General features: G+C 39.9%; 5 protein-coding genes and 1 non-coding gene across 7 annotated transcripts; 2 read left to right on the top strand and 4 right to left on the bottom strand.

The window, feature by feature from the left end:
• Nucleotides 1-34,314: 34,314 nt before the first annotated feature.
• Nucleotides 34,315-34,424, bottom strand: trnal-caa. Its single transcript has 2 exons — nt 34,387-34,424; nt 34,315-34,360 (listed from the first exon to the last, which is right to left on the bottom strand). It is a non-coding gene; the product is annotated as a tRNA-Leu (tRNA).
• A 213-nt stretch (nt 34,425-34,637) lies between these two features.
• Nucleotides 34,638-39,608, top strand: dhrs12 (dehydrogenase/reductase 12). Its single transcript, XM_004081433.4, has 10 exons — nt 34,638-34,824; nt 35,426-35,559; nt 35,709-35,791; nt 36,599-36,691; nt 36,782-36,863; nt 37,056-37,117; nt 37,208-37,312; nt 37,395-37,485; nt 37,970-38,107; nt 39,374-39,608. The coding sequence occupies exons 1-10, from the start codon at nt 34,769-34,771 to the stop codon at nt 39,484-39,486; spliced, it is 957 nt and encodes a 318-aa protein (XP_004081481.1). The 5' UTR covers nt 34,638-34,768; the 3' UTR covers nt 39,487-39,608.
• A 294-nt stretch (nt 39,609-39,902) lies between these two features.
• Nucleotides 39,903-62,457, bottom strand: LOC101161446 (WD repeat and FYVE domain-containing protein 2). The gene is made up of 12 exons (XM_004081538.4): nt 62,182-62,457; nt 59,469-59,536; nt 57,408-57,481; nt 55,362-55,416; nt 51,391-51,544; nt 49,661-49,773; nt 48,802-48,928; nt 48,355-48,460; nt 46,098-46,199; nt 44,741-44,871; nt 44,536-44,644; nt 39,903-42,569 (listed from the first exon to the last, which is right to left on the bottom strand). The coding sequence occupies exons 1-12, from the start codon at nt 62,316-62,318 to the stop codon at nt 42,501-42,503; spliced, it is 1,245 nt and encodes a 414-aa protein (XP_004081586.1). The 5' UTR covers nt 62,319-62,457; the 3' UTR covers nt 39,903-42,500.
• Nucleotides 62,458-65,866: 3,409 nt separating this feature from the next.
• On the top strand, nt 65,867-82,792 carry ints6 (integrator complex subunit 6). The gene is made up of 18 exons (XM_023951191.1): nt 65,867-66,327; nt 66,467-66,544; nt 67,059-67,208; nt 71,024-71,113; nt 71,212-71,395; nt 74,182-74,307; nt 74,585-74,736; nt 75,799-75,951; nt 76,965-77,097; nt 77,241-77,335; nt 77,431-77,541; nt 77,623-77,838; nt 77,940-78,066; nt 78,152-78,294; nt 78,650-78,836; nt 80,830-81,207; nt 81,303-81,396; nt 81,474-82,792. The coding sequence occupies exons 1-18, from the start codon at nt 66,217-66,219 to the stop codon at nt 81,565-81,567; spliced, it is 2,622 nt and encodes an 873-aa protein (XP_023806959.1). The 5' UTR covers nt 65,867-66,216; the 3' UTR covers nt 81,568-82,792.
• Nucleotides 82,793-82,861: 69 nt separating this feature from the next.
• serpine3 (serpin family E member 3) lies at nt 82,862-91,362 on the bottom strand. Its single transcript, XM_011489419.3, has 9 exons — nt 88,936-91,362; nt 88,176-88,483; nt 87,088-87,315; nt 86,453-86,695; nt 84,843-85,041; nt 84,667-84,767; nt 84,502-84,588; nt 84,340-84,423; nt 82,862-83,064 (listed from the first exon to the last, which is right to left on the bottom strand). Exons 1-9 carry the CDS (start codon nt 88,971-88,973, stop codon nt 83,012-83,014), a joined length of 1,341 nt encoding a protein of 446 aa, XP_011487721.2. The 5' UTR covers nt 88,974-91,362; the 3' UTR covers nt 82,862-83,011.
• Nucleotides 91,363-99,209: 7,847 nt separating this feature from the next.
• Nucleotides 99,210-140,310, bottom strand: LOC101160696 (protein FAM124A). Of its 2 annotated transcripts, none has more exons than XM_011489265.3 (4): nt 140,121-140,310; nt 131,772-131,803; nt 113,997-114,766; nt 99,210-101,649 (listed from the first exon to the last, which is right to left on the bottom strand). In XM_011489265.3, the coding sequence occupies exons 1-4, from the start codon at nt 140,174-140,176 to the stop codon at nt 100,852-100,854; spliced, it is 1,656 nt and encodes a 551-aa protein (XP_011487567.1). In that variant the 5' UTR covers nt 140,177-140,310; the 3' UTR covers nt 99,210-100,851. The 2 variants fall into 2 exon arrangements, with proteins under 2 accessions (XP_011487567.1, XP_011487568.1); XM_011489266.3 differs by having other exon boundaries at nt 113,997-114,760.
• Between the last annotated feature and the right edge of the window lie 3,869 nt (nt 140,311-144,179).

Raw genomic sequence — 144,179 nt, 5'->3', positions numbered from 1 at the left:
ACTGCATGACAATAGAAAGGGGTCTGGTGGTAGGGATCGAGTTGGATTAACGCAGTCTAATTTAGCTGGCGATTGTCAGACAACAGGAGACAATAGACTGAAGAAAGACAATGGTGGACACAAGCATCCCAGGCCATAACAGTCCTGTTGCAATTAGCGTCAGAGAGAGTGACTGGGAGGCTGGGTTACATTCCTTTACTCCCACAAACACCTTCCTGATCCCATCACAGGGAACAGCTCATCTTTCCACAAAAAGGGGGTGGACAACTTTATTACCACGTTACTGCTAACCAGCTGTCACTCCCACAACACACGACGTCCAGGGGGTTTCATCCAAAGTTGAAGATCCTAGACTGTGAGAGCTTCTGTGATCAGTTCAAATGGGGGGTAAAACGTTAAAAGTGGCATGTACACAATATAGAAATATTGGTTTTCTCTCTAGCCATCCCTCTTTTGGTAATTCTCGTGGTGATCTGCTGAAGTTTTTGAAGTGATAAAAACTCTGGTGAGATCTATGAAATTGGATACAAGAATCAACAGGATGACCCAAACCCTTGGTTGGTACTCATGCAATGAAATAGTCGGCTGTGTGAAATGAAACAAAGGAAATTGGTCTGGAAGTTTCTGCCAAGTAGAAACTGGTCTACAAAGTTGGCTACATGACATGTGGAGATAGAGAGGAGGAGGGAATTTGTACCCCCTCAAAAGCTTTACAAATCCTCCTTCACTTCTTCAGCAATTGTGCTGTCATCAAGCCATTTTCTGCCTTTTGAGAAGACTTTGAGAACAAAAATAAGTGACACTGGTTTAATTAAACTAATACCAATTCATGTTCTATCAAGAAGCTTGGGGTGTCATTAGGAGGCAGACATAAACGGTCCTCTCATGTGTGTCTGTGTGCAGAAGTGTATGCATTATGTATGTGAGAAATTTTAAATATGTTTGTATGTATGTGTGGGCGTGTGTTCCATTACTTCTGGTCCATTGAGTCGTGATGCTGTTGCATGGTCTCTGCTGCCCTGGTTTTGGTCCAACAAAACAGAATGTGCAGAGGAAAGGAGGGAGACGATGGGAGAAAGCAGAAAAGAGTGGTGCGAGGCGGGGGTCTGCTCGGAGGGGGCTGTTTGTCACAGTGAATCGGCTCAGGGTGGTTCACATCATCTGGCCATTGATGGATGCCCCTCCCCTGTTGTAAAACAAGCTCCTATGGGCCAGCCTGAACACTGGGGGCATTGTGTCCCACCCTAGCAGGAAACTTGCCACCCAAAGTGCTGCTACCCCCACATTCATCTACCTATAGCATCCTCAGTTTCTTGCTATCTCCGCGCATCTCCGTCATCTCTCCAGAGTCATGTTTGAAGATTCCCTTGAGTGCAAACATCATTTCAGAGAAACAAGTTGGAATTTTCGGTCGTAAACCAGAGGATTGAGGGATGCAGCAACAAGTGGAAGAACCTCAGTGAGGTGCAGAGAAGAAGACAGATTTGAAGGGCTGGAGCAAAGGGGGCGTTCCCCCACAGTTTCCGTAAAATGGAGGGCTAATGGAAAGATTGATGGATTGAGACAGCAAAACAAAACAAGGGGTGGTGATAAAATGTAGAGTGGGGGATAAAGCAAGTAGGCATTGGGCTGAATGGTGTCTTGAAATCTCAATTCTGACGATGTGTGAGTGTGTGTGTCACCAGGCCAAGAGAAGGAGGATATTTACTGCCTTTGGGGGCTGGGAGTGGGTGTGACTTGTTCCCTAATTGCCAGGGAGGTCTCAGGAGCTGTGGGTACAAGACAAGTGTGAAGGGTGGGAGAATAAGACAGGATATAAGGGGTTAGTGCAGGTCATTTCTGACCACCTAAGATGCCCCTTGCAGAAGACACTTACCCCCATTCCAGCTTAGTTATCCCCAAGTGCCCCGGCTGAACGCCATAAATAAATATCTTGTCGTGTTCCAGAAAAGCCGATTATTTACTGCCTGCCCGTTCTGTTCTGCCCATCTCTTCCCCATTTCTCAGCACCGTTGCCAGGCGGTGAAAGGAGCTCGCCCTTTGAGTTTTAAGAGCCAGGCCTGTGTTTTCTAGAGGGGCTGTTCTCAAAGTTTAGAGCACTCTGGAGTGTAAGCACACAAACACGTTATGCTCATACTCTGAATGCAACACATGCTCCTTTATTAGTGATCTCTGAAACAGCTACCCTCTTAGCGAGAATCTAAGGGATCCTCATTGGGGAAACCTGTTGTGTAGCGCAGGTGATGAGGGCTGACTCTTTTTTTTCTTTTTAAGTAAACATCAGACTCACAGCTGCTTCAGGCTGGTGATTCTTAACTCCAGGTCACAGTAGAAAAAAAGACATGTTCCCATGCACTCCGGTTTATCTTTATTTGAATGCAAATTCCAACATTTAACATTTTTTGGGCACACTCTCACATAAGGCGATGCATGCAAGAGTTTTCCTTTGTTAAGTGTGATTGCTCCATTCTTTGTTGGAGCGTGATTCTGCAAACCATGGTCAGCTCCCACAGGTGAGCCAGAGCAGAGTTCTGATACAGTGTGAAGCTGGATGTCCCGCAGCTTCTATAACTGTAATTACTTGTCAGAGGCAGCTGATAAGCATACATCTAGAATTAATCAAACTGCAAAACACATTGTGCTCTGCAAAACAATCCATAGTAGAAAGGATGAATGTTTTATATATACAAACCTCTTCTTTTTATTCATTAGTCAGTGTGTTAATGGGAAAGGTAATAAGACCACGTCCCTTTCTGTAGTTTGTGAAACCGTGGCATCAAAGCACGGGTTTACCTGTTAAGTTAAGGACACAACCGACATGTGAGGCGTGTTCAGCCCATTGTGTTCACACCGAACAAGTAGGGAGGGGCTGTTTCTTCTTTTTCTACTGTTTACTAGCACATGTCCGCCACCTACAGTTGGAAGAGGCTTGGTGTTAAAGTGGTGCAAATCTCGTGAATCTGGCTCCAGGCTTTTTCTTTTTCAGCTCTGTTCCGAAATATGACAGACTTGGTGTTTCGAATTCCAGCAGGGCATAAACGACAATTATTAATTTCTTCTAAGTTGGCACTTCTGTGAATTAAAAGGGACATCGTCCGTAAGTCTCTACCAAATGATTGGTCAAAGTTCGATATGGTTTAACTTAAAACATGCATTCAGTGGCCATATGTGTGTACAAAGAAACTTGTGTAGCTAGGCGTGAATGTGGGAGTTTTGAACATGGAAGCCCGAAACGCGTGTTTATATATTTTTTACATAGACTTTTCATTGGAAGTGGTAGTTTGAATGGCTTTGTGTGAACAAAGGTCAAAGGGCAATCTAGGTACCAATCAGGCCAACAGAGGTCTTCAAGAGGCATAACCCTGCCTGTTTTTCATCTCTCCCTGGATTTCGTGATGCTTACTACCTAAATCAGGTGTGTTCAGTCAATCGGGAAGTGGAATCCTTTGAGTCAGCTGATGTGACTCTAGAGTAGGGGGGCCCAAATCCAGGCCTCAAGGGCCGGCCTCCTGCTAGTTTTCAAGAAATCTTGCCTTATCTGCTGCTGATTATCTGGTTCTGGCGTGTTTAGCCAATAAGAAGCTTCAATGACAGGTTAGTTGGAAAACATGTACAACACTGGCCCTTGAGGCCACTTTCCCAACCATTGCGTCTCGATGAGGGGAGATAGCCTGTTAAATTTAAAGACTGTGACAAAAAGTATGTTGCAAGTATCTCTTTATTTGCTGCCATGGCAGAGTCAAGCGCAGCAAAGACATGAACAGGAAGGCACAGAGAGGCTGAAGAAGGATAGAAGCAGCCCTATTAGAGACGTACATGTATTCAAAATTAAATCAGTTGTTGTTCAGTTGGGTGCCAGTTGTCAGCAAAGCCAAGAAACAGCAATGGCAGCGACAGCTGCATCCAGTTCAGTGCCGGCTGACAAAGACCAGGCTTTTGCTTGCGGCACATTAAACAGCACAGAGCGGAATGGTTAAGAATGTTACATGACTGTCTTCTGTAATAGAAAATTTGTTTAACGGGGCGTGCTAAATCTCTTTTGGCTTTTTTACATGTAACACATGAGCAACATTTGTACATGAATTAGTCCAAAAGCAGGAAGTTTGAAGTTTATTCTAGGTTTAGCCAAAAATGCCATCCTAATTTAGGAAAACAAATTGTTTATGATCAATGTAATTTTTTCCAAAATCTTTTACCTTTATTCAATGTTACTACCGTAGTTTGACATATGAATAAAACCAGAATTTAAAAAAAATCATATTAGACACTACTGTTAAAGTTTAAAAAACACTTGTAACAACTTTAAAAATGTTTTTACAAATAAACTACATTTCTTTAATGTTCTTTTTTTATGCACTTGGCTATTTCATTTGACTGCTTGCAGTTATTTCACCTACACCTGTAATTTCTTTCTTTTTTTGTTTGCTGCCAAAAGATGGGAAGGACATACAGTAGTTAAGTTTTAGTGCAAAATTTAAAAAAGCTTGTTTTAATTTTCCAATAATGTTTAAATGACAAAATAATATGACTACAAATACAATAAAAACACATGTATGAGTTTAAACTTGACAAAGAAAACAACATAATTTCACATAATTTCACCAAAATTGAGCATTGAAAATTTTACACGCAGACCAAAAATGTGATTCAAATAGTCATTAAAAACATCAGTTAATTACCCCATACTAATATATCATTATGCACACACACTCAACTATTTTCCACCAAGAGTTAACAAGTCAACACCTGACTTCAATCTGGAAGCACCTGCACTGTATTTCTATTTTTTTTTTTTGGTGCGCACTGATGCACAGATGCAGGCGTGTGAGTTTAACAGGCAGGTGGTAATGAGGCAGACTGTGCTTTGCTGGCTTCTATAATGAGGAGGCAGGCAGTGAGGGGCAGGGCCGCTGCCACTAATGGGCCCCTATAGCCTCTAATAAGCAGTAATTATAGTGTGTGTTTACCGAGCGAGTCAAACACAGTTGAAAATCGTTACCTTCACACTCAGATACTCCACTGCCAGCCCTCCCACCAAGGAATACTAAGTGGCAACATTGGAATGGGTTTTGCGCAAGCTACTATATCTGTGCAGGTCTTGTACTGAACGAATGAGGGCAAAGGACGTGGTATAAACATTGTGCCGCCCAATAAAATGATATTTCCATATCCTCAAGCACAAAGATTCAGCATTTTACTTATTGCAGCACCAAAATAACTTGAAATGTATTAACCTTTGGGTCGGCACCAACCCATTTTTAATTTCAAAAGCATAAAGAAGCCAAAAAGAATTTGTTTATTGCTCCAAGGCTTTTTGATTTTGTCAAGAATCTTTATGACAACAAAATGAATTGGTAGTTGTTTGTTTACCATAACAAATCTAGATTTATTCGCTTTGAGTTATTCTCCTTTTTATGTGTATTTTTATTCAAGTTTTTGAATTTAGAGTGGGGGAAAAAAACGTTTGTTCTTTTTTTTAATGTATTGGCCAAAATAGACCCCAACATCAGTAATGTTGTTTTTGTCAGTAATATAAGCAGAAAAAATGATAAATAATACTAATACAGAGGCCTCTGTGGTAGTAAAGTAACACAGTAATTTTTAATTTAGTAATTAATTTTTTTCACTTAATTTGAAATTAAGGTGTATGCTGGAAAAAAGGCCTAGACCAAAAATATTGGAACAATAATTTCATGAATAAGAAGACCTAGGTAGATAACCCAACCATTTTAAAAATGTGAATGATAAATAATGGTTGTAGTGTATTTAATAGCTGATTAAGGGTATGGGTCACAACTGACACGTTACCAAATGGAATAGTAACAGAAAGCTAACACAAGAGGAACACAGATTTAAACCGTTGACTATACTTGTATTCATCCTCCACTAAATGTTATCAGTCCAAAGATTCCTAAAATATACAAACTATTGACTGCAAATACATTTATATTTGAAATTCTTGTAAAAAAAAAAACTAGATTAGGAACTAGGAAAATGTGTTCCTCAGACACCTTTGAGTTGATTCTGAGGATCACATGTTACTTTCACTCATTAATTACTTCAGCCGTTTTCTATACCTGCTTTATCTTGTCCAGGGTCATGGGGAAATTGAAGCTATCCCAGCTTTCAGTGGCAGAGAGGCGGGGTACACCCTGCACAGGTCACTGTTCCATCACAGGGCCACACAGGGGCAAGCAACTCTCCACGCTCATGGTCACTTGAGAATCATTAATCAGCAAAACTTCGGTTCTCAAAGTCTGGGCTCAAAGAAATGAAAAGAATATTGAAGCCACAGATGGGAATAAAACAGTGACCCTTCTCAATGTGGGGCCAGATTGCTAACAGAAGGAAATCTATTCAAAACAAGAATTTAAATAATGTTATAAATAGATTTACTATGGTATAGAAATTGGCATTCTGCCTGAAACTTGGTAGGTGCATCAGCCTTTCTCCCACATCTGCAGAAAAGTCACCTGTTGCTCTAATTTTTGGGGGTATTTTCAGACTCTGCGTCTCCCCTTTGGTTGCACTTTGACCTGAAGTCAACCTCTGACTGGCCCTCTGAAAACACTCTGCGATTTGGGAAAGCCCTCTTAGTGACCCCATCTATCACAACAGCAGCCATACAACAGGTTGACCCTCTGTCTGAGGCTGCTGCTGGTCTTTCTTCTTCCTGTCTCCTTATTTATAAAGAAATAAGACTCTCTTGTTCCTCTTGTCCTCTCTCTCATCACACCCTCCAGGCTCTCTGTTGCTTGTGTACATGTGTCAGACATGACAAATTGCAGTGTTCCTGCACGTTGTCACTTAGCAAATTACCAAAGTTCCTTTTTCTTGACACATTTCTCCACTTCTCACATCCCTTCTTTCAAAGAACTTCATGTATTCTTCTGCTCTTTCCTGTCTTTGAATTTATTAAAGATATAATAATGACATGTATTAAGAAAAACTCTAAATTGTTTACTTCTCTACCTCAAAAACGCCAGTATTTTTTCTGTCTTGTACCTAATTTGTTGAACAAAGCACGGGAATCATGGCAGTGACACAGATGGGGGCTTGCTCCCTTCAAAGACCCACTCCAGCGAAAATCATGTATATCTTCATTTTCCTGGTCTGAGCTGGTATCTGGCTCAAAACTGTTCAGCTGGATGTCTCCAACTGTTGCTGCAGCCGTAATGTTAGGTTGGGCTTGTGAGGGACTGTCAGCTGGTGGGAGAGGCTGTAAGTAAAGGGATGCTGGGAAGTAAGGGAAGGCTTACACCACAACAACAGTCCCGCTCAAAACTCAGAGGAGAATTTTTAATGTACTACTGCCACTTTGGAGAAACCACATCATAGAAAACTATTCAGGTTTTTGACTTTGGCTAAAAACGGCATATTCATGATTAAAAGCCCACTGGGAACACTTTTACAATAGATCAAAAGATGATCTGAGTGGGCCTTCAACCCATGTCTTCGGAATTTCTGGAGTGTATAGTAAAATAATTCACTCGTGGTCTTCATTCTGTCTCTGCACTTTGATACAACAATACTAAAATAAAAGAAATGATTTCCAGGAGCGCAGGACTTTAATTCATCATTCATTCATTGAGAAACGGTGTAACCCCAAACAACTATCAGCTATGAACAAAAAAAAGCAAAACCAGAACGTTTGGATGATCTCTCAAGTCCTCCAACTATCTGAGTATCCTATGATAAGAACTTGCACCTCTTCGATGTGGTTCGTAACTTTTTACTAACTTCTTTTTATGCCTTAAGGCCCGTACACACCGGGACGAATTTCGCGCGCGATTTTCGCCGACGTTTAACGCCTTGTGACTAAACAAAGGGCACCAATGTGAGTGTGCACACCAACGCGAAAAAACGGCACGCGTCAAAAAAAACCCGCCTCGGGTTCGTTTCTTTTTTTTGACGCGTCGCGTCGAAATCTATTCGACCAATGAGAATGGGGCTTTTGCACACGTGTCTAGAGCTTCTGAAGTTACAGTAAAACACAACTTGGGGGTGCTCAAACACAAAACTGCCTTTCTGAGCACACATACCAGCGAAGAAGATAGACGCCGAGTAGCGTCTACACAGCCGCGAAGAGATAATGACAGACATTCTAAAATATCCCCGATTGTTGGAGCAACTGGTGCTTGAAATATTCATGTTTTCTTTGTATGATTCTGACAAGCGCGTCAATACTTGCTCTCTTCTTCTGAGTGAAAAGCGACTTTAAGAAGCGTAAAGTTGCGCGGCGCCACCTTGTGTACAGGAGTATTTCTGTTTTACATTAAGCGCCATCTAATGTCAGGGAATGAAATTGCATGTTCGCTCGGCTCATCGTCAGCGAAAATCGCCTGGGTGTGAACACAAAAAACGTGGCGAAAAACGCTGGCGAATAACGCCTGGCGAATATTCGTCCCGGTGTGTACGGGCCTTTAGTCACAACTGCCCTTACTGTGGATATGGGCTGTCTTCAGGTAAAATAGATAAACCTGAATAGGGTGCAAAAAAGGTGGCCCAAGCAAACTTTGTTAGATCATAGACCGCTTGGTGAGCCAAGTGTGGAGCAAACATGTTCATGCATATTTTTCTGTAAGGGCGAACCGGTCATAGTGAACACTTAAAAAACATGTAAACAATCTGAGACGCAGGCGTGTTGTGTGGGCTTTTCATTTTTTAAGCCCCAAAAACCTGTGCGCTGTGCAAGGAGTGCTGGTCAAGTAATAATCATGGCAAGATAACCTTGCCTTCCCATTGCGTGTTCCGTGTGCGCCCACTGAAGAAATTAATCAGAGTGTAGTTTATCTTGGCATCCTATGTGCCCCTAAGTATCACCCGCACACCTGCGTGCAGCATTTGCACGCTGTCTGTGAAGAGCCTGTACTGGCACCTCACTAGTGATTGGGGTGACCGCGGTACAGTGTCAGAGCGGTCGACCTAGGATCGGGATATTGAAGGTTCAATACCTGCCAAGACACTGAACCCCACCTTGCCTCTGGTGCCAGTGTTCGGCAGCGGAGCCGCCATAAGTGTGTGAATGTTTGTGTGAATGGGACTGTGACTGCAAAGCGCTTTGGGCCTTCAAAGAAGGTAGAAAAGCGATTTATAAGTGTACGCCATTTACTATAAGAGTGTGTTGCAAGGATACACTACTGTGCGTTCCATTTTCATTAAGTGGCCGCATGAGCCTCAGGTGAACCACAAGACACCTTTGCTCCCTTTAAGATGTGGCTGCACCTGTCTAAGACCCTCCACAGGGCCGGACAACCCAAAAACCCGCAGCACCTCTACTGTTGGGGTCAACCCCTCGTACAGGTGCATGTGACTGCTCGGTAGGAGCTACCTTGAGTCAGGTTGCAAGAAAACTTTTTCAACAAATGCACCCAAACACGAATCTACTTTGCTGAAACACAAAAGCTAGATTTTGTAGGGTAAAGGAGATTTTCTGTCACAAATTTTTGCTGATGTTAACTTTTGAACAGAAAACAGCCAAAATGGACCACAAAGTCCAGTATGATGACAAACTTCCTATTCAAGCCAAGTTGAAAACTCACTTTTTCTCCCTGGCTTTTAACTCAGTGTGAGTTGAGGTTTTTATTGTTTTTTATTTATTTTTATTTAATTTATTGATTTTATCCTGTTTGTTTTAGTATGTTGTTTTGTTTCTATGCTGTGTTGTTAAGCACTTTGGTCATCTTCTGCTGTTTTAAAAGCACTTTATAAATAAAGTTGACTTGACTTGACCCGATTTACAATCTTTAACTCCTAATATGTGGAAGCATTTTACAGCAACTTTGGTTTCATACTACTTGTATTTGTATGTTGTACTTTCTGTTATGGTAACTTTTCCTCACAAGGATTTGTGCTCATCCTTCTTGCAAAGAAATGAGCTGCATGTGAGTAGCTGAGTTATCACTTGCTGTTTTTCCATGACAATGGAGACAAATCCAGCTTACACTCATTTCTGTTGTCTACAAGAGTCTGTGCATGAGAGAAACTCTCCCTCTGTCCTCACTCTATAAAGGCTTGATCTCCTGCTTCTGTTGAATATGTTAATCCATCTGGTGGTGCCCCTGCTCCTTGCCTCCTTCCACAAGACCCCCACTGCCCCGCTCTCCCGTCCCAAGCAGGGAAAAGGGGGTTGCAGATACTTTAGTGAAGGCTCGGTGGGCCAGGGTTTCATCCCCTGATTGATTATGTGTGAAGAGGAGAAGGAGAGGTGCATAACGTAATCCCATTGAACGTCCCCATCCCATATGGTGAACGCACTGGCCTCTCCAGTGGTACAGTCGGTGAAGTGCTGGTGACAGATTGCCTCTCCAGTCTGGGCAAATTTTTGCTAATGCGCACCATCATGTGGCATCAAAAGGTTGGGGTTGACTCATGCATGAGGGAATTTGTAGCAAGTTATTTGTCTTTTCAAACTAAAATGACATTTTGTTTTAACAATCAATATTCAGACACTTCCAATGTTGTGAGCAGTTAAAAAAGTTTGATTTATTATTTAAATTGTCTATGGAACTATTGTTTAATGCAATACTGAGCGCCCTGGTGTTGTATTTTCAACTGAATATTTTAGGTGTTGAAAACAAATTTTGTGTGCCTGTTTAGTGCTGGTGGGGGTTTCTAGCCTTGTGCAAGTGGCAAACTAAACATCTGTTCATTTTTTGGTGGTGTGGGAGCCCGGGGGAGGGGGGGGGGGCGGCTTTTTGTGTTAGCAACACTGTTACAATCCACGAAAGATATTCAGCCCCAGCCATGTCAATTGGCATATGGTTGATCCACTTCCAATGTGTTCATGTACCCAGAAAATGCTGCCTTTCAGGGACCTGCATTTTCCATCAAGCCAGTAAGATTAAGATGTAATGTTGCTCCCTCTCCCTCCACAACAGGGGGTCAGTGGAAGTGACATGGACAAGGGGGCGATTAGGACGCATGAGCCTGCAGAAGATGCCCTGGGGGCGAAGGAGTGTGAGACCAAAGGGGATGCTGGACAAGGCTCTGTTAGCGCTGTGATTCCCACAGGACAAAGACAGAAAAGTACACGACTCGTGACTTGTTTTGATTATTTTCTGGTGAAATTTGATTCTGCAAATTGTGTCTTTAGCAATAAATCAGAGGATTTAACTGTTTGTTTAACTATCAGTTTGTTGGCTTTGAATGCATAAAGACCCGCTCCAATAAAAATTGTGTTTTTTGTGTCTTTAAACAACAAAAACACAATTTGTGGCCTTTTTCTGATGATGGACGGCATATATAGAGAAAATTCAGCTCAAATGCGCATTTCTGAGTTTTTAATGTATTCAATTTATCGTAAATCAGGAGCAGATGAGATAAAACTGTTTGCAAAAGCTTGAAGCTGTGATTTAGAAGCTACAGTCTTCCTGCTCAGCTCTATTCTGATGCGTCCATTTGTAGATGACTATGTACGTCTTTGTTTATGGATGACGGGATGTGGGGGTGGGCTTACTCCGCACCAATTCAATTCAATTCAATTCAATTCAATTCAATTGTATTTATATAGCAGTCGTCGCAATGGGCTTCGTACCAGTAATTGTAAGGTAAATATACAATCAAAAAGGATCATAAATGCATTGAATCAAATAATTCAGACTAAATTAAACTGGACATCCCTGCCCTTAGACCCCCCTTCGCGATAAGGAAAATCTCCTAAAAAAAATGGAACTACATATTTAAAGTCCAGCAAACAATCTTCATCCAGTTGAATTTGGGGGACGGCTGGGGGCGCATGACGAGCCGGAGACAGGATCCACAGCCAGGTGTAGGAGCAGTAGAGACGAGCCAGAGACGAGGTACACGGCCAGGTACAGGAGTATGGATGAGCCAACTGGAATCTGGATGCACTCCCCAGGAGGGAAGTGGGAAAGAGGGAGAGCACATGAATCGCACTGCACCAAACAGAGGCATGAAGAACTAAATGATAAGTAATGATCAAGAATAGAGGAGAGAAGGAGAGTAGAAATAGACGAGAAAGGAGGACAGAATCCCAACACTGCATCCCACATCTCAGAGACTAATTTCTATTTAACTACTGCCGCTTCTTCAGAAACTAAGCGACAGGTTTTTCTTTTTGGCTAAAAAAGGCGTCGTCATAATTAAAAGAGCACTGGGAACGCGTTGAAAATAGATTAAAAGAGTAGGAGGACGCTGGTTTTATGTCTCACATCAAGAATTTTAAACTGACAAAAGGGACAGAAGTTTAACTTTGTCCCAATTCATATCCCCCACTCCCCCTTGCCCCCCCTCACCCATCGGTGATTTGCCCACCCACAGTGGTCCACCTCGCAGCAGCCATCACCCAGACGAGGCTGAGTTCAAGAGTGAAAGCGCCACACTCTCATTTCCATTCTTTTTGTGCTGGATCTACACTAAAAACACCAAACCTGTGACCAAACACACAAACTCACATCCTTTACATTCACAGAGCACATACTGATGCCATGAAAGGACATTAAAGTGAAAAGAAGGTAAGTGTACGCACAGCTGGGCTGAAACGGTTTCAAATACAAAAATAGAAACTGCTATCAACTTTTCTGCCCATCACCTAGCCCGGTTAATTGTCTGACAGCTCTAGTTAAGCCTCGTCACAACTCAACATAAATATTTTACCTTCACCCATCAGGAAGGGATTTTTACGTCTCAAAAGCACAAATCAAAGAGGACAGATGAACAGTTTGTTCCTAAAAGTCTCTGAGTTATTCCTTCCATTTGTGAAAGTGCAGCTTCTACATGAAAACAACCCCGTTGCTTCAAAACCTCAAATGAACTGATTATGTTCAGAGGTCTTCTAAAAGTATTCATTAAAAAATCTGTTCTCCAGAGGCTGTTTTAAATTAAAACAATTTACAATTGTAAGATTTCACTCCTGTTTTTGAACAAGGATTATGACCTGTCAGGTCTCTCTTAACTTTTTGATGTTAAGATAACTGATGTAGGACACAAAATGCAGGAGACCAGGCGTAGTGGCAGAAACTGAGACATTTCAATAAATAAGAGTGGCAAAACAGGAACTGAAAGAGTAACAAAAGAGATGACCTGACAAGGAAAAATTGAAAACCAGACACTTAAATATGAAATGAAGACAGCTGTGGATAATTGACATCCTAAACTTGGTGTGACTGACAGAAGGAAGAAGAATATCACACAAAACAAGGAAATAAAATGGACAACGAGCACAATCCTCATATTTGACACGTAAATAATGCAAATGTTGTTCTGAGATGTCACTTTTAAAGTTACAGATCATTATTTATTCCTTTCATTGGAGTAAAAAAAAAAAACGCTCAATGTTCAGTCAACACAACTTCCAAAGCTGCATACATTGCAAGAATACACAAAATGCATTTACCCAAATAACAAAACCAAAAAAATGTGATCGGAAAACAGCAATTGTATTTTTACAACATCTCCAACCAATTTGCAGCAAATTTCTATCAGACATCATTTCTACACTGTTCCAACTTTTCTGACATTTTCAAGAGCCAACATGGTGATCTATTTTCAAAGCGTTCCCAGTGGTCTTTTGATCACAATTAGGCCATTTTTAACCAAAAATAAATAAATATATATATTTTTATAAGACATGGTTTCTGCAGGGCAGTAGTTCATTGTAAATTCGCCCATGAGTTGTGGGCGGGACTGTTGGCGTGGAGCAAACCCGCCCCTCCCTCCTCTCCCTGTTCCTAAGAACTTTTTGTTTACACACTCTCCCGCTAGCATTATTAACATTAACATTTACATCACGGCTGCAGCAAAAATGGTGAGAAATATTGGAGATATCTAGCTGTACAGTTTTGAGCCAGATGCCAGCTCACATGAGGAAAATGAAGACGCACACGGATCCAGTCGTCTACAAGTGGATCATCAGAATGGAGCTGAGCAGGGAGCTTGTGAATAAAGAAATACTCAGAAATGTTATCTTAAAATTCATTTTCTTAAACTATGTCATTCATCATCAGAAAAATGCCACAAGTACATGTTGAAACACCAAACACAGCATTTTCATATGAGTGGGTCTTCAAATGTTTGTGTTCTGAATATTTGTTGCAATGGGAAATATTTGTTTAACTGTTTATGACAAAGTTTTACAGCAACGACAGAAAAACAGTGAATGCGGATTCGCTGTGGCGACTCCTGACGGGCGAAGCTGAAAGGTGAACAACAACAACTTCAAAGTGGTACGAGGATCTTTTTTAAACTCTTTGCACTTCTATTATGTTTTGTTGAGGTGAACAGGGGTTCCATAATATTTTCTATGATCTTTTCATTATGCATTACAGGGGTTCTATTATATTTTCTATGTTATTGTTATTATGCATTTAATGGATTCTATATATGCATGTATATTGTAATGCAGAAATATGCTTGATTCTTGCCCTTAGTAGCAGATAATATGTGCTGAGGTCACCAGTAGGCCTGTTTTTGACTTTTGGTCTCTGTTTTCTTTCTGTACTGGAGTGTTTATGGAGCCACAACACCTGCAATGCAGACTAGACAAAAACACACCAGTCTAATGTCGTATTTTGCATGTTTTCAACTTCCCGTTACTGAATAATAAAAAAGCCTTTTTGCCTTGAGGACAGAGAGAGCGGACAGCCACAGAGCCTAACAGGTCGTGTTTCTCCACCTCTCCCCTTTTGCAAAAGGTTTGAAAATTCATGCAGACTCTTGTGTGTCTTTTCGTTTCCCAACTGCACATTTCATTTTTGGACGCCCTGAACCATCCGAATCTGCGAAGGCCGGACGGGATGCCAACAGTTTGTTCATTTTAGTAAGCCTGACTTGTTGAAAAAAGCTTTTGTACTTTCTCTATACATTCAGTCTATACGTTAATTGAATGACTCGTTTTGTCAGTATTATAATGGTTTGAAGTGTAATATTTCTACAATCGTAACTTCCTGTTAACTTCAGTTTTTCTACTTTAGCTTCCTAAAGCGCGTTTCCCACCAACTGAGCTGGTCTGACGAGAGGAAGTGTCTTACCCAAACATCATTGCCGCCCGCCTCTCTCCTATTGTTAGGAAACGTCTTACCTAAAGCCCCCAGACTGGCTCACACTTTCACAAACTTGTCTCTCCTGTCAACTTAATTTGCCTCAAACGAGTGGAAGGGACACGCCCTCCTCTAATGAGAACAAATCTCCCCCTTTTCTCTGTTCTGTCAATTTTCTTTTCCTTCCCGTGTTCCTTCCATCTCCTCGCCCTAACACCCCCACCCCCACCTCCACTCCCTCCATCCCCTTCAGCTTTTCTTCCTACCTTTTGATATTGTAGCCATCTCGCTCATGCCACCAATTAGTAACATAATAGACCAGCAGGCTGCTGATTGCTGAATGCTTCGCCCCCAGTCATCCGCTGCAGCCAAAGGGCCACAGGGCAGAGGCAGAGCCAGGCCAGGGGTGAAATGAAGCCTGAGAGATGTATTCTTAAAACAAAGAGATATTTAACAAATGTTGAACAGCTGACTCCCACTGCCAACATCACTGGACCTACTGACCTTACACAGGAGTTAAAGCATGTTTTAGGCTGTCCAAACTGGTAATGTGCTGGACAACGTGGACAATAAGAATCATTAGTGTCTGTTTGTCTGATGAGGCTGATTCTGTAGAGTAGAGCCTGAATTCAGCTTTTCTCTGCACTAAGAAGTGCTACATTTATTTTTCCACATGCTTTGAAGATACACCAATAAACACCTAAAGTCCTCCTTGAGTCCTATACACCAAGACAAGGTTCCAAGGAGGCTGGTTTTCCTTCATTTCAATTAGTTTTCTGCGCGTGATGCTGTTATTCTATGTCTGTTTCTTAATTTTTTGCATGTGGGCCCTTCATTTTGCTGTTGCTGAAAGTTACACTTATCATATTTTTAAATAGTCTTCCGTATTTATCATGAAACTCTGCCTTCATTTTGACATCTTTAAAGTTTAGTTAATTTCAGTTGAATCTGCACTTCAAAATATTTTTTGTTTGTTTCTGTCCAGCATATGAACACTCAGATTGGAGCTGAGTGCCACTTTTAATGGACATGTTTTGCTTTTGCCATCCACACTTCCAATTCTTTTTCTTTACATTTCCTTTCGTTTCATTCGTTTTCCCGTATGATGTTGAGGTGTGGGGATAACACATACAAAACAACATGAAACTCTGTTTGTCTTCCTCTTAAAAAGAAAAATCTCATATAGAGCCGACTAACTCACTGTTTAATGAATTGAAATCATAAAAACGTGAGACCTGATTGATTTTAAAATATTTCAAATTATGTTAAAAATAAACAATTAAAAGAGATTTTGAAGAATTAGGTCTGAGAGGATCAAATATGAAACCAGCTCTGGGAACAAATCCTAAACTCAAAATTCAAAAATAAAGGGTGGGATAATAAATAAACAAAAAGGAATCAGAAAGATTCATTGATATGCTTTGTTTTCTTCTGACCATAACTGATTGCATTTAGTGTTTTATTTTCTTGTAACTCTGTATAAACGCTGTTTGCATCAATTTAACTGAAAAAAGGGGTTCGTACTCTGAGTTGTTAATCCAAAGCCCTTTTTGAACTTTGCATGTTGTCATTCATTGTTAAACTTCGGTTTTAATTAGTTTGAAAGAAATGAATCAAAGAAAGTTGTTTTAAATGACTCAAAAAATTGAAACATCTAAAAATTGGTAAAGATTTTTTTAAATTTTCTAAAAGTCCAAACATTTTCACCAAGCCAATGATAATAATAATAGTCTATTTAAAAGGGAAAAGTGCAATTAAAAATTATTAAACTTGGTTAGGAAAAAGTCAGAATAGGCAAAAGGCTAGTAATATTTTTACATTTAGAAATAAAATAGGTTTAGTTTTGTGTTTTAGAATTAGAAGTTTAGTAGAAAATACTTTGTAAAATTGCGGGGGGGGGGGGGTTTCTAGTCAATATAACATTTAAACCATAGATTTGTATTTAGTGGTGTTTTGTTATTTTGCAGGAAAGACTTATTTTATATTGTGAAAATAATCGACAAAACAGTCGACAACAATACAAGTCTGGGTCTTATTTCTTCTGACAGGATCTTTCTCTATCAGGAACTGAAGGTTTTATTGTTCAAATGGTTTCTGTTCAGTTTGTTTAATGTAGGTTAATAACCAGAGCAGAACCAGGGCTTAACCAGACAAAAACACACCTCTGTGTGTCTGTTTAAAGGTCAGTTTCTGTCTGATCAGAATCTCGGTTTTACATTTCTCTGTCTCCCTTTGGCTTTAAATTCTTATTCCATTAAATGAACTCCATCCACAGCCTTTTTTTTAAATTAAGAAATCATATGACATTTCAAAAACCACAAAGCTGTTTGGGTGATTTTGGTTTTAACTAAAATCGTCTTAAACTTGTACAGCAGTACCCGTCTATAACGGCAGCCAGAGTGGTTGAAAAGAGGCCATTGTTGGTGATTAATTAATGAGCATTTGTTGTTCATGCTAAACTGGGATTAGCATATTCATAAGGGCAGACATCTTTCAGACAGCTTTGAGGGAATCCTGCAGGTCTGTTTTCTCACTGCCTTCTTGTTTGTGCGCATACACATAACCCCGTTTGTTGATTGCAGTCCTAGCCCATTAACTCCCATGATCCTCCGTGTCACAAACACCCCAAACGCAAGAGGGAAATACGGCGAGCAACAAGACACACACGGCCCCGTTTTCACACTTGAGAGAGCACGCCCTTCGGATTACATGCTAAATATGTCCGGGTTACAAACTGATTACCATGCCGTGTTATATCTTTATTTGCATACATAATAAACAATGAGCGACCATTCAAACATGTTGCGCTTGATGCCATTCAACCTCTTTCCCCAATCTAGCTCAAAAGAAGTGTTATCCCGCAATGACAAACATTTACAATAAAAATAAAATAAAATTCTTTCAATTGGTATTAAAGGCCACAAAGATGCAGAGGTTTCTTTTTTGTTTGTTTGAATTATTTATTCAGTCACAGTTTAAATGATTGTTTTTTTCATGCCTTGATTTCCATCAATGATCGTTGTACACATGGTAACACCTTTACAGCGTGACCTGCTGTGAACGTTGATGACACAACAGAATAATGGGTGGCCTTCTGTCATGTGATGTCCTCTCAAAATCTTGTTTTTAAGAGAGCGATTCATCCACTTTCTGTCTGCAACTTGTTACAGCATTTTCACTGCATTTTGTTTTTATTGTTTGAGTCTTGCTGAGGTTTTCCTTTTGTTTAAGGTGGACAGATTGTTAAAGTAAAATATGTCCAACACAAGAGGCCCTCAGCTCTCATCTGCCTGCCTAGCTGTTGGACAGGACAAGTTAAAAAAATAAAAAATAAAAAAAATAAGGTGGACAGATTAGATTTTTATAAACCATCTAAAGTTGAGGGTTGCTCCTCCAACTTAGCTTTTAGTGCCTTTGTTTTTTCCTTTCACTGCCTTTGCTTCAATGTTTTTGGGAGTCATCATTACACTCTATCCCCCCCTCACCTGACTGAGAAATACTCCACTGTACCTTTGTCACTGAGGATGTACTTAAAAAGTAATACATGTAACTCGTGTAATGCATTACAATTTCAGAGAACAGTGTAATGTAAGGGATTACTGTGGACAGCAATAATGAATCATCTGGAATATATTTTAGTTTGGAAGTAGTGCCTAAGTCACACGCACGGGGTTGACCTGCACGGGTGCGGTGGCTGTTTGGATTGTCCATGCCGATGGAGGGTCATAGAGGGGATTGGCCTCCTCTTAAGAGGAACGAAGGTGCGTCTTGACATTCCTTTGAGGCTCGTGCGGCCACCGTAAGGGACGCCATGAAAATGGAATGTACCATTGCTGTGGATGTGGGAAGTGTACAGTGAAGTATTTGTAAGAAAAATGTAAGTTACATGCACTTATGACATACAGGTGATGCTGTTGTACCGTGTTGTTGTCCTAACGCCACACTCACCTACTTCCCCCTTACTTCCCCTTAAATGGGCAATTCCATGCAAAAGTAGGGGTGGGATTATATAAACTCGCTTTTACCTACTCCTTTTCAAGCAATATAACTGATGATTGTTATTTTTTTTTGTGTATTATTCTCATTTGATTGCTTAAAATAAACCATTTCAAACAAAAAAAATCAAATCAAATAAAAAAAAGAGCTTTTAAGCTGTCTATAATGTTCATTCCCCATGGAAAGACATCCTAAAGCGGCATTTTGATCCGTTCACACATTTCTGAGTATTTTCTAAAAACCTGCAATCTAAAAAAACTCATATTTCATTTAAAAAATTGTTCTTTTCTGTGCCAAAATTAATATATTATCATATACATGGATATCGTTTACCATAAAGGGCTTAAGAACAGCATAATATAGACCCTTTAAATGTGTTTTCCTGTCGCCCACGCATTCCTGTTGGAAAAAAAATGTGCATTTTTACTCTGTGGGCTCACTGAACAATATTCAACCTCGATATTTAGTGCGAACCACCATGCATACCCCCACATCCAGAAGTTCTCTGATGACACAGCCATTGTTGGACGTGTGTCATAGGGGGATGATCTGGAATACAGGAGGGTGATCAAGGACTTTGTGGACTGGTTTGAACTCAATCACCTCCACATCAATGCCACTAAAACCATGGAGATGGTGGTGGACTTCCGAAAAAAGGCTTTTCAGTCTCCACCGGTGGTCATCCAGTGACTGGACATCGAGAGGGTGGATGTGTACAAGTACCTGGGTGTTCACATCAATAACAAACATGACTGGTCAGACAACACAAGGGTCCTGCACAAAACGGTTGAAGTTGCCTCCACCTCCTTAGGAGACTGAGGTCCTTTGGTGTGTTTGCAGGCCACTACTCAGGACCTTTTATGAAACTATAGTTGCATCAGCAACTTTCTATGTTGTGGTCTGCTGGAGTGGTGGGACAACAAACACAGACAAGAAGAAACTGGACAAGCTGGTCAAGAAGGTTACGTCTGTCCTGGGCTGTCCCCTGGACTCAGTGGACTCCGTAGGTGAGAGGAGGATGCTGACCAAGCTATCCAGCACCCCTCTCACCCTCTGTATGAGACGGTGAGGACCATGAGTGGCTCGTTCAGCCGCAGACTGCAAAAAGGAACGCTAAAGGAGGTCCTTTGTCCCAACAGCAGTTAGACTGTACAATAACACGTTATAGGACTACTGAAACTGCTGCTGTATTTACAGTAATTACTTATTTATATATGACGTGTACTTTTACCACCATTTTCCACCACTACCTTTGTCTTTCACTTGCCAGTTGTTTCCCAACTGTTATATTTCTTGTTCGGCTGCTGTAACAACTAAATTCCCCCCGGGGATAAATAAAGTCCTATCTTGTCTTGTCTTGTCTTGTTTTTCCTTTTCCTTTCTTTGTCACCTTCACATGCCCACTCATTTGATATGGTAACTGCTTCCAAAGGATTTTCCTGCAATTGAGCTAACGTTTTAATAACAAGTGGATTACACCGACTTTTTTCAGGGTCTTAAATCAATAACTTTTTGCATTGGAGCTTCATGGCATTATAATGGTAAACACACTCTGCAGATCTATACCCGGTCCTTAATGTGTAACAAAGCATCCATCCCGAGGAACCCCATGGTTTATTTTGATTATATGTTAGAACAGTTGTTGACGCATCAACTCCTGATCCTGTTCCAATGCTACAAGTCTGACTTTGCTTCAAATCCTAACAAAAAAAACATGTACATTTAATTTTTTTTTAAAGTTGTCTAACTTTAAAGCAAAGTGTTTCTTGGTCAACAGTTCAGCTCTCATCTCCACTGTGTCCTTCTCTCCTGACACGATTACTGTTGGATGTAGAGTCACTGTCAGTAGAAGGAGTTAAGGAGGATTTGCTAAATGTATTTTCTCACATTAGAGGTCATGGGACCATACAACATGACAATGGATCATAATAAGCCGCTTGCACAAACAGCATATGGGGTAATTTTTTATGGGACAATATTCCCATCCCTGCAGGGATGACATGTTTTATGGCACTGGAGGGGCATCTTTGATGACATTTCAACGCTGATTCCCTAATAAACAAAGAAAGAAAGCATGTGATGATTAGTGTTAGCATGTTCTTGCTGGGACAAAACCACCTTTTTTTCTTGGTCCCAATTGGCTAAATAACCGTGCTTGTTAATAATGTCATCTAACTTTGGCTTCCATCTTTGCCGTCTTTAGCCTCACGTGGACTCGCTCGAGTTGGAATTCACTTCTTGTACATGTGTGTACAATACCGCAGACACACAAACACACACGGGCAGACGGACACACTTCCAAACCCACCAACAAATTTGTTACTCGTGACATCACATTGTGTGTCAAAGCCGGACTGGCAGCGGTCTGCGGCTTCGTTAACTTCCCTCTTTAATGAGTGCTTTAATTGAGCTGTCTAGCAGGCCACCTGTCGGCTAGCAGCCTCATTACCATACTAATGGACGGGGATTGTTGCTGCTCTGACAGCTCGGGCTGGACACTCTTAACAGGAACTGAGGACGGGGAGGGCAGAGCAGGGCGGAAGGAGGGGAGTGAAGACCTCGCTGGAGGAGGCGGATTTGCAAAAGAGCAAATTAGATGTACTGAAATGGGCTCAGCCCATTTGAAAGAAAAGGACGGGAGGGGGGGGGGGGGATACGTACTTTTTCTGATTTGGGGAAGTAAAAGTAAGAAGAAAGAAAAAAAAACTTTTAACAAGTTTAGCTCTGTGTTTCAGAACTCTGTTGTTATAATGCTTTAGGAACACTTCAGCGTGTCACAGTCTTGATCTTTCAATGTATTCCTGCATTATCTAGTCACCACACCGAGATCTAGTCAAAAACAGGCCCTAAGTTAAAACAAATGTATAATTTGAAGAAAAAAAATCTTTAAATGAGAAAAAGAAACTGCCAATTAGAAAAATCCTAGAGAATTTTTATTTTAAGAAAAAACATTTTAGTCACATGATTTCTGTTATTTAGTTTATTTTTTTTTTTACTTTCTTAAATAAATTGTTTTTATTTTTATTTTTAAAAAAGGGTGTTTTTACTTTCTCAAGATTCAGTTTTTGCCGTGTAAACCAGAAGAAGCTAGCAGTTGAACAAAACGTTTGGATTTGTCTGATCGTTTCTTTGATTTTGGGAACTACATTATTAATTTTTACAGAGTTAAAAAGAGTTTGATCAATTGTGTTGATAGCTTTTAATTGCAAAAAATTGGGTTTCATCACTTTCCTTTCCCTTTTGAGTTCTACTGCAGATTGTAGACTGTCTAAAAAAACAACAACACATGAATACTGTGTTGAACAAACTTCAAGCTCAGCTTTTGCATGCAGAAAACTAAATGAATGAAAACTGAACTGATTCAGATTGATTAAACACATTTAAATAAGTCCTTAGCTTTCAGTTATTATTACATTCATTTTTACACTATTGGATTAATATATGTATTTAATATATTTGATCATCATGTTGATATTGAGCCATTTGAGCAACTTTATATTTGACAAAATAAAGTCCACCTTAAACCATAAAAAACACCTTTTTTAGTTTGTTTAGTTAGGAATCCTTGTTATCATGCGTTGTGCTGCAGGGAAGCCCAGAGGACAACTTCCATGTCTGTGAGGGTTCTGTGTTGCTCGCTGCGCTGATGAACACTAATGTGACAGGAGAAAGCTGGCATGAGGTGATCTCTGCACAATGGAGGAAAAGGCACCATACTGGGCCCACTGCTTTGCTCTTTTGCAGGCCTGTGTAGCTGAGACATCTAGTTGGGTAAAAGTCAGCTTGAATAGGAGACGTTCAAGTCCTTAATGAAGTTCAATTGGAGTCAAAATTAGTCTTTAAAGTCTAATCTGATCAGCGTCAGGAGGTTTTAAGCCGTTTTTCTGTAAATCAAATATCGTAACTGGGAAGCAAAGCTTTTGCCGTTGCTGACGTTGAGCCTCACTGGTGTCCAACATTTGATTTGCCCCAAAGTCTAATTATCTTGCGTAATTTGTTTTGATTTAGAGATTCCAGGGACTCTGTTCCAAACAGCATGACAGCATAAAAAACACAGAAGGGACAGAAAGGCAGCAGAAAAACCAAATAAAAAGGAGGCCAAGGAGGGTGATTACAAGTGAAAGGTGGCCATGGCGATGATGGACAGACGGAGGTGAGGGGAGGGAGGCGGGGGGGAGTCCGGTCGTAGTTGAGCAGCAATATGCATTCAAGGATCCAGTGAATACGCCCCAACTCTGCACAATCTCATGCTAATGACGGCCACTATTTAATGTGTCAAATTCACAATTCCCTTCCTTCTCTCTTCTTTCTCTCCCCTCTGTGGGGCTAATTGCCCCGTCTCCTCCTTTTTAACTGAGCGGCTGTTGGTCTGAATTAAAGCCCATATTGTGCCGTGTGTGTCCAACCTGCAAGTCCAGAGAAGCACCGTATGCAAACACACACCCAGTCACGGACCACCTTGCACAGCTCTCAAGCCGTTTTTTTGGACAGAATCTTAAAGTAGAATGCATGTTAGGCTTTGTTTTTAAATTAAAAAACAAGCAACCAACCCATGGTGTCTTGAGGACTAAAAAATGTGATTTAAATGTCCAACTATACATCGGAAATAAACTGGGCTACATGGACACACATTTAAGCTGTCAATCAATAATACTTCACATACTTATGACACATTTTTCCTTTAAAAAACAGAAAAAGTAGCAAAAATTCAGCCAGTCTCTCATGTTTTTCAGCTTTTAAATGCAACATTTATGCTTTTAAAGCTTCTGGAATCATTAGTTTGGAATCCTTTGCACATCACTTGCATCATTGTTTGGCAAGACGATAATGCTTGTTTTCTGTATCAGTTACTTATAATTCTGAGTTGCTTGGGTCTGCTGGAGTCTGTTCTTGCATCATTCCAAACTATTTTACTGACTGATTTTAGACCATCAAGATGTTTTAGCAGGTTTTAAGTTTTGCTCTACACCTATCTAGCTTTAATCAAAATCAACACAATTTTGTCTCATTCAAGAGCTAGGATAATGAGGAAATTTTTATTCAAATGAGTCAAAACCATTTTTCTCTATATTCTTGACCATAGAAAAACGTGATTTAAGACACAAAAAACCTCTTTGTAATATTTTGTTTAATTTTAAGGATGTTATTTTAAGGGCCTATATCATGATAAATCAACTCCTAGAGCTTTTACCGATTTAATAATATTCGTTCCTCCCAAAAAACAACTTCAAAGTAGTGTTATAATCCATTCACACATCTTTAAGCATTCCTCTGAAACCCTGCGCTATGAGTAACAGCCCCTCCCGACCCACGAAAATGAGCGGGTTCTCACATTGTGATGTCACAAATTGAAGAACAGGAAGAGCCTTTTTTTTGTTTTAGATTCATTAAGATGGTCCAACCAGTACCAAGCTCATTTTCTCATTGTATTCACATTTTATTCTAAAATGAGTCATTTCTACTTATTACACTATTTTCTTTTTATCACCGTGATCAAAATAAACCACAAGTAGGTATATAAAACTCAAAAAATATAAACCATTTGCCTAGCACTTGCAGAAGAATACTTATTATTGAGGTGTAAAGGCCTGTTCACACCGGGACGAATTTCGCCGGCGATTTTCGCCGACGTTTAACGCCTCATGACTAAACAAAGGGCACCAATGTGAGTGTGCACACCGACGCGAAAAAACGCCACGCGTTAAAGCGTCAAAAAAAAAAAACGCCTCGGGTTCGTTTTTTTTTTTTGACGCGTCGCGTCGAAAACTACTCGACCAATGAGAATGGCGCTTTTGCTCACGTGTCTGGAGCTTCTGAAGTTACAGTAAAACACAACTTGGGGGCGCTCAAACACAAAACTGCCTTGCTGAGCACACATAGCAGCAAAGAAGATAGACGCCAAGTAGCGTCTACACAGCCGCGAAGCAATAATGACGGACATTCTAAAATATCCCCGAACCAAGAACCAGTTGGAGCTACTGATGCTTGAAATATTCATGTTTTCTTTGTTTGATTCTGACAAGCGTGTAAATACTTGCTCTCTTCTTCTGAGTGAAAAGCGACTTTAAGAAGCGTAAAGTTGCGCAGCGCCACCTTGTGTACAGGAGTATTTCTGTTTTACATTAAGCGCCATCTAATGTCAGGGAATGAAATTGCATGTTCACTCCACTCATCGTCAGCGAAAATCGCCTGGGTGTGAACACAAAAAACGTGGCGAAAAACGCTGGCGAATAACGCCTGGCGAATATTCGTCCCGGTGTGTACGGGCCTTTAGTTAGGTGACAGTTAGCTTTTTTTCACTTTTTAAAGGTTTGTGTGGATTTCCTTTTTTCTAGATTTTGGCATCTTATTATAAGATTTCTTGTCAAGTACAAATCACAGATAGTTTTACTACTTTGTATTGATTTTCTTCTTAAATTAGTGTTTTTGCCATATTTCCAGGCAACCCTGTTTGCAGTATGATTACCTGTCTATATTAGAGTGCCAACCAAACATTCTTGCTCCAAAATAAATGGCAAAAATATGAATCAAAATCATGAAAGTTTTCACTCAAACTCATCTTTACGACATGATATCAGTTTGCTGAATGAAATAGCATTATCATTACTCAGCTCCCAACAACTGCCTTTTCTCACTCAGGGATTTAGAGTTCTATAAATGAACAACTGGGAAGTTTTTTCCAGAAAAGTCACATTTTTTATTTGTTGTTCCTTAATTAAGCGAGTAAATCCTTTGGTGGACTCTTCTGCCCGGAGTTAGTGTTGGATTCCTGTCTTAAATATAACTTGAGATGTGAGGGCATCATGCATAGCAGTTGTTCAGTTTACTAAAAAACCTGGGTAAATGTATCAACCCCTAACATATCAATGTCTGTCAACAGCATCCTTGCATGCAGGATTAGTGTGAAGGTGTTTTTCATCCACACACACGGCTCAGTCTAACAGAGAGGTTTCATAACAGATACAAGTTTGAAAGATCCTTTCAATGTTTTCCAAGTATTTTTAAAGAGACACAACTGTGTAAGTTTTGTTGACAAAGAAATGAAGAAAATAGGATTCAATGAGTCTTTTTCCATGACCAAAACTAAATTAAAACCTAATATAAAGTCTAATTTAATGTCAATGATGCAATATAACTCAAACTTTAGTCGACGAATGAAAACAAGAGGAAAATGTTGGGGCAAGATTTAAATAGAGTGAAAATCCAATAAGAACTACAGTTGAGGAACACAACCAATCAAAAAAGTAAATGAAAATGTTAGGATGACACAAATGGTGAATAGATTCAATAAGAACCCCCCTTTTGTGGGTCCTTTGAGAGCAAATCTTGACTGTACGTACCATGGACTAGAAGTCGCTCCAGAGTATGTATGCCAAAATGCCAAAAAAAAAATGTTTAAAAAAGCACAATGAACAAAATAAAATAAAATCATATATAAGTTGCACTTTTGGGAGAAATTTATTTGACAAATACATGACCAAGAGTCAACATTTTATCTTAAAAGGCAAAAAATAATAATGGAAGAAATAACAATAACAGACTGAACAAACACACAACTTCACAAACAACTGTGCATATTAATACCGTAATACATTGATGTTTATTTAGCTTAATGAGACAGGAGGAATCCCGTATATTAGCACAATATGTGAACAGTTATTCAGATAACTACAGCATAAATATTGAATGGCGTATACTTATGTAGCGCTTTCCTACCTTCCTCAAAGCCCAAAGCGCTTTACAGTCAAACATGCAATCTTCCAATCAGAGGTCAACCGCCCTACCACTGCACCACGGGCGCCCAAGACCATGCTAACAAGTCAACTAAACTCTTTATATCACTTCAAATTGCTAAATCTCTTGAAATCTCCATCCTCTGTGTCGCTTTTGAGCAGTGCCGCAAAGCCGATGCTTCTTTTTCTGCGTTGTTGTCAGTAGCAAATACTAATACAAACACCTACAGTGCCCCCTGCTGGTTGTTGGAGGGAAAATCGCAGAAAAAGGTTTTTATAAATCACATTTTAAAAAATCACATATACTGTAAGTCATACATGAGTATACTGGGCAAAAGTACACGACTTAAACTTGTTTCGAAAAGCCCAACAATCACTTTAGAATATAGGAAAAAAAAAAAGTTAAACTTGACCTATAATATTTAGTCGACGAAAACTAGACTAAAGAATTCTGATGACTAAAATAAGTCTAATTCACACCGGACGCAATTCCAGCATCAAATTCGCGTCTGCAGCCTCTCTGAAATATTCCTCCATTTACTGCAGGAACTGCGCCTAGTTGTGACGCCTGTTTTGAATGTGACAACCATCTCAGTTTGAAGAATTTCTGTCTCGCATTATCCCAGAGGGGAAGGGGAAAAAAAACCTATGTGATCTTTTATTATTGTCTCAATGAAAGTAAGTCTGACACCATAAGCCCATGGATCCAATTAAGCCCACTAAGACAGCAGCTGCGGTGGCTCTCCTTCTGCCGGGCAGCCAACCACCCACGGGCCAGCAGTCATGACCCAGAGTCTGGACCCTGGGTGCTCAATCACTCACTATGCTGTATATCGGGCGGCTGGCTTTCGGAGCGAGCTCGGTCGCTCCAGCTCTGTGGGCCGTGTGCCAGGCTGTCCAGGGTGTATCCCGTCTTCGCCCAACAGAAACTGGGACAGTCTCCTCAAATCCTCGGCCCCAGCACGTTAAGAAAATGGACAAAAGTTCAGAACAAAAATACTTGCATCAAGTGACCATTTTAAAATTTTTTCAACTCGCTGATCGAGTCACTGAAGACGTCACATGCCGAAAGCTGAGTTCCTGATTGGTTGACGCAGCTTGCCGCATTCGCCGCTCGAATTGCGGCCAAAGTCCAAATGGCGCCGCAGGACCTCAAATCGCATCTGTGCATTGACTTGACATTGAAACTTGACGCCCCTGATGCGCAAATTGCTTCCAGTGTGCACGCAGCTTTGTTTAACCTTTATTTTATTTTACCTTTACTTTATTTTAACCTTTATTTTACCAGGAAGTCCCACTAAGATAAAATCTCCTTTTTTAAAGGGAGACCTTTTTCAAAAGCCTAAACTAAATCAGAACTTGCTGACAAAATTAACAATTTTATTATTTGTGTCTAACTTCTAAACTTGTTGGGGATGTCTCTGATTAAGCCAAAAGACACAAGTTTTATAGTCTTAGGTCCTGAAAACAGCAGATTCATTCAAATGTTTTGATTAAGCAAAAAGATTTTCCAAAATCTGTTATCCTTATGTTTATGCTTGACACTTGGAACTAAAATAACACTTATTGCAACAGAATCAGAAAAAACTTGATGCTTAATAAAAAAAAAGAACCATGGCTGTTGCAGCAAGTGTGTGGTCCTCGTGGTGATTGTCTGGCTGCCCTCTTTTGTGGCTGTTGGTGCGTGTGAAACCAGCATGTACCTCATGTTTCCTGCATGCCTCTCTCTTTCTGTGTCGTGCTCTTGACCTGACATTGCCACTGAGGCCTAATCCTCTGATCAGCATGCCAAGGGAGCGCATGGAGGCCTGACGAGGCTGGAGGGGACACGGCCCGAGGTGATGCCTGCCTCCAGCCACTCGGTTCAGCCACTTGTAGCTAAGCAAAGTAACTTCAGCTCATTGTTGACCAGGAGCTGGACGTCTGAGAGGGAGGTTCAGCCCTCCACCTCCATCTGCTCCTTGTCCTTTCTCCCATAATCTCTCGATAAAAAATAAAAAAAAGTTAGGGGGGAAAAAACTGTCAAAAAAAATACTTTTGTCTAGTTTATGTCACTTTTTTCTGGTCTGACATGTCAGGTTTGAGAGGGGGCGGACAAAGACGAGGGTGAATGGAGTGACTGGGGAGAGCAGAAGATTGAGGGGAGTTACTTGGCACACAAACAATTAGCACTTATCCCAGCATAGATTTCCGTGGCCCCAAATCCCCACATTTGTCCAGACAAATTGACTGGACCCCAGGTCTTGTTTGTCCAGCTCCGCAGGTCTGCTGGAGAGGGCTTGAGGACAGTGGGGAATGCCCTCTCCAGCAAATGCAGCTCATGGGAACAGATCTGGTGACGGGATCTGGTCACAAACAGTCTCCATATACAGTTCAAAACAGGTCAACATTTGATTTGATTTGATTTGAAAAGGTTTATTTCAAGCAATCAAATAAGAATAATACAGAAAAACAATACATTTATCAGTTATCCATTCATACAATGACGAATCAAACTTAGGATATTTAGACAAATTAATAAATATTGCTTGAAAGGGCGTGGAAGGAAGCGAACTTATATAATCCCACCCCTGTTCTACCGTAACCATTTTATCACATGATTCATCATGTAATAAAATCAGTCTCAGACAGAAAACCCCTAAAAATTTGATTTCTGTAACACTTTCAATTAAGACATTATTTATTTCAATTGAGAGCTCTTTATTGGCGTTGTAGTTACCAAAACCTGAAAAATCAATAAAGTACATGACAAAGATGAATTGCTTAAATTGTTTTGCAAATAAAAAATAACTTTTAGAAATCAACATGGCAAATGCAGATCAGTTATCCAAAATATATGCAGATTATGTTACTTATAAAAGTCATTGATAAGATCAAAAAATAATACTATGTCAGAAAAATAGAAATAAAACTGTTTCAAAAAATTTCACAGCAAAATTTTATCAAGTATCAAAAATTAAAATATCTTCAAAATAATGTTACATTAGGAAAAAATAATTAATCAATTTATCAATTTTTGGAGCAAGTGAAGTAATATCATTAGAAATCAATCAATTTAACCATTTTCAATAGTTTATTAATCATTTATTACGTTATTGTAATAAGCCGTTTTTCTGGCTTTAAACAGAGTTTATAGTTCTCTTCACTGTTATGTCTGCAGACATTAGATTAAGGTCCATATCCTTCTTCTTGATATCAGCTGCGCTGAAAGATGAGGTCAAGTATCTGCAGGTCAGAACTTTGCTGAGAATCAGGGTCACTTCTGACTTTTGGAGAAAATGATGAATCCAGGCGTCATATTTCTTGAAATTATTTGGCTCTTTGATTTATTACTGCATGTTGGTTCAGACGTCCGTGATCAAACACTTCCCAAAGTCCTTCATGGTGTTCACAACCAGAACTTTCAACTGAAATTCTAACATCAAAATGTAAATGAAATCATAAGGAATCAGATTGATTTTTTAGAGACTGACTCTTAAAATCCTGTTTTCTGTGTTCTTTTTCTCAGGATGGAGGACACGTATAAAGGATGTTAAGATCAAAATTGCATTTCTGAGTATTTCTTCATATTGCTTGTGGATCAGGAGCAGATGGAAAAATGCCGTTGGAAAAACGTTTGTGATGTAGAAGCTACAATTGGCAGGTCACAAGCTATCCGCTCCTTTCCATTCTGATGCATCCACTTTTTCTACACTGCAAAAACAGCCCCCTTAGAAATAAGCAATACATTCTTACCCCATCTTTAAATAAGCCCAAATAATTTCACATTGGGGTAAGAAAAATAGCCCATCAAGAATCATTATTTTAGGACAATATCTTAGTGACTAAGACATGTTTTCTCAAACCAAGGAGATTTTGCTTTTGAAAAACTTTCTTGATGAGATTATTTTTCAGAAATTAACACATTTTTTCTTGGGACAAGGATGATTTTACTTTCTTAAGATTCTGTATTTGCAGCATACCTGTCCTTCAACCTTCCTGTCCTAAATGCAAATCTTACCCATCACTTCCTTGTCCTCTGTGTTTCCCTCATCCGCATCACATACTGTAAGTCCAATTAACCTGCACACTCCAATTACCACTCTCTTCCCTCCAAAGAAACCCTTGATCTCCTCAGCCATCTCCCTCCAGAATTTCTCCTTTTCCTCCGGTGCATAACCACTGACAACATCACACCAACTTCCAGCTCACCACCCTACATCTGACACTCCCTTTTACCTCCAGAACCTTTTTTAGTTTTTGAGGAACCTCGCTCTTGGGGTCACTCCTTTTGTTACGGGGAGAGGAAGAGGGAGTACCCAGGCGCAGAGAGGAGAGGAGGCAGGAGGTTGCAGGGGAACGGGGCTTTAATAATAACAAATGACTACAAACCAAAATCCACTGCTTAGCAGGCTAGAAACTCGAAACTTGAAAATACACAACGCTCGAAACCAGGGAACAGCACAATATGGACCAGCACAGGAGGAAGGGAAAGACAAGACTTAAATATATACAAGGGAACAAGACACAGGTGGAAACACTCAGGACTGATGGGGAAAGGTAAAACTTGAGACAACAACAAAACAGGAAATGCTACAAAATAAAACAGGAAGTAGCTCAAACGGGCCCGAACATAAAACAACTAGAACATAAAGGCAAAGAACCTAAAACCGTGACACCTTTAGACTCACTCCTACTTCATTCCTCTTTTCATGCACATCTTTCCTCGTTTCATAATGTCGGACAACTCTCTAGTTTTCTCTGTCAAAGCTCCTATATCTCTTTTGCTGTCTTGTGGGGTCCAGATGACCCCACTCCCAACGTTAATGTGCCTTGGAGGCACATCTGGACCCCACAAGACAGTGCATTGAACCTTTTTTCTTCAATGATTTGTGATCTTCACTGCTGTCCAAGACATGAAATCCTTTCCACCTTTATCCACCTTTGTCAAGGGATAACACGTCAATGTAAGGGTGGGGTCATCTGGACCCCACAATATAGCAAAAGGGTTATTTAAAATTCCTGGTCTACACTTCTGCCTTTCCTTTTCTCTTTTTGACAAACACAGATTTCTTCTCTCCATATTTCTTTTACCTTTTGGTTTTTCGTTGCACCACCAACACTCTGCATTTACCCTGACTTTGGACCGGCACACAAAACACTGGCTTGTACTCTCTCATGGTTGCATCGTTGCATCTGTGTCATGCTGATGGTCTAAAAACGGAATGAAATCTGTCAAATAGTTATCCAAGGCCACAACTGAAAGGGACCTGAGTCGGAATTTGAAAAGTCATCATAGGACAGACACAAATCTTGGAAAAATACTATAACAGCATCCATGTCAACGGTGACTCAGGAAAAACATCCGTTTTAGTCCTGCTTGACCAGAGAGCAGCCTTGGATACTGTAGATCAGGGGTGTCAGACTCAGAACCTAGAGGGCCGGCATCCTGCTAAATTTTTCAGAGACCCTGCTGATTACCTGGATCAGGTGTGGTTTGCTAAAGAAAAGCTACAATGGCCGGTTAGTTGGAAAACATGTAGGACTGGAGTTTGACACATCTGCTGTGCCATGAACTCTTTCATGACAGGCAGATTAAGTGGGTGGGATTAGCAGGTACAGTCCAGGCACATCGTAACCCTAGCGTTCACAAATCTTATAAAGTTGCCATACCTGGTGGCATACCTCAGGGTTTGTATCTTGGACCTCTGCTCTTTGACCTGTACATGCTCCCTCAGGAAGACACAAAAATATTGATCAATATCATAATTAATTAACAATAGTCATTTTTCTGTAGTTCTGCCACCAAACCTCTGTGGTCCTTTAGACTTAGAACAAGAAGCCATGAACTAAGACCTATACAGGATGAAGTTGTGTTTATACAGCAATGCCGAACACAAACATCCGTGTTGCATCTTTAAATATCTGTCGTACTTGTGGCCTAACAGGACTTTTTTGTTTTTTTCAACCATATTTGCTCTTACATAAGATCTGGAAAGAAAATGTATCACCAGGTTCTTTCTTCTTTCTCTTTCGGCTTTCCCACAGCGAATCATCCTTTTCCACCTCACTCTATCATGAACATCTTCTACCCTAACATTAGCCAACTTCATGTCCTCTGTTAAGACATCCATATATCTCCTCTTTGGCCGTCCTCTTTCCCTCCTGCCAGGCAGCTCCATCTCCAACATCCTTCTACCAATATATCCACTATCCCTCCTCTGAACATGTCCAAACCATCTCAGTCTGGCTTCTCTGACTTTGTCGCTAACACAGGCAACATGAGCCGTCCCTCTGATGTACTCGTTCCTTATCCTGTCTAACCTGGTCACTCCTAAGGAGAACCTCAACATCTTCATCTCCGCTACCTCCATATCAGCCTATCACCAGGTTAAAATTTGGAATAAAATCAAGAGACAAGAAAGAAATTAGCATAACACCATGTTGTTTGCACCACGCATGTCGTGTGTTGTTTTTTTTCTGCAGTTATTCCTCTCCTCTGCCACTTTGTGGATGCTCAAGATATAGAATTACATCCTCCTGACAGAATAGTACTGTTTGTTGTTTTTTCTCACCTATAACCACAGATTTGGGACTTTGTCTGAATAAAAGTTAAAATGAGTAGCTACGTAATAATAACTAGTAACAAAAATTTGCATTGAGGTTCATTTAGTTTGAAACTTGCTGTACAGCATTTATTCAATTCAAATAAAATGGATTATAATTAGTATCATAAGGTGAATATTTTCCTTTTTTCAATGAAAGCTGCAACATTTTCTGTCTTTAAATAGTACTAAAGTTTACATTTTATTTTATCTACCTCTGTAGCTGCCTTTTAGAGTTTAAATAAGTGGCTTTTGGCCTCTTGATCCTTTGTTTTTTAAACCATTGTTAACTTTTTCTCAAACTCCATTGTCGATCAGACACTGATGGGAGTACTCACACTCCCTCTGCTGGCGGGAGAGAAAATTACAACCTCAAACCGATGTGTTCCAGTCTTCCACAACTGAAATCATTTTTACAAAAACAAAAATATAAAAGAAAATAAAGTATTTTCACTTTGTTAAAACCTTAGTCGTTTATTATTGTTTTTTTTGTATCTAAAAATGTGAAGGAAAATAGTGACAATTATTGTTGACCTTGTTTTGGGTCTATGAATCAATGTGTTTAATTTGACTTAATCTGAAATACTTCTTTTGCCATAAAAATAAATTTCCCCTCGTAGGATAAATTTAATAGCGCATTGTTGTCACTGTTAGGATTTCTTATGAAAACAATGCCCGTGTCATGCAAACTTTTTAACATATATCCTTTTAACAAGGACAACCGAGAGGGGGAAACAAAAGGTATTCCCCAATACGTAAAACATGTGTCAGGAGTGGGATTCGAACCCACGCCTCCACTCGGAGACCAGAAGTCCCAACTAATGGGAAGAAGTGACATCTTGAGTCTGGCGCCTTGGACCGCTCGGCCACCCTGACTACCTCCACGGCCGTTAAAGGATGTAAAATACTATCAATTATCGCATCCAGAGACGGAAAGAAAGTAATTGTGAAATTACAAAACGTAGTGTGCAGTTTTTAAAAAAAAGAAATTCCAAAAGTTATTGTCAGAAGTGGGATTCGAACCCACGCCTCCATTCGGAGACCAGAAGTCCCACTGTGGTAGGAAGGTTGTACCTTGAGTCTGGCGCCTTAGACCACTCGGCCATCCTGACAACTTATGATGTATCAAGAGAGAACTCTGTATATAAACACATACATGCTACAGTCGTTAGTTCGATTTTTCATTTTGTGTAGAATTTTGGTTTCCTTTATGAAGCTTTTAATTTAAACAACAACGTTACTAATAAAATACTTATACTTATCCACTTCAGGTAACAAGGATGTCCTCCAGGGGCGCTGTAGTCTTGTTATGAAATCTACTTCCGGTGAGCGCCCACGTGACTCCACCCACATGCCCGAGTTGCTCTTATGAAACCAAAACACGGCTTTTAAACGCTCCTCTGGACACTGTTGCATTTTCACAATTATTTTCCTTCCTTCAAGCAAATAACCCAACATGTCCATTTACAGGAACGCCGTTTGGTTCATGAAAGGACTCCAGGAGTATACGAAGTAAGTGCAGATAACTATTTGAATCATCATGATGGTGGGCTTTTTAAAAATGTTTTTCTCGGTTTTCTGCTTTTGCGTAACATTAACAAGCCTTTCTTGTGTAACATTAACAGACTTCTTTAGACAACTCCCAAGATTGAATAAGTGTGGTTAAGCAACCTTTCAATGAATGATTGTTACTCACACAATCGCTTTTTGTGTTACTTTTATGCCTTTTTGAGCAAAATTGGAAAATAAAAATATTATTTTAATAAAAAGTATCCAGAAGAGCTGTGATTGGTGATCCCCCCCCCCCCCCCCCCAAAAAAAAAATCACACTCCAGTTAATTGTTTTAGTAATTATAGTTCACAAACAGCAGCTTTAAAATGTATTATTCTTAAAATTATATACTTATAACTTTAAGAAACACTACTTTGGTATCATGATATGTGTACTTGTACACATGTCTTTACGTCTAAAGCACATTTTATTATTAAATAACACCTTCTGTCGTGCTGTGAGAGTCACATATTTGGAGAAAAGTAAGAAAGTGTCCGATCCCCTCCTCTGTGAATCATTCATGAGAAGCCTGCATGATGGCATTCTTTGTCATTCTAACAGGAGTGGCTACGAAGCTGCAGCAAAGCATTTTGTCCCAAATGACCTGGATGTTAACCTGACTGGGAGGTCCTTCATGGTCACAGGAGCTAACAGTGGGATAGGAAAAGCTGCAGCGCAGGAAATTGCTGCCAGAGGTTAGTTTTGGACAGAACTACAGCTTTTGTGTGCTTGTTTGGTGTGTCTTCTAGCCAGAGGAGACATTTGGACCACGCAGTCATGTGCCGGTGTTTATAGATTTACCGCTGACTCCGTCACTGAGCAGTTTTTGTTTTTGGGTGTGCAGGGGGGACTGTGCACATGGTGTGTCGAAATAAAGGACGAGCAGAAGCTGCCAAAGAGGAAATTGTGGAGCGGAGTAAAAATGAGGTGAGGGGGGTTTAGTGCGTTTCTGCCTCTTCACAAACATAAATGCACATTTGAACTGGAACTGATGATGCCGTCCATCCAAGGCAGCTCTGTAATTGTCATGAAAGCTTTATCTTCTTTGTTTAGCATCAAATAAATGTCATTCTTCTGGGTTTTTTTTTTTTCTTGTGCCTGGAGAGCCAATTATTGATTCCTCAGGTCAGGACATAGTTTCTGCAAAGTGGCAGTAGTCCATTCCAAATTTGCCTCAAAGTTGTGGGCGGGACCGGTGGCGCAAAGCAATGCCGCCACCTCTTCCCCTCGCCATTGCTGAGAGCTTGGAGCATGGAGCTTGTGGCCTGCTTACGTCACAAATAAGCGCTTTTTCAAACGCATTTCTTCGGCTGGTCTTGATTTGCCACAAGTTGAATAGAGAAATGTTCAGAAGTTCAATTTCAAGCTTGATTATCTTTAATCATCAGAAAAATGCCGCAAAAACATGTTAAAACCCCCGGATTTACATTAGAGTGGGTGTTTATGAAATGCCCATAGATTACAATGAACTTTAACCTTTAAAAAATGAACTGTTTTAAGAATTATTTGTTAAATGTGTCTTTACCATTCTTATGATATTTTACATATCTTTCTGGATCACCGATTAATTAATCTTAAATAACTCTTCCTTGAAGGAGATAGAAGTATTTGTTGCCCCAAAAAGACAGAAAACAGTTACGTCAAAGCATTAGATGCAAAAAAGATGTTTTAACAAAGTATAAATCTGTAAATATTGGAATTCAAAATGAATGCATCTTATTTTTCTGTTTCCAGAATGTTCATGTTCACATTGTTGACATGTCCAGTGCCAAACAAGTGTGGGAGTTTGCACAGAACTTCTCACAGAACAACAAAATCCATGTGCTGGTTAGTGTGCAAATCTCCATTTGGTCATATCTGGTACTTCCAAACGCTGTGCATATCTCTTCAACCATGCTTCCTGTGTGTGTGCTGTAGATCAATAACGCTGGATGCATGGTCAACCAGAGGGAGCTTACGGACGAGGGTTTAGAGAAAAACTTTGCCACAAACACCCTTGGTGAGAAGAAATCTCTGATGTCTGAGAAGCCGTTTGCTTAAAGAAATACTCAGAAATGCCATTTTAAGCTTAATTTTCTTCATTTCTGTCCTCCATAATGAGAAAATCGACAGAAGAACTTGTTTAAACCCAATTTTTAAATCTTAATTAGACATGTTTTGATCTGAAACTTTTGCTTTTCTTTTCTCCTAGGCACATACATCCTCACCACTGCACTCATTCCTTCGCTGAAGCAAGTCGAAGACCCAAGAGTGGTGGGTGTTCCTGCAAAGTCAGAGTGTAGCAAACGTGAGATGTGCAAACCAAAAATCTGCTGGTTTTTTTTTTTTCTTTCCTTTGTCCAGATCACGGTGTCCTCAGGTGGCATGCTCACTCAGAAGCTGAACGTGGACGACCTCCAGTTTGAGAAGGGCGCTTTTGACGGCACCATGGCTTACGCTCAGAATAAAGTACGAGACGCTCAAACAATGCAGCCCAGCGCAGAGTTCCACACCTGAGAGTTTGTATTTGAAACCTGTGTTTGTGTGGCAGAGGCAGCAGGTGGTTCTGACGGACAAATGGGCCGCTCAGCACAAAGACATCCACTTCTCCTCCATGCACCCCGGTTGGGCTGACACACCAGGTAACGCCAGACAAATGGCCGTCACGTTTGGCTTATTTTGCCCAAATGTGGCGTAATCCACCGTACTGCACGTTGTTATTTTTATGTTGTTGCCCAAAAGTCTTTCCCCATAACATGAGTGTTACAGCATTCTACAGTATTGATGGAAACATTAGAAAATGCAATAATCTACACTGAAATCTATATATCTCCTTTTGTGTGTTTGTAGGATTCTTAGACATAAGAGAATTTTAAAAATTGTTTTATAGTTATAGCTTAACTTTATACATTTAAAATTGAGAATCTTTTACATTACTGAATGATTTTATTTCCAGTCATCATTCATCTTTTTTTTTTTTTTTTTTTTACCCTTAATGGAATATTGTTATTTAGAGTTGGAGTAATTCATTAATACTAATTATTTTAATTTTAGCCTCTAAAAACAGAAACTGAGTATTTATGCAGGTCTGCATTGGACAGTGAATTGAGCTTGTTGTCCTTGTAGCGGTCCAGTCCTCCATGCCTTCCTTTCATGCTAAGATGCAATCAAAGCTGAGGACGGAGGCCATGGGCGCCGACACGGTGGTGTGGCTCGCCGTTTCCGCTGCCGCCATCAAACAACCAAGTGGCCTCTTCTTCCAAGGTCAGAAGCTGCTTTCCGCCACCAGTAATGCATTTCATCAGGAACTAAAACTGTTAAAAAGAAAAAAAACATAGGCTCTGTAGTTATGAAGTTTCCCGAAGGGCAGTGATAAACTCTGATGTAGCATTAGAAAAATGAGCAAGTCGAGTTTGAAAGGGTTTATAGAAGACATCCCTCTTCATTTACAGTTTAACAGTCTTCTGGTACACTGTTGAGGTTTACATGAACACCACGCTTGATTAAAAAGCAGTCTGGAACTGAATCCTTCTTCAGAAAAGGCTGAGCACCTCTGAAGTTGGTGCGTTTTTTAAATGATGTGTCATTGAAGGCTTGGGAAGCTCAAAAGTAGAGCTGGGTTTAATTTACAAGATGCCACATGGATTCATAAAATCTATGGATTGCTTTTGCTTTAAAGATCCGCTCCCAAATCATCTTTTGATCAATTTGAAAAGTGTTCCCGGTGGTCTTTTCATAATGATTATGTTGTTTTTAGCCCTTGGGCATAGCTTCTGCACTGCGGCAGTAGTTCATTTGAAATTTGCCTCTGAGTTGTGGGTGGTGCTAACGCTGCGTTGTAAGCAAGCCCCCATTTCCCAACATCCATCTGTTTACACGCCCTCCCGCTAGCTTACAGCCCTGAGCAATATTGGAGCGATCCAGCTGGACAGTCTTGAGCCAGATGAGGAAAACAGACGAATCTATTTATCTGCAAATGAATGCATCAAAATGAAGTGGAGCAGGGAGTTTATGGCCCAGTGTATTTAAACATATTTGCTCTTTTTTTTTCTTCCTGCATTTATAAACTCACAAGGATTTGAATAAAGAAATGCGTAGGCATGCAATTTTTACATTCATTTTCTTAATAATTGTCCTCCATTATCAGAAAAATGCCACAGGAGCATGTTAAAAACACTATTTTCTTTAGAGTGGATCTTTAAACGCATCACTCAGGGCAGGAAACCATTATTTTTATTGTTATGACTAACAGTTTTTCTAGTTTTATATAAACCAACAAGCAAAATAGATTTTACAATTCAAATTTGCCAAATTAAAAAGGATTAAATCAAGTAAAATCAAAAATGGAGTCTAATCATAAATCTAGCAGTAGTACCCGACCTTACTGATCAGGCAGAACTATATTACCTAGATTTTGACTAGTACTGCCAAACAGGAGCTCAGCACGTCTACGTAGGAATGTGTTTTGGTTTCTGACAAACGTTCTGAAGGTGGAGGATGCTCACTGTTCAAAACCTCTTGTTCTTTCAGACCGCAAACCCGTGCCGACACATCTACCCCTCGCCTGGTCCCGCCCCTCAGCACAGGACGAGGACCAACTTCTGGCAGCACTGCAGGAACTGGCCCTTAAGTTTAAGCCTTAAAATCGTTCTTCCTGTAATGAAGCACTCCTCAATGATGTATACATGTTTACATTATCTGAAAATGTCGACTTTTTTCAACAACATAATGTGACTGAAACCTGAAGGAAACATTTAAACACTAATCAAGACTCTGGACCATTTTTTTCTGCAAATCACTAAAGACTAAAGGTGTATATGTATTTTTTTTTCTTGTAAAATGAAAATAATAATTAAATGGCAGCATTTCCTAACAGTTTATTTGTATTTTTTCAGAACATCTTTAGGTGTCAAAGCTCTAAGATGAACCTTATTTTTGGGCAAATCAAAAGCATTCTGCAGGTGTCGTCAAGCAAATAAAAGAAATAGCCCACGAAAATTGCAGCAGGGAAGCTGTTACAAACAATGATTTTAAAGCAGCAGCACAATTATTCAGCATAGACGGGTGATCCAAATGTCATTTATTCTCACAGTTCCATTAATGGGCAGTAATAATACAAGCTCTCTGCAACAGAAGCCACTGACCTTCAATGTATATTCAAATTTGGAACGCAAAAATATCTAAACAATTTTCCTCACATGCTTCTAGTTTTAGGATTTTTTTCTTTTGCTCATTAAGATTAAATTTTCTTGCAATTCGTTGAACAATCAGACCAGCAACCATCAAATTAATTTTAAGAAAGTTTTGCCACAAAGGAATATTTATAGTAGAAGTAAACAAAACAATTCAGACAGGTAAAGTCTGCATTTGTAGGATGAGCTCATTCGAAAAAATATAAATCAGTAATTTTTGGAAAAGGGTGAGCTTTAAGACCGTTATGGTTAAAATATTTATCCATGAAAACACAAATGTGGTTCTGCATAAAAGTCTTCCTCCCACTAGAAAATCATCACAGATGTTCCTTAATATCAGCAAATGTCTTTCCTCAGTATTGGGAACAGCAGTAAAACAAGTCTGATAAACAAAACCATCATGATTAAAAATGTTTGCCCCTTCAATAAAATTCTTGAGCATTCAGGAAAAACACATTTTGAATTCTGTGGTATTTTAAGGATGGATCTTGACATGAAAATAAAATAAAAAGCTTAACAATGTTAGGTTTTATGAATAATTACTGGCCTAGTATTTGAAGACAATTTCCCACATTTCCTCTGAAGCTAATTACTTTGAAATGACCACTTGTATTAACTCGACATGTCATTAAAAAAATAAAAACACAATCGAATAATCCATAACAATTCTGATGACAGTATATGTAAGGAAAATGGACATTTGTGTCAAACTTTACACAGAGTGCAATTTCAACAGAGACATTTCGTGCTGTTTTATCAAATCTTAAAGCCCAAAAAAATTCATTGCACCAATTGATATACATTTCTGATGCATGTAACAGAAGAGGACATCAGAAAGACCTACACACTCTCTGAAAAGCATAGTGTCAAACATGAGCAGTCATGCAGCATTTTTGGGTTTCTTTAGTAACCTTCATATTTAAAATGTAAAGCTACGTTCACATCCCCCTCGGCGACGCGCATATAGCGGCCCCTTTCAATGAAAAGTCTATGCCAATGCATGTTTCACGCTTCTGCGTTTAAAATTCCTGCGTTCAAGCATTGCTACACAGATTTTAAAGACAGTTTTCGGGCTCTGCGTACAAAACCTGTGGCTGCTGAACACACGTTGCAAGTTAAACCAGGTCGAACTTTTTTTTTTTTTTAACTTGTCCTGTCCAACAGCTGGGCAGACAGATGAGGGCTGAAGGCCTCTTGTGTTGGACATATTTTACTTTAACAACAGGGGTTATGAATCTTCTGACAAACCAGAGGGTTGTTGTAAACGTGGCCCAACCAGGCTCGGCCACTGTTGGAAATTTGGCGAGGCCCAGCACCCGGGGGCAAGGACCAAAACCCACCCCACAGGGACACAGACACCCCCGGCTCAGGTGTAATGCGATCCCCGGCTTGTGACCTTGCCAAAAAAGGCTCAGGGATCCCTCTCCCTGGGTGGAGAGAGCACCGTCAGGCCCAGGAAACCGGCACCCGGGGGACACGGCCGCCGTTGCCAAGGGCCCCGTACCCCCTACCAGGGATGGGGTAGGGGACAGATGGTCCAAGGTCCCACCTTCCTTGCGAAATGAGAGTGTGTGTTTGTGAGGGTGAGTGTGTGCAGGTCAAACTTTGACCAATCAGGGGCTCTGATTTGGTAGTGACGCATGGATGGCGTCTGCTTTCATTCACAAAAGTGCCAACCGCTTGAAATGTGATCGTGGAGGAGAAATGAGCGGGTTGTGCCTGGACGGAATTCCATGACACCAGGTTTTTTCATCCATTGGAATAGAGCTGTGAAACATCAAGCCTGGAGCAAAATTCGCGAGATTTGCACCGCTTCCACATTTCACACCAAGCCTCCTCCAACGGTAGCTACATGCGCTAGTAAACGGTAGAAAAAAAAAAAAAGAAAAAAAAAAGAGAATAAATGTGTGTTCTTGAATGCCCGGTGTGTCAGTAGCTTTACAGATTTTTAAGAGGCATTTTGTTATTGCCTGCAGGGGGCAACAGGCAATAAGCAGCTGTTCAACCTGCAAGATCAAACCGCTTCCTGAGAAGAACATGCTATCTGCTCCAGCGTTTCCAGTCAGAACTGATCCCTTTTAGAATGTAGACAACTCTTTAGCCAGAAACACTACAGTAAATGGAGAGAAGAAAGGCTTGAGTTGCTTGTTTATAATTATTTATTGATTCAAATTGAAAAAAGTCCAATTTAATTAGTTAAATTTGATGCATAACATTTACCATGTAAATTCTCAAAGCCTCCTAGAGTACAAAGATATCTCTGAACATTGGTGTTTCTTCACACAAGCTTTGGGTACCGTTAACCGAGGAAGTGCCCCCTTTTTCTTCTCAGGCTTTGCTGGCCTGCAGCATACAGCAGCGTTACTATGAATGTGCGAGACCATAGTTGAAGAGTTTCGGAACTAGTCAAGTGGAGCCTGAAAGGCTTTTTCCCCACCAAGAGCTTTGCGAGCTATAAATCGCCTTCAATTATCTGAGTGTCTTTCAAACTGCTTATCTTCTGGAAACTTGAGGACTGGATTCATGTCCCATATCTGCAAAGAAACAAAACAAAAAACATCCTCGGTTTGTTAGGATAATCACATACATGTGCATGCGTAAAAACACATCTAGCTACAACTCGTTAAACGAGGTGTAATGATCTGGTTTAGAGAGGGGAGAATGAGCATTTTAATGTGAGCTTAAACGTTGTCTGCAAAGTGTCATGTACTCAGGACTTTTAATTCCTTGCTGAGAAGTTGGACAATGTTGGTGTACACAACAACTTTTAAAAAATTGATGGGATTCTGATTAACAAATGTTTTCATTGATTCTCTCTTTTGAATTTTCAATAAAACTTATTATTTTTTTGTCTTTTAGGATTTCTTTTGTGTACAACTACTTATGTTTATGCGTCTATTCCAAAAAGACGTCACAAATCTTTGATCCTACACTTGCTTTACTCTCAATGGCAGTAAGTCACCATCTATTTTTGTTAGCCACTGAGAAAAAGGGCTGTATGCCTGTTTTCCGCTATACATATTATGATCAAAATAGACACACCTTAGCAAAGTGGCAACAGGTCAAACCAGAACCTAGGAGGCTTTCATAGATGATACTCAAGAGGACACTCAAAGAAAAAAGACTTATTGGAAAAAAGGAACATTTTATGATGATCGTTATGATCAAGATTCATAAGAACAACCAGTTTGTATAAGAAGGACTTGTCACAAGTGGAATTAGAACCCATATGATGATAGTTGTTGACTTAAATAAACTAGTCTATTTGGATACAAACATCAAGTTCAGAGGGCTAGTGGTACAGTGGTTAACACTCTTGCCTCACAGTGAGAAGACCCTAGTTTAAATCCCAGCGGAGTCCTTCCTGTATGGAGTTTGCATGGTCTCCTCATTGATGCGTGCATGGCCTTTCTCCATGCACTATGACTTCTAAAAACATGCTTGATAGGCTGATTGGTGTTTAAGTGTGAATGTTAAATAAGTGTGGCTACATGGTCAATTGACAGACCGGTGATCTGTCCAGGGTGTACCCCATCTCTCTTCAACAGTAGCTGGAATAGGCTCCCATCACCCCAAAAGGAATTAAGTAGATAAAAAAATGAATGGATGGATGACCATTAGGCTCCTACAGGAGCTCTATATGAAGCTCTATAGTGAAATCAGTGGGATTTAAGGCAACCCTTTTTACTTTAAGGTGTCCTCTCAACTCTGTGTTCTTTTAACCACTTAGCAATGCTGCTAAATAAAAGCTAGGCAAAATTAAGATAAGCAAAATACTTATAATTATCCAATGAATGAAATAACAAATACTTAAACGTACATTGTGTCCTGTTACAACTTGTTGCATTTTTGTAACAGTTTGTATTTATTTGGAACAGTCACATGATTGAAAATCCTTCATTCATCCAGGTGGATTCCATTAAAGTAGTGGGTAATCTGTACTTAGTTTATTGTTAATTATAGAAGACGTTTCACTTTTCCCTCATGAGTCTTTCTCAATTCTAGCCAACTGTTACTTGTGCATAAAAGCTACCTATTTTCATTTCCAATTTTGCTTTTACAAGAACTCCACTTGATTTATTTTGTAATATATTAAGGAATGCTCCAATAGGAGCCTTGTAGTGTTTGTAGTTCCTAATTTTTCTTGTTAGTGTTGAAGATGCACTAGTGGGAATTGGACCATGAGGATTGGAGGACCTGGGGCTTATTCAAGTTTTCATTAAGTGAAGGTAATGTTATGCAAAAATTGTGAGTCTATTTAGAAGGACAAACTGAACAAGTCCCATGGGGAGGCTTAATTAACTTTAATTTTTTTTTTTTCATTTGTTTAAATGAAACGTTCCTGCTGGTAAATAAGTGTAAAATTTGATATCTTTATAGAAGTGGTATCTTAACTAAAAAAAGTCACATTCACTTCCCTATAGTATTAACTCAGTACAGTATGTCATTGCTCTACCATACTTCTCTTAGAACTCATGAAAACCGAGGGATCATCCAGACCTTGATAACCTTGTCTGTGCCAGAGGTAAGCAGGATTCCAATAGTGGACTCGTAGTGCATGTAAACAATGTTGTGCTCGCTGTTGTGAAAGGTGGACGTGGACACTCGGCTGGAAGACACAGAGGGAGCAGGGGTTTTCAGTGTGTCGGCGCCAAGAAGGCCAGGAGCACCAAGAGTCGTTGCATGGCGGCTGACTGTTACTCACTCCTTCTCAGGGATGGACTCATGACAGGTGTTGCACACACGGACCGGAAACTCAAAGCCCATGAGGGGGATCGGGGAGCTGTTGGACGAACACTTGGCACACACTGCTTCACCGCACTTCCTGCAGTGGTGCTGCCAAAAAAATACACAAGATAAATCCATGCCAGTGCCAATGAAGCGCGTCGTTAAAATGTGTATTGTCACAAAAATATGCAGCCCTTTAAAGGTCTTAGGAAAAAAAACAAGCACTGGTTTCTTGGGTGCACAAGAAACTAAGTGGTCATTTGCAGCCGTCATAAATAAGCCGTCACTGGACTTCAACAATTGGTAATCCACTTCTGACCTCTGGGAAATTTCTAGGGCACTGGATTTTGGAATAGTAGATTCAGACAGTTCTACAAATGGCAAATGCACTATATCGTGCACCGAATAGTGAGTAGTGAAGGAATTCAGAGATAACCCTAGTCAACTGAAAGGTCAGTAACGGAAAGGGCGCGTAGAGCCAGGTCATCTGCATAAAACAAGGGCAATTCAAAGTTTTTTGTTACGTTTACTTGTGTCCTTGCTGTTTTATAGCAGTAAAATGAGTTGACACTTTGTGTGTTCGTACTCTGAAGTACTACTTGGTACTATGAAGTAACGGTAATATGAGGAACAAGTTGAATTCACAGCTAAAGTCCGTTAACTCACATCAATGTTACACCTTTCATAATATTTCAGAAGTAGATTACGCAAAAACTAAACAATAAAATGAGTTTATACTTTGTGTGTTAGTATCTTATGGAGTTTTAGGTAGTATTATGAAGGAACTGGAATCTACCAATTTGAGGAGGATGTTTTTTCAAAGTCAAAGTCTGGAAAAGAGATAATTTGTGTTTTTGTAATTCCTTTTATTAGTGAAAATGTCCAAACGTGTACAGTCATTATTATCACCGAATGGCGTAAATAGCGTATACTTATATGCCGCTTTTCTACCTTCTTCGAATGCCCAAAGCGCTTTACAGTCACAGTCCCATTTACCCACTGATGGCAGCTCCGCTGGCGCCAACCTCCCACCAGGGGCAAAGTGGGGGTTCAGTGTCTTGCCCAAGGACACTTCGACACATGCAAGGAGGGAATCAAGCCAGCAATCTTCCGATCAGAGGTCGACCGCCCTACCACTGCACCACGGCCGCCCCGCACCAGAGTTTCTCCACCAGATAGTTTCTCGTGCGCCTGAGAAACTATCTGGAACACACGAGAAACCAGTACTGGGCTCCGTACAAAAACACGAAACAGCAAAACTGCTCAATTTTTTAGTTAGTTTGACTGCGTAGGTTCAGCTGGTTGGACTTAGAGATGTCATGGATGTAAATTACCTGTCGCAGGCCGATCCTCCTTCTGTCCCACATCTGTTTGAAGTTCCAGAAGAACGGCTTCTCACATTTCTGACAGGAATCACTGTCCAGCCACTCAGGGGTCTGTCATTGTTCAAAACAAGATCCCACTTTACCTTTTCTTTTTTCTAAAAACTATTATTGAAGATAGAACCTAAATAAGTCATATGTTTTTTTGTTTCAACCACTGACTGGACTGAGTGAGCGTGACTTCCCCCTTAATGGCTTACTTCTGGTCCCATAGAAATGAAGTCAACTGAATCGCCATTCGTTTGTGATACGGCTTTTGCTACGTTGGAGCCAGACGTCATCCGTAACTTGATTGGTCCGAGTCAATCTGATTCAACGTTTCTATGGAAAGCACTCTCGCCAATCAGTACAGAGATTGTTGGAAGCCCTGTCACTTTAAAGCTGCATTGGAAGAATCTGTCAATCAAACGTTTAATGTGTGGGACGAAAGCGCCACACACTTTTATTGAGGCATCTGACTGCCCATTTATGACTTAAATAATTTGCGCTACTGAAAAAATATCATGAAAAAAAATTAGGATTGTTAAGAATGTGAGAAAAAAAGTATCAGAGCAAAAATGGTAATTATGAAAAACAGTAAAAGCTGTTTATTCCTCTATAGAATCTATGTGATTTTGGCTTCTTGTTGCTTCAGCCACAAGATGGCAGTAACACAACTTTTCACGCTCTTGCTAACCCTCCTGAAATGAAGTGATGGGTATTACTGTGAGCAAGTGATGCATAATAATAAAATAGCCATCAAAAAGATGAAGTCCAGTCTTTGAAAGGTAAAGGTAATATTTCACGTTTATTTGAATGTGTAGGAAGTAAAAGAAAGGTCAAGTTTCTATCTGAACTTTTTTCCTTCTTCAAACCAGGCTTGCTTTCAGATAACTGAGGAGTGTTTGAGGATATATTCCTTTTTAAACGAGTTTATCCATGCAATCATGAAGAATCAACAGTTTCTAATGTCAATTGTAAGGATGTATTGTTTCTGTATAAGTGTAACTCAAACACATGACACGCGAAGGCGCCTTTGGACGATACGGCAAAGAATGGTGTCTGCAGTTCTCCAACGTGACCTCAGGATCCAGACGCTGCTAGAGATTGGCTCCTGTTTAACTTCTTTTTTTTAAAAGGATATTCAAATACTTCAAATTTCTACAAAAAACTAAAATTTCTATGTAAAAAAAAAGAAATGTTAGGTATTTAATTTAATGAAAACAAGAAAATAAAAGCAGTTTTATTGGCTGTGATGAAATTTTACCTAAATAACCATTCCTATTACATTTCGAAGACCCCTATCTCAATAGCATGATGAAAGCATTCCTTAAAAACCTAAATAACTTGGTCCATCTTGTCTGTCCTGTGGTAAATTATCATTCCACTAGGGGCAGTAGAAGGGCTTTTTCTGCTCATTTTAAAATGGCTGCTTTCATTAAAATCTTAAAAACACTTTTGGTGGGAAAAGTTTTACTAGTTTTTTAAAAGTTTATGATGACATTAACCTGTCTATTGTTATTCATGTTTTTAAATGACTACTTGCTGTATTGAAAGAATGCAAACTTTGTTGATAATTATTTCTTTATAACAGCTACGAATGTGTAGATCAAAGTTGAGACAGTGGGCAAATCAGGATTCTTTTCCTAAATATTCATGTCAATACTTTTGAATCTCAAACTAACATTGTTGTGAGCAAAATCTACCAAATCATACATAATTAAGACTGTTTACAAATCATGAAAATTATATTGGTTGTTACAAAACATCTTAATTCTAAAAAAAAAATATATTATTTTGTGAATTTTTGTGATGTAGTGGGCTTTACAAGTCCGTCGTTTTAGCCCTAGGATGAGTTTCAGTGGAGGGAATACTTAGGTAACTGGAGTTCAGACTGGGAGAAAGACACAGCACATACTGATACTGATACTGAAGCACAAAGTGTCTCTGATTAAACGTAGAAGAAATTGAGTCTAACAGTGCAGACCTCATAAAGCTGAAGCCAGATGGTGAGACAGGAATTCAAACAAAGTTCTGCTAATCAGATGAGTCATTCTTGGACCTCTGCTCTGCGTTTAAAAACATTTAGGATTCTACTTAACTGCGGTTGCATCTCTGCACAAACCCATGCATTTTCAGATCTTTTTCACACCTTGGGACATTTCTGTGTTTGTGAGTCAGACTGATGATAGTCAGCAATCAATCTGATGACCTCTTTGCCCACTCTCACCTCTTCCCGTGTCACATTCATGTCCCAGATGACCATCCTTCCATCTGAGCTGCAGGAGATGAGGTGATGAGTGGGTGAAGCATAGCACAAGCCCTGAACTTTGTCCCTGAAGAGGGAAACCACAAACAAAGTATTTCATCCACCAAGAACATTAAAATTGTTCAAATGCAATCCCTTATGGTGTATATTCAACAAATAAGCATGGATGGAAACTAGTTTTTTGCAGAGACCTCTGGGAAATTTCTAGGACACTGGATTTTGGAATAGTAGATTCAGACAGTTCTACAAATGGCAAATGCACTCTATCATGCACTGAATAGTGAGTAGTGAAGGAATTCAGAGATAACCCTGGTCGACTGAAAGGTCAGTAACGGAAAGGGCGCGTAGAGCCAGGTCATCTTCATACTTTACATTCAAGGGCAATTCAACGTTTTTTGTTACGCTTACTTGTGTCCTTGCAGTTCGATAGCAGTGCCAGTCCGTCCTCCGATGTCCCACATGATGATAGACTGATCTGAGCTGCCCGAGAACAGCATCCTGTGAATAGGATCCCAACACAGTGCTGTGATATTCCCTGCAGAAAAGCACAGAAAAGTAAGTAACTTGTTTAGGACCGTGTGTGCTTGTTTCCTTAAAGCCTGCAGCAACATCTTCAAATTTCATTCAAATGATTGGCGCAAAGTGCATTAAATTGACTAAAAGACTGTGTTTCATGTCTTATTTTGCACATTTCTAGTTTTCTTCATAGGCCAAGGAGCGACAAGTTTTTTTCAGGAAGCAATGCCACTTTCCAAAAAAACAACAACATCATTTTAGAGGGTCTTAAGTCTGAAATGATTAACAGAGTCCTCACTCACTGAAAATCAGCTGGCTGAGTCAAGTGTGAGAAGATATTTTTTAGCTCTGCTCTGCTCTTGTGCAGATCAAATTCTCTGGCTTGAAAGGAATCTAAGGCTGGGGCCATAATGAGCTTCATGTTATGCTGTGAAACAAAAACTATAATCCTCCTGTTTTTTCTCAACGTGTAACAAGAAGTTAACATTTAAAGCTGCTGCTTTTGTTTCATCTACATTAAATTCTTTTTTTTAATGCTTTAAGTCCAGAAACCAAGCTGCAGAACAGATTTTTTTATTGCTCATTTGCTGAAAAGGGTTTTATTGAGACAGCCGCAAATGTCATGTTAAAAAGTATTACTTTGATGTTAAAATGTTTTTTTTCTTTTGTCAAAAGCAAAATATGTTCATCAGAATAGCTACAAACCTGATTTTGCTTAAATGTGATCCAAGTGTGTGTTTTTGTTGTGTACCTGTGTGTCCTTTGAAGGTGGTAACTAGGCTGCATCTGTCCTGCTCCAGCTTTAGGATGGTCACCTGACCAGACTGGTCACCTACAAAGGCGTGTCTGGTCTCGACGTCAAATCTTGTTCGGAATTAAGGTGAAAAAAAATGGAAAGATCTGCCGTGTCAACTCAGATCCTTAGCTGTTGTCTACACCTCTACAATTCAGTTCAACTCAGGAAAACTCAACACTGACTGGATTCAAAGGTGCAAAAACTACTAAAAACCAAAGTAAAAGATTTTAACAATGTTAGAGAATAGCTCTCAGCTCGTTTACCAGCTGCTGTCAGAGTTCTCCTCTGGCCTGGTTAAGTCACTACACACCGAAATCAGTACATGTTCACGCGGAGGCACATAAAAGATAACTACACAAACAAAATACCTTCAATATCATCCTGCATTAAGTCGCCTGCATAAGAAAATACTAACCCAAATAAGTTGACAGTAAGAGAACTTTTTTCCCAATGACCAACGAAGATCAGCAAAGAGTGAGAAAGTCAATAACTTAAGATCTAAAAAGGTAAATTTATATCTCTTTTCACCCTATTGAAAAACTTAAAATGTTTTAAACCAAGATGGTGAAATCAAACGTTTTAAAGGTATTCCTTCAGTATTACCAAGTCAACAGATTATTGACACAGTTCAATCAATGGCTATTTCACTACCAAGAGAATTATTGCACCAATTGTGTTTCAGCTAAACAGCTAAAAACACCTTAAGAATTAACCCTTTTTGCCGTTGCGGGCTGGTCTGTTGGCAAAGAGTAAGCCCACCCCCACTTCCCATAACCCATCTGTTTACTTGCTCTCCTGCAAGCTTACAGCACCTCACATCCCCAGTGTACCATTACTGGTACAACAAAAATAGACAAAAATGCTATTTTAAATTGGTCTTTAAACAAATTGAAGCCCATAATCCAACATAATTAATTTAAATATGTTTTATCTGACTTTTTGTCCATTTTAAAGATCACTCTCTGTGGAATGCTTTAACAGTAAAAGCTCGTTTAACACAACACCCATGACACCATCACACCCTAAAATGTGGTCATTTCTCCCTAAAGTAACATACTTTGAAAAATACTTTCAAATTAAAACAACTAATTGGACATTTTGATGTACTAAAAGTTATAGTTGGAGTGTTAAGTGAAATCCTATTTTAAGTAACAAATTAACCTTTCGATAGTAAATTCCGATTTAAATAATCGATGATAAAAGCAGATTTCTATGCACACATTTCTTCAATTCTCCAAAACCAGCTGTCATAAAAAGGGTGTGAATCAAAAGATTTTTTTGAAACTTTTTTTTGAAACTATGTAAAAAATTCATAGACTAACAAGACTTCAACACTCTGATGACCTCGCGGTAGGCTCGTTGGTATGGACCAGGGTCACTGCAGAGCTCTCCCTGCCTTTCATCTGCTCATTACAAAAAGATGCACATACTGTTTCCTAGACAACAGCATGACTGATCCCTGTTGATAGATTTTCTTATTAGCACAAACTTTCTGCATGCTAATTTCAGTCAACCTCGTGTAGCCCAAAATAGCCCAAGATATTACAAAATATTGCTTTTAAGATTAAAAAAACTCACAGAAAGCCTTGACACTTCGTACTCAATAAAAACTAATTCCCTTGTGGTGTTAAGAACCTGTAAGTAAGAACAAAATCAACAACAGAAAAGTGACTTTTAAAGGATACTGCAGTCCTGAAACACATGCAGTGGTGTTGTATGTCCCCAGCAGCTGGCCGCTCTCTGAGCAGTGCCATGTTAAGCTTTTGTCCTGCCCGGTGCTCAGGAGCCACTCCACCTCCAACACAAAGAGCACCACCGTCATCCTGGTACCTTGATGGTCTGGACACACACAAAAAATGCACAAATGTTTAGAGCAGGACATCCATTTATTGTTCCTTTTGATCAGTGTAGCAGTTATAGAACTGGAGATAAAACCTTTTTTTTTTTTTAACTTGTCCTGTCCAACAGCTAGGCAGGCAGATGAGAACTGAGGGCCCCTTGTGTTGGACATATTTTACTTTAACAAGAGGGGTTATTAATCTTCAGACAAACCAAAGGTATGTCTGAATAAACCCCTTTTGTAATTGAGGCCAAACTTTATTAATTTCAACCATGTTTGAAAATCTTTGGTGTTGGACCGGACGGAAAAGGAAAGAAGGGAAGAAGAGAGAGGGATGTTAGAGAAGATGTTAGAGATAAAACCTTACAGTAGAAACTACTAGTAGGCACAAGCAGTAATAGTTTTTTCCTATGGGCAATGTGGGCGGTCGCCCACGGCGCAATCTCGTAGGGGGCGCACACAAAAAATTAAATCAAACTAAAAAAAATTGCCTTCCCCGTAATTTTCCTAGACTAAAGCCACTCATTTCCACGTCATGTTTATGAAATTCGCGCTAGGTCGCCCCTACCATCGTGTCAACTTGCTGCTATAATGATAGTATTTTGCACTGTGTGTGGAGAACACGCTGGATGAGCGCGTGCAAGGGGGTGGGGGTGCGCACAGGGGAAACCAACTTGCAGCTGCAGAGGGTGTGAACAGGTAGAAAGGAAAAGCAGGTCGGGAGGTGGGGGAGGGGCTTAGAGTCACCGCTTATGATTCCGGACCACAACAAACTACCTGCTGCTTCCTAATAAATACATAAAAAATATGTTTCATTCATTAATTTAATATGCTTTATTGGGTTAAGTGGATTTTTTTTAAAGTAAAAGAAAGAAAAATAGGAGTTGGCATCAAAGTGAATTTGTTTCCATCATCTCACTCATCTGTTGGTGTTTGAACTATTCAAGGGTTCAGGTGCCCCGTTAAGAAACAAAAGAAGAGGAAAAGAACACTCCAAGAATGAAGGAATGCAGGCGGTGTCCAAAATTAACACTCGCTAGGCGCCAAAAACGACCAAATTTACTGTTTAAAGAGTCAAATTTTGAGCAACATTTGGCTAAGTTTGCACTTAATTAGACTAGTCCTGTAAATTAGCTTAAAGGTGGATTTCATCTAGGCTCCTCCGTCGTACAGGCAATGCTTTAGATGCAGTGTACACACCCGTTTGTCTTTTGTTGTTCGGTTTTATGCAAGCAAATGAACAGATTTAATTCATTCATAATTCATGTCAGGGTTGTGTTAAGCTCATGAAAAAAAAACCAGAAAAGTGTGGCAATCTTTACCAGAAGCCAGTAAGCCTTCAAAAAATAAACACAAACAGATACGTGTTAAGTGTGAACTAACTGCATACCACATCTCAATTGTGAATTAAACTATGCAAGTATATTTTACTTATGTGATTAATAACGTAAAATAAATGATATATTTTGTTCTTGTGTTTGTATTCATGCAGGCTGGGGCGGGGCTGGAAAGGGGGTTGAGGGTGCCGTCCAGTGTTTCGTCCATGGCGTCAAACTAGCCAGGATCGCCTCTGGACTAAGGTTTAGCATTATACGAAGATGAGAAAGTTTTATGGTTCACGCAGACATAAAAAAGGTAGTTTACTTATTATTTTCTCAAAAAAAGTTTAAGAAAATAATAAATAAATGAAAATTGTCAGCTATTGGGAATCCATTTTAGGGACTTTAGTTTGTTTTTTCTTAAGCATATCGCTCCTCGGTTTTGGTTTTTCAAAGTCACTGAACTGCACAAGAACTATTTATTAACAGTCTAAGCATTAGATATATTACTACTGCTTTTAGTCATGTTGTAGCACATTTGCATACCTCCTCCAAGCCACTTATTTGAAACTCCTCCAAACAATCTACTGCATAAATGAGTGATATTTCCATATACTTGTCATAGCTTGTTCTAAGAGCTTAAAACTCCAAATGTGCTAGTGATAAGTATGGTATTCCAGATGTTCTTTGGGTGGCATAGAATGCACTCAGCAAAAAAAAAAAAGAGTCTGCATGGTACAAGATGAACTCCTCTATTGTGGCCCTCTGATTAAAAATAATGTTTTTAATTTTTAAAAGGTTACTGCAAAGTAGAAAGAAAGGAAATATTAACGTAAAAGTGAAATAACTCAAACTTTTTTCTAGGGATTTACAAACAGTTGTAGGACATACGCATCACTCCGTGTGGCTCCTGACTACAGTACCCATGATGCACCAATAATCCATTAACAGTTCAGCTTTGTGGTTTCCCAAACTAAAACATTTTGACTGACTTTTGACTGTCATGCTACACAGAAAATCAATTGAAGGTCAGTAAGCACAAACAGAATTTAAATTATAAGCACACTGGATAACAAGACAGATTTTCTATTTTTGAAGGAATTTTTAAGTTTTAGTTTATGCTCCAAATAATACAGTAAGGGTCACTGAAATAGCTCTGATTTAATTTTAGTTTAGATTTACACATTTATGGTGGAGTCACCTCACAAACGGTAGAATAAACTGTGTTTTTTTTTATCACTGCGTACATAACACTACCTACTACTACATTTCTTGCAGTGAGATGATCCTATGTGGCACAGGGTGTCTTTTATTTTGACAGGAAGTCATAGGAACCTTTGTCAAAAGTTATGAACGATTTCCTGTGTCGGTAAAAAAGGTGATTTTTTTCTCTGTGTTTTATTTATGCAAAAACAAAAACAATATTTCACTTGTATTTATCAGTTACAACAACATAAACACAAATAAGTGTCTTAATTTTCGAGAGGGTGAAGTAAGACTTTAAGATGAATTTGTCCTCAGCTAAGTTCTGAAAAGATGTTTTAGATCATGCAAACACAAACTTCAATTTTATAAGATCAATTGAAATTTTAATGTAATTTTTTAAGATAAATAAATAACATTTTAGGTTAAAACTAGAATTCTGAACAATTTATTAAAGAGCAATAACTGTGGTCTTAAGAATCAGTCATCTATACTTCATCATGTGCATATGGATCCACTATATGTCCACTTTTTTTTTTAATTTGCTCGGATTTTACTCCTAGAATTGATTAACAGACCGATTGATAGGACCTATTCTACTACCAAATGCAACACACTAAAGAAAAAGAGAGATCCTGTGATGGTCAATTAGCTTTTTCAACATATCTGTTTAGATTCTCATTCATCCCGGTAGATTCTATCAAATAAGGTATAAAAAAAATCTGTCAATTGGACTTAATGTTTCAAAATAAATCCAGTCCTGTTGACTGATTTCTTAACCTCTATTTTAATTATTTCAACATAGTGACTTATCTGTATGTTACATTCATGCACCTATATCTGTAAGTGTTTTGTTACAACAGAATTAAGCAAAAAAAAAAGGAACAATATATTAACCCTCACTAAAAGTCTACAATCTGTACTGTAGCTTTGTGGAAAATAATTTATTTTATTATTTATTAAGTTTTAAGGGGATTGAAAAAAAATCAGAAATATCAACCATCCCCTTAGTTACGGAGTCTGAAAGATCTGAAAGAAAAAGTTAGTCTGACTGTCACCAAATGGCCAATACATACAAAACAGCAGTGATAATAATACACTCAAACTAACTCCAAGAAGCCCGATGCTCTGGAAAACGACAAACATGCATTTGCATATGAAGTGCCCTGAAGCCAGTTAATTTTTAAACAAAACTGAAGCTCATTTGACATTTTTCTGTGCGCCCTGGTTCACTTCCAAAAATGTGTGACATTTACTGACTCTGATAAGCGTACACAAACATTTCCTGCCTCACCACTGTATGTGAGAGCCGGGGTCATCTTGTTGTAGTCTTCTGAAAGGGAGAACTCCTAGAAGACAGGAAGCAGATAAGGAGTTGAGCTTAACTGAACCCATGCAGTTGTTGATTTGTTGTGTTAAAATGCGGAGAATCCCTAACGTTCAGCCAAACGTTTACAGGTTCAGATTACACAGCGACTATCAAAATCACTTGTTTTGAACATAAAATTAAAAGTTTTTTTCAAAAACACAAACTTCTATGCAATAAACCAGTCAATTAAAATCTCATTAAAAAAAGGGCCTTTTCAGTAAACAAATTAGGAAGTCCTAATCCACTTTTCTGCAGCCTTTTAAAATATTTTGGGGAACCTAATGCTTTGTGGTTGTCCTCTGATCAAAATCTACAACAAACTCTTCCCCTAAATACTGACTGTCAGTGACTCGTACCGTTTTGTTCCAAAACCAACTTAGTCGACAGTGAACTTTAAACAGAAAAACCGACATTTGGCAGATTCACATGGTGGATCAGAGTGGACCCCTCTGTTGTTTGTCACACTTGTTTGTGATCCTTCGATGCAAACATTACTGCTGTGGTTCCTTTTCACAACAACACGGAGGGCCTTCTGCTGGATGGCTGACTATCCCTGCTCGGGATCAATAACGTTTTAATCCTATTCTATTTTTTGGGGGGGGGAGAAAAAAAACAACATTTCTTTCCTTTAAGTAAAATGCGAGGATTTGATTGAGCAAACCTGCAGAAAAGTCTTAACTATAAAGCAGAAAAAGGCCTAAATTTTACATGGGGGGTTAATGAATCTTCAGTTTTCAGGCTGCAGTGAACAATATCATTTGCCTCTCTGCAGTTCAGGCTCTAATTTCCTTTCTTAGAAATAGGTTTAATCTCCCGTAATACATTAATAAGACATGGTTTGTATCATGTTTTTGTCTCTGTTTAGCTTCTTAAGGGTGCTAACATTGAAAACAAATACCACAAATGCAATGCAGGAAGCAATAAGAATGACTTTCCCTTCAACCATGGCAAGTTTTAAAACCCAAAAACGGCAGGAAGTCCAGTCACACAAAACAGCTTTTCTGCTGGTCATTTTAGTCTTTTAAAGAGACAGAGAGAATCAAACTAAGGGTAGACATGTTTTGAAACCCCACTATTTTATTGAATATTTAAAGGTAACGCTTGGTTAAAGTTGCTCATTTTAATGTAGCTACTTATTTATGTAAATAGTGCAAGAAAACAAGGATCCTTCCTTGTTGTCTCACAGTCACCCAAAACTTTTGAAGTCCTTCTTTTTTCATATATTAATTTAGTTTGCAAGCTTAGTCCACACACACAACTTTTTCGTTTTTCACACATTCATAAATATAGACACAGCTTACACCGTCTACATATTCATTCTTTGACAACATTTTTACAAAAATGTCCAAAAATGCACATAACCTTACCTATAAATGTTGATTTAATTGTTGTAATTTATATACATAAATACACACATTAAAATGAAAATGGTCCTAATCATGAGCTGTGTGGAACTCCACATCGAATTTTTTTTAAATTGTAGATTTAGATTATAAACTTTACATGTTGTCTGTTCTTCAGGGGCAAAAACTCCAACTAATAACATAATTTACCGTAATCAGCTTTGCAAGAAAATTCTTACTGTCAAAAAACGTATGCAACAACATGACCCATTCCAAAGAAAAGTGTGTTTTTGACATATTCTTGTGGCATTTTTCTCATGATGGGGGACATATATAAAGAAAATTAAGATTAAAATTGTGTTTCTGAGTATTTACCCAAGTCGCTGTGAATCAGCAGCAGACAAAAAAAATTGCCATTTGGAAAAGAGCTTATTTGTGAAGTAGAAAATACGCTGGGCGGGCCACAAGCTTCCTGATCTGAGCACTCAGCAATGGGGAGGGGATCAGAATGGGTCTTTAAACAACTTGCCCCGTTTATTTCATGTATTTAAATCAGATGCATAAAATTGAAAATTCAAGCAGACAGCTGGGTTTAAAAAGGAAAGCAGAGCCAGAGGGTTGGACTTACGCAGATGTTTCCAGCAACCGTGCCCACAAACAATCTCCTGGTCTCTGGACTGAAGGCCATGCAGGAACACGATGCTGCAAAAACATGACGGATCACAATCAACATTGTTATATTTAGTAAAACCTCAAAAACACGTTTTCCCTTTTCTGACTTTTCAGCTGATTTTTTGTTTTTGTCTTAGGTTCAATACTTCAGTCATGTGGCAGCTAAACAAAGTCCATCACTTACAAAACTGTCAAATAAAACACTTCTAGCCAAAGTTAAATAACAGTAACTTGAGAAAGGCTAAGGAAAAGAACGATGACAGCATTTTTTACCAACAATAAAGGTTTTATGGAGATGTCAATGGCTGTAGTTCACTGTCTAAAGCTTTAATCACTGAAGCCAAAAGGTTAAATGACAACACAGTACTCCCTGGTGCAAATGTTGCTAAAACAGCTTTCCTTTTTAACTACTACATTTTGTAGCTATTGTTTTTATTTTAATTTCAATATAATTACATATGACTGTGTTTTGTGCGTCTCCAATTAGTGTTTGAAATGAAAAACTACCCTAAAACCTCAGTTTTTTGTTGAGATTTGCAAAACTTATATTTATTATGAAAACTTTTGCACAAAACTTGATGGTTCTGTTTCTTAATATATGCTATTATTACATAACGAATACTGTATTTTCCAGACTATAAGTCGCTGCGGAGTATAAGTCGCACCAGCCCAAAAATGCATTATAAATTAGAAAAAAACACAGATAAGTCGCACTGGACTATAAGTCGCATTTTGACGGGAAATTTATTTGACAAAATCTGAGACCAAGAACTAATAACTTGCACAACCTCATATGACACAATCATAGCAGACTGTTTATCTCGTAATTTCACAGTAATTCTTTCTCATCCTTATTTATTTATTCCTTTCATGAAGCATCATTGGCCAACTAATACTCTGATTTCATCCTATATTTGTAGAAACAGTTGTCATTTTTATTGCATTTCTGAATCTATGAAATCATTGGAAAATAGAATATTATGTTGTTAGCCTTCAAGATCTTACTGTAAAAAAAGGTTTGCTGATTCTCTGAGTCACTTAACATACTCTTAACACTTGACCAGGAACATCATCTCTGTTTCTCACAAATGAACATAACAGGAGGGTTAACAATGTATTTATTTCTTTTTTTTTTAATATAAGTCGCTGCAGAGTATAAGTCGCACCCCTTGCCAAACTATGAAAAAAAGGGCGACTTATAGTCCGGAAAATACGGTACTCAAAGAGGTTTTACTGTCTTAAAAAATAAAACATTTATCTTTTTCATTGAATTTTGAGGATGCAATCCCTGTTGTCTGCTATTGTTAGCTACTGATCTTGCTGACTGTACTGTGGGATTTCCTATGGTTGCACAAGTCCAGGAAAGCCAGGACAAACTGTCATTTTTGAATGCTCTTGTGGAGTTATAATGTCGGGAATGTTCATTTTGTCAACATTTTAAGCAGAAAATGCTGACAAAACATCCTTTTCAGAGTCATTTCAGATAAAAACTCTGTTTCTGTTGTATACATTATCATAGATCAAATCAAACTTTATTTGTAAATCACTTCTCATATGTTGATAACAGTCTCAGTAGTCTTTTAATTTTGATTGTGCCGTTTTTAGGGGAAAAAAAAGGTTTCCTAGGACATTAGTTCTGCAGAACGACAGGAGTTCGATAGAAATTTTCCTCGGAACTGTGGGTGGGACTGTTGGCGCAGAGTAATCCCGCCCCCACAGCACGTCATCCATCGGTTAAGCGCTTTCCAGCCAGTTTACAGCCTCTCACACCACCAACCTAACACTACCACTGCAACAAAAATGCCAAGCAATACTGGGGCCGTCCAGATCAGATGCCAGATCAGAAATACTCAAAAATGCAAAGTAATTAATTTTATTTGTATGTGTCCTCCGTCATGTGACAAATGCCACAAGAACATGCTAAAAAACATCAAAAACAGGATTTTCATCTGAGTGGATCTTCAAGCAAAACAAAGACAATCTAACATACCTCATTCAACAAGACGAAGACACTTACTTTGCATTGTGTGGTGGATGCTGGGCCAGTACTGGTCGCCTTTTCTCTTTAGCAAAACCTGAAGAGTTCTGCGGAGGGATTGTTTTGTTAGTTTTTGTTGCATTTCTTCTACTTCCATTGACCTATATTAAAAAAAAACTGCAACATTTTTATCCTAACATGAAATGGCACCAATGGCGCTTTTCGGAAAAACAAGAAAAAAAATGATGTGTGCGCCAACATTCTTACTGCCCCCCTGAAAGATGCCATCAGCACAAAAAAGCCCTTTTTCTGTCCGGGCCAAGAAAATACAAAGACACATCCAGCTGGAACCACCAGCATCTCGCTCTGCCAGTTTGGAAGAATTGCATTTGTTAAGACTCTGAGCACAACAAAAGAGAGCACATGGACAGTAAAGGTTGAAAATCAGAGGGAAGTACTCTCCTTGTGTGTCTGGAAAATCTAAAATAGCAAGTTTTTCTGTCCTCAGAATTCTCTTGGATCTCCAGAACTTAAAGCTTGCTGATCAGTGTCTAATAACATATTGATCACTCAGATCTAACCACTAATCAACTTTGAGTATGCCCCTAAAGTAAAAGGCAGTTTGCATTCTTCATAAAGCTTATCCTAATAAAGCAAAATATTTAAAAAGCAGTGAATTATTTCACATGAAAAAGACATGTTCTGGCCAAAAGGAGACTTTTTTATATTTGTATTATTATTTATTCTTTTTTCTGACACCGAAATGATAAATAATCATCAGTAACATGTCATAATGTCATAACCATGACAGCCCTTCAAATACTCAAATACTATAATAATAATAATACATTTTATTTATAATGCACTTTTCATTAAAAGAAACCTAAATAAGTGCTATAAGATATGAATAAAAACTCAATTAAAAAGAAAAAAATATGCACATTTTAATACAAAACTAACTTAAAACTATAAATGTAGAACTAAACAGGCAAAAAATAAAAACTATCAGCAGTCATAGGCTTTTTTAAATAGAAATGTATTTAAATGGGCTTTAAAAGAGTCCATGGTCTGTGATGTTCTGAGATAAACAGGAAGCCTTGGTGCAGCAGAACAAAATGTTCGGTCTCCCATCGTGAGGAGCCTGGTGGGGGGGACCTGAAGAAGGAAGCTGCCTGATGAACGGAGGGTACGGGTATGTTTCTGGGGAATGAGGAGTGGTGGGATGGTGGTGCCTGACCGGCCATGCATTTATAGGTGATGATGAGAAGTTTGTATTCACTCCGGGATGAAACAGGAAGCCAGTGCAGCGATTTCAGGATGGAGGTGATGTGTTCATATTTACTCCTTTTAGGATTCTGGCTGCACTGTTTTGGATGTACTGACGTTTTTTTTTATGTTTTTGTTGGGAATGCCAGAAAAGAGGGAGTTGCAGTACTCCAGCCTTGAGGAGGTAAAGGCATGGACAAGTGTTTCTGCGTCGGGAAGTGATAGGAGGGACCCGAGTTTGGAGATGTTTCGTGGGTGGTGGAATGAAGTCTTGTATAGATCCTTTATGTGGTTGTAAAGGTTAACTGAGGGTCGAACCGACTCCTAGGTTGGTGACTGGGGAGGAAACAGTGATGACCTGACTGTCGAAAGTGAACTGGGATATTGAGGAGGAATGAATCTGCCTCGGTTTTGCTGCTGTTTAGCTGTAGGAAATTGCTTTTCATCCATGCCTTTATCTCCTCAAGGCATGTGGTGAGATGGGATAGAGCTGCAGTGGAGTTTGGAGCAGTTTTTGTGTAGATCTGTGTGTCATCAGCAAAAAAATGGAAGGACAATCCATGTTTACTGATGACACGTCCAAGGGGAAGCATGTAAATTATGAAGAGAATAGGGCCGAGAACTGACCCCTGCGGGACACCACATGTCACAGGGAGCGGTCTGGACTTGCATCCTCCCATGAACACATATGCAGTTCTGTCAGTCTGACATGATCGGAACCACTGCAGCACATCTGCATACACATACTCCTCAAATACTTGATTTTATTGCTAATGGTATTATTATTATTATTATTGATGGTAGTAGTAGCAGTAGCAACAGTAGTAGTGGGCCTAGTCCAGTAGTAGTAGTAGTAGTAGTAGTAGTAGTAGTAGTAGTAGTAGTAGGCCTAGTTCAGTATTAATAGTAGTATGTCTATTACAGTAGTAGCAGTAGTAATAGTAGTAGGTCTAGTTCAGTACTACAAGTAGTATGTCTATTACAGCAGTAGTAGTAATAGTAGTAGTCCTAGTTCAGTATTTGTAGTAGTATGTCTAGTGGAGTAGTAATAGTAGTAGTAGTTGTTGTTGTTGTTTTTGTGTCGTAGGCCTAGTTCAGTATTAGTATATGTACAGTACAGCAACAATAGTACCAGTAGTACCAAATAGAACCGGCATATAATGCCGGTTTTGTTTGAGTATTTTCTATTTTGTTTTTGTTTTTTCACTCTTGTGTTACTTTTATGCAAGTTGGCGTTTATGAGCAGCTATTAGGAGTCATTAGTTCTTTACTGTTAACCGGTTGTACTAATTGAACAAATATTTTAGCTAACAGATGCCTATATCCAACACTTGCACTGAGGGACTCAAGAGAACTTGCATGCATTTGTATTTGATAAAATACTGCTTTCAGACTGGCATGGGAGAAACTGTAAAACAGATTATTAAGAAACACAGGCAGAAAAGGTACTGTGGATGGTCTGTTGACCGCCCGGAATGCAGCTTACCCGTCTTCAGACAGACTGATTAATCCGTCACCTTTGGGGAGAATAACCGCCGTGATCACAACATCGTGAAGATCTCGGATTTCGTTCAGCAGGCATGGCTTCAGCGCCGGCGATGGTGGTGGAACTCCGTCCGCCATTGGTCAATTTTGCACAAACCTTTCACGATCTTGATGCAAGGAAACGTAACCCACCGCGGCGGAACGGCAGGCCAGTCTGCTGCTACATGTATGTGTTGTGACGGCGGCTACAGGTCCACACTGTCAGCTGACAGCACACGTACACACGCCCACTGCAGGCGCACAAGCACACAACTTCCGGTCAAAAAAATAAAATAACTTAAGAGAGACGTTTTTTTGATTTTAAGAAAAAAGACAGAAAGACATCGGATACATTGGATCAGATACATCTGATGTAAACTGCTAATTATAACCAAACTCGTTACACTGGTTGAACATAAATATTAAATATCATGAGAAATGAAAACTGTTCACATTTCATAAAAAAAAAAAAAATTATGAATGGGCAGAAAATCCCTTATGGAGCCAAAAAATAAATTTCAAAATACAGTAACAAAACCGATACACATACGTCGGGGGTCTCCAGAGGAAGTTTTAGAATTATTATGGGATGGGCAAATAACCTATGGCTTGGCGGCCGTTTTGTAGCAAAGTTTGAGATTTGGTGTTTTTCGACAATAAGGGAAAAAGACATTTTAGTTCTTGAGATTTTCAGGGAATTTACACACATGCAGCTAGTCAAGTCGATAAACACAACAGAAGTTTCATTGACCTTGGATTTTCGGAAGAGGCCGCCATCTTGAATTTTCAAAAAAAGCACCTTTAGTACCTGCTACAGACGAAAAGTCATCTTAGAGTTTTTATTATAGATGGTCTCGTAACTTCTTGGGCATCAATGGCAAGCTGCTGTGGAAAAAAATGTTGGAATTAGAAGTTGTAGATTATGAACGTGGCGATTTCCTATTGGTTGTAATCTTAGCCAGCTCGTAGTACATTTTTTATCGAAATTGGCATACAAATCGAACATGTGATTCTCTGGCTCAAGCTAAAAGAAACAATGTAACAACTGACATCACAATGTTAAAATTGTGGGCGTGGTAAATAAATAACCATCGCAAAAACATCTGCTGACTCAGCTTAAATGAAAGAATTCAGAATTTTTTTTTAACACTAGCTAAACGAATACACACTTGCTGGGGATATCCAAAGGAAGTTTTGAAATCATTATGGGATGGCCACACGAACGACGGTTTGGCGCCAATTTGTGCCGAAATCTGAGATTTTACGATTTTCGCATTTTTCCAAAATATGGGAATATGAACTTTTTTTCCTAGCAATTTTCATGAGATTTTACACACATGCCACTAGCCTAAGTCTACAACCACCCCTGGAGTTTTACCAACCTTTGACCTTGGTAATAGGCCACCATCTTTAATTTAAAAAAAAACGCCTTTAGCACCAGACACAAATGAAAACTTGTCTTAGGGATTTTTGCTGATCATCTCGTAAAAGTGCTGTTCTTTTATTACTCGCACATTTTTTACGGAATACAGTGAAAATTTAATGCATGCATCTATGGCTAGAACTCAACAAATTGATATAACATTGGATATGAACATATAAGGAATGTGGGTGTAGTTAGCAAAAAAATCTCCATTGCAAAGCAAAAAGAAAATAATTTTTTTTGCTGATTCTTCTGAGACTTATGTCGATCTGTTCGATATCCCCAGGCGACCAATAAATTGTACATTTATTTTACACAAACAGAGGGCCCTGGCATTGCTTTCCTTTCGTTTCTGTTTTCTCACCAGCCTTTTGCAAAAGTTGAAGTTCAATTCATTATAATTTACTCAAGTATAAGTAGCCTATGGCAAGTATATTGTAGTTTGTAGATCATGTACATGTAGTGTAAAAAGTACACTAAATACTTCTTCAATCTAAATTGGAACATGTTAAGTTTACAATGTATAGGCAAAGGTAGCATATAAAATGTAACCTCACTTTTCGTATTGACTAAGTATAATTGTAGTACATTTTAAGAGAGTGCACAACAGTTCTCCTACATTTCTCATTAAAATAAGTTAAAACTCTCCTGGTGGTCTCCAAAGTTATTGACTTTATATCCAAACACCTTACTAGAAAATGTGTTATGTGCTTCCTGTATACTAATATAATATTAGCAAGGCATTGATAGGTAGCGGCAATTTAACATTAGTTACTTTTCTTCAAAGTTATTTAAATGTTCAGCAGAGACCATAATAATATACCAAAAAAAAGTTTGTGAGTTTGACACTGTTAGATGTTGGAGTGTAAAAAACAGGCAACAGATAATGGGCTATATAGTATATCAACAACTGTGATAACAGCAATTAACACAATGAAATGACAGCCTGTAAAACGAAAGTTGCCAAACTTAGTTAAGTTCATTATAGAAAGGAAAGAATGACATCAATAATTTCCGTTTCAGCTTTTCAAACTAAAAGGCAAAAGTTTAAAGAAAACAACTTATCATTTATCATTCGCGTGTTTTTGTCATTTCTCAAAGTTCATGTATTGTTTTGCATATTTAGCTTTTGTATTTAAGATTGCACCAGTACATCAAAACTGGCGCAATATTATTATTTCCTTTTATTTTGGAAAAACTGTGAGCATGATTAATAGTAGGTGAACTCAAAAAAGGAAATAGTGTGTTCTTACTTTTGCTTCGCTGGATAGATGTCAGGAAAACTGTCAGTTCTTATGTCCCAAAGCCTGAAAAAGCCTGTGTAGTTTTATTTTGAAAAACACCCGGGTGATAGGCATGCAGGGCTTCACAGTGTCTGACCGGAAGATGAACCGTGTCATCGAGTAAAGAGGAAACGCTTTCTGTCTTTGAGGACGGTTTCAGCTTGTTTTTGCGGAAGTGATGTTGTTTTCCAAGCTACATTATGTAAATTTTGTTGTTCAATCGTGTAAGCCTGACTAGGGGTGACTGGGGGTCATGTGGCAGATTGTATCGACCATATGATAATATGTAATCCATGTTTTTTTGTTTGTTCGCTCAGTCGGTGTCCCATACCTGCAGATCACAAACGTGCAATACTGTGTCTAAATAAGAAGATAACCTCGGAAGTCAGCATAGTATAAATATATTTGTTTGTAGCTACATTTTGTGTCTAACGTTCAGTACTATTGACAGATTGTGAATCATAAAACGAACTAAAACCTATAGTTGTATGGTGAGAAAATGCGTTTGCGCATGTGTCATACGTGTTTTTTCTTTGTCTAGTTTTCTCTCTTTAAAAAGGGATAGCTTCAGTTGTCCACGCCCGAGCAAACAATGAAGTAAATAATGCTCATGTAATCAGCTTTGGTGGCAAAAGCAAGCACATTATGCTATTCAAACAATAACTAACTGAAGCGGGGTTTTGGAAAAAAAAAAAAAAAAAAGTAGGGTCACATTTGCCAGATTCTTTACCACACAATGTATGTGCAGAATATTCTCCTTGCATTCCTGCCTCTCGGGCAAGAAAGCATGCGCATGAACCGCTCTGGTTTTGCCTTATTTGGATATGGTAATGAGCGTCATGGTGCAACCAATCAGATCCAGGGATCCACGCACGTGACAGTAAAAGACCGCTTAGGAGGCGGGGCCCGGCGATGAGCCTAGATCAAAACCAGTGGAGAAAGCACAGCGCATTCAGTGTAGGGAGAAGCAGGGACTTATTGTAAGAGGGAACTTTGTTGCTAGGAAACTTAGAGATATTTACAAAATATTTTAAAAATCATCAAAATCCCTCGTGAAGCAACAACGTGCCCCTACGGTTTGAGGCTTTTAGTTTAGTTGGGCCGAAATGGGCTTCTACATTCACTATTCTTACACTTTTTTTGTAAAGAATGTGTGAGACAGGCAGTTAGCCACCTAGCTAGCTCACTAGCTGAGAGGTGTGACAGGCGGCAGGAGAACAAAAGAATTTTTTGGTGCTTTGGTTGAGTGTACTGACACCAAGTCCATGCAGAACGTGTCATTACCACCACAATGCCCGTTTTACTTTTTCTGATAGACACGTCCGCTTCAATGAACCAGCGCACCCATCTGGGCACTACCTATCTGGACATAGCAAAAGGCGCTGTTGAGACTTTTATGAAGGTACTGTAACCACGGAACAAATTGATATTGGGAGACCCCGAGCGGGATTCCAGCTCAGATCGTCTTTGTGCTGTTGCATCCTCGCTTGTCAAAGGCGATCTCTCGATAATCGTCAAATATTCTCTACTATTTTTCACAGCTCAGAGCGAGAGATCCGGCGAGTCGTGGGGACCGGTATATGTTGGTAAATTTTGAAGACGTTCCGGTCGGAATAAAGGTAGAGTTTACTTTCGGGTCATGTCCAGCTTTACATTACGGCAGACTGCCTGTCCGTCCATCGCTCCACTGAGGTGGGATCACTACATCAATTGTGTGGAGAAAATCTTCAGGAAGAGCTTTCATACCCCTCTTAAAACATGGCCGACATTTTGTTTCAATGTGAGCAGCAAGGAACTCTGGGTGTTATTTATACAGCGAAGTGATAGCTGGGGGGAGAGGAGGAGGAGGAGGAGGAGGTGTGGGTGACAAACTAGCCTACTTTACTTGTTTAGACCGAATTTTCAATTTTTCATGGGAAAATAATGTGACTCGCCAAATTGTGATTTATGATTCCAAACCGTCAGTGTGAAAGGCAGGAGGAACATATAGAAGTCATTGCTGCTTCTTCTTTTGCTTTACTCATATTTAAATACAAGAGTTGATTTAAAGACATAGATTTTAGGTATTTTGCTGCTTTGAAATGGGTAGAAACTGCAAAGTTTTAACCAAATGATTTTATTTTATCTTTCCAGGCTGGATGGAAAGAGAGTCACGCTACTTTTATGACAGAATTGAGGAATCTCCAAGCAACCGGACTAACATCTATTGGCCAGTCCTTGAGGACAGCTTTTGATTTACTTAACCTCAATAGATTAGTGACTGGGATAGACAACTATGGACAGGTACGTAGCACTGAAGAGGCAGACCGGAACTATGAAGCGCTAAGTCAAGGCGCTGTTTGCATCCACAGACCCCACTCACTCAACGGTCATTTTCCCCAGTTTTGCAAGCATCAACCACACGCACACTGTGAAAACACACGGCCGCTCCCAAAAAAAAAAACAAGACAAAATATAAAACGTCACTTCTCAGTTCTGTCCTTTATGGTAAATTTGCTGTAAAATCCCCGTGAGGTCATGTTCATTTAAACAATTCCCATTCAAAATGGAGTTTTAAATCAGTTTTTGTCCCAAGCAAAAAAAAAAACATTTTCTAATGGTTAAAATAAAAGTAAGAATAACGGTCTTAATGCACATGACATGGTCTAAATCAAATCTAGAATAATATAATGTAGCATGACATCTTTATTGTTTATTTTGGTTTTTTTTTTAGGGTTAGCAGAGACGTGTTTAGCAAAAAGGGCCAAATTTGGCGAGGTGTAAATGTGTGAGGGACATCCAACTGCCTGGCCCTTTTTGAACCCTTATAATACCATTAATTGCAAATTTTCTATTTTAATGAAATTATTTTTGCAGTGGGATACTTTTTGTTTCCTCACATAAAACAGAAATATATCTAAAGAAATTTTTACCCAAATTACTGTGAATTTAATATTTGTAGACCAGAAATACGTGTCTGGAAAAAACTTAAATTAATATTAAATCTGGGTTCATATGAAATGTACTATTCACTATTAAATGCTCACTGTAAGTTGAAATCTTGCGTACAGGAAAATAACACAAGTAGGTATTTTATTCTGAAGTACGGAACACTGGTTTTGATCAGAGAAACAAATGTATTCGTTTTGTTTGGCCAACGAGCCGGACTTTGGACATTCCTCAAAGCTTTTTCTGGCATTTAAGCATGTTTTGAAAAAAATGGTTTATATAAATGAATACCCTAAAATAAACCAATTAGGAGATGGTTAATAAACAAATCGACAAGTTTTGGCAGATGTTTTGATATTTAAAAAGATGTTTATCTATCTGATTAGGAATCAATGTTTAACCTCACAAGGTCATTTAAAATTCAGAAACCTCTTCTGACCACAATATTATAAATTTTATGGTTTTCAAAACACACATAGACAAAAGTGTTCATTTAAAAGCAAAACAATAATAACAACTCCAATTATTTATACTGGATTTCTAAGATAATTGTGAGAAATGATGGATTTAGCTGAAATGCAAGACCAGGTTTAACCGCCATTCATTTTAAATTCTTTTCTATTAGGAGGTTAGATCCAACAAATGCTGACATCATTGCTTTAGGTCAGTTGTAATCTCTCCAAGTCAAATACTCTGAGAGGGTTGTATTGTTTAGATGTGAGCAGACTCCGTCTACAGTTTTAGTTAACCCCTTCACGCTGCATGTCGCTGATTTCCAACATCCAACCCACTTCATTTAGCATCAGAAAAAGTCATTGAGGAACAGTTTTTTTTAATGTAATTGGAAAGAAAGTCGGTCATGAAGGGGTTAATACACTTCTGTATTATGTATGTGATGCAGTGTAACACCAAAAGGTCTAAAAGTACAAACACAACCCAGTGCTAAACATGGCATTTTATGTGGGGTTGGTAGTGAACTCATAACTACTGTAAGCCCACACGTTTTCACCAGTGAGTACCATAGGCAACCTATGATTCCAATTCACAGTCCGGTCATCTATATTCTCTTTTAACAGATGAGCAGAAAGGAAGAAAATCCTTTCCTGGATTCTAAGTGGACGTTTCCCTCCACTTAGCTTAATGCAGAAATGCCTGGTACATAATGCATAAAGCACCAGACGCTCTGCGAATGTTTGATGCCAGACATCAGCAGCTCTATTAGGCTGACTGATATAATATGGGAGCTCATCTCTGTGGATGTGAGCAACAAAAGCCAGCGCCAGGGTTACTGTGTTCTGTATCGCCCTCTGCTGATCTTTAGCGATAGAGAGGTGGCCTCCTTCACTTAGCAACAATTACAGTTGAGCAACATGTTTCTTTCTTCTCATCTGCTTTGCCAAAACTGGAGGTCATTTTTTTTTTTCAGCAGATGCGCACAGCTCCTCCCGCGATAAATAGTTTCCACAGATATGTCCTCTAGAAAAACAAGCAACTTATTATAAGCTTTAAATATCCTGGTTTAAAAATAAAATGGTTTTTCCACTGCATAAATCTGCTATTTTAATCATGTGTCATATATCATGAAACATTACCAAAGCTATTATATATATTTTTGTATATTGGGTCCAACCTGAAACCTGTAGAAGCGGATAGTTCTTTTTTCTCTCTTTTTTTTTGGTCGGTAATCTTTCATTTTGATTGCATCTTCTCCCCTCTTAATGAAGGTGAGGTGAGGGGGGGGTGGAAATAAGAGGCAGCTTTAGCAGAGAAGCTTCTGTCTGAAAGGGGTAAACCTAGAAGTTGTGTGTGATCACACACTGTTCTTTAGATTTTCTTCAGAGCTCAATGTGTAGAATAATTATGTTTAAGCTCTAAAAGACAAACAACATAATATTGATATTGATTGATAATATTGCCCTGGAGTGTCAGTAACAGAGTCTTTTAGGGTTGCCGGGCAGCCGAGATGACTCTCCCACGGGATATGGAGATGATAAGACAGATAGGCGGTGGGAAAGCCTGATCATTAGTGTGGGAAAATAATGAAACCAGTCAAAATGGAACAGAAAAAAAAGGCCAGGATATACTGATATATGTTAGCATTTTTATTGAACGTTTAATGGGTGTCATCATGCTGGTGTTGTAGTAGACAAGAAGTCCCGTTTTCTGGATGAAAAGATGCAGTTTGTCTGGATTTTGTTTACAATAGAAAAGTGCCAACTGTAAATAATAAGCTAGTTGTGTTTATGGGATATGGATTGCATGATCTCCAACTCATTTGCATGCCGTGGAAGTTTTCACTGTACCGGGATTTTTGAGGAGAACGAAAGTAAGAAAAACAGCAAAAGTTTTGTCGTCATGGATACCTCAGGAAGAGCAGATCCGGGTTGTTCTGTTTACTCTGAGCGGGATGCATTACTAGACGGTCCATCATTGAGTTGAACACAGGTAGAAGTCACACCCAGAGGGATCCACATCCATTAATGATCGCCGCGCTGACTGAACCGGATGGCGTTTATGAAGTCTGCCGTGAGCGCCAGCCTGCTGACTGAACTTGTCAGCCTGCATCGGGGCTTTTTCTTCAGCAAAGTCACCAAGTTGGTGTGTGTGGAGATCACAGAAGGCTGATGCAGAGCGATACATGCAGCCCTGCTCCAGTTTCATTATATGACAGTGCAGTGCCATTATTGTGAAGGATCTCTGTGTCTCGCAGAAAAAGAGACTCCGTAGGTGGTGAACTCGTATCTCACGGTGAACATAAGAAAGTGTTCTTGACAAATATATTACATGTGAGGTATAGACTGTACTGAGGACACTTTCTATTTTCTTTCCTCTGGAGTAAAGATTCAGTTTCACACTCCCTCTGACTTAAATAGGACCCGTCTACGCCGTCTATATGGTGACGGTGCTTCGTTTATGTTTATTTATATCTGAAGTGACTGAAATCCAGGCCCTAAATACCTGTCTTTATCTTCTTTTTTTTGCCTTGTACATGTCATGTCCTTGTCTTTTTTGGGGTTCCACTTTTTCATAAGAATCCATAGGTACCGTAGTGCTTTTAGTGTTTTACTTTGAAAGATTAGCCTATTTTGAATGAAGTTCATATGCTGAGTTATTGCCTTTTTTTATGTGCGTGCAGCTGGAGCTCTGACGGTCTTCATTGCTCGTTGCAGGGAAGGAACCCCTTTTTCCTGGAACCTGCGATCATTATTGCCATCACTGACGGCAACAAGCTGACGAGTGGCAGCGGGGTCCAAGACGAGGTCGGCAAACGATTGTTCCGTCAGAAGAAGGGTTCAAAGAACGGAAGCATTCGTCTTCATCCGACTTATCTCATAATTTCTCCTCTTCCACTATCCAGCTCCACTTGCCCCTGACCACCCCGCTGCCGGGCAGCGAGCTAACCAAGGAGCCTTTCCGGTGGGACCAGCGCTTGTTCGCTCTCGTCCTGCGTATCCCCGGTAACGCATCGGTCGAACCCGAACCCCTCGGCGGCGTCCCCTCTGATGATTCTGCAATCACCCCCATGTGCGAGGTCACTGGAGGTTGGTGGCTTGAGTCTCCGTTTCCACTACACAAGCAGAGCCATATCCAATTCAATGCCTCCTATAGACTTGCAGTGATGCCGTGTTCCTGATTTATGTGCGCAGTCAAAGTTATATTGGAAAAGAAGTGATACAAAAAATATTTAGGGCTGTAATTCCACTAGAAATATTTGTGACGTCCAAGAACGCTGATTTGCCATCTTTATTAATAAAGTTGAGTAAAATACACTTTAGGCAATGTACTTGATGCTCTAAAACTGCGGGATAATGTCGGATCTTAAGTAAATAAATTGACCGTATGCACTACATTTTCAAAGTAAAGTGTCGCTGAAGGGTTTCATTTTCAAAGTACAGCTATCAATTTTTTTCGTAGATGAAAACAAAAGAGTGAGAATTAATTTCACTAAAAAAAGTTCTGAAAACCCGATTTTGTTTTAAACATAGTGGACAGTTAGCAGCTAGCATGGCAGAGGAGCAGTATCGGAACGCATCTGCAAGCGTTTCTTGATATTTCCCCTAAAAATTCACTTTCTAAAATTGTTGTTTTTAAAATGTTTTCTTTAAATTCTCATCTTCTGTTCTAAATGAAGATTCACAGGTTTATAAATATTAAATTACAAAATTACAATATTTTATAGCTACTTATTTTTATTTTGTCTTGTTTGTATAAAAAAATGTTTTTTTTTTCTTTATTGTCAAATTGTTAAATACATTTCCCTACAATTATTTTATACAAATGTTTTTTTTGTTTTGTTATTTTTGATGCTTTTTTTTTTCATATCTTCAGCATTTGGTCAAAAAAACTAAAGTCCAACAATATTAAAGTAAAAGTTTGAGTAAATGATAATGTAGCTTTGCTTATCTAGGAGAGTTTCCGTATTATTGTAGTTTTAGCACCTGCATTCCAGAACATTTAGGCTGCTTGCTAATGTCATCCAGCTGCCACAATGTGATGTATTTGTGCTGACACAGGCTTGTAGAGTAACAACATTTTAACTGCAACGTGGGGGGGGACCAAACGCCAAACCAGAGCCTGGTGGAACACGTATTTATAACATCGGATGAAAATAGCTATTTGTTGAGAAAATTCAGTGTCAGAGCTGATGAATCATCTGTTTGTACGAAGAGAGGAGAGCGTTGAATTTAGCCTTTGGAGAATGAAAAGGAAGGAAAAGATCGTCTTGGCTGCTGTTTTCTCACTGTTTTAACTCTTCTTTACTCGGCATTAGGGAGGTTTTTACAGATTTGGCAGTATGGGCTAAACCCAGTTTAAGTTTGGAGTGCCTTTGCAATATGTATTAAGCTCTAAACTCCCCGCTGGGGGCTGTTTGCAGAGCAGTTATGCGCTCTGCTGGACTATTTTTGATTGCTAATGAACGGTAGAGGTTCATTTGTGATCTCGTTCGGCTGCAGAGTTCAAAATAACACGCCTCCTCGCACACGTTGAAAGACGCTCTGACGAACAGGAACGATGCTTTTGAGAAGACAAAATCCGCACACATGCAGGTAATGAGAGCACGCCAAAGCTGCGGAGCGCGACACGGCTCCATTGTCGGCCATGGCTCTCCTCTCCATTACTGCTGATGGCAGTCCTGACACAAAGCCCCCGGCCTTTAGAAATGCTGTGTGAATGGGTGCATGGCAGGGTCACTGGAGGTGAAGAGGGACCCACTGCTAGCTACAAGCTAAGTGGGGCTAATCAGAGGCAACTGTGGCAAAGCGGTTTCACACATGATTGATGCGCTGACTGATATTCAGTGGCAGTGTTGGTTGGAGCATGTCTAATATTTGACTTGGTGGGATCTCTAAGGTTTTTACTTGTTTCAAAGTTCCCTACGGTGGCCCTGAAGTCCAAATCACGCCGACAAATCACTCGACGCAAAAACATATTAAAGACGACAATTTATACAACAAAACGATGCATAAAAATATTACATTTTAGAAATCAAAACAAAATTCTAGAAACCAAAACACAAAAATAAAATTAAATAAATGTAACGCAGAAGTAGTTTCCAGAAATCAAAATGAAAAGTTAAAAGGTGAAAGACAAAAATAAGCCAATAAAGGTTGGTACCATCGCCATCGGTGATTTGAGGATGACAAAAGTTTTCTTTGTTTTTTTAATAGCATTTTGATTTCTAAAATGGAATGCTTTTAAAAAAACTTTTTGCTTTAAAAAAAAAGAAGAATTTATGATCTTCAAAATGCTTTTGCACTTAAGGGGTTGGTTGATGGGATTTGCACTACTGGGCCACCGTAGTTTTCTCCCACAAACTCAAGACACGTCTGTTACATTAAATAAGCCATTTTCCAGTTATTCAACTTGCTGCTCGCAGCATAAATACAAACATAAATCTAACAATTGATGTTTTTTGTGGAGACTAGTTGTTGTGTCCCAGTCTTTAAAGCTCCTCCCCCTAAAAATGTATATTATTTTTCATGTATTGTTTTATTTTTGGGCACATCACTCTTTTCATTCTGTCTAGGCCCTCCATTCATCAGTCACTTTTCTAAAGCTGCTTTATATCAGCTTGATACCAGGACAATATACAATTAATATACTAATAATATTTTTGCTTATACTAAATAAAGAAAAAATGAGAAATGGTTTTAAAAAGTACTTATGTTTACCTATATTTAGTAAAAAAAAATAAATAAAAGAACAAAGAAAATAAAAATAAAATAATATATATATCATATTGATACTTTCAAATTTTTACCTGTGGAGCTAAAATAACAGTTTGTCATTTTAGGGTTTGTTCTGACCTCTGGTTGGTGTGCTGCAGGTCGTTCCTACAGTGTGTTCTCTCAGCGAATGTTGAATCAGTGTCTGGAGTCTCTGGTGCAGAAAATCCAGAGCGGAGTGGTCATAAACTTTGAGAAGACTGGGCCGGATCCTCCGCCACTAGAGGGTAAGAGACGGCTCTGTTTGATTTTAAGTACATTTGCTTACAGTTGTGGCATTTTTCTGTACCTGCTGCTGGGTTTAAACATGGCAAAAAGTTGTCTAACAATCAGCTCTTTTCCTCCTCCTCCTCCTCATACTGTGGCTTAGAGAATATTCTGTTAACCAAAGGTCTGTCATTAATAGTTCCCTGTCAACCCATTTGCAACAGATGTAGTTGACGTTGTTGATCTTTTCCTCCTTTGTGTCTGACGGCTGTTCTTTTCTTGTTCGATGCCGTGCAGACGCTCCTGCAGAGGTGCCGAAGTCTGGAATACAGCCGTGGCACTGCTGTCACAAGCTGATCTATGTGCGGCCCAATCCCAAAACAGGCGTTCCCATCGGACACTGGCCCATCCCTGAGGCCTTCTGGCCGGACCAGAACTCCCCAACACTGGTAGGAAACATCCAGGCTTGAAAACAGAAGCGGTCTTTGACAACTTTTAGTACAAAAACCAATCGACTGATTTTGGAATCGGGCATTAAGTCAGTATTTGTTTTATTTCCATAGTTTGTTACAGATTTTTATTTGTGCATCAGTAAATAGAGAACATAATCGCTCTCTGGCTAATGTGGACCTTCAGCGTAGCTCTGACTGATCGATGCAAAACAGAAATCTCATTTTCTATACATAAACACTAATTAAATGAGCTGCTCGTGCAGGAATCTGAGAGGATGCCTCACAGGTCAACGATCCAATCCAATGCTTTTGCATTTCTCCTCCTTTCCTGAATAAATCTGCCTCTTTAAACACAAAGCTAACCAAGCAGCAGTGCTAACAAAGTCCTCACTAGTTCTATTCTGCTTTTTAGTTATCATTGCTTGATGGTAGTGAATTGGTCAGGACATTCAAAACAAAAAACAAATTGTAACCTGAAATCAATGATTTGTGGCCAATTGGTATTTGGTAAACTCAAATGAGCATTTGTGGGCACAATTTAATATTTCGTGGCCACAAATAAAGACTTTTATTACCATTTTGTGACCACAATTTAGCATTTTTGTGTTCACAAATGAGCCTGTAGGAATTGAAATACTAATTTGTGCACACAGACAAGAAGTTTGTGTGCACAGAATGCTAATCTCTGCACAAAATACTGTAATAATTAGTGTCCACAAAAAAATCTTTATCTCTGCCCACAGAATACTGATTTGTGCCATCAAAATGCAAATAAAAGGCTAATTTCTGGTCAGAAAATATTTATTGGTGGCCATAAATTTCGTATTTCTTTGAATGTCATTGCCATGGCGCTGTAGGAATCAGCTTTGATGTTCTTTTTTGGCTCCTTATGAACCACTTGAGACTTTTTTTTTACAGGGAAAATGAATTGGAGACTTTTTTTCTGCATAGAATGAATGAATGAATCTTTATTTATATGGCCAGCAGTGTGTAAAAAGAAAAAAGAAGGAAATTAAAAACTGAGACTACATCGCTCGTGTCCCCCCTCTACCAAACCAGCCTCCCCGCTCCGCCCACCCCCATGTGCGTTTCTCCTGTGTGGATGCTGAGCCCATGGTGATCGACAAGGTGCCCTTCGACAAGTACGAGCTGGAGCCCTCGCCCCTCACTCAGTACATCCTGGAGAGAAAATCCCCCCACACCTGCTGGCAGGTGAGTCACATGACCTGTGCGGGAGAAGCAGGAATGGGCTTCATTGAATTTCTGTGAGAGAACCAGAAAGGTGGAGACAGGCATGTGGAGGGGGAACAGCCTGCTGATCATAAAACACTGACTCATATTTAAAGACCCACTCAGAAGAAAATGGTCATTTTGGTGTCTTTAACATGCATTTCTACATAATGGACATAATGTAAAGGAATTCAGCCTGAAATGTCATCTCTGAGCCTGTCTTTGTTGAAACACTGTGAATCAGCAGACAAATGGAAAAAGATTGTATTTGTGACGTAGAAAATACACTGGGCGGGGCCACAAGCCCCCGGCACCGCTCCATACATCTGAACGTCCTCCCTATCCAGGATCTAACTTGTCCACTCTCCACTTTTGCTGCACAGTTATTGTTAGCCTGGGGGGGGGGGGGGGGTTGCTCCCCACCAACAGTCCCTCTCAGAACAACACGGAGGCAAATTCCTAACAAACTGCAGCCTAGAAAACAAACGGCATGATTAAAATGAAAAGATCACTGGGAACACTTTTACAATAGATCAGACTATACTAAGCTAAAGCAAAGTGTTTTTCTGGAATGATTTGAATGCTTTTTAATCTACTTCTATGTAGGTTTTCTTGCAGCTGTGGCCTTGCACTGAAGGCCGGTGAACAAACCAATGAAGAATGTGTTCTATTGAGTCATTTATATGAAAAAGTTGGAGCATTAAACTACTCCGGATGATTTAGTCCAAGTATTATACAATTACCCAGCTGTGGCCAAAAAGCTACCCTAATGCTGATGTCTGCGGTGCATCCTCAGCTGCTGCAGCGGATAACAGCTGCATGCACTGAGCATGTGTTGCTCTGTCAAATCTGGGGCTCTTTATAAAATGCACATTTTCACCAAAGGCCACTCCAGGCAAGTGTTTTCTGTAATGCGGGGCCTTGTTTTGATTTATAATGTATCTCTCTGACATTTCGAGTGTAAAACTATTTGGACCTGTGCCTCTTTGTTCTAGGTGTTTGTAAGTAACAGTGCCAAGTACAGTGACCTGGGTCAACCCTTTGGCTACCTGAAAGCCAGCACGGCGCTGAGTTGTGTGAACCTGTTTGTAATGCCCTACAACTACCCCGTGCTCCTGCCGCTGCTGGGTGAGACGCCGTGCGGCTCTCAGTATTTACCTCCAAACCTTTTACTTCTTTTTAAAGTCATCATTATTTGAGCAGTTTGAAAAGTGGCTGGAAAATGGAACTAAAACGCCTAACTGTGTGTTTTGATTGATCCCTCCCTCCAGATGACTTGATCAAAGTTCACAAGTTCAAGCCCACCATCAAATGGCGGCAGTCCTTTGAGACCTACTTGAAGACCATGCCTCCTTATTACATTGGAGTACGTGGATCCTCTTGAGGCTTTTAATTGACAAACGCACACACACAGCATATTGACGATGGGCTCTTGCTGCGTTTTTTTTCTTCCTTCTGCAGTCCTTGAGAAAGGCTATGCGAATAATGGGCGCCCCCAACCTGCTGGCGGACAACATGGAGTACGGGTTGAGCTACAGCGTGGTGTCCTACCTGAAGAAACTCAGTCAGCAGGTGTGTTGTCGGGCGAAAACCCCTGAGTCGTCCCGCTCTCATGAAATGTTCGGCTCTGACTTGTTTGGTCGCACCCCGCAGACTAAAATCGAGTACGACCGCCTGATCGCTTCGATCGGTAAGAAGACGCCGCCCGAAGCCGGGATCAAGGTGCGGTGGCGGGGGGGAGGGATCTCCCTGGCTCAGCGCAGGGACTTCATCCAGCAGCTGCAGAGTCTGACGGGAGACGGCCCCATTGTTCCCATGGAGCTCAACCCCAAAGAGTTTCAGGGGTTCCACCTGGCTCTGCTCAACAAGGTGTGCTGGCTTTGATGCAAGAACAATTCCTCTTGTTTGAGCTTTTTGTCTGCTGTGTTCCCTTTTTACAGGATAATCATTCTGTTTCTTGTCATCCTCAGGGTCTGAAGCCCCAGAGCTTCAGGAATCCTTATGACATCCCTCGCAGCCATCTGCTCGACCAGCTCAGCCGAATGAGGAGAAACCTGCTCAACATGGGCGCCTGCGCTCTTCGAGGACAAGACTCAGGTGGTTGCCTTCAGATGCTGCTCCCCTGTAGCAGTAAAGTCACCCAAACATCCCGTGGCATTAAAATGTCGCGTCTCGTCTCCAGACCAGCTCCACAGCGTGCCAATCGCCCAGATGGGGAACTACCAAGACTTCCTCAAAGCTGCCCCTCAGCCTCTCCGAGACGCCGACCCCGAACAGCCGAAGCGTCTGCACACGTTTGGCAACCCCTTCAAGCTGGACAAAAAGGTTAGAGCAGCAACTCTCAATCAACACCAACCTAGAGAAACGAGCAAAGCAAAATAATATTTAGCTAATAAAATGTATATATTTAATGGATGTAGCTCATTTTTTCTCAATTTTACGCACTTTTGTTGGTCTAAATTGTTTACACTCACCAGCAGTTTCATCGTGGTTACCAGATCTCTCTTGGCTTCAGAGCTTACTTCATGATTCGGGTACCATTGGCGTGCATTCCTGCAGGACTTGTAAATGTCAGCCTGTGAATGAGGAGACACCCTGGATTTGCTTATCCGTTCACCATAAAAGCCACACGAACACTTTAGGCGCTGAAGGCTGAACGTCGTCTTCTTCTTCTCTGCAGGGCATGATGATCGATGAGGCGGATGAGTTCGTCACTGGCCCTCAGAACAAGGGCAAACGACCAGGAGACAGTAACAACCTTCCAGGTGGGGGTCCTAAAAGGCGGCGCTGCATGTCACCACTGCTGCGGCTGGGAAAGGCCTACACCCCGCCTGTAACTCCGCCTGGGAGCCCCCGACACCCAACAGGTGATGTGAATCAACACTGCAACACAACAGTTACTCCAAGACAAATAAAACCTTTAAGTCTCAATCATTATATGCAAAAAAAAAATACTGACATTTAAAGAATTAACAATTTAAAACAGTATTCCAGTAAAAGAATACAACACTAAAGGTTTTCTTATTCAGAAATGAAGATTATTAAGAGTTTATACAAAAATGTAAGGTATTTTGAGCTAAGTAAGTATCAAAGTATGAGTGTGATTTTTCAGCCAAGCCAATGTTTCAGTTTAAAGACATGTTTTGTTTTTTGGGAGCAGATTTTCCTGCGTGATCTTAAAACTTGGTCAAAAATGTATCAAATGTGTTGCGCTGTTTATGTTTGTATAATAGAAACAAAACGGTTGGTTTTGAAAAACGTACATTTAAAATCCACAGTATGAAGACCCACTGCGATAAAAATGGCATTTTTGGGTGTTTTTAACATGTCCTTGAAGCGCTTTTCGGTTGGAGGACATAAAAAAACGTTAAAAAATGCATTTCTGAGTATTTCCTTAAGTCGTGAATCAGGAGCAGACGTAAAAAATCCCATCGGCAAAAGATCGTGTTTGTGACAGTGGGCGGGGCCACGAGTTCCCTTCTATGAGCTCTCAGCAACAGGGAGGTGAAGGGGGCGGGGTTACTCCTCACCAACGTCTTGCCCACAATTCAGAGGTGAATTTCTAATGAACTATTGCCGCTCTGCAGAAACTATGTCCTAGAGAACGACACCCTTTGTAGTTTTGCTAAAAACGGCATAATCATTATTGAAAGACTTTAAGATCAAAAGATGATCAGAGTGGGACTTAAATGAAAACAGTTGGTGCTCTGTAGGTCTGCACAGTAAATCACAAATTTATCATCATCGCGATATCAAGTCGGCGTAAATTGCGATAAATGGTCACCTTAAATGTGCTAAAACAATCTTATTGCAGCTTGAAGTATTTAACTAATCAAATATATGTATATATATATGTTTATCCAATCGGATGGAGCCGTTTGATGTTAGATGCTCACCTCCTTTGTAGAATTTAAGTTATGTTGACTCTTAAATTAAACTGGAAATTTTATATATATATTTTTTAAATCTATTCCTTCATGTATCGCAAGTTATATTGACATCGCATTATTTATCACTAATATCACAAATGGTGAGTTGGTGGTCTGTGACCAGTTTTGCTGTTCACAGCAGCTCAACCAGTGCTGGTATTGTAGCTGCTGCACTGCTGCCATCTGCTGGTAAAATATATAACCGCATTTTATTGGATACGTGCTGGAAAGCCTAAAGTAATAAAAATATTACTTCTATTAGGCGCTGTAGGCGTTGAAATGGAATGACTTTGGACATGCTTTATTCAGAAAAAAAAAATAGACATTAGGCCTTAGAAGGAAATTGTGCTTTTAAACTTTTTAAATTCATTTGGTTATTTCACCATATGTTCCACAAGCGAGTCTCTGCTCATTTGAATGTGTGTTAAATAGTCCCACTTCAAAGAAAGAAATGTCATGGTTTAATATTCACGAGGATTTACAGCCATTTTATCCTCAATGCCTCCGTTTGAGGGTCGGGGTCGTGCTTAAGTGAGGATTTGATGAAGGGTCAGCTTTACTCGCCACGTTCAGACACCTGTCAGGCCTGTTCGTCTAGTCAGAAGGCCAGGTTTTAGTGATGTCATATCCTGCCAAGAGGACAACTGCAGCTTAAAAAAATGAGTTGTTTTTATTAAATAAATCTCTTGAAGTCAACAGCAAACAGCAAAAATATTTAAATATTTTCAAACATAGTAAATGTAACAATGTTTATTTATGTTTGTGTAAGAATTCTTTAATTATGAGTCATCTCCAGAGAAATATTGAAAGAAAAAGCTTGATTAGTTGCTCTATTTCTTTTTTTTTTTTTACTGTTTTCTTGATAACTTTTACCCAGAAGAAATAAAGTTTTTCAAACATCCCTTTTTAATGAAATGAACCGTGTCTTCAGACATGATTGACGGCGCACCAGAACCCGATGTCATCATCATCAATCACATGGACCCAAACCACTACAGCTCAGACGGGAGTTCCGACACGGATGAAATGGACCTCCCGCCGGTGCCTCCACCGGTCCTGGAGAACCACATGTCCGTGGACCCCCAGGTCCTTCCACAGACGGACGAGGCGCAGAACGGGCAACCAAGGGTGGATGAGCTGCCGCTGGGCAGCGAGGACAGAGAGGAGGTGACTTTGATGGGCTCAGAGGAGCCAGGGCCGCGCTTCCTGTCGCCCGAGGCTCTGAAGAAGCACATTCACGGCGAAACGACGAAGATCAACAACGAGCTGAGGACGCTCATCACCAAGGAGATCAGGAAACCTGGCCGGTGTACGTGTTGGTAGTCGCTTTTCTCTGGTTTAAACAGCGGAGCCATCATTTCAAAGTTTACGTCCTCTAATGCATCTCTGCACCTTCTGTTTCAGACTATGAGAAGATCTTCTTGCTGCTGAAGCAGGTCCAGGGTACCCTGGACACCCGGCTCATCTTTGTGCAAAACATCATCAAAGAGGCTGCCAGGTACAGTTTCCCAAATCGCATGCCGGCGTTTAGCCGTGTCGCAAATACCAATAGCTGTCTGTCTCCGGTCTGCGAAGGTTTAAGAAGCGCGTTCTGATTGAGCAGCTGGAGAACTACATGGAGGAGATCCACAACAGATCCAACAACATGAACCATGTGGGCCCACTCTGAAACCGACCCACACTGAACTCTGAGGATAACCCCTCCACCCCCCGCAGATGGAGTATTTGCTTATGCGACGAGATGAACGTTCATTTATTTCCTTTAGAAAGAGGCGGGTTGTCTCTGAAATGGATCCTCCAGAGTGTCAGACGGACACGAGTGCAATTTCAAGTCTAGAGAATGCGATCAACGATGTTGGGTTAGAAGTCTTTTGTTTCGGGACAACTCAGGGTCAACAGGGATCCCGCGCAGATGTCGAGGAAGCGTCGCCTATTCGTTAACTCATCTCCCCCAACTGACGAACCGGTTTCTTGGATTTTTGTCTTCGGGGGGAAACCCGTTCAAACACTCCTCCAACTGAAGCACTTCACACGGCTCTTTGGTGAACTCCACTCCTGAAAGTTTCTCACTCTTCTTGCAGAAGAGTGATCATTTAAGTGTTGGGACGAAATGACCTTCCAGCTTCCGCTGGAGATGCAGGGAGTCGCTGTTTTTTTTTATTCGTGTGCACACACTCGAAAAAGGTTTTTGTCTTTTCGCTGGACCGGATCTCAGGGGAGATTCGTGCGAAGCAAAACCTTGAACAACGATGCCACATTTTGGGGGAAACGTATGTAGAAAAACAAAAAAGCTCAGGAACTGACATGAAATGCATCAGTATCAGCAATAACAATGGAGTCCCCCCCACCCACCCACCCCCGCACGCACATTTTTGTTTTTATTTTGTTCCCTGGTGGAGTGTTGACCTGACAACCAATTAGCTGGTTGCTGCCAAATAACGTAGCCCCGCCCCCTTCTACAAAAAAAAAAAAATCCCCAACTTGCCACAAATCTCAAGTCAACCTCTCTTCTCTTAACTATTATTGCACTTGTGTAAATTTGAGAGTTCTTATTTAATGTAATTTAACTTTTTTCGGTCAGACGTTTTCAGGGTTCTCGATTCTACACAAATATGTTAAAGTCTGGAGATGGGAGGTTGATTTCTGATTCGGACGGCTGCGCTCTTGCATTCCCTCCCTCCTTAAACAGGGACCAAAATCTGCCATACTTGTCTTTGTTTGTGGAGAGAAAGCTACCAAAAGAGTATTTTGAGTACACTGTAAAGATGTAAATAACCCTAGAGAACTATTTAAAGAGAATGTTCATTGGAAAAATGGCCTTTTTGTAAGTATTTCCATGAATAAAGTTTTCTATTTTACACTGTGAACGGCCTTGTAAATAAAGTGTTCTGTAAACAAATATTTGTGTTGGTTTTTGTTTTCCCCTTTCTGCGTCACACAGTGATGACAAAGCTGCCAGAAAGTAAAAACATAGTGTGATTTTATTTACAGTCATATACAAAAATAACGTCCCTCTTTTTCAAGTGTCTGTGGATCCAACATTCGGCCCACGAATAAATACCAGCAGTAAAATCAGTTCCAGAGAATTGTCAGCGTTTTGGGAAATGGTTGCTTCATGGTGCCTGGTCTGCAGGATTCATTACTCGCCCCATAAATAAGATGGATCCTGAAATGGAGAAAGTAAACATAAATAGAAAAAAAAGCATTACACATCTCATATGGGAAAAACTGGAACGTTTTTATATATATATTTTTTCCTTTTTTTACTATTTAACTGGAAAAGTGATCTAAATGTTTTTTTTTTGTTTCTTCAAACGACCAGCAGGTGTCGCCAAATCCTCTCCATCACAAATATTCTTCATTCACTGAGAATTTGGAATTGGTTCATTTCAAGGTCTCAAAATATAAAAAAAAAAAAATTGGAAAAAAAGGAAATATCTCCATAGAATAACAAAAGAAATGTATATCTGTATAGATTAGTCAAACTGAGGATGACTTGTCATGAACTGATTGAAGATAAAATAATTGTAATCAAAAATAAAGAAAAACACACATTTATGTACATATATATCAGAATAGATACATCATCTAAATGATACCATTATAATTACTCTAATTCATAAATAGACACATTTGCTCTCATATATACATACAACACATAACTCACTGAAATACAATATTACTTTTGTTACAAAGAGTTTAATTGGTTGAAAAGGGAATAGAAAGAAGGGAATTTGATATAATCCCATCCCTATTATGCTTTACTTAACTTTTTTAAAATGCTTTTACATAGTTATTATCATCCGATTCCTAACTTATTTACACTATACCAGTCTGAGTACACCGGCAGGAAAAGCTGGATTTCTGAGGTACTTTACAGATTCCCTGAGCTATCGGACTGTTGCAGATATTTTTAATGACACTAATCTGCTGTGATCCACAAATATAAAAAAAATATCTGTACATTTGTTGTGAATCTGATGACACATTTTTGCCTCATACATGGGAATATTGAGCGGTTTTGAACGTTTTTTTTTTTCTTGTGACAAAGTAGAAATGATGTTGTTAGAATTCTACAGTGAATAAAAAGACGTATGTGAAACATAATGTCCATTTTCAAAAACGTCTGAATCCCTTTCAGGGTCACTTTAGCCTATATATCCCAGCTACTTTTCGGCAAAACTGGGTTTCATCTTGAACAGGTCACCGATCCATTGCAGGGCCGCGCAGGCACCTGATGCACACCTTTAATGCTTCCAATCAACGAATAAGGCATGTTTTTGGACTTTAAGAGGGAGCTGGAGTGCCCGGAGAAAACCCATGCGTGCACGTGAAGAACATGCAAACTCCACACACAAAGGTTTAGTACTAACCCCTAAACCATGCAGCATCCCCAAACATATCACAAAATCTAAATGATCTGCAATGTCAAAACTTGTACCTGTGTTGAGCTGTCGAAGCAGGAACAGGAATGGCCGGTCTGCCTTGAAAACAGGAGCTCTGGATCGTTTGAGTAACACCATGGCTGCAAGAACAAAGCACTTTCCTTTAGCTCTTCATGGTTCACTTTGTCCCTTTCAGTTGTGCTCAGGATGTGTCTCACCAGTGGCAGCGGCGGCCTTTGTCCCGTCTTCTTTGACCTCTATCCGGACTTCATGAAAGGCGTCTGACAGGTACAGGCCTTCCTCCACTGCAGAAACAAAAACCACCAGCTGTCAGAGGATTTGCGTCATCTTTTTTTTTTTTTTGATGGAATTTGTCAAACCACCTGATATCCCGGTGAAATCTGCTGTGGTGGGGTCAAAGGCGTCACTGATGCCCATGCTGGGAAGCACCGACCTCAGGTTGAATTTGCTCTGCATTCTGAATCTGCAGGTCCCACACAACCATCCTTTAACTCCAATCAAATGAAAAAATCATCTCTATGTGTGTGCAAACCTTCACCTGGGTAAGAAAATGTCCATCTTGGTCCGGCGCAGGCCCACGTTCCAGGAGGCCAGCTGACGTGCGGTGAGCTGCGACTCGAGGGAGGACAGGGGGGTCTTCCTGTCACTCTGCAGGACCACCTGCAGGCTCAGGGAGTGACCCAGGTATGGCAGCTCCAGGACCACGTAGCGCTGATCAGAGGCAGTTCTGAAGTGACCTGCGGGGAGATTAACACATCCAAGTTAACATCTTTAATGCTCCCTGAACACCAGGAGAGACACTCACATTATTTAGCATCAAACCTAAACAATGTAAGCTTCAATTTGCTAACCAAAGTTCATTTTTCATACCTCCTCTCATGTCTGCTTTGTTTTATTTTGCAATATTTTAACAAAAACAGTTGTAAAAACTTGTGTCAACAGTTTTTATTTCAACACTTACTGATAGTTTTTCTGTTTGATGGAGACCAAAGGTTGGCTTTACGTGAATAAAAATACATATGCTGATGCCTACATGCAGTTTTGTTTGTTGCTCTTTAAAATATCTAAATACAGAAATGGGCTAACTTAAAATTTGTTATGACTCAGATTTAAGCGTGAAAGCAAAAATTGACAAAAAAAAGAGTTAGAATTCAATATTTTATTATACTTATTTATGTCTAAGAACACAGTTGAAATATTTTTTAACAAAGATTTTTCAGTTATTTATTATGAAAATTATTATTATTATCCTGTAAAGCCAGCTACATCAGAAAACAAAATTGACAGAAATTCAATTATTTTGGAATTAAGATGGTATGATAAAACCCACAAAATAATTTCATATTATTTTTGTATTAGATTTAAAGTATGTTTTTTTGGTTGATCTGGTGAGTTTTTCCTCACAACAATGTCAGTTTAAGATGCAAAAATATTGAAGAGTGTTCAGAAAAAAAAGGCAATTTATTTACCCACTGTCTCAAATGTGATCCACACATGTTTAACATGGTGTAACTGCATTATAAAGAATTCATTATCAACTAATTTTGCATTTTTTAATTCAGTAAGTAGTCATTTTAAATAGTGCATAACAATATATAACTCATTCTCTCCATAAAGCTTTGAAAATTAGCAAAACCTTTCCCACCATGACGGTTTGAGGATTTTTAAAATAGCCCTTCTACTGCCCCTAGTGGAAGGATAAAGCACTACACGGCAGAAAACATGGACCAAGTGATAACCAATAGGTGTTTATGAATAATATAGGAGTCTCAGAAAGGCTTGAATCAAATTAGACAAGAACGGTTATATAGGATTTAAAAAAAAAGCCATGTCAAATATCAGAGTTGAGTGAAAAGGCTTCAATGCTGAGTTAAGCTGAGGACGCCAATGTGCCATTTTCTCAAACATCTGGGAGGTTTCAACTCTGACAGCAGGCGACACTTTATTTGAATAAGGATCTGCTTGAGAAAAAAAGGTTAAAAAAAACATAGAAGAGAAAAAAAAGGGGGGAAAAGCTCAGAAAAAATAGAAAAAAGAGAAAAAGAATAAGCAACTGATTGATTTACCTTGAAAACGTATCTAATGGGGAACATTTGACTCTTAGGATGGTACAAAATCAGTGCATCAGCATGGAGTATGGACTCTTACCATAGCAGACCTCTGCAGCCTGATACATCATGGGCACTTTGATGGTGCTTCCATCTGGGAGCACGAAGGGCAAATTCTGAGTGTTGGTGAACATGAACTGTTTCTGCCAGATGCCCCTGAACTTCACCGTGTTGACCAGGGCCACCTGCAACCGCTGACCCCACCACAGAGTGTCAGCCTGGGCCTCACCTGAGCCTGACATTTCCCCACTGCTGGCCCCCGAATGAAGGGGCCACGAGTCATCTACATGCAAGAAAGCAACAAATGCATCAGTCGTGAGATACCACAAACCCACGTTTGTTACACATAGCAGTTTTATTACTGTGTCTCTTATAAATAAGGAAAAGTCAAAGCAGGAAATCTTTGTATCTCTTTTGTTTTAATGTGCAGATAAAACTTTGAACTGCTTTTATTCTGGACAAAAAACTAAGAGTTAGTTTGTGATTTAAAAGAATAAAACTCTAATCTGCACTTAACAGAAAGAGATTCAGCTCTGTCTCAGAGCTGGCTGGTATTCACTACTCTTCCGGAAATAATCCTAGATTTGGAGTTTGGTTGCAAACCGCACAAAACCAAACTATGAGCTCTAGAAAAACCTAAATATCCATGGGTTCAGATTTCCAAATCTGGTTTACCGGGGTTGTGTGCCGCTTGCTCCGGCTGGCTGTGAGCGTGACTGGGCTGGCTGAAGTTGGCCCGGACCACGCTGGTGTCGGCCCAAGCTGCTGCACCCTGGGTAAACTCGTCCAGGAGCTGGACGCCACTCTGGATGAAAAGTGTGCAAGTCTGCTGCAGCCACATATCCCGGCTGCTGTTGCTTATGTCACTCTGAGAGCGCAGCAGGAAATCCAGCACATGAGCCTCTGCAGGAAACGCAGTTTCACATTTAAAACTTTTTAGGTTCTAAAACAAACTTTACCCTCTTTTTTGATTATTCAAGTTAAATTCTCTGCATGATAAAAGTGTGATTACTTGCAACTTTATCTTTTATCATTGTAAGATGTTATGGCAGAATGAAGCTCTTTACAGTCTCATTGGGTTGAAAAGTTGTGCTGAATTACCAAACTCAATTTTTTTCGTTAATCGAGAAAAAAATTATCAGCAGAAATTAACCCAAAATTTGTTTTTAAGATGCTTTTCTATTGTTGTGTTTTCTAATAATATAATTCAAATAAATGTCAAAACAAAATAGAATCAGGAAATAAAGACCTCTTGACCCCTACCGATGCAATTGTGCATTAAACTACTTCAGCTCCTAACTTACCGTAGTTTAACATGTACATGATAACAAAAACATAAGTGACTTTTGTCACTTATGTGAGCAGCTGTTTGGAAATACATTCATGTATCAAGAGAATAAGATGGAGTGACAACAATTTTTCTTAAAATTGCTGACTTTTTATCAAAGCATTTTATGATTTTTATCCTCAGAGGATAATTAAATATCAGCTGCAACGTTGGTTTTATTTGCTGCAAGACAAATTGACCTCCTGACCCTGAAGCAAAGCTGCAGAGGTGGTTAATGAGATTATAGTTGGTGTGGAGGCAGGTATTAGGGCTCCAGACACCACTGTGCTCTGCAGAGCCAGCGGCAGCAGCAGCACAGCTCCACACCACCTGGTACCAACAGCACTGAGAGCCACCGACAACTCCTCCAGCTTCCCAAGGAGCCAGTAATGCTATCCCCGATCAGCATGTTTGTGCAGAAGGAAATGAAGCCCACCTTTCACACTGTATCCCAGCACCCCTTCCAGCTGAGCCCGCGTGTTGCCCCTGGCACCAAGCTGCAGCAGCGCCAGAGAAAAGGAAACGCTCGCTGGGGACACGATCAGGTTGGAGCCGTTCTCTGTCTGGGTGATCGTCTGGTACAGGCTGATGGAGAAGCTGTGGTGGAGCTGCCTCATGCTGTCCTGGAGGCTGCTGGCACTGTGGCTTCTCTCCACCAACCAAACAAAAAGAAAGAGGGAAGCCACCGACAGGTGATGCATATCCTCCGTTCTGCAGAAGAGGAACCCTCCACAAATGTAAATCCTGTAAGGCATAGGGGGGGAAGTAATGAACCTGCTGCCAAGTGAGCTCAGCAAGGTCAATTCAGTGGACAACGGAACATCAGTAGTTTAATTTTATCATTAAACATTTTAATAACATTTTTCGCTGTTTTTTGCGGGTAGGAAAGCTTTTTTTTGTGCACAAACAAAAAATAAAAGCATAAAGTGTTGGAATAATAGTACTAAGGAAAGTTAGTACTAACTTTGAGTAAAAATAACGCCCTTATAACCTTCAAAAAATCATCACTTTGCATTTAAAACCTTATTAAAAATATATTTTTAGCATCAATACTTATTATTCCCTTTCTGCAAAAGATGAAAAAATATGTTACAACAATAAAAACAATTAAAATAAAAAACAATCTCACATAAAATCTTTAAGATCCTTTAAGTGTTTTCCTTCCTTTCAGATTTGACACCAAGGGTGCTTCCTACCTGCACAGGTGAGGTAGAGTCCAACTGTCAGCAAACATCCAGGCTCTGCAGGGGAGCTGCAGTCACTGATCCCGGGACCTTGTCTCTCAGTCCCCCCTTTGCTGTGCTGGGCTGCCGTCTTCGGTCCTGCGTTTGTCCTTTACTGAAATAGTCATGAGACTTTTTTCTTTTTTTTTTTAAAGGTAAACTCCCTCTGCGTGTTTGCAGTTCTGGTCGGCGATGTCTGTACCACTCCTCCGGGTCTCCTGCCTCCTCTGAGCTATAAGGAGCCAGGCGGAGGGAGGCGAGTCACTCACCAGCAAATCCCGGCAGAGGGAACAAACACCGTCGGGAGCGTGCACAGAGCTGACAGTTAATGATGCTTTAGTGTGAGACTCAGTCTGTGAACACAGGCTCATGAAAAACCGAGAGGAAGTTGAATCAAGACACTTCAGAAAACTGATGGCACTCAGTGTCGAATGGATCTGAACCTACAACCTCCTAGTTTCAAAGCAGATGATCCAACCCTGGATCACTGCAATCTTTGATGATTTCTTCTCGTCTGGAAGATGCTATGAAATTGCAATACTTGAATCAAGAAAAACTTTGTGCACCTGATTTTATTCTTGTAAATGTGCACATTTAATTGTATTCAATGTTAAGCAATTTAGGGTTAAAAGTGCAATGTAGATGCCTCTCTATAAGAAGATCTCCAATTCTCTCAAAGACCCACTCCAATCAGCTGTTGATCTATTTTAAAAGTGGTCTTTTAATTATAATTATGATGTGTTTAGCCAAAATTAAAAAGCCTATGTCGTTATCTGGAGCAAAGTTTGTTCAGAGCGGCAATAGGTTATCAGAAAATCACCTCCAAGTTGTGGGTGTGACTGTTGGGGTGGAAGTCAGCCTCTGCTGCTTTCCCATCATCTCTTTGATTACACTCCCTCCCGCTAGCTTCCAGCCGCTCAAAACTCCAACCTAACATTAGCGGTGCAACAAAAATGGTGAGCTATATCAGGGCTATCCAGCCGTACAGCTTTGATCCAGATTCCAGCGCAGACAAGGAAAATGAAGACGTCAATGTATTTATCTGCGAGTGGATGCATGAGAATGCAGCGGAACAAGGAGACTTTACCCATTTCACTTAATGTCATTTCACAGCTCGGAGTTTTTTTAAACGAGCTCCTGATTCACCACAGCTTAAATACAGACATACAGTTTTAATCTTAAATTCTTAAATGCAGGTCCTCCGTCCTGAGAAAAATAGTACAAGAGCATGTTAATGCTTAAACGTAACAAAGAGATTCAAGTTAAAACAAAAGTAAGTCCTAAAAGGTAAAGAAAGTGAGATTGAACAAACATTAAAATCATTTAAACTTGAAAATTGATACAAACGAAGCATTTCATGATGAGAAGATGGGTTTTGGGCATCAAGTGTCAAACATGGAGGGGGGAGTATCATGGTTTGCTGGAACCGGGTTTAATGAATTCAGCTGACAGAGAGACATCCTGACCCGAAGCAGTGTATGGCAGACACAGATTCAGCTCAGATATTTAATCATTTTAACATTTTCATTTTAATCATTTTAAATAAAAATAAAAAAGGGTTTCTGGAAATTATAGGAGACCTGTAGATTCTCCTGACCAAAACAGACCAACAGGAGAAATAAGAAGAGTTAGCAGATAGCCAAAATAAAGAAGGTATGCCCCAGTAGTTTAGTGTGTTTCTCACTAGGAAGTAAGTTGAAAGCAGATGGGTAACAGTGTCATTGACACATAAGTGGATCATGGAACTCCAGTCCAGAACATCTAATATAAAAAAACAAAATTTACTGCACATGATCAGCAAATGATTAGCTTAAACCTTGTAAATGATGACTTTTTAAGAACTTTTAACAGGGTGTAAAGGATATTTTGTTATCACAGGACCCCATTCCAGGACAACAAGCAAATTATATTTGGATATTTACTAGTAATCCGTGTCCTTTCAATGTTCATTTTAGTTCTGTAGAACTGTCGCTTTGACTGTTGAGTTTTTTCTTCTTCAATTTTACAGATTACGAGTCTTTTGTTATGACGATCAAAAGCCACTTTTTCTCTGAGCATCAAACGTCTACATCACCTCTAATTGGTTTCATCCTGTGGAATGAGGATTCCCTCTCCATTTTGCTGCTTCAGCATGTTATTCCCAACCGGCGGTAGGAAACACTGCCACGGTTGTGCACACTGGTGGGAAAAAAAACCATCAAGGGAAGTATTATAAATATATGTAACATTGTAAGGGCTTTTCCACATGTTTAATAATAGCAGTCAAAAACATAAAATATTGTACATGAAGGGTTGGTTAAACACAGCTATTATCTGTACATGAAGTTCACAAGATGCAAATAATAAATGTTATTAGTTTTGGCTTTAATTTAAAATATAGGGCCAAATATCAGTGCAATAAGGCATTTAGAGGAACACAAACTTTGTTCAGTATTCAATGAAGGTATCCCTGTATTTCAGGGTTCTTCTTCAAACAAAAGCAACTGAATTCATTGTAAGGCTGCCTGTTAGCAAAGTGAGGCTTGTCCGGTGTCTAATGATATAAGATAAATCAAAAAGAAGTTCAGTTTGGTTGGAAAAGAATTTTGACTTATTTGGTTACATTTGATAGCTACTGTTGTACTGAAGGCCAACAGTTATGCTTCTTATTGTATCACTTAAATTTAAGGAAGATTTTTGCTCAAAATGAGGGCTTTGGACAAGAAAACTGTAACTTCAGAACTTGGTAATCTGGAGAGTCTGGTGCTTTTTTTTTATTATTTGGCTAAGATGGTGATATTTTCAGAGCTAAAAAAGCCCAAAAAAAAATCAACCCAAGACAAACCATAATATGATGCTATGTCTTGACAACGGCATAATTATATTTAAAAGAGTACTGAGAATAGATCAAAGGATGCCTGGAGTTGGATTTCAATTAGATAAAGAAGTGCACAATGCATCATACAGAATGTCATTCTGTTCTTTAACACACTGGTCCCTCTTCTCAGACTTCAAATGTGTCATTACAAAGAATAAGATGATAGGCGGCAGATTAAATCAAATCAAATTTACTGTATTTTTCCAGAGGGAACATCCTTTGCTGGTGGGAATACAGAGCAGAGACAAACCATCATTAGTAAATTCAATAGGCTACAACAGTAAAATCAATACATCACACATACATCCAGGAAATTAAACACAATACACACTCAGACCTACTGAAGCAACCAAAATAAAAACGTATTAAATGAAACAATAACTGAAAAGCCTATGATGCCACTCACTTAGCTCTTTAGCGGTTGGAAATTTAGATTTTGTAATGCTAATCCAAAACCAAACCAACGGCAAAAAACAACAACCTGCATCTTAACCCTTGTGCTATCTTAGATGACCCCACCCTTGCATTGACGTGTTCTCCCTACCATGACAAAGGTGGATAAAGGTGGAAAGATTTCATGTAATCCATGGACACCAGTGAAGATCACAAATAATTGAAGAAAAAAGGTTCCACGCACTGTCTAGTGGGTCTAGATGACCCAACTCCCATTGTTAAAGTGCCTAGGATAGCACAAGGGTTACTCAAGCAAAATTATGATGGACATGTTAATGCTTAAAGCTAGGACCCAAGGAAGCAACACTGTTGATTGTATTGAAGTTAGTCAATTCAATTCAATTCAATTTTATTTGTAAAGCCCAAATTCACAACAACAGTCGTCTCGATGGGCTTCGTATCGGTTATTGAAAAAGTCAAACATAAAATCAAAAGGATTATGAATACATAGAATTCAATAGGAAAATACTAAAATGAACTAACAAACTGACTAAGCCAAACTAGACCCTCCTTTGCGGTAAGGAAAAACTCCAAAAAAAAAAACAGATTCCGGAAAAAACAAAGAAACCCCAGGGGTGCCCATGTGAAGGAGGGATCCTCCCCCAGTACGGACAGGCGATTTACCAGAACTCATAGAGAAGAATTAACTTATCTAACTCTACAACTACATATTTAAAGTCCAGCAGACGAGCTTCATCCAGTTGGAGTTGGGGGGACAGTCGGGGGCGCGAGTTGAGCCTGAGACAGGATCCACAGCCAGGTGTAGAAGCAGGAGCAGAGATGAGGTACACGGCCAGGTACAGGAGCACGGATGAGCCAACTGGAATCGGGAAGCACTCCCACTCCCCAGGAGGGGAGAGGGAAAGATGGACAGTACATGAATCGCACTGCACCAAACAGAGGCATGGAGAACTAAATGATGAATAATGATAAGGAATAGAGAAGAGAGGAAGGGTAGAAGTAGATGAGAAAAGAGGACAGAACCCCAGAGCACCATCGTTACCCCAGCTTCAACTTCTAGCAGCCTACTAAAAAAAAGTCATGCAGACGTCCAACACTATAAGGATGTTAGCCTGATTTGGGTAGTGATTGGTTATTGACGTTGTTTCTGAGCAGCTGTTTGATTTTTATTCCGCATTGGCAGCTTTTTTTGTCACTTTTTCCGCCCAGTATTGATCATGACATGCCCGTACTTTAACCTGAAATCTGCTGTGGAATGATTTCCTCCGCACTGTCCCCTCTTAATTGGGGCCGTGACAGTCAGCAAAATAAAGTGTGGGTATTTTTCCCATGCTGGGAAGCATGATTGGTAGCCATAAGGTATTTGGCTTCTTTGTCTTTTGGCGGATTCCAGCCATTACTGGACTTGACTAATGAGAGAAGCCGTAGCTTTGCTTCATTAAACGGAGTTGCCACATTCTTTAAAACCCACAGCTCAAACTCCAAAGGCAGGAATTTGGAATTTTAAAGACTTTGTTACGAGAGATGAAAAGTCACGGTTACTGACCAAAGACAATCATTGGAAAGGAGCAACAATGACGGACGGCTTTCTTTGTGAGGCCTTTGGAAGCACATAATGTCAAGGTTCACATTTGTGAATTAAAAAAGAAAGACTTTCATTTCTGATCCTTGGAAAATCTGCAGGGAAGTATGCCGCTACTGAGAGGTCAAGGAAGAGGTCAGAGCTCTGTCTTTCTGACGAACATACTGGAAGCCTCGGATTCAAACCTCCTATCAGTGTACATACAGTATCTGTTGTCTGCATCTCGCCTACCTAACCCTTGCTTACTCTTGCATGTTGGATAAGTGTTCATTGCGACTGTCACCCGTAGAACAAATGTCTATGAACATTTACACTCTGCTGTGCAGGCTCACCAAGCGTCCGTTTGATGCGGGCCACCTGGGTGCCCTGTACAGGTTTGCCCCTTTCTTGTCTGGACAAAGTCCATAGCCATAAGAGCAGTTGTTACTGAGGCTACAGAATAGTGGTAAACTAGTCATTAGCCCTGTTTTGTCCATTAGCCAAATCATTTCCAAAGGACAAAACATACTTAGCATATTTAGCTTCATTATTTGAGGTTCTGCGATCCAGGAGTAATATGTGAGGCTGTAAAAGCAGGACCAGATATGAATAGAGATCCTCAGATCTTTTTTATTTGATTAAAAAAATCAGTTTGTAGTCAACTAATAAGGAGCTTTGTCTAAACCTGCTAAACCAAAATAACAAGTGGACAGAAAACATCTAAACACCTCAAAATATTTAAAACATTTTTTAAATCATTTTAATTCAGATCATATTTAACATCATAGAGGTGATGCAGTCCTGGAAGTACCCCAAGCTTCTATTCTATTCTATTCTATTCTATTCTATTCTATTCTATTCTATTCTATTCTATTCTATTCTATTGAGTTAAAACTATGTCAGTTTTAACCCTTGTGCTATCTTAGATGACCCCACCCTTGCATTGACGTGTTCTCCCTACCATGACAAAGGTGGATAAAGGTGGAAAGATTTCATGTAATCCATGGACACCAGTGAAGATCACAAATAATTGAAGAAAAAAGGTTCAGAGCACTGTCTAGTGGGTCTAGATGACCCAACTCCCAATGTTAAAGTGCCAGCACAAGGGTTAAGATGATGTTTTTAGTGATGGTGTATGAACTGTTTGTCATTTAAAAAAACTTTTCTTATAGATTACTTTTCTTTCTGTCAAAAAACATTTTGATTGTTAAATCATAAGAAAAACCATTCTAATATAAATTTTAAAGTTCATTCTTTGAAACAACGCACATTTAGTGCAAAGCAGTGCATATAAAACTTAGCCTAAGACAGACAAAAATGTGCAAATAAGAATACATGCAGACAACATTGTTCCTATTCTTTTTAAAGAATCTGCTTAGTAATCCATGCATGCTGTTGAAAAGTATAGCTACACTAAGCTTTAACTTGTAAATTTGCGAACCTGTCAATAAGAGTCCTGCACAACCATATTTGTCCGCAACTTTGTTTTTTTTCCCTGGATCTCCATTCAAATCTTTCTGCACTTTCCATCATAAAGCAAATTTAAGCATAATATTGAATAACAACTACAAAACAAATGAACATTAACGTGGCATGCACAGAAAGAGCAAGAAAGGCATGACAGTTTCAATTTTACCAAGAAAATGCAACATATATGTAAAGGATGCAGATTCATGCTGCCCCCCCCCCCCCCCCCCCCCCCCCCCCCCCCCCCCCCCCAGTGCTCTACTTCCCTTCAGCAATACGAACCTGGGTGCTTGAGGTGACAAAGGATTAGCGGGATTGCTGGTGTGCAGGGCCGGGCCAGGCAGCAACAGAGCCTGTGGCGCCAGAATAATCTGCCAGGTACGCCACAGACGATTAAAGCCACTAGCACTGGCACTGGGAGAGGGGCGACGTGAGGGGACGTGTCCCACGCAGGCTTCACCTCACAGGGACGGAAGCATGACTCCCGAGGACCATGAGGAAAAATGCTTCCTATTCAGAACCCAAGAAAGAGGAGAACACTGACATTGAATAACGGGGCACTGATAAAGTTTCAAATGTTTCCAACAAATGAATAACATTTGGTTCAGATTTGTGAAGTTTTTCAATTTCCACCTTTGTGTCTTTTTTTTTCAAATATGGCTTCATTTAGATTCGTGTTATTTAAAAAGAGGAATTTCCCAAGTAAAAAAAAAACTAAAGATAGAGATGGAACAACAGACAGCAGGGAAGACTCCGAATATGGATTTTTTGCCACACAACGGACACTGGCACATGTGTATTTAAGGGTCTTCATGGCTGAAAAATCATAATAAGGTTATTTTGCTATGATAAAAAAATCTTAATAAGATTATTTTTCTTGAAAAAAAATAGACACATTCTTATTCTTTTTTATTTTCTTTACGTTCAGTTTTTGCAGTGTGATCAAAGGGACCAAATGCAATTAAAAAGAAGACAAACATGAAAGATTCCTTGCCTTTAAAGTCCAGTTTCTCTGCAGAAGAGAATCCTGTGATCTGAAAGAATGAGAATCATCACATCATTCTTCCCTGGTTTGAGCTGATGTGCTTTTGACTTTTAAATCCTTGTGTTAGTAAACGCAAAACCTCAAAAAAAAAAAATTCAAGTGCTCAAATGTAATCATTTCATGACTGTTTCTTTCTTTCTGCTGCCTCCCATATCATGTTTATTTCAGGAACATGGCATGAAAAGCAGAACTGCTTGTCTAAACCCTTTCGTGGGAATATCAGGAACTAAAATCAAGCCTTTTTTACAATCAGCCTTCCAAAAACACAACAACGGGAGGCTTCATTAGACCAAAGTTAGATCCTGAGTCTTAAAATGGTTATATGGTACTGTCTGTGACCCTCCTCATTTATGTCATAATAAACGTTTTTGGAAATCAATTAATTACATACAGGCGTAATACATTTTCTTTTCCTCCTTATTTCTTTACAGGGCCACAAGGATGTGGAAAGTTACTCAGCTGCTGCCAGGTAAACACTGGGTAGATCATTTGGGAGTCCATCGCAGGGCAACAACCACACACACTCACACTCACACACATTTAACCCTTGTGCTATCTTAGATGACCCCACCCTTGCATTGGCGTGTTCTCCCTACCATGACAAAGGTGGAAAGATTTCATGTAATCCATGGACACCAGTGAAGATCACAAATCATTGAAGAAAAAAGGTTCAGCGCACTGTCTAGTGGGTCTAGATGACCCAACTCCCAATATAAAGTGCCTAGGATAACAAGGGTTAAAAGAAATAGGATTTTGCAGTAAAATAATCCCACAAAAGGCACTTTTAGAACAAATGCATTAATTCAGTGATGTCTGCTGTTTAAATAGTTTATTTCCGTTGAATGTGACGCTGATCTTGTCTTTGGGTTTGGAGCCCCGCTTTGGGTAAACAGGATATTGCACCGGCAGTGGTGCATTAAATGTATGGGATCAGGAAGAGTCAGAACGCATTCCAGTGGTTTGCTTATTAAATAAATATATGTCAGTTTTTCAGCGTTTCCAAATACTACCCCAGTGCTGCTGCTGGAGTTTTTTTTTTCATTTTTTTCATTCTAAATCTACGCTGAAAAAGTCTTTCAGCCAAACTGTTCTTCAAAAAGATATATATATTGCATGTAGTTTGAGTTTGCCCGAAAATGTCAAAAAACATTTGAACAGATTGAGTCCAAGATCCTGATGCGTTTTCCAGACTTGGTGGTGTGGGGTGTGCAGGCAGCACCACTCTCTGTGCTCATTGGTCAACGGTGACATCAGAGCAATTTGCCATGACAACCAAAGGGCGGTATCGTGGGATTCCCCCTCAAACTGCCTGCACTGCACACAGACCCCCTCACACCTGTTTAAGCATTCAAACCGCTCACCGTTTTCTGGAGCTTGACTTTCTGGGACAAAAGACGTGCTCTACAATAATGTAATAGGACTTTTGATGGAGTTCACAACATGGATAAACAACTCTGGTGGCAGCCAGTAAAAATGCTGTTACAACATGATGGTACAAACAGGAACAGTAGAAGAGTGGGTCACTATTACAACATTTACATGATGGAAAAACTTTCATTCTCAATTCAATTATACAGTAGACAGTTTTATAAAAATGTGGTCAAAATGGGTAGGATATTGTACATAGTTGTTTTTTTTTGTAAAAGTTAACTTTTGGGTTGTATTCTTTTTAAACTAAATTGATCATTTATGTTGATAGGTAAAGCAGCCTCGATCCCCCTCCATGTGTTTCTTTTGTCTCTCCTTTTTTTCCACTTTGTAGAAGAAAAAAAGTGATTTGCAAATGAGGAAACACCACATGCATTTTAAGGAAAACAGTTTAATGCAGGAGGGCAGTATTGTGCTGAATTGAAATAATCTTGTGTGGTCCGGATGGCTCAGTTGGTTGCATGTATAGGACTAGTGCTTAGGAAATCAGGATTCGTTTCCCAGCGGGAGCAATGAACTTCATCCAGTGTGGGTCTGTGGGCAAAACCCTTTGCACTGCTGCCCTACCATGTAGCCACAAGGGGGTCTCCCTGTGCCGGTCCCCAGCCCAGATAAAACGGAGGTCTGGGTCAGGAAGGGCATCAGGCGTAAAGATTTTTGCCAAACCACCATCAGTGGACGTTCGCTGTGACCACTGAAAGATCAACAACAAATCAAACTGGATCCTGTATTTTATGTGGGGTTTATTTTGAGGAAATATGTAGTTTAGGGTTTCAGCTAATTTTTTCATACCCCTTGTGCTATCTTGTGGGGTCCAGATGACCCCACCCTTACATTGACGTGTTCTCCCTACCATGACAAAGGTGGATAAAGGTGGAAAGATTTCATGTAATCCATGGACACCAGTGAAGATCACAAATCATTGAAGAAAAAAGGTTCAGCGCACTGTCTAGTGGGTCTAGATGACCCAACTCCCAATGTTAAAGTGCCTAGGATAGCACAAGGGTTAATCTGTTTTTTGTCGTCAACTTCGATTGAGAGAAGAACACCAGCTTAACCACAAGGTCTGGGGGAGGAGTTGTAGCTATGAATGCCTGCAAATGGACACTAAGTAGGCAGGATTTATGTTTTTTTTTTTTTTATCCACCTTTGTCATGGTAGGGAGAACACGTCAATGTAAGGGTGGGGTCATCTAAGATAGCACAAGGGTTTTAAATGTTGAATGTTTTAGCTTATTGCCAGAGCTAGATTGCAGGAAAAAAGAAGAAGAAAAAAAGGAAAGAAAAATCTCTCTGTCACAAAATTAAATTCTACACAACAAAAAACTTAGCCTGTGTCTGGTCTTCCTATTTCAACAATCAGGGACACAGTCAAGTTAGAAGCTCTGTTTGGTTTACTTTACTTGCTACTAAACACTCCTAGGGTTTTTGAGTAAAATAATAAAAATCTAAAAAAAAAACTGCAGATAAAACGCACATACGTTTATTACGTGTGAAGTTTGACTTTTTACATGATATACTGTAAGAGGCAATAGAAAATTGATCTATTCTGAATCCTGCCTCTAGTGTTATGTGGTGGAACTGCAACGTTTAGTTTCTCCTAAATTCTAGAATAGAATCTGGACATTTATATGTATTTATAGCCAAGAATGTAACAATTAAACCACATGCCAGATCCTGATCAAGCTATAGTCAAAGGAGCCTCATCCTTCATTTTAGTAACAGAAATAAGACTTGAGACTGTTTTGCTTTCGGGACTGCAAAAACAGGAAGTGTGTTCTATTGTGACCCATTGGTATTTTATAAAGTATATTAATAACATTTTGTGACAGTAAATGGTTGCTTTATAAGCTGTTGTAAATCATCGATGGAGTTTGTGGAGTTAACATTTGCTCACACGTTGTTATGACTCTAATGTGATTGTGTCTCAGTTCTGTCTTTCAGTGAGAAAACACTGACGTGCAAGGTGCTGATTATACAAGATATGATGTTCCTGTTCTGCCTGATTGAATGACCCATTTCATGTAATCAACCCCTGCCAACAATAAAAACGGACTCCCTGCACTGGGAAGACGGGACTCCTCTGCTGCAGTTTGCGCTGTGACAGACGCCTTCTCCTTCTGCAGCAGTCAAAGAAAAACTCTTGTTTCCCGTGTGGTTTTGTTAAGAAATAGTCAAAACCCTGACAATCATAACTTTATATTTAGAGCATAAATACTCTAAGCTTTGTGACTGATAAATTGTGGGTCAATTACTATGGAGGTTTATTTTCCACCCATAATTCAATGTGATATGCAATTCTCAATTCAACTGAAAGTGACTTGTGAATATTTGTGTTTGCAAATCAAACTTGGTGGTGATCCACTCTTCCATCCATAGTCCTACAAAGACCAGGATGACAACTGCCTGATAACAATACTGTAGCTTTATTTGCACTAAAAGTAAAAAAGAAAAAAAAGCCTCCGTTTACCAAAATCTTCAAGCACATTTTTAACAAGAAAAAGCTGCTTTTACAAGTATAAAAACATTTTCCAGCTTTACAAAAAGGACATTTTTTACTGCCACGTCAAAAGCCTGTGTATCCCCACTGCTCCTCCATGCTTGATCACCTATGATCATAATATGTTTATTTCATATGCAGACAGGTGAGAGTGAATGAGAGTGGAAATGCAAATCCATATTTGATTTAAAAAAACAACAATACCTGACAAGCTATGTGCTTCAAGTCTTAAAAAAGCCCAAAAAATTTTGAATTTGTGTCCACATACTGCAGGAATATAAAACAAAAAATGTTACAGTAACTAATAAATCTTTGACAATCAGCCACCTAATGTATAAATAACCTTACAGTTGCATGACCTTCTATGTAGCGCAGAAAAATATTTTTAAATGTACAGTTTTGTCTCACAAGTTTGTGATCGGTCTATAAAAGTTTTAGTATATGACATTTACAAAGCGCATATCTGGACAGAAGACAACGTTTATAAAAAATGAAAGCATGAATTTGTTCCTGCAGTTTAACTATCAGTCACTAGAGGGCAGCATGGCGCTGTGACGCGTCTCAGCTCTGACTTGCATGACTACTGGCCGAAAAGGCATCATCTTCTCCAAAAAGGGATCAAATGTAGAATTCCTGGTCTTCTTCAATCTTTGCTGGCTCATCAGCAGGCGCGCTGACGATGCTGCAGCTGTCCGACTCGTTCATGGAAATCTCACTTGAGGACGGAGCAGCACTTGGGCTTAGGCTGGTGTTTTGTGGATGTAACCCCAGCAGAGCAGGGGGAGTGCTTTTGATGGATGGGCCGTTAGGAATTCGTCCCAGTGTGGCCGATTTGTATTTGTTGTGCGGGATGACAGGAGAAGGGGGGGGTCCGATGTCCTCTGGCGGGGCCGATAATGGTCGAGGCGTCTGAGCCTGGCTGGACTCAATGTATGCGGACACCACGGAAAGATCCGCGCAGCTACCAAGGTTCACTTTGACCCCCGTGTCCACATCTGTCTCTTCTGCCCCGACCAGAGCGTCCACGTTGAGACGGAACGGTGGTACGAGGGAGGGGCTTCTTTTGAGGGAGTGGCTCTTTGTGTGGGGTGTGGAGGAAGGGCCCGGAGAGGAGCAGTTGGAGTGGGAGCTGGCTGAGCCCAGGTTGGGGAGCGAGAAGAGGGAGCTGGAGCGGTGACCCCTCCACTGTGACCTCTGGTTGTCAAAACAGTGCAGGTCAGGCCACTGCGCCTGCTCGTCCTGCTCATCGCCGCCAGGAGGCAAAGACTTGTGGAAGTTATGGTGGACTCTGGGCCTGCACAGCACCCTCTGGTGGTGACGGCGGATCTTTTGGGAGGCTGGGGCGGAGGCCGTTTCTGGGGCGATGGATGATATGTGGCAGGGATCCTGTCTGTGTCTGAGGTATGCACCTTGGACCTGGGCAGGAAGGAAAAGAAAACCAATAAAACGTAGCAGTTAACAACCGATTTAGGAAAGTTTCTGCAGCAAGAACAGAACTGTCAAAGAACTTGAAATATTCTTCTTTTGAGTGATAAAATCTACAGTAAATGGCCTGTTGGAAAAAGCCAACATGCCTTGTTTATGACTAGTTTCAACACTAGAAGCTAGATGTTTAAAGTATTCTGGCTTCAAATATCCCAAAGAATTGGTAATTCCAACACAAAAATCTGATCCTTCTCAAACAGGACCTTTTTTTTCTTTTTTTTTTTTAAACAGCCGACACTTTGACCTTCTGCAGTAGTAAAACCTCTCGTGGAACCACTTACAATAACACTGGCACAGTTCCATTACAATCTGACATTGGACCTGAGAGCAAGCCATCATGGCAGACGGCACAGGTTTGGTGCTGGTTCATCTCACTGTTGTTATTGTTTTTATTATTTCCATATGTGTTTATCTTTCTGTGACATGTTAAAAGGCCCACTGATAAAGAGATCTCACACATGAAGCACGGAGAACCTAATTAAAGGCTTGCAGAGGTTGCACTTAATGTGTTATGTCTTCCAGATTTTCCGCTAAGCACTCAAGACAGTGCAGACGCACACTTGAGTTCATCTAACCCATTAGAACAGGATGAATGCGTGGCTTTCATAGTTTGTACGTCAGGGACTGAATGGGTTAAATCAGGTGAAGGAGGGGCGTTACGGAGGATAATCAAGCACATTTTTCATTTTTCCATCAGCTTTGGTTTAACATACTAAAAGAGTATCCAGAGCTTTTAAGGGGGGTGCTGAAGCAGCCTCTGTGTACTGAACCTACTTTTCTTAGGACCTGTAATCACAGGGCGTCTAAAGGGTTGACTGAAATTAGACAATGGTTCAGAGAGTCCCACAAAGGAGTTTCCCTTAAGACATTTAGGGACTTTTCTCTAAGTTTGCATTTGATCCAAGAGGAAACGTGTCAGCTCAAAGTATAGGATGCTTTTGGCATTGGATTCCAGTGATCTGTGTTCCATCATTGAAAGATGTTTTTACATGTTATTTAGTAACCTAGTTTCTGGGTGAGGGCCTGATTAGAAAAGGTTTACATTCGCAACTGTGACCAGGTTTCCACACCTCCTCTTCCTCACAGGAACGTGAACATTGCTGCTGTCATACAGCTGTTAAGCATCATGCAGATGTGCGATTGGAAAAAGGCACGTTAAGAACATTTATAAGCTGAAAAGTTTGATTTAGGAAACCAAGTTTCTCCAATTTTCCTATCCCAGACGCCCATCCCAGCTAGAAATACCAGGTTGCCTTAACCCTTGTGGTATCTTGAGGGGTCCAGATGACCCCTACCTTACATTGATGTGTTATCCCTACCATGAAAAAGGTGGATGAAGGTGGAGAGGATTTCATGTGATCCTTGCACACCAGTGAAGAAGAAGAAAAAAGGTCTTGTGGGGTCCAGATGACCCCACTCCCAACGTTAACGTTGGAAGTGGGGTCATCTGGACCTCACAAGATAGCACAAGGGTTACTATCAAGTTAGGTTGACTAACGTGGTGCCTTAAACATAGAAATGCACAGAACTCAAACAGAATTGAGCTTATGTCAAACTCAGATGACAAATGGTCACAATCTCTCTTGAGTTCTGCTGAGTTTCTTTCATATTAGACACCTGACAAGGTGTGAGTTGGTAAAACCAAATGATTGGTTTTAACTATAATAATGTCAAAAATGTAAACGCTTTTGAGAAGGTGACTGCAAAAAAATACATAAATAAATAAAAATCCAGGTTGTTGATTTAATTGAATTCTGCAAAAAAGAAAAAAGAAAGTCAAATGAATGGATCAATGAAATAGTCAAGGTCTTCCCGATGCTTCAAATTTACTTAGGGCGTGTTGTTAGACGGTGAAGTCACATTTAAGCTACTTTCGGAGCCTAAACCAGCCATTCAGATTTGGTCGTGTGTTGTTCCTGGAAGAAATTGAGTCTCTGTTGAGTCTAACAGCAGCAACTGGGGCCATAAAGTACCGGTAGTTCTAGTTCCTATGAATCCCAGGGTGGATATGATGAATGTGTTGCCCCTCAAGGGTACAGGCACAGACAACTTCCAAATTGAAGCTGCAGCACTTTAGTTCGGCACAGGCAACCGTGTCATTATGATGACATTTTTCCTTGGGGTTGATAAAATCTTTACTCACTGAAACCCTGTGAGTTTGAAGTCAATTCAAGTTTTTATGATGTCTAAAAAATTGTCTGAAACATGCATAAAAGTTATTTTTGAAAGGAACGTGGTTTAAAAAACTAAACACCGACCGAACCTGACACAGTGTACACATGTGCACAAAGAGGTTGTGCGACTTGACTGTATTTTGTCACCACAAGTGTGAGCAAATAAAACTTTCACTTCATCAACACAACTGTTTCCTGCATGCAGCAGGTTAGTGAGTCACAGGGTCTGAGTCCTTGGCAGGACCACATTCCCTGCCTTCAACACATTAGCCCTTGTGCTATCTTGTAGGGTCCAGATGACCCCCACCCTTACATTGACGTGTTCTCCCTACCATGACAAAGGTGGATAAAGGTGGAAAGATTTCATGTAATCCATGGACACCAGTGAAGATCACAAATCATTGAAGAAAAAAGGTTCAGCGCACTTTGCGCAATCTCTTTCAGGCCACGTGGTTGCTGGAACCTATCCCAGCAAATTTAGTTAAATTGTTTTTTAATAGGCTAAAGAACCCTTCTTTGCAGTAAGCTATTAGCGTCAGGTTCGGTCACAACTATGGAGATATATGCCTTGGACAGATAATCTGGTGTTCTACAGAGAATTCTGAACGGTGAAAATCAATCCTGAAGTGAGCCGGGAACTCCATCCCCCCCAGACACTGTGGCCCTCCACGGGTGCCATGAAAAGAAAAACAGCAATTGACACATGGCTGTACATACACTTATTTATTTAACCAGAGTCACTACGATATTTCCCCCTTTTGACGCCGGCCTCTAGTGGTCATTTGAGGAACTCCAACACGTGGCACTTCATGGCTTTCTTTGAATCAGGGAATGGAAAAGGAAGACTTGTTCACAACCAGCACGGTCAGTCTGAAATAACTTTTTTATTGTTTATACGGAAAGATGTGTGGAGTTTAGGTCTTGCAATCCTTCATTCTTGCACTGAAAACTAATGTCTTAAGAAATGCACAAGAGGGAGGGGTTATCCACGGTTAGAACATTTTCTAATTTCTGTTTATCTGTTGATATCTCTTGAATGTTGAGCCTAAACTTCATGTGTCAGCCACTCACGCAACAAGCTCCTTCCTGAGTGATTAACTGAGAGAAAAGGGAAGTAGGGTTCCTTTGTAAGACCGGAGGATGTCTCAAGGTTTATATAAGCCCTCCTACACTCCCATTGCTAGGTTAGAAGCTCTGTGAATCACCACCAACAGCAGCAGAAGCCATCAATATTAGGACGAGCCCCATGTGTTTACCACCCACCTTCAATGATTCAAAAACAGACTTTGATAAACTACAAATCTAAAGTCACTTATACTGCAAAATGTTGTCAGGCCTGGAAATACTAGACAAAGAAATTCTGACATAAATGCGGAAACCTTCATGTAAAGCACCTGCGGTGATTTTCAGACTGTGGCCCTGATAGTCCAGGCTTTTGTCAAGAGTTTCCTCCAAGGATGCAGAGCTACACACACACGACTTGCTGCTGATGCTTTACCCATATTTCTAGTTTCACATCTGTCCTATCATCACTTTTCTCCCCCCAAACACACAATCCAGGCGAAAGCAATCATTTTCCACAGCAGCGGCCACTGGACAACCATTTCTAAGAGCGCAGGGATCAAAGGAAGTCAATTTCCATATGTTGAAAAGTTACAGCCATAAATATCACGAGAGAAATCTTAAAGTTTCCTGAGAACAACTTCCAAACTGAAATGGGATATACCCACTTCACATGTCAGGGAGTGAAAATGGTGCGAGACCATGATGTTTTGGGGGTTTTTTCATCATGAGGAACCAAAACTGTCTAACAGTCCTAAAATCGGTTCTCCTAAAGTGTGTCAGAATGACTGATGAATTCACAGGACTTTTATATCAGACTGGATAACATTTTGGTGTGTGGAAACATCATGACTTCTTCCAAATTGTTTGCAAATTTCCTTGTTGTTGGCCAGAAATCACCTAATCTCACCTCACAAAAACCCACTCCAGTGGAAAGTTTATGTTGTATTTTAACATGTCTGTCAAGCTCGAAATTGCATTTCTGCGTATTTCTTTACTCGAACTGTGGTAAATCAGAAGCAGGCAAAAAATGCTATTTGAAAAATAGCGGTTTTGTGATGGAGAATGTACGCCGTGCGGTCCACAAGCTCCCATCGCCGCTCCATTCTGATACATCCACTTGTGAAGGACTAGATCCATGTACAGCACATCTTCATTTTCCTTGTCTGAGCTGGCATCTGGCTCTGATTAGCTCTGTCTTTGCTCGCCATTTTTTGTTGTTATGTTAGGTTGGAGGTGTAAGAGGCTGTAAGCTACTGGGCGAGTGCGCAAACAGAGAGCTCTCAGTAATGGGGGAAGGGAAGGGAGGTGAGGTTGCCAATAGACCTGCCCACAACTACTGGCGCCCTGCAGAAACTATGTTCTAAAAAAGGATACATTTTGGCTACAAACGGCAAATTCATAATTAAAAGAGCACTGGGAACACTTTTACAATAGATCAAAAGATGATTGGAGTGGAACTTTAACAGCAGTCAAGAAAGTCACACGAAATTGTACAAGTTTATCTATGAAAACAGACCGTACATTTATTGTTTAATAAACCTATACGCTCCAGCAGAATTAAGTTAATAATGTTTTACCAGCTTAGAGTTTCAAGGGGCAAGTTGGTGCTGTCTGACAGATAATAGGTCGGAAACTACGATGTTTTAGGGCAGCACGAGGGGCAATTGCAGTATTCCACTTAGGCATGCCTTGCATCAGAAGGGAGGGCTTTGGAAACTTTCCATGCACGAGCAACAATGATGAGAAAAACAGACCTCGACACTTGAGTGCAGTGAGAATAAACAAGATGAAAACAGTCTGCTTCTCCACCGGCAGGAAGAGAATAACTCCCAACAAGTTATTTATTTTATTGGACGATTACATCTTCAGATCAGCTTTAAAATGGTAAAAGTCTGAATTGATCATTTTTATGCCTTATCAATCTTTATGAAAATCATTATTGTATATGTATATACATATATATATATATGTATATATATATTGCAAACAATAAAAAAAGATGCCCCAAACTTGTTTCATTGCTACTTCGTGTCTCCTGGCTGGTGCAGCAAAAAATCCTGACAAGAGTTAATGAGCCAAAGAAAAGAAAGCTGACGGTTGCAGCTGGATTATAGCTGATGTCAGTGAAAACAAACTTTGAGATCCGTTAGTCATGTTTAACTCCAAGTCTGGAAGTTTATCTATTATCCCAGAATCCCCGAGCTGAAACCTTATCAGTATAAAAGGTCAGGGTTGATCAAATTATGCTGTGAGATCTGTGTGATTTCAACTCACTGCTCACTTCAGCATTAAACACAAGTGAAAGATTTTCAAAAGCTCTTAAAATGAATAAACGTTATTAAACATAAAGAGAAATAGAAAGTGGAGTTTAAAAAAAAAAGCCTTTTTCACTTTTCTTCCCACAGGAATGCCTCAAAGTTGGCTCTGTTTTCAGTCATTATTCTCTTCTACAATCCACTTGATTCTGTTTATCTGTTTCTCATCCTTCCTTCCTCTCTTTTTTTACAGCTTCCGCTGGTTGGGACCATTAAGTGGCAGCATGTATCAATTTCTATGCATTTTAGGAAGACAGAGCGACTGCTTCAGTCCGCTGATAATGAGACCAATTATTTTCTCAGGATACCACGCAACAAAGCTGGTGAGCAATCACAGCAGGGGATGCTGGGTAATGAGCTTGTACACTTGGCAATGGTTGTAGCCTTAGTGCTGTAAGTGGCAGTTATCTAAGGATAAGCCAGGTCAACCGGATATCTGCCCTCAGCAAGCCAAAGGCAGCACAACTGAGCTCTAATCCTCAATAACACAAATCTATAGAGGCAAAAGCACTTTGTGAGATTTGAGTTAATAAAAGGGCGTGCAATATCTTTTAATACTGTAGCTGCTGAATCATTGTTTAAAAATGATTAATAAAAACTTTTTTGAAGACAATTCCCAGGCAAATAATAAAAGATTAAAACTGTTTTAATTTGCATCGTTCCAAAAATGTTTGTCGTACGTGCAAAGCTTTGTGGGTGGTAAAATTATTTTGTTAGTCAGAACGGTCTCAATCATCGGTGGCACAGATTGAACAAGGTGCTGGAAACATATTGACATGATAGCATCACACAGTTGCTGCAGATTTGTCGGCTGCACATCCATGATGCCAATCTCCCGTTCCACCACATCCCAAAGGTTTTCTATTAGGTTGACTGACTGTGGAGGACATTTGAGTTCAGCAAACTCATTGTTATGTTCTAGAAACCAGTCTGAGTTGATTCCAGCTTTATGACATGGCGCCTTATCCTGTTGGAAGTAGCCATCAGAAGATGGTCAATGTGGTCAGAAAAGGATGGACATGGTCAGCAGCAATACACAGGTAGGCTGTGGCATTGGAACCATGCTCAAATGGTGCTAAGAGACCCAAAGGGTGCCAAAAAAATATCCCCCACACCATGACACTACCACCACCAGCTTGAACCATTGATACAATGCAGGATGGATCCATGGTTTCATGGTATTTACGCCAAATTCTGACCCTACCATCCAAATGTCGCAGCAGAAATGGAGACTCATCAGACCAGACAATGTTTTTCTAATCTTATATTGTCCAGTTTTGGTGAGTCTGTGTGAATTATAGCCTCAGTTTCCTAATTTTTTCACAGCCCCTCGGATCACTACACTTCATTTGACCACTTTCTAAATATTGCTTTAAATCATAATTTAATCTCTGCTAGTGTTGCCAGATAGAGTTATGGTTTTCCAGCCCAAAAGACATCTAAAAACCACCAGACCCAACAAAAAAAACACCTAAAATATAAACGAGTGATTATTTAATTAATAATCCATTATTTATCACCTCCTGATTTAATTGAAAGTCAACCTTTAACACATTTTAATGATATTAGATCCACCATTTTTACAGACAGTCAGAGAAAAGCAAAAAATAATGTACTCCTATTGAAATTTACTAACAACCACTGATGTTTTGCTCAAATATTAAGAACAATTTAAAAAAAGGAAAGTGAAAAAAATCAAATATCTAAACACAAAAAGAGTTGTAGTTTAACTTATTAGCCTATAATGAACTAAAGCAGAAAATTGTTCTTGCATTTTTACTTTTCATGATTTATTGTTTATATTAATATAACAAAAAACCCTGTTGTTTATCTGCCTCAAACTGTCTTTTCATTGCAGCTTCACGTCAGATCTGAAGTGAAACACATGAGCTATCATGTAGAAAGGGAGACCATGGAATAAAAATGTCTACAATGTAAATAATAATGATAAATTTTACATTATTAGTATACTCTGAGTAAACCTAAAGGAACAATCAACCTGACTTCACTCAGGATTGCGTAATCTCTAGCAGCCTCGTGCAGAAATTAAACAGGAAATACACAAAATAGCGATTTTGAGGATAAGAAGGAATACAATGATTAGAATCAAACTGTCATGGTTTGAGTTTGTTTTGTCTTGGGTTTTGCTTTAGTTCTTGTTCTGTCTTGTTTGGTTCTGTTTCCTGTTTTATTTTGAAAGGGTTCCTGTCTTGTCATGTCTTGAGTTGTACTTCCTTGGTCCCCATCTGCCCTGATCGTGTTCACCTGTGTCTTGTCTGCCCTGTCTGTATATAAGTCTTGTCTCTGCCTTCCTCTTGTGCTGGTCCATTTACGTCTTCATGTGTCTAAGTCCCTTCATACCATGTTCTATGTTTTCTAGCCACGCCACAGTAAGTTTTGTTTTGTTTTGTCATCCTGCTCGGCAGCGCTTTTTGTTAGTTAATAAACCCTCAAGTCCAGAACCCGTTTGCCTCCTGTCTCTGCGTCTGGGTCCTACCGGCTCTCGAGCCCCCCTCCCCGTGACAGAATGGACCAGCCATATTTTCTGGACCCAGCAGAGCGGGACATGCGGCTGCTAGAGGCCTACTGCCAGGACGCAGAGAGGACAAGGACTTACTGGGATTTTGACCAGGCCCAGTTCGCCTCTTATGCCTGGGGTGGGTGCCACCTGGACTTTAGAGGGAGCCGTCTTGCCCTGAGGGGGGGTCGTCGTCGCCGCCGCTGTCCCCGTCCACGTCCCGTTTTTGTTTCGGCGGTGGTCCTGGATGCACCACAACCCCTTCCAGTGGTGGTCCCGGATGCACCACATCCCCTTCCAGTGGTGGTCCCGGATGCACCCCAGCCCCGACCCGTCCCTGCTCGCAGGGGGGTGCTGGCTGCACCCCGACCCCTCCCTTCTCCCAGGGGGGTGCTGGCTGTACCCCGACCGTTCCCTGCTCCCAGGGGGGTGCGGGTTACACCCCGACCGGTCCCTGCTCCCAGGGGGGTGCTGGCTGAACCCCGACCGGTTCCCGCTTCCAATGCCACGCCTGACCCGCCAGAGCTCGGCTCCACGCCTGACCCGCCAGAGCTCGGCTCCACGCCTGACCCGCCAGAGCTCGGCTCCACGCCTGACCCGCCAGAGCTCGGCTCCACGCCTGACCCGCCAGAGCTCGGCTCCACGCCTGACCTGCCAGAGCTCGGCTCCACGCCCGACCCGCCAGAGCTCGACTGCTGGCCCGACCCGCCAGAGCTCGACTGCTGGCCCGACCCGCCAGAGCTCGACTGCTGGCCCGACCCGCCAGAGCTCGACTGCTGGCCCGACCCGCCAGAGCTCGACTGCTGGCCCGACCCCGAGCCTGACTCCGAGCCTGACTCCGAGCCTGACTCCGAGCCTGACTCCGAGCCTGACGCCTCGGAGGACTCCACACCGGACCTGCCTCGCCGGACCGCTCGGCCTCCCGGCCGTCCTCCGGACCTGCCTCGCCGGTCCGCTCGGCCTCCCGGCCGTCCTCCGGACCTGCCTCTCCCCAGACCGCACATCAGTGCTTGAAATGTGTTTCAAGCAGGACCTAAAAACTCCCAAACCCGCCCAAATTATGTCCATCCACCCAAAGCAATTTTTGCCTCCAAAGTCAGAATAAAAACCGCCTTGTTTAGCTGAAAACCACCCAGTATGGCAATACTGCCTCTGCTTGTTGACTTGAGAATCTCTGGACTCACTGTTGACTGGAATATGAACGACCCTGGGAGTATTTCAGGCAGGCAACTCAAGCAGTGCGTTTACCTGGTTACTCCTTCCCACGGGCAGTTCAGTCTAATCAACTCACCTGTTTAGCGTCCTACTTAAGTTCCAGGTGCACTCCAACCCCTCTTCTTCCATTTCTGCGAGCTCTGCGTTCATCACCCCACCCTCCTCCCCGGCTTCCACCTGTGAGCTCCGTTAGGGGTAGTTATTACCCAATGTTTTCTATGGAGATCTTTGTTGTATGTATCTGAAAGGAGCCTTATGCCAAACTTATAGAAACATGGAAATAAATCTTTACTGCATGAGTTGTCTGACTGAGATACCATTGCTACAGGAGGACGGGGGAGGACCAAACTCTTTTACCTGAAAAATCTTATGTCAGTTCAGTGATTTGGGTTTTTTTGGGGGGAGTGACATAATGATGGACGTGAAATTGATTTTAGACATTTTTATTAAATGTTCAGCTCGGGGCCCCTAGATAATTGGGGACCCCAGTCGATCCTCAACCTTTGCCTAATGCTAAGTCCACCCCTGTGTATCTGTGGTTTTCAACCGCTACTGCTGTTACTCTAAGTCAGTTGAATGACAGTAAATGTGTTGCTGCACAGGATTTGAATCCTGATCGTGATGGCCGGGTGAAGTTTCAGGAGAGAGAGAGAGGTTAACTCCAAACTCTTATGTTCACAAATGTTTGCAAGTTTAATTTAGCATAATTATTTAATGGTTTGGACATTTAAATTTTAGGCAGGTGTTTCATTTTTTTCAGTAGCCCCTCTTAAGTTTATTATTGTGATTGCTTCAGTGTCAGATGTAAAATATTCAGTCTGCATAAAATTGAATAGACCTTTTTTTTTAAGTGAAATTAATTTTATTTAAGATCCATTGGCCTCTGTGAATGAATGTGTAATAATAAATGATTAGGCTACCATGTTGGTTGAGGCATGTATTCCAATTGAGTACAAAAACAAAAACAATGCTGTTATTTTGCTTTTACTGGTCCGGCCCACTTGGGATCAGACGGATTGAATGTGGCCCCCGAACCAAATGAGTTTGACACCCCTACTCTAAGTACTAGATCAATTTTTGATGCGTACATATCTTTATATTTTACATCACAACATTTTCCTAATTTCCAGTCCATGCATTTCTTTATTTAGGGAAACCGTAACATGTTTAAACTTTTTGTTTCTTTTCAGTGTATAGGCCTTTCTTTTTGTGTTTGCAGCCTTTTTTCTAGTACAGCTGTGTTGATTCCAGCAGCTTTTACATCTTGTTGCTACATCAGAAATTTGTCTTCAACAAAACTTAACATACTAAGTTCAAGAACTGTAAGGTTGATGGTGTAGTGGTTAGCGCCCTTGCCTCTCGGGAAATAGGCCCTGGCTCAAATCCCAGCTGGGTGCCTTCTGAGTAAATGTTCTCTTAGATTATGTGGAGGTTTTCTCCAGGCAACCCAGCGTCCTCCACAGTCCAAATAAATGTTTTATAGGTAAATAAGTGATTCCAAATTGTTCCTCAAAAACAGCTGGATAGGCTCCAGCAACCCCACAACTCCGAATGGGAGTAAGCAGGTTTAGAAAATGGAAGGATGGCAAAGCATCTTCTTTCATAACATCCTCTGCATATCTCCCTGACTTTAAAGTTTTCCTTTAGTGATGATAAAACTGGTATAGATATTGAAGAAAGTTATTTATAGTACTTAAATTGTGTTTCGCTGGACTGCAAAGACCATACTGTTTTCACAATTCTTTTTTCTTACTGCACCTTTACGCAAACATTTTTCCCTAGCAACAAACTCACTACAATTTGCATGCACCTAGTACCGGGTGAAAACGTTTTTTTGGCATAGGGAAAGACCACTTCTCCCGAGTGATGACATCACAGCGGGAGAAACCGTCTAAAACATAAATGGGCCCAAAATCTGTTATGGCGCTAAAAATAAATAGTTTTAAATCCAATCCAATCAAACAGAGGATGTTTGATTGGCTGTTTTTTTCTATTAGTATATTTGTACTTCTTTTTGTATTTATCTTTGATGGCCCGTGATCTACCGTCAAATCTTTCGCAATCAACGTAATGAGCACCCCTGCTGCAAATAAAAATAATAATGTTATTTTCCATCTAATTTGAACTTGTACTACAGAGCATAGTCCTCTTATTTAGCAGGCTGTGTTTTCAATCCTATGCTTTCCTTCTTCATGCTTAGGAATTCTTTCGCTTTATTTTACCATCTAACAAACATAAATTCATTGATTCAGCAGAAAATTTTCTGTAAATCAGTGGCCTTATGTGATCACATGTTGGCTGTAACTTTTGTAGTGAATTCATGGTGGGAGCACAGCATTTTAAACCAGGTGGCACTGAAGCATCATGCATATGGTCCATTGTCATGATAGATTAGTTTATTGTTTCTCTCAGTGTTTCTCCAATCCCAGTAATGGACTGCAGCCTAATCGGCTTGAACTTTCCAAACTACTTATCTCCTAGCGCCCGGACACACATCCCCTCTGAAACAGATACTCCTCCAACAACGGCCGTTTTGTGCGAGCCTGTTTCCATACAGGAGGGTGTGCTCTTTCACGCTGAAGCATTCCAGCAGCACTTAGTGAAACCAGCAGGACACAGCCACGTTCTCTTCAGGAAAGCTCCATTAACTTTCATTATGACGGGTGGAGTTTTGAGAATGCGGGTCTTTTAAAATAATAAAAAATAAGTACTGCTGAAATATCTGTTGAATGTCAAATTCTTAAATCTTTCCTCTACTCTCACATTTCCCTAACATGGCACACAAAGCAGTGGTTGTCCTGCCGAATGGTAACCACCATGCTCTGCAATAAAACTTAATAGAAAACACTTATTTAAATGACAAAAAAAGGAATAAAATTCAGCAAATACCTATTTCCAAGTTCATGTTTTGGGAGGTATAGTGTCAAGTAGTTTTTTTTCTTTTCTTTTACGGAAACTAGTTATTTTGAATAGGTAGAACAGAAGACATACCTGCAACAGGATCTTGTTTCCATCATAGTCTTCGGTCTGCCAGCGGACCTCACTGATGGGGCTGCAGGGGTGTGGCAGCAGGGGCACCAGTTCCCCAACGTCCCGTACCCTCACCTCCATCACAGCTGACTCCAGCACCACAGGACTGTGGCCTCGGGGGAGCCTCTTGAATGACAGCTGGATTTCCATGTCAGGGTTGGAGTACACCACAAAGAAGCAGAAGTCCTCCTTCTTCTGCGCCACCCGTCGCTGAAGCAGGAGCTTGTAGAGCCGAACCATGTCCATGTAGTTTTCATGAAGACAGTAAATTGTAAACCTCACGATTTCCTTGCCGTAGTGAACCTGCCTCACAGCCCAGAGTGGTGTTCCTGGAGCAAGAGTGAAAAAGTCCTGACTGCAAGGGGTCAGTGGCAGCATTTGGCGGCCATTGCTGACCTTTTCAGTGTGGTGGTAACGCCAAGGTGGCCTCTGCAAAGTGTGGTGCAGCATCAGTATGTGCTCTTCACCGCCGTAGGCCTCTTGGAGGAAGAGGATGACCGCCATGGCTGGCTGATAGGCTGCAGACGGGCCGCTCTGATGGGGCTTCTGCCGCGGCCGCTGGGAAGGAGAGGCCCGTTCGGAAACTCTGAAGAGCTGCAGCTCGGGGTGAACCCACGACAGCACGGCATCAGCAGCCCGCTGCAGAAACTTGCCTTGACCGGGGTCGGCAATGAGGTGAATGCTGACGAGGAACGGGTCCTGGAGCTCACCCATGGATAACTCGCCTCCACCAGTTGATAGAAAAAAATAAAAACAAGAAAGATGTTAAAACGGTCTGCCACTGAGCATCGCAAAAGGTTTGATTAGAATCCAGTAAAAACACAGCAGTAAGGAATAGCTTGGTAAAAAAAAAAGCCTGAAGGTCTTTTTAAAGATAGTAATCCAGATAAAACATTTACTATATGCCTTTTTGACAGGAATCCTAGATCTGTCTGTTTTCTCTATCTTACAATTACCAACAGTTTATCTTATACATTTTCTGTCCTCGTCTTTGTTCCAGCTGTCTCTGTTTCACTTATCTATATCCAACTCCATTTTTCATTGTCAATGTTTACCTCCCCTTCAATCTACCAGGCCTTTGTGAGTCTACTTCTTTGTGGAAGCTCATTAGTGCCATTAAAAGTCATTACTGCAGCCCAGAGCAGCAGCCTCCCAGACCACAACAGCAGAGATGCATTCAGGTGAAGCGTGTCCCTGAACTTCTGACCTGGTAAAGCTCAGGAGCTGGCCTGCTTCCAGGCAACATACATGTTGTGTTTCGAGGATGTATGTCCTGGCATACTCGATCTGCTCTTATCTCCATGTAAGCTCAGGGCCTGCCTTTTGAAGAAATATTCCTGCAGTCTTTATCTGATTTCTCAGGGGAACTGTCCCGTTTAGTTGCTGCTTTGAGAGCAGATACACAGTCTTCTTGTCCCAAGTATAGCAGAGTGTTTGACTGTTGCCAAAATCCCAAAAAGAGAGGCCAGATGGGGATTGGACCAGTTTCATGAATCCCATTAGTCTTTTCTGCTAGGACAAAGAAGTGACATTTCCAAACTGTTAAGCTAATGTTACAATGAAACCAGTATTGAAAAACAGATGCTGCACACCTGGCATATCATTAATACATACAATTATCGCAACTTTTACTTTTTATATGCACCTAGATTTATCTTGGAGAAAATTGTATCTGATTTGATGGGTTTTATGAATGAAAGTGGTGTCACAGAGCGCTCCTCTTTAAAATGTATCATGTTTACTATTTTACTTTTAAAATTAGTTTTCAGATCAATAATCAACTCAAAACGATTAACTTTAATCAACAAAAATAGTTTATTACAACCTGTCATACCACAACAAATGTTTGTTTGAAATTTGTTGTGTTTTGGAATCTCAGTTTCCGTTTTTGAAATCTTTATGGTTCGTTTTCCGATTTTATTTTGAAAATATTTCATTTTCGGGTTTATTATTTTTATTTGCTTCCTGCTTTCTTTCATTCTTGATTTTCTTTTTGCCAATTTCCACACATGCTTTGTGTTAGCCGTCTTCCTCCAAGCATATATTCTTACTAGCTTTTTGTTCAACATGAGATCTTATCTTTGTTGATCCTTGTTCCTGGTTTCTGTTCCAGTGTGCTTCTGTGCCTGGTCAGCCCATCCAGTATTTTATAGCCAATAAAATCTTAGTTTAAAACATGGATTCAAACAACTGACAGATCTGTGCTGATGTCAAGTTTTTATTCAACCCTGTGACAAACAAAAAAATGAGGAAAGTCGTTTGGCAACAGACTAAAATCTGAACCAAAATTCTCATCTAACAGATTTTTTTTGGAACCACTTGGCAAGAGATGTATCTCAAAAGAGTTTTAGATTTCGTCGCCTCAATACTCCAAGCTTTACAGACACCTGCTTAGAGAAACCCGCTGATTAACATCTGCCCCATTTCATTGGAATCAGGGCACATCTACCTGACAGACACCAAACAAAAAGATGAAGGGGTTTTATTAAGGGTGTTTACAGTGCAGCACATTGAGCTATCACTCACACAGCTTGACCTTTTTGCACTAACAGCTTCTCCGCACAAATCGTCTGACACGAAACAGGCCCACCAGGACAGGAGACCTTTGTCCGTGTTGTCTCAATAATGTCTCACCGGGAAAAACGCTGCCTCTTTCTGAGCTCCTCCACCCTATTTTGTTGGGTTTTATTAGTGCTTACACATTTGATTCCCCACTTTTTCACGTCATCTACTTGCCGATCCACGTTTATTGTTACCTGATCTAAAAACGAACTCAAGAATAGGGTTAAAATTAAAGCCACAGACCTTCTGAAATTCTCATTGCTCTTGTTTTGGGCGTTTTTCTTATGTATTTGTATCAAAGCCAGCGTCAGAAATAAGGGGGAAAAAATGGTTGTATTTGGTTGTCCTCCCCCATTTTTTGGTTGTCCTTCGATACCAATATTCAACAGCAACAAAACCTACTAAGATGTCAGTACTTATATCTGTATTTCTTCTATACATCTAATATCAACTGGCTCTTATGATGGACATTTAAAAAACTAAAAATATTAAAAACAAACATTTTACTAAATATTGAAGCATCTGGTTACACAAAGTATTGCCATGTAAATCAAATACTGTCACGGTCAAATGAAAATACTTTATCTTACCCTATAATATATAAGAAAATTGATTAGATTAACCAACACTGTAACCTAATGGGTATTTTTAAAATTTAGAACACTTGTATGGACTGGGACTAGTACAGCATTCTAAATATAAAGTAATATTTATATGTAGTGAAAAGTTATAATATGATAAAACATCTATTTCAAATAAACACATGTGTAAATGATACCATGTTTACATTGTGCGCTGCAGTAGCAGTAAAGACTAATATCCCCGATCTTTTAAGCAAGACATGCAGGTGCAATGTTGTCATTTTTGACAAGAAATTTCAGACAAGTTCCTCAAGGGATATGTCATCATCATCAATGTCCGACTCAGTCTGCTGAGGCTGATGCCGCTCACGTCTTCGGGCGTACTCTGTTCGTTCGGAAGTCACGTGACATTGTTCATGTACACTCGGTTTTATCCTAAAAAGTCGGACGTTGGATTCCCAAAAACTTTGAAAAATAGTTGAAAAATACCAAAATGTTCAATAAAAGACCAGTTTGTCACACGGACAACCATCAGGTTCATTTTTGGTTGTCCTGCGTGAAATCTGGTTGTCTCGGACAACAGGATAATCGCTTATTTCGAACGCTGAAAGCTATCCAGTGACAGCTGGTCAATTCAATATTTAAACAAATGCAGACCAGCTTTGATGAAAAGTGTGTTTTTGGTGTTTTTGACACGTTCTTGTGTCATTTTTCTCATAATGGAGGAATTTGCATTTCTGAGTATTTTTTTATTCAAATCTTTTTGAATCAGGAGCAGAAAATAGTGTGTTGGAAAAAGAGCGTATTTGAGATGTCAAAAATATGCAGGGTGTGCCACAAGCACCCTGCTCCGGTACCATTCTGATGGAGCCATTTGTAGACGACAAGATCCATGGACGTCTTTATTTTCCTCTTTTTAGTTGACATCTGGCCCAAAACTGTACATCTGGATAGCTCTATTATTGTTTGCCATTTTTGTTGCACTGGTAATAGTAAATTGGGGGTGTGAGAAGCTGTAAGATAGCAGGACACCCTGTTAACAGATTTGTGATGGGAAGTGGGGGTTGGGCTTGCCCCGCTCCAGGTGTCCCCCCCACAACTCCTAATGAACTCCTTCCGCTCTGCAGAAACTATGTCCTAGAAAACAACAGGTTTTTGGGTTTTGTCCAAAAATAACAATCATAATTAATAGACCACTGGGAACACTTTTAAAACGCGATCAAAAGATGACTTTAAAACGTCTTAGGTTAAAAGTTTGGAATTTCTTTGTTTCAAGCCATTCTTAACTAACTTTGCCTTTATTTATTTTTTTAGGGCTGCCTGAAGTGGCAACTCTAATAACGTCTTCTGACACAACAGTTCATTGGGGACATGAGGTGATTCGAAAAATCACAAATTACTGACAATGTCTATTAGGAATTACCAAGAACTGGTATTCCAGTAAAACACTCAGACTCTTAAAAATTCTGCTTAAAATGTATCGAACAATTTTTGGTTGCATCCCATGGTATGACCTACAGTCCTCAATTATCCTGTTTGTCTTCCATCCATCCCTCCATCCATCCATCCATCCATCCATCCATCCATCCATCCATCCATCCATCCATCCATCCATCCATCCATCCATCCATCCATCCAGCCAGCCAGCCAGCCAGCCAGCCAGCCAGCCAGCCAGCCAGCCATCCAGCCATCCATCCATCCATCCAGCCATGGAGTATACCCTGGACCAGTCGGCAGTCAATTGCAGAGATTTGTCTCCCATCTGCCACATCTTAGTCTCATAGACCACAACCCTCTCACAAAGTGGTAATCCTAATCTCTCAATTACGTAAAACTGACCTGAGTACTTGTCCAGTTTTTGGATACCTGCTACCATTTTAAGAGGGAAAAAATGCTTCTGGAGTGAGAAAAGATAGTAGGAAAAGAAACAAGGAACCTTTGGAAAAGTTTTAAGACAATTTCGAGGCCTGTACTACTAATTTACAAAGTTAATTAATGAAACAAATGTTAATTTGTATACTTTTATTTACATTTAAGCTTCAAAATGTAACTATCTATTTAGACTAAGAAATGCAACTTGTGCACGCATGACTTTCCCATGCACTCCTCCAGATGGTAGAATGCAGACCATGAAACATTTGTTTTGCAATGAGGTTTAATGGGGAGTTGGCATGATGAAACTAAATTAGAGATTAAATCACCCAAATCGTGAGGAGAGAATGAAGGAGGCCTGTGTGTAGAGCTCTGGAGGAGTGTGTCCCTAAGCTCTTAATCCGCTTGTGTGCTGAAGCTAGAACTGATGTTCTTCCTCCACTTCGTCTGGTGCATGCCTGCGCATAACTATCATCAACACCGCCACTATAAAATGTTCTCATTTATAGTCGAGCCTGCCTTCAATAATTCTCTCAGAATTTAAACCTTCGCTTTTTGTTTCAGTGCTAACCAGCAACACATGCTTTCAGCCATCCCCGCAGATGGGGACGTGAGATAAAACAACACGCCTTCCAGTGGCCCCTCCACATCTGAGAGTGATTAGGAGTGAAAACTCAGCCTCGTCTCGTTTGTGTGTCTCCTTGTGTGTGTGTGTGTGTGTGTGTGTGTGTGTGCGTGCAGAAATATTGAAGTCACAGCTTTAGCTAGCTTGGCTCACAGTCAGCTGAAGGGGGAAATTCAAGATGGGGGCCCCCCTTTTTTATTCCGTCTGGTTAAAAAGAACATAAAAGGATGCAAGGCTGTACACTCATACATCACTTTGACGGACCCATACCACAAATACTACAATGCTACATTTTTTATTGTAATATAAAGTACGGTAACAGGCGTAATCCTAACACTCTCTTTCAGTCACACATCTCGGATTCCAACAAATTGCCTTTTTCAAGCCACCAGTAAACTCTAAGTAGGACAAAATGCTTAAACAATAAAGATCTGTTCACACTAAATTAAACTGATGTAAAAGGCTAAAACTTTACAGAAAATCTCAAAAAAGTAACGCATGCATGTAAAAGTGTGTGCTAACAACTCCCATCCATATGGTTTTCCTCATCCTTCATTGTGCACCACGGCCTACAACAGTTGGGGGGCCTTTAAAAAGAGAGCAGGAAGTGCTTTTTCCCTCATTTTTTCACAGAATGTTATGGTTTGTCATTGGGGATGCTCACAGGGGTGCTGTTCCTGCATCTTTATCACTATTCTTCATGGTTGTGGTGAGTGGTATGGACATCATGCAAGCCTGGTGATGTTCTGTTCGGTTCCTGCTGCCAAAAATCAGCCCAAATGAGAAACGTAAAAAACACACAAGTGATCCTGTGGTCAAGGTTAACGACACTGATCACTGCATGTCGGTTCTATGCCTTAGGACTCTTTATAAAGAGAGGCAAAAGAGTTTCAGGGAGTTTGGGGCATTTTTTCCATTTTGTTCAGTTTTGTTGATTTTATTTTGGTTGTTTTAAGTCAGTTCAGTTTGTTGTATTATGTTCTAATTTATGTTTTCTTGTCTTTCTTTATTTTTTCTTAAAGTAAGTACACAGCAGCCTTGGCACGCGCATTTTAACCGCCAACGTAAATGTATAAACTTATAGACAAGTTTTGGGCTTCTGCGTTAAAAATTCTTGTGTTCTACAGGTTTCTACAACCATTTTACGGGCTCTTCTTCCAAAACACGTGCCCAGTGAACGTGTGTTACGAGTTAAACCAGGTCGAAGTTGGATTTGGTAGTTACATATGGGTGGCGTCCCTTTTAATTCGCGGAAGTGCCAACCGCTAGAAAATTGATCACAGAGGGGGAATAGGTGCAGTTTGTCCCCGAATGGAATTCTATGACACCAAGTCTTTCATATATCATAATAGAGCGGTGAAAGAAAAAGCCTGGAGAAAGATCCGCAAGATTTGCGCCACTTTGACACCGCTTCATGCTAGTCAACAGTTGAAAAAGAATAAGAGCCCCTTCCTGCTTGTCCAGTATGACCACCATGTTCTAAACACGCATACAAGAGCGTCCGTCAAATACCGGTGTGTACATAGCTTTAAATTGCATCTTGCAAACCAAATATGCAGTGGATGCATGGTGGCCTTTTTATCAGGCTGCGGTGTGTTTACTCTGACAATGACAGCTACCTCCATTCACAATCAAACCTGGCTCAAGTTTGCAAATAGCACAGCTGTTTCAGTTTCAGGTATTTAGCCCACTTGGTGTATATCAGAGCATGGTTTCATGTAGTGATGGGCAGACAAAGCTCCATCAAGCCTTTTATGCAATTGGTTCATTCCAGCCGAAGGCCTTTGAAGCTTTATTTGTTCTAGTAGAACATCAAAAATATCAGTTGGGATGAATTTAAAGTGTGTGGCACTTCAAATTTATCCATGCAAGTCAAGCACACTGGCAGTATGGAAAATGATCAATTACAGTGAAGTGAGGGTGGTTAGAGTATGGACAACGATTATGCTTTTGTAAAGTTGAGGTATGGCCAGTGATTGTTGTTTTGGGTGATGTATCAGTGGTTAAAAAAAACAGTTTAAATTTCCAAACTCTCTCCAAACTATCAGAACCTGTCTAGTAGACTCAACACAACACGCTTTTGTATTTTTGAGAGCAACACGAACGGGGCTCAAAAATAAAGAGAATTCCCAACTTCCTTTCCCAGAGAGAAATATACAAAGGGCTCTGTATGCATGTGTCGCCAAGCCTGAAGGTTCACAGAAGATAAAACCAGCCTCACTGAAACATGGAGCCACTGTTTGGGACTTACAAATGCTGTTACGGACGGGGTGGGGGGCTAGATTAGATAAATTACGACAGACTGTTGTGGGCAACAGAAAAGGAGGCCGAATCAGAAAACCAAAGTTAACTTGTTCAGTCTCATGAATGCCATGTGACCTTTACTTTGCATTAATTACTTGGGAGACAATGCTGAAAACCAAAAAAACCAACAAGCACTTGTTCTTCAGCAATTTCTGTCATGATAATAACTTCAAGTAAAGCCATAGCACAATTTCGAAGTGGAAGATCTACCGCGCTTCCGGGTAAGCTGGGTTCTTACGTCACTCACTCTGCATGCCACATATCAATTAAGCCTTCACTCTAAACCAATAGTTAATTTTTCTTCTCAGCCATTCACAATCATACTTTTGCTTTAAAATTCATATACGTTTATCTCTCTACATCAGGGCTGCCCAATCCTGGTCCGCAAGATTTATCATCTCACCTGTTTTCCAGGGCTCTTTGCACTGTTTTCTGCTGATAAGCTGATTAAGATGTCTCTTCTTTCTGATCGACTCAACACACCTGATCTAGCTAATCAGCAGCAAGAAGTGTAGGGAGAGCTGGGAAACAGGCAGTGTGGTAGATCTCAAGGACCAGGATTGGGCCGCCCTTCTCTACATTCTAGAAGGTTTTGCCGGCCCTCCTCCTCCCCCATACTTTGCCAACCAATGCTTTATCACAGACTGGCCTCAACCGCCATCATTTTCTGGCTTTTGGGGTTTATTCATCTATGGGCCGAGCTTATCCCACCAGCATGCAGCAGGTCATCGGCCCAGAGCCTAACTACCAAATACTGTGGATTTATTTCATGGACATCTGTTGCAACGTAATGACACTCTTCTTTATTTGCATTCTTAAGATCTTTCCTGATTCAAATGGTTCATTCATTCATCTTCTTCCCATTTATGCCTTTTGGGGTAACGAAGTGGCCAGAGCTTATCATGGTCACTTGTGAGCGAAGGCAGGGGACATCCTGGACAGGTCACAGGGTCACATTTAATTCACATCTATGAACAATTTAGAGTAACCTGGTTCAGGTCCCCCAGTGAGTACTTGAACCGGGGGCCTTCTTGCTGTGAGGCAAAAGCACTTACCACTGCGCCACTGTGCAGTTGATTTTTTAGTTATGTTTAATTTAAGAATCATGTTGAACACCATGGAAAACCTTTTTTTTTTCCATTTACTAAAATCCCCTAAAGTTAACAATACTAAACAATGTAATTCTAAAATTCTTGCCGAATTTTATTGCGTGATGCGCATGCGTCAGATGAACGGAAAGCTTGTTAGCACAAATGTCTTTCTTTAAATAGACTGTGTTAACTAAATTTTATTAAACGTTGCTTAACGTGTTGTTTAACGTTTTTAAATATTACCCAAATTGTTATTTAAATGTGATGTAACTCTCTTGTTTTTTTGTTTTTTTTTAACTGAAAGTGAATTAATTTAATATTTTCAACATAAATACTTTACATAAAAAATCTGCTACAGCTCTTCTTCATTTCTTTGAGTGCATGATGGCTGACAGACAGAACCGCCTCAGAGACAGCAGAAGTGATTTTGGCCTCAGTGTTCCACTGTCACTGCAGCAGAAACACATTTGGTACCACTTTCATGCCAGCTGCCTTCCATCGCAGCCTGAGCTGCACAGAAAAGCATCTCCATCTTAAAGGGAGAGTTCAGCTATTGCAGGTGTTCTTTGATCAGTCAGGTCAGGTGCTTCACAGAGTGACTCTGTTGAAAGAGCCACTGCTCACGTCACTGTAAGTGATCTCTTTTGTAAGTGGGGACTGGTGTGGCTTTTACACAGGCAAGTGCGTCACCTTTTTAAGACTCAGAACCAAATATCTATTGTTAAAAGATAAGAGCTTAAGTTTAAAACTCATTACACAAAAATTAAAATAAAATAATAGAGGATAAACTTGTGAAGTAAATACTAATGCTGTAACTGATATTTTAAAAACGCACCTCATCATTTAGAAATCTTATTCAGAACCTTTTATATAAATTTAAAACATCCAGTTTCTAGTCATGGAGGCTACTCACTAGACAAATTGAAGCAAACTTTGTATATGCATGATTTTTTTTTACTCATTCTCTCTCAGCACATGACTTTGTTGCTTAACTTTCTACCAATGAGAAAATAGTTTTAAGTGGTCTTATTGAAAATGCGTCTTTTATGTTTCACTGTCTAGTATAGAAAAGGGATGAATTGGTTTAAGTTGTGGTTTTATGCAGAGTCATTTTTGGAAAATTCAAACATGAAGGTCAAAGGCATTGAATATATAAAGGAACCGGACCGAGTTAGTGTGACGTCATCCATTGTATATGGTTTACTTCCAGCTTCAACCAAATAAAGTCAATTCAGTCGCCATTTTTTGCAATACAGACGTCACAGCATTAGAGGCAGATGACATCAGTAGGCATTGATTAGTCTGAGCCGGTCTGAGTCAACGTTTCTAAGGCAACCACTGTCACCAATCAGGAGTGAGCTTGTTGGAGATCCACATTAAAATGTCAACATGGGCGCCAGTGGGCCCCACAAACTTTTTTGGAGGCATCAGATTGGTCAGTTAATAGCTTGAATGGCTTGCACTACAGAAAAATAATATTTAAAAAAAAGATTTTTAGAATACAATAGAACAAATAGATGTAAAATTTCTCTATAAAAGTCGATGGGATTTCGGCTTCTTGGAATCAGTGGGTATTTCCTGTTTGGATTGTGATCCCCAGTCCAGTTCTCATATACAGTTGATGGTCATATGTGTCAAACTACAGGCCTCAAGGGACGGTGTCAAGCATGTTGGCAAAAAACACCTGATTCAGGTATTCAGCAGCAGATAGGACAGGGTTTCTGAAAAAAAACTAGCAGAATGGAGGTCTGGAGCCTCAACAGATATTTAAATCATAGCTCTGGAAAGTCGTGTTCTGGCACATTTAGAGATCACACCAGAGTGGCACCTCTGAATCCACTGAACCGTGAACAGCTTTAACATGTCACACTTAACCGTGCCTGAGGAGATAATGAAGTTTTTACACCAGCCTAACAAACAAACAAACAAACAAAAGCACGGATTACATGGTTTGAGTGGGCCTTACAAAGGAAGCAAGTTCAAAAACAAGAGCAATGGCAGCTTAAGCACCATTTTACCACCACAACCTTGTCCACCTTGTTAAGTTATGATCTAACGTTCTCATTGCTAGAAACAACTGTTTGGAGCAGCATGTCGCTTTATAGAAATCAAACCCCGCTTCTCTATTCACTGTTAGATGAGATTAGCCTGGATTAGCCTGGATTCTGATAGAATCCTACATGCCAGACCACTTTAAGAGAAGTTTGGAGGAAGAAGAATGATGGTATGGACCTCAGGTTTGGTTATATTCTGAAATACACAGTTTTACACACATGGAAAAGGACCCATTTTTTTTCGAGCATGACTGAGCCCTGCTGCTGAAAACCCCGCTCGTCATGGCACGGCTGGGTGAGTTTGCGGTAGAACACTGGCAAAAACCTTGACATCAACCCCTCTTAACACCTTTGTGGTTAACTGGTTTGAACATTACTAACAAGACCATCTCACTGAACATCCGCGGCTGAAAAGATATAAGCAGAGAAACACCTGCGATCTATAATAATGAGCAGAAAATAAGGTACCATATATTTATTTACTACTAGAACTTGACATAGTTCCCCTAAAAATATTTCATTATGACCACAGCACTGGAACTACAACTGTTCAGTTCATAAAACTGCTTTTACAGGCTGGATTTGGCTTCAAGTTTAAACTAGGAACATTTCCAGGAACAGTAGGAAAAATCTTTGATCAAAAAGTTCAGTAAATGGTTGAAATGACTGTGTGTTAAGTGGTCCAGATGATGCAAGACGACAATAACTTGTGGAAAGAATGAGTTGTTATTGACCTACTTTGAGTAAGAAATAAGAAAAGCAAAGTTTTTTAGGTTTTAGTAGCCAAATTTTGAATTGAGAAAAAAAATCTCTGATCATTTAGATATTAAACTGATGTTTTATTTTCGTTATTTTTTTTAATGTAATGTTAATTGTTGTTTTTTTATGTGACATCAAAGTGATTGTTTTGGCTAACAGCTGCAATTTTAAAGCAATCCTCTATCCAAAATCATTAACTCCACACCAGTTTCCACTTGTACACATTTACAGAACATTCATCTCTAAAAGAAAAAAAGGTCTATAATGCATATTTTGATTCCACTGTCCTTTTTTCATTAGAATATTTATGTGTCCCTGTTTTTACAGTTCTGCATCCATCCATCCTTCCATCCATCTTATTCTGCTCATCTGGAACCGGGTCGCAGGGGCAGCAGTCTAAGCAAAGATGCCCAGACTTCCCTCTCCCCAGCCACTTCCTCCAGGTCCTTCAGATGCAACCTGACTATGAAAATGTATCAGAAGATTCAGTTCTGAAGGGGAATCAATTATCTAAATCAATAATTCGATTTATGGTGAAAAACTGTATGTCATTGCCGTTTACTTTATATGAGAACTGGACTGAATGACCCCTTCTTGATGTTTTTCTATGTAGTGTAAATTATTCAAGTTATAAACTCACCAGTCAGATGTGTTGGTTCCCACTGGCCCCAACATTCAAGATGTTTGACAGATTTCATGTACCCCACTTTCTAGTGGTAGGGGTGTGAGCTACCAACAAGCTCACTCCTAAATAAATACATTTTACTTTATTTATCCCACAATGGGGAAATTATTCTCCACATTTGACCCATCCCCTGGGGGAGCGGTAAGCTGCAGACGAGCCTCGCTCGGGAGACGACAGCTGGCAGGGGAGAGCAGGGATCGAACCGCCAACGCTTTGTGTACTGGACGACCTGCTCTACCGCCTGAGCCACTTGCCGCTGAATGCAGGGAAACGGTGAGAGTGGTTGCCATAGAAACATTGACTCAGACCGACTTTGACCAATTGCTGCTTACTGACACCATCTGGCTCCAACATGGCAGCTTCTCTATTGCAAAAACATGTCTTCATTTCGATGGAACCGGAAGCAAGTCGCTGACCATCTTCTACTGTGTCTGTCCTGACCACATCCATCACGGTCTGGTTTGGATCAGGAACAGACTGAACGGTATCATCAAATCTGCTGAGAGGATTATTGGTTCCAGCCTTCCCTCCATTCAGGACCTGCACCGGCCCAGGGTCAGAAAGCGGGCTGTCAGAATCGCAAAAGACCCCTCTCATCAATACCGTTTCAGCCTTCTCCCGTCAGGGCGGCGTTGTAGGACAATGTGCACCAAAACCACTCGCCATAAAGTCAGCTTCTTCCCCTGAGCCGTCACTCTGATGAACTCCTGACCACTCACAGAGGACGGAGCACAAAAATAAGAACTGTCACACCGGAACTACTGTTGCAATTTTGTTTAGTTATGTTTATTTATCCTTATATCTATCTTTATATTATTAGCATTTTTTTTTATCCTTTTTTCTCTTTACCTGTTTACACGTTCTCATACCTTGCTTGGTTTGCACGAGAGCACAAGACAATGAAGCCAAATTCCTTGTATATGCACTGTAGTTGGCCAATAAAGCTGATTCTGATTTTCTATCAATGACGTCACATTCATTGGCGCCACATCTGAACTTCCTGTTGCTTTCAAAACCCCCATCCATCAAAAACAAAAAAAACCTTGGTCTGTTGTTAACATTTGATAGTCCCTGCTTTGCATGGACTGCTTTTTCTAAAGTGGGAAGTAGTATATCAGTTAAAAAAAAAAACATTGCTGCCGTTTTTCATTTGTAATGTGCAAAGAAGAAACTGGCCCCCTGATGTAACCCCCTTCTACTGTGTTCAATTCAATTCAATTCAATTTTATTTGTATGTTCAGTGTGTGCTGATGTAAAACTACAAAACATCAAATGTTGTGTGCATGCCAGGAAATATGCAATGAAATCTCCCCAGGTTTCTTCAATGTTACATTAACTGATAGCTGTTGTAATTGCTTAAAGGCGATCCAGCTACAGTCTACATGTCACTTGAAAAGTGGATAACTTAAGAAATCTGATAGTGATGGGTTATTTGGCATGTAAACCGGCTCAATATCTGAAGGTGGATCAATTTTTTAGGAGGAATTTATCCTTAAACCAAAGCCTCTTTACATCCAAATGAACATCAAAATATGTCACACAACCAAAATAGCATATACTTGTATGCCGCTTTTCTACCTTCCTTGAAGGCCCAAAGCGCTTCACAGTCCCAGACCCATTCACACACTGATGGCGGCTCCACTGGTGCCAAGCTATAACCACCAGAGGCAAGGTGGGGTTTAGTGTTATGCCAAGGACATTTCGCCACACAGGCAGGGAAAGTAGGAATCAAACCTAAAATTTTCAAATTAGAAATCAACCCCTGCATCACGGATTCCCCAATGGCATAAGAATGGCACTTAAAACTGTTACTTTTACTACCTAAACTTCCATTTATCCATTTGCTGAATGCACTTCATTCCATTGTGGGGTCACAGCGATGCTGGAACGTTATCCCAGCTATTGAAGGGGCAAAGCCACACTGAGACAACCTACATTTACATCTAAGGGACTATTTAGAATCACCAATTCACCTCAATTTGAACACGATTAGCTAACTAAAGAAACTGTTGGAAAAATGTAATGTCCATCCATCCATCTTCTGAACCCACTTAATCCATGACTAAATCACAGGGTTGCTGGAGCCTATCCCAGCTACTGATGGGAGAAGGTGGAGTACACCCTGGACAGTTCACCAGTCTGTCGCAGGGCCAAAAATGTAATGTCAAAATGGTAAAACAAGAGAAAAACTTAAACAGTATACCTATTCTGATTTTAGAAAAACATTTACCTGAAAACTTCTTTATTTTTTATTTTGTTTGATGATTAGCAAATTTTCTTAACTGACATGTTGAGTCATATGTTTATTCTGTTTGTCTTTCATTGTTTCCTCTTAATTCTAGCGCTAAATATTATTTAGTATGGATATGAACCTTACTGTGACATAAAAATATCACAAAAAATAAAATATTCTACTGGAAACACTGAATGCATAAAATGTTTTACCAATGACCAGCAGCTACACAGCAAACCCCAAAGGTCCCCAATACTCCAGGGTCTGTGTGGCCTTAGGGCTCTAGAAATTCTCTTTGTTTGTATCACTTTGGAGTTTTTCTGTAACTTTTCAAAAAAAGCATCCTTTTATTAAAGAAAATTTTTTTAATATTGTTTTTAAAAAAAACAGCCAGCTTTTTATTGCAAGTTTTTTAGAATATAGATGTTATGTTTATGAGCTGATGGTGACATGGTGGTACTTTTTATCTCCTTTTTATGAAGAAGTATCTTTAGCTGAAGAACACGTGAACACTCAAAGGAATTAGATCTAGCTTAACCGTGATGGAAAGAGGAACTATTCTTGGATCATCCACTCCTGAAATTCCAAAATTAGTGGAACTGCAAACAAACAAAAAAATAGAATAGACTAAAAAAAAATTTAATCCATAAATAGATCCGGTAAAATTCCAACACTTTTACTTTGAAGGATCCACAGCAGAGAGCAGAATTCATACGACGGGTGTTACTGGTTTTACATGGCATCCCTGTGTCTCCACTTGGCTTACGTTTGGTCTGGGATGGGGTCAAAAAGTCACTAGTTAGGACCACTTGTACAAATATCCAAATGTTGTCTCCCAAAGCCAGACGTATTTCTTCGGAGACAGGCGAGTCTGATTTTGCATGCTCGTGTGCAGACTGACCACATTAGGTCAGAAAATCATGCAGAAACGCATAAACACACACAGCATGGGCACTGTGAGCAGCCACACACAGAGCTGCTGAGACAAATGGCCGTTTGTCACTATCACAACTTTAGTAAATCAGTTGTCGCAGTAGTTCATATATCTGTCTTTCCCCCTCGGCATACATTTCTGATTTTCACTCTATCAGTCTGTGAAAACACAGAACAAACTACATACCAAGTGTAAGACAATAAGCTGTAGACTTTAACTCACAGTTCAGTTCTGGCAACTAAACAAAGAGAAAGTCACTAAAACTCTTCTTTTTTTTTAATTTTAAGAAAGAAAGAATGACTACAAGTAAATGGATGCTTAAAAAGTAACATCCTTAAAATACTGAAAGACACCATGACCTCAGTATTTAAATAGTTTGATGGGTCCCACAGTCATAGGTATAGGAGTAAATAGATATCATTCAATTTAAATAAATATATGGCTAATACACTAGCAGTAATTCAAACCTTCACTCTTATTTTCCTGAATTGTAGTTTTACAGCAACATGAAACTAAGAAAACCGTTACAATTGAAGTTTTGCAGCAATGCAACAAAAGTATCACAAAACTTGACGATATGGTTCAAGTATCCAATAAGAATTGTACAAAACTGGAGCCCAAAAAGACAGAAGATGTTATCAGACTTTAAGATATTTTGTTTGTAATGTTCTTTAATCAGCTGCAAATTACCCCTTTTTCTGAAATATTGTTGTTTTGGCACCAGACAGTTATACAACAGACAATGCATCTTGACTTGACCAAAGCCCGAACCACTAGAAGTGTGATGATTGTCTTCACCCTAAATCTCAGAAAAAAAGCTTCTCTTTAACAGTTTGTGTTTATTTTATGAGGCTGCTTGATTACTACACATGTATTTAGAAAGCTGCAGTGTATTTATGAGAAACTGATCAAACTCCGGCATTTCCAGGCTGTCAGAGATCTCCGGGTTGGAATTTCTAAAAGGGGGATGATTCAAATTACTTTAACCCAACCACAACATGTATTGTTAATGAATTTACAAGCAGCCTTTCAGCAAATCTGTTTGACAGCGACAACAAAAAACCTTCTATTTAGTAAATCATGTGCATACATATTTTTAAAAAAGAAGTGAAGTATCTTGTTGTTTTATCTTTAAAGACCCAATCAAATGAAAATTGTGTTTTGATGTTGTGACATTTTTCTGATGAAGGAGGACTTATTTAAAGAAAACTATGCTCAAAATTGTGTTTCTGAGTATTTCTTTATTTAAAACTTTGAGAATTAGTAGCTTGAAGTGTTTTTAAGATTATGGCCCAAATTATTTAGTCAGGTTTTGTGTTTTATGACTAACTTCTTTTCTTGAAAAGCGTGTTCAGGTATAACCAGGACAACAGAAAAAAGGGAAAACTGACAACATGTCTGTGAATGTGCATCCTCTTCCTTCTAGCTGGTGGGTGTAGTGTGGGTGAGTATTTTCCTACGACCAGAGCATGTACACACAAAACATCTTAAATGTGAGGATCTGGCAAACCAAGCAGTAAAGAAAGAAATAATAACCAAAATAAGTTACAACTAAACAAACACATTTATGAGCAACTTGGTGTTGTTTTTTATCAAAAGTCTTTAAATTTGATTGTTTTTTGTTTTTTTGTCCGCCTGACCATGTCACAACTTTCACAGCAATACCAAAAATATAATAAAAACGACACCGGAAAAGCAAACAATATAACACATTGGCACAAATTTAGAAAAGAAAACACAGTGCAGACTAAAGTTCATTTTCATTTAAGGTACCGGTAAATATTTATTTCCACGTGGTTCCAAATAAAGCTAAAAGTTATTAATAATTCTTTTTAAATGGAATTGAATCAAGTTAATCAGTTTTCCAGCAATTTTTCCTGTGAACTGCAGGAAAACAGTTTTCCTGTCTGCATGTGACGTTGGATTTGTTTCTTTCAGTGTATTTGTGTTGTCAGTGTGTATTAAGGGTAGGTGTGTGTCTCTGTGTGTGTGTGATGCTCTATGCAAGCTCCACAAAGCAGATTAGTTTTACTTACTGCTTGTTGATGACAGGGGACTGTAATCAGACCTGCAGAGGATGACAGAAAACAGGGCGAAAGGGGCACATGAGGGGGCATTTGGACACGTGGGATGAGGGGAAGGAGGAGACAGAAGGAGGAGACAGAAGTTTATATTTCAGCATGAAGTCCACTTTACGTTAATCAGCACACAACATGCTCCTATTTCAAATGAAGCGCTGACATCTTGCTAAACAATAGGGAGAGCTCCAGCAGGAGAGGCCACAAAAATGCAGACAACAGTTTCTTCGTGAAAGTATGAAGTTAGGATTGCTTTTATTTCCCAACTGACTGTTTGTTTTATACATTTCTTTTCTACTTGTGGTAGTTTCAGAAGTTTGCCAGAAAAAGCAAGTGGGAAGAAAAAAAAAATCTTGCAAGTCGTTTGATAATTAATCCAGTTCTTTCTCAGTGACAAAGATAGTGACAAATCTTTAGATAGCAATTAGGATGTTCAGACTTTCTGGAGACTGTGATCCCACATGGAAGAATTTGGACATTTGAAATGTAATAACATCCTTCTGTCTTCGGAAGACTGCTATTTTTCCCGGTTAAAGCAATAAACCCGCAAAGAAGTCTCCTTTTTAATCCATCATCAAGATTTTTTTTTTTTCACTTTTCCCTCAGCAAATCCTTAATGAGGAAAATGTACTACATTTAGGTTTTTACTATTAAAAGTACAAGGCAAAAGTCTGCGTTAGACTTTACTATGTGGTGGCGTTCCTCTCATATTATTTACACAGTAAATTACAAGCAACTGTGTTTGAAAAAAAAGGTAACCACAGTTCATAATGGCTGTTTATTGTTGTTAATGGTTCACTGAACATATTTGGAATTTCTGTCATTTACAGATGGAAACCCCCAAATGTAACTGCAATTACGGCAAAAATAAACAATTTTTAAAGGGGTTTTGTGTTTTTTTCCTCGTGTTTTTCTTTAAACAGCAATGTTTTTCTAAACTCATAATAAATGAATAAAGAATCAACCCCCATGCTGTTGCGTGCGCACAGGCATGCTAACCAACAAAAACTGGTGAATAACTTTGCATTGGTGTGTTTGAATAAAATGTGGCCTGCATGGATTTCATTTTAAGCAGTCTGATTGCTTGTCATTGAAGAATGAAAGGCATGCGTATTTGAATGCAACATGAGCCCATGATTTTACTTGAAACTATTTAAGTAAGCCACACTTAGAATCTAAAATTCATACAAGTCAAGGCCATGTCTCAGACTACATGGCCTTGACTTGTGGTTTGCCCCAGGGATCGATCCTGGGACCCCTTCTGTTCAACCTCTACATGCTGCCACTAGGGCAGTTAATACGCATTAATAACATATCTTATCACAACTATGCAGATGATACTCAGATCTATGTGTCACTGACAACAGGTGAATATGGGCCGGTGGATTCACTCAGCCACTGCCTCCAACAGATCAGTGTGTGGATGCAGAACAACTTTCTCCAGCTAAACTCAAACAAGACCGAAGTTATTATTTTTGGCCCACAGAAACAAAGAGAAAGTGTCAGCAGCTACCTTCATTCTCTGTCTCTAAAACCCTCAAATCAAGTCAGAAATCTAGGGGTAATCATGGACTCTGACCTGAACTTTAACAGCCATATCAAATCAGTAACATCAGCGGCATTTTACCATCTGAAAAACATTGCCAAAATCAAAAACATAGTGTCAAAGCCAGACCTGAAGATACTTATTCATGCATTTGTCTCCAGTAGGTTAGACTACTGTAACGGCCTGCTCACTGGCCTGTCCAAACGAGCTGTAAAACAGCTTCAGTACATCCAGAATGCTGCTGCTCGAGTCCTGACCAGAACCAGGAAGTATGATCACATTAGTCCTGTGCTCAGGTCTCTGCACTGGCTCCCTGTACCTCAAAGAATAGACTTCAAAGCAGCTCTGCTTGTGTACAAGTCTCTCCATGGCCGAGCACCAAAGTACATCTCTGACATGTTAGTGCCATATGAACCATCTCGTACTCTGAGGACCTCAGGGACCGGCCTCCTGTTGATTCCCAGAGTCAGAACTAAACAAGGGGAATCAGCGTTTCAATATTCTGCAGCTAAAATCTGGAACAGCCTCCCTGAAGGCGTAAGACAGGCCTCTTCTGTGTTCATGTTCAAATCTAGACTTAAAACATTTCTGTTTAGCCCTGTATATGACTGAAAGGTCCTATCTGCACTTTTCTTTCCTTTCCTTCCTTTATTTTTAGATCAATTTTCAATTTTTTTTTCTTTTCTTTTAAAGTAAATTTTACGTTGATTATTTCTATGATGTATTGTGATTTTAATGCATTTTTCTGTTTTGTGAAGCACCTTGAATTACTTTGTGTACGAATTGTGCTATACAAATAAACTTGCCTTGCCTTGCCTTGCCTTACAGTCGGATGAAGGAAGCTTCACATTGTGAGTGTCTGTAGACTTGATAGCTATTGCTGTTAACTCGAAATGAGCAGTAGTAGGGTGCAGTCCTATGACTGAGTGTGAATCATGTGTAGAAATGGAAATATGGGTAGACTTTTTGGGCTGCACATAAACACATACTTATAAAGGAAGAAAATGTGCACACCTTTACAAATCTTACAGCGGTGTACACATTGGAAACATGAAGTGTAAATGGAAGTTTTAAAACCCTAAACCATGTATACATTGGGCGGATAATGTCTGACATTCTGCTAAATTGAAGCCTGAAATGCAGAGGTGCACATTGACTGAAGTATGAGCCAACCAAGTCAAAAAGCTCCAAAAAAACGGCAACTTGGGGGGACAAATTAAAAAATTTAAAATATATAAGACCTGTGAAAGCTGTACAAATTTGAGCTTTTATAAAACCAAAAAAACATATAAAAATGAACAAAGGAAAGAGTATTTTAACAGAAATACTGATTTAAGACTGAGGTTTAAGTCATAGTAGTTTTTTATTAATATTTACTTTTAGAATCATGTGTAGGCCATACACACAACAAAAGAGTAACTGTTACTCTGATGAAAATAGTGCTTTAATTGTGAGGTTGCAAGTACAATGGGCAGGCCACAAGCTCCTAGCTCAGCTCCATTCTGATGCATCCACTTGTACTAATTCCTTGTTCGACCTGGCACCTGGCTCAACACAGTACAGCTGAATAGCTCCAATATTTCTCGCCATTTTTGTTGACTGGGGTTGTGAGGGGCTGTAAGCTAGCAGGAGAGCGTGTAAACAAAGGGATAATGGGAAATGAAAGCAGGCTCACACCACACCAATAGTCCCACCTACAACTACGAGGCAAATTTCTAACAAACTCCTGCAGAAACAATGTCCTTTTTGGTTTTTAGCTAAAAACAGCAAAATTATAATTAAAAGAGATGAATGTTCTAGTACAGCGGTGATCATTCAAGTAGCATTTCTTTTTAATTAAAGGTTTATTTATCAAGTGCGGTTTATTACATGCAAACAGCTGGTTATGTTAGAGTTATCATCCCTTTATGGCAAAAAGTGGAAGGCATGCCATTAAATCTGCAGACATTCTCTTGTTTAAAAAGGTTTTACTATGCGGCATGTACTTGAATGCATAAATACAGTTTTACACAAGGCTCTATAATTCCACACATGAGGCTCCTGAAGTGTGGAGTTGATCAAAAATAGTTTGGCACCAAGACTGAGACAGAAAAAAAACATTTCCATGAGGAAGCAGGCACACCCTTTACAAAGCAAGCGCGCTAGAAATACAAATTATTGCTTATAGTAATCTTGTTAGGAAATTTTACAAAGCTGAGTTTATTTTTTTATCTGCCTATAATTAAAATAAATTGTAAATTCAGCTGACAAGATCATGGATTGTTTTTATTTCTAACTTTGCGATAAGCATTAAGTGGGGTCTCCCGGTTTCAATTTGTAGGAATAATCTGATCTTAATTAGTATTTGAACATATATGATTGTATTTTTTAAGCATTTTTATCCTTTTTTATTAGTACTGTGTTGCTTTGAGTGGGTAAAAACATCAGTGAAAAGACTAAAACAGAAGTAAATCTATTTATTTTATTCAATCCGATCTACAAACATCAGGGACGAAAAGAAATATTGCACGATAAAAAAAGAAGAGAAGTAGGGGAGTCAACATGAATTCTTTGGGTTATAATTACGCAATCCATCTGTGAAGCTCACCTCAGTGTTTTAAACAAACTCCACAGCCACAGATTACTGGTTTCAAAGGAGTCAGCTGACAGCTAAAGACCGCTGTCTCTTCATCCCTGTGACTCCACGTCTAAACTAATAGACCTCTGGAAGTCCAGGAAACGGAGGAGAGAGGAGAGCTGCTTCCTGCAGCAGGAGGTTATCAATCTATCCAAGAGGAATTTTCACTGCAGAGAGGAATGGTTAAGAGTGACAGAGGAGAAGAGGTCTAAGAGGTAACAGAGAAAGTTGTTGGGGTACTGTGGAGGGGAAAGCAGAGAGGCGTGGGGGGTTAAGAATTCCACATAACTGATTATAAACTACCGGAAGTTTCTACCAGAAGAACACATTGTAAAAGTCACGTTCTTGTCTACTCATGCATTGAAAAAAGATGACAAAATGATGAGAAAAACGTTCTTTTTGAGGTTTATGACTTGTCAGAGTGATGCTGGGAGTGGTAATGCGTGTAGTTGTAGGTCTCTTTGATGGCTCCCTTGGGTGCGAGTATTTGGCAGGGCTCCCCTAGCAGAGCGGGTTAACGTCTGGCCTGCCGTTCGAGGTCTGGGAGGCGCTGCCTTGATTCATCTCCATCCAAAGACAATAAACACAGAGTGAAGCTCAGACAGGCAGCAGTGCGGTCACACACACTTGCTTGACTGAGGAGTGACCTAAAGTTCGTCTGAATGGTTTATCTGACCTGAGGAGGGCTGAACAAATTCAAACGTCTACTGTTTGCTTGGGGTGGGGAGACAGGGAGGCAAGAGGAGGAGGAAGGGCGGAAGAAGAAAACAGAAAGATGAAGACGGTAAGAAATCAAGTTTGAAATAATAAATCGCTCTGCCTGTGGATGTTTCCAACGATGAATCATAAGTATGCTTTACGGCCCGTCACATCTACAGTTGTAGGCACTGGTTCTGCTCAGGGGAGGTCCACTGTCATGATTTAAATGGAAAGGCTGAGGTAAAATAATAACAAACAAAAGAAATACTTCTATATTTAAAAAAAAAACATGTTAGTGTCAAAAGCAGACAATCACTGACAGGCTATTTTGGTTTATACCAAGAATATTTCCAGATAAATTCCCCTGTAAAAATATGGTTTAATCCAACCTTAATCCATACCATTGACTCTATATGAGAACTAGACAGTGTGAGTGTGACATCATCCATAGAAAATGACTTGCTTCTGATTATTACAAAACAAAGTCAATTGAGTCACCATTTCTTTCTGACGTTCATGGACGTTGCCATGTTGGAACCAAAAATCGTCAGTAAACAGAGATTGGTCCAAGTCAGTCTGGGTCAAGGTTTCTATGGCAACCACTCTAATCCCAATTGAGCTCCGGAGAAGTTGTCAATCAAATGTTTCGATAGTTTGACGGATGACCACATATTTCATTGAGGTGTCCTGATTGGTCGGTTTACAACTTGAAGTACTTACACTTTAGACAAAATATTAAAAATAAGGATTAGCAAGAGAATATTAAAAAAGCTATCAGAGCAAGAATGTTTATTCTGACAAATGTAATAACTGATTAATAGATGTTTATTTCTCTAGAGAAGTCTGTGGGATTTTGGCTTCTTAGAACCAGCAGGTACTTCCTGTTTGGAATGCCAGGGGGGAAGAGTCACTCAGTCCCGTTCTCATATAAAGTCAACGATCTATACACACTTTGGGGTTTCTGGAGCCCATTCTGGAGAGGGCCATAAACAAAAAGTTATTCTGTCCAGTCTAGTTTCCCAGTAGTATCTTCAACACTCCAACCAACAAACATTTAGTCCCCTACTAGACTGTTCTCATATTGACTTTCCTTCCTCAATTTTGCTGTTATACAGCATTTATAGACAACAGCAGTCTTGCATAAAGCAAAACATTTTTGTCTAGACGTTCAGGGCGTCACATTTATGAAGACATATAGAGCACAACAAAGTTTGTCATGGACTTTCTCTTTCACCTGGCCCTTGGCCCTAAACTGGGGCTGTGAACCAGTCACTAGAGCGACTGTAGTTTAATGGATTGAGCTGCCTACCTACCAACAACTATCTGGGAGCCTGACTTTCTCCTTCACAATAAAAGCATCTGCTGATAGTGTTCCCTCAATTATTTGCAGAGCTTACGATCTCAAAATATTCTGCAGGAGGTGAAATCTGCAAAATAGGATATTATAGATGTTTTAAGGCTGTAAAACTCCTCACTACACACTTTATTCACTTTTCTCTCAAAGTTCAATTCCTTCATAGAAAAATAAGTCCAGTATTATAAAATAAAAACAAAGATCTGATCGCGATCAAAGAGGTAAATATGGCAGATACGGCACGGAGGAGATTCATTGACAAGGTCAACAGCAAATCAGGATGCAGAACACAATGCGCTGTTAATTAAAAAATTTTTTTTCCAAAATTGCCCTGACAAAAATCTACAAAACAGTGATACCGCAAAAGGTGAACCACAATGTCAGAGGGGACACTATTGCATTCTGGATAAAATGCAAAGAAAACTGCCTGCTATGAAAATGCTTACAAATGACATTTGGACTTCCAATGATTGTCATTTGAAAATGCCAAGTATGCATGAATTGTGGGTAAACAGCTGAATTTCCCAGAGAGAACAGCGTTCGTTGATGGTTCGGGAGGTGTGCAGATTAAAACAGAGAAAACTGGATGTTTGTATCTTCCATCCATCCATCCTTTTTGTTAACCTGCTTAATTCCTTTTGGGGTCACGGGGTTGCTGGAGCCTATCCCAGTCACTGTTAAGCAGACAGAATGGACCACCCTGGATGGGTTGCCAGTTTGTCGCAGGGCCTCACAAAAACACACACTCACATTAACACCTAGGGACAATTTAGAGTGACCAACTGATCTACGACGCATAGTTTTGGACAATGGGAAGAAGCCAGAATGGTTTGTGCTTTCCCTTTCACCTAGGAGATTCATGGGGGGATCTGTGCAACCCCTGCCTTCCAGAGACAAATGCTCCTGAGCAAGTTTTGAAGCTCAATTCCAGTTGTATCTCAAAATTACTATAGGGAAGTCTCCATCTCTCCCTTCTTCTGCTTTGTTAACCCTTAACGTCATTCTATCATTTTTTGCTACATTTTTTAAAAATATTTTATTCTTTAAAAGAAAACAGATATTTTTGTTGCAAAAAATAAAACTTATCTCCTAAATGATCACAATAAGTTGAGATGAAAAGGCTGGTGAATCTGCCTCAATGTTTTGGAAGTTATTTAACTGACGTTAGTCAAGTCAACGCATTCATAACTTTCTTGTAAAAGGATTTCTATTACGTCTGAAATAAAATACTTTCAAGTAATGAAATAGGGTGTAATAAATTATTCATTTTGATTATAAACATAATGTTTAAACTCTTATAATATATAAAAATAATAATGTAGAATAATGACATATATATAATACATAGAAATAACAAAATAACTGATATTCATCACAAAAAAAAAGTCTGCAACTGTGCTGACTTTTCTGCAAAAATGAAAGGACAGATTCACAGTAATGTCATTTAATGCTTGGGCTGGGTTAAAAAGAGATAGATCAAGTAAATTCAAACATGTGGGTTATTTGCATTTTTTATGCAAAAACAGTGTTTTCTATTTGTTTTTGATGCAAGAATTTCCGACTTCTTGCATTCAAGTAGCACCAATAAAACAGTTTGTCCAAACAAAATAAGCGTAAATGTAAAAAAAAAAGTATGTGTTTAATTGAATAGAATCAAATCATGCATTACATCTAGTCATGAATTTGTGAATTTGAATCGATTCAATCAGGAATGTCTTAGAGGTACCCACAGCCTTGATTAGTACAAAAATCTGCTTTTTTTCTGAAAAAATTCCAAGAAATATGAATCCATCCTTTACATCATAGACTTTACAGTAGCCTCTTGCACACACGCACCAACACACACAGTAGGTCCTTCACAGCAGGTTACACCACATCCAACAGAGAGAAACTGACGCTCATGTTTGTTCACTGCCTGCAATTCATGGAATAAAACTCATTTAACTCTTTGCTGCCACTTTATTTTTGACATTGCGTATTGGGTTCAAGTAATTTCCCTAATAGTTCCTATTTACCTTACAGTCCTGTTTAGAACAACAACAGTCAGAGAGAAGATCCATGGAGATCATGATCAGGACTCCTTAGACTCACCCTCCTGTTTCGGCTCCGGAGTCCACGCAGTCATCTTCTGCTGAGGTCTTCTCCATGTCAGGCTGTGGACTGCGCAGCCGCTCGCTGCATTGCCTCAAAGTCCGGAGGTGTCCAGCGGAGGAAAGCTTTCAGGGGCCGAAACTCCGCTAGAAGGAGGCGCGCAGTCTGAATCCAGTGCGCTCTGGCTGCATTACTGAGCTGCGGGGTTTAACGGGCTGCAGCAACAGGCGCCTGACGTGATGCTTTCAAGGACTGTTGAAAAATAGAAACTCGCTGCAAAATCAGTGTGATAATAATTTACATCTTATATTTTTGTTATTTTTTAATATGTATGTCTGGAAAACGCACTTTATTGATAAGTTGTTTTTTATTGTATTTTATTAATTTTGTTATTAAAAGACAGCCCACAACCAAAGCATTTCAAATGACCCAAAAGAGAGCTTAAAATGTCAAAAAATGTAACGCACAAGTATCCCTCCACAAACCCAATTATCAAAGTTGCAAAAAGGTACAGAATAATCAGACGAAAGTGCATTGAATGTAATAACATGAAACACTCATTAAAAAGACTTTACAAAATACCATTTACCGGTATGTTTATAATTAGCAAAGCTATGCAAAGAAATAACCTTTTCCTTTCTCTTAAAAAGCATTAAAAATAGGTTATACTGAATAAACCAACTTGACAGAGTTAGTAGTTGTGTTATCATGTTTTTTATTAAATCGATTGATATTGGCACTTTTGGCAAACATTTCCATGATGCCATACATTTTATCAAACTTTATGCACTTATTTTATTAATGATTTGCATCCTACTGGCTCACTTCTGGTACATTGTCATTATATTGAAGGAATTCTATATTTTCTCCCTAAATTCGTACATTGTTTCTTTTAATTACTTTGACCATCTTCTGTATTGATTTTCTTATTTTACAAGCAGCACCTGAAGGTAACATCTGCTTTTGTTCTGCTTTGGCGCCCCCAACAGGGAAAAACGACGAGATGCAGCGTCACATTTAAAAGAGGGAGGGAAACTGAAAAGTGTTGAAGGAGAAGAATAGGGTGGGAGGATGTGGGTCTTAAATGTCTTGTGCACACGGTCTTACGTGCAAAAATCGAATTATCCTTTCATGAATTATACCACTGCCAGCTCATTTTCCTTTGTAAATGTTCCTGTCATTTGGACAAAAGGAAACTTATGATGTAAGGGATAAACCTCCAGATGAAATTACGTCATATTAGCTCATATGAACTGCTGTCAACTTCAACAGCATGCAGTAATTAAACGTTTGTTCAGAATACTTTTAGATCCTACCAATTCCCTGCACACTAATGTAACCTGAAAAGTACAGCCTGGCTTTGTACTAAACAGAATGCGCTCCGTCACTCCTCAAGAGAAATTACAATTTTTTTTTTTTGCTCGACTCAGTCAGCTGGGGCGAAATTGCAACATATGACATATTTTTGAAGAATTGAAGAATGTGACATTTTTCCCAACATTCAATAATTATAGGTAGTTCAGATCAAGTTTATTAGCAGTTGTGGTTTTGCTGCCTTCGACTGTTTCAAGGCTGAAGGCAGGGAAAAGATTGTCTGGTTTAGGATAAAGAGAGCAATATAGTTTTCCCTTTGAAAGCACGTGATGCTTTATCAGTAGAGATATAATATACATCTATAAGAAAAGCACACCTAAACTGGGCAGCAGGAGATTTGCAGGCCCTTTACAAAGACTAGTGTTTCCAAAGCATCCAAAGGAACTTTCCGTACCATCACAATTATAATTCATTGATCAAAATCATGGCACTTATTTCTCTTGAATTGAATTGTTAACGGTTAAACTAGGATGATGTCAATGTTTGAGTTTTTCTACAAAGAAATAAGGCACTGAATAGCTGTTTTTCTAGAAATCTGTTTGAGGCTGTTGTCAGTGCAAAAGAAAAAGTCCAATTTTAACAAGTAAATTAGACAACAACTGTGCATTTACTAACATTTGTGTTAGTGATAGTGGCCTTATACATGAACAGAGGTCAAAAATATCGTCAAAATGCTTCTGTTAGGATGAACTACTTACAATATAACCTGCCTGCAGAAAATGACAGTAACCTACAATGATTTAAAGCTGAAGAGCTGTCCTGCTGAGTGCACAAACTGTTTTCTGAAGGAACATGGATAAGTTATATACAGTCATGGCCAAACGTTTTGAGAATTACATAAATATTGGAAATTGGAAACGTTGCTGCTTAAGTTTTTATAATAGCAATTTGCATATGCTCCAGAATGTTATGAAAAGTGGCTAGATGGATGGCATAGTCCTTCTTTGCCATGAAAATTAACTTAATCCCGAAAATAACTTTCTACTGCATTTCAGTGCTGTCATTAAAGGACCTGCTGAGATCATTTCAGTCATCGTCTTGTCAGGTGAGAATGTTGACGAGCACAAGGCTGGAGATCATTACGTCGGGCTGATTGGGTTAGAATGGCAGACTTGACACGTTAAAAAGCGGGTGATGCTTGAAATCATTGTCCTTCCATTGTTAACCACGGTGACCTGAAAAGAAACGCGTGCAGCCATCATTGCGTTGCATAAAAATGGCTTCACAGGCGAGGATATTGTGGCAAGATTGTACCTAAATCAACAATTTATGGGATCTTAACCATAACTTCAAGGAAAGAGGTTCAATTCTTGTTAAGATGCTTTAGGGCACATATGTCAAACTCAAGGCCCGGGGGCCAAATGTGGCCCTCCATGTCATTTTTATGTGGCCCCCGAGAGCATAAAAGTTTTTGATTTCTTAAAATAAAAAATAAAAATTGGTGTGTTTTTATTCATATCTAGGGGGAATCTGACTTGAAATATCAGATTGGGCAACTATATATTAGGACTTAAACACTGTCCATATAATCTAACCTGACAGAATCTAATTGAAAAGGATTTATGCCAGAGGAACAAGCAAACATGTTTTCTATGCAACTGCAATAGTCCCTTTAGAAAGTTATTACAAATAAATAAATTAGTTGTTTAACATTTAGGAGTAGTTAAGTTTATTTTTCATTACATTTAGTTGAATGTATAAGTTATATCTGGCCCTTTGAGGACAGCCGCTATGCAGATGTGGCCCTCGGTGAAAATGAGTTTGACACCCCTGCTTTAGGGCATCCAAGAAAGTCCAGTAAGTGCCAGGATGGTCTCCTAAAGATTCAGCTGCAAGATCTGAGTGCCACCAGTGCAGAGCTTGCTGAGGAATGGCAGCAGGCAGGTGTGAGCGCATCTGCATGCACAGTGAGGCCAAGACTTTTGGAAGATGGCCTGGTGTAACGAAGGGTAGCAAAGAAGCCACTTGTCTAAAAAAGAAAAACATCGGGGTTGATTGATTGATTTATCTTCTGCAATAAGTATGGCAATATGGACTGCTGAGGACTGGGGCAAAGGCCTCCCATGAAGCCTCTTTCCGATTGTCTGGGGCATCTGGAAAAAGGCTTGTCCGGAGAAGAAAAGGCGAGTGCTGCCATCAGTCCTGTGTCATGCTAATAGTAAAGCATCCTGAGACCATGTGTGGGGTTGCTTCTCATCCAAAGGAGTTGGCTCACCTGCATTTTTTCCCCAAAACACAGCCATGAATAAAGAATGGTACCAATACACCTCCAACAGCAACTTCTTCCAACAATCCAACAATAGTTTGGTAACCAATAATGCATTTTCCAGCACGATGGAGCACCGTGCCATAAGGCAAAAGTGATAAAAAGTGGCTCAGGGACCAAAACCGTTGAAATGTTGGTTCCATGGCCTGGAAACTCCCCAGATGTTAATCCCATCGAGAACTTGAGGTCAATCCTGAAGAGGCCAGTGGACAAATGAAAACCCACTAACTCTCACAAACTCCAACAAGTGATTCTGAAAGAATGGGCTGCTATCAGTCAGGATTTGGCCCCGAAGGTAATTGAGAGCAAGCCCAGTCAAACTGCAGAGGTCCTGAAAAAGAAGGGCCAACACTGCAAATACTGACTCGTTGCAGAAATGTCATGTAATTGTCGATAAAAGCCTTTGAAACAAATGAAGT

Source organism: Oryzias latipes, chromosome 21 (genome assembly GCF_002234675.1).
Source record: "Oryzias latipes chromosome 21, ASM223467v1".
Lineage (NCBI taxonomy): Eukaryota > Metazoa > Chordata > Actinopteri > Beloniformes > Adrianichthyidae > Oryzias > Oryzias latipes.
This window is presented reverse-complemented; position numbering and strand designations above follow the sequence as displayed.

Excerpts from the sequence above, each read along its gene's own strand:
- dhrs12 (XM_004081433.4), top strand. The coding sequence starts at position 34,769 with ATGTCCATTTACAGGAACGCCGTTTGGTTCATGAAAGGACTCCAGGAG. Across the intron at positions 36,864-37,055 it reads CTTTGCCACAAACACCCTTG|GCACATACATCCTCACCACT; the intron begins GTGAGAAGAAAT and ends CTTTTCTCCTAG. Across the intron at positions 37,486-37,969 it reads CGGTTGGGCTGACACACCAG|CGGTCCAGTCCTCCATGCCT; the intron begins GTAACGCCAGAC and ends TTGTCCTTGTAG.
- LOC101161446 (XM_004081538.4), bottom strand. The coding sequence starts at position 62,318 with ATGGCGGACGGAGTTCCACCACCATCGCCGGCGCTGAAGCCATGCCTG. Across the intron at positions 49,774-51,390 it reads GCATGTGTTTCAGGACTGCA|ATTTGACGTCGAGACCAGAC; the intron begins GTATCCTTTAAA and ends ATTCCGAACAAG. Across the intron at positions 44,645-44,740 it reads GAGTCCATCCCTGAGAAGGA|CCGAGTGTCCACGTCCACCT; the intron begins GTGAGTAACAGT and ends TGTGTCTTCCAG.
- ints6 (XM_023951191.1), top strand. The coding sequence starts at position 66,217 with ATGCCCGTTTTACTTTTTCTGATAGACACGTCCGCTTCAATGAACCAG. Across the intron at positions 77,336-77,430 it reads TGCCTCCTTATTACATTGGA|TCCTTGAGAAAGGCTATGCG; the intron begins GTACGTGGATCC and ends TTCCTTCTGCAG. Across the intron at positions 77,542-77,622 it reads TGAAGAAACTCAGTCAGCAG|ACTAAAATCGAGTACGACCG; the intron begins GTGTGTTGTCGG and ends CGCACCCCGCAG.
- serpine3 (XM_011489419.3), bottom strand. The coding sequence starts at position 88,973 with ATGTTTGCTGACAGTTGGACTCTACCTCACCTGTGCAG. Across the intron at positions 84,589-84,666 it reads AGATTTCACCGGGATATCAG|TGGAGGAAGGCCTGTACCTG; the intron begins GTGGTTTGACAA and ends TTGTTTCTGCAG. Across the intron at positions 83,065-84,339 it reads GCTTCGACAGCTCAACACAG|GATCCATCTTATTTATGGGG; the intron begins GTACAAGTTTTG and ends TCTCCATTTCAG.
- LOC101160696 (XM_011489265.3), bottom strand. The coding sequence starts at position 140,176 with ATGGAGAAGACCTCAGCAGAAGATGACTGCGTGGACTCCGGAGCCGAA. Across the intron at positions 114,767-131,771 it reads TCCCCTGTCATCAACAAGCA|GTGGAGGCGAGTTATCCATG; the intron begins GTAAGTAAAACT and ends TTCTATCAACTG. Across the intron at positions 101,650-113,996 it reads GAAACAAGATCCTGTTGCAG|GTCCAAGGTGCATACCTCAG; the intron begins GTATGTCTTCTG and ends CTTCCTGCCCAG.